This window comes from Hemitrygon akajei, chromosome 3, assembly GCF_048418815.1.
Source record: "Hemitrygon akajei chromosome 3, sHemAka1.3, whole genome shotgun sequence".
NCBI classification, from domain to species: Eukaryota; Metazoa; Chordata; class Chondrichthyes; order Myliobatiformes; family Dasyatidae; genus Hemitrygon; species Hemitrygon akajei.
The window spans coordinates 37,741,413-37,885,591 of record NC_133126.1 but is presented as its reverse complement, the minus strand read 5'-3'; the positions used below and the strand labels follow the sequence as shown (position 1 = coordinate 37,885,591).

Here is a 144,179-nt window from a genome sequence, read left to right as displayed (position 1 = left end):
GTCAGGGTCTTTCCAAGGCATTTAAAAAGTGCCACAGATTTGACAATTAGCAGTGTGCCTTTGTTATCTGTCAATGGTTTGATCAACTAATCATGGGCAGGTATTCTTCTGGCTGATCGTGTGGCCCTAAGGCATCGCAAGAGAACTTGGTACCAGCAGGTCATAGATGCTCTCAGCAAATTGGTTTAGCCTTCCAGATTCGTAAGACAATGGGAAATACAAGTAGTAGGGACTGTACGAACACTGAAGGCCAATGAATGCAAGGCCATAATTAGCAATCAGTGTTTGGAGTCTTACCATAATCCTTCTAAGTTGTTAATTTTCATCTATAAACTAAGAGGATTTGAGTTGACCATCATAACCAAATTGGCTCCTATTGTCACTCAGCATTTATTCAAGCCACTTTATCATTAAATTGGCCTGATAAAGAGTTATTCTTCCTTTTCCTTATCAGGTGTTATTAAGTCCCAGGTTAGAATCAGGTTTAATATCTCTGCCATATGTCGTGAAATTTGTTGATTTGTAGCAGCAGTACAAAACTATAAATTATAATAAATATATATAAAAATTAAGTATGAAGTGCAAGAAGAGAGGGAAACATACTGAGGGAGTGTTCATCGCCCTTTCAGAAATCTGATGGTGGAGGAGAAGAAACTGTTCCTGAAACATTGGATGTGTGTCTTCAGGCTCCATACCTCCTCTTTGGTGGTAGCAATGAGAAGGGTGCATGTCCTGGGTGATGGGGTCTTTAATGATGGATGCCACCTTTAGAGGCATTGCCTTTGAAAGATTTCCTCATTGCAGGGGAGGCTACTACCCATGGAGCTGGCTGAGCTTACAACTTACAGCAGCTTTAGGTAATATACCAACTCTCCTCAAAGGCATCAACATGTTGGGCCCAGGATAAATCCACAGAGATGTTGACTCCCAGGAACTTAAAACTGCTCACCCTTTCCACTTTAGATCCCTCAGTCAGGACTGGTGAGTGCACACTATACTATTAATCACCCAACATACCAATACCTCATAGATCAAATTTTGAACACCCATTTACTGAGCTCTTAAGGGATAAATATTTTAATAACTATATTTATTGAGGTTTATCAACTTTACAGAAAGATAAAGGAGTCCAGGCTTGTAAACTTTTGTGAAGTTCCTGTGTCTGTTTTCAAAGTGAGCTTGAAGTATGGTTTATTTCAAATGGAAGAATGGGTGAATCTCACTCTCTTAAAAAAACTAGCAATGGAGTATGCCTGTGGGCTGGTAGAATAAAGTAACATTAAAAGGTAATTATAGCTTTATTAGCATTTCAAAATTTAGCTGCAAGGCATTTGCTGTGACTGTGTTAAAAGCACACTTAGCCATAAAAGACAGGGCTAATGTTAAGGCTAGCACCTTACGGTTTGAGAAACAATGGGAGTGAAATAGGATACATTGTCATGGCACATTTGTGAACTAATCACAAAAGAAAAAGCAAGACTGAAGTTCTGTTGGGGAAACTTTGGGATCCTGAGGCAAAATTAAAATGCAGCATTACAATAATCTCTGAATTCCTAACTGAGCAACATGCAAGCTGGCATCCATTTATGCAGATCAGAAAGTCTCAGAGAAGGGTGTGGGCGACAGATGGTTTTAGTCTATGGGCATCGTAAAAAATGGGTGCTATTCTTTTGGAACAGACTCCACTTAAATTTAGCAGAACTAATGGTCTGGTGAATCAAATAACTGCCTGTGAAGATAGGGTGTAAAACTACAGTGTTAGAAGAGAAGTAAAGTTAGAAATTCAAAAAGGAAACTCGGCATCAGAGGAAACTAGTGATTTAGACAAGGATATCCATAATGTAACTAGAAAGTACAGTGTTTAACAGAAAGAATGCAGAAATAAATGCCAAATCAGCAAAACGGTAACATTAAAACTAGCAAGAGAAAGATTCCTCCAGCATTTTGTGTGTGAAAATTAAAACTAAAGGCATTTCATTTCAATGCACAAAAATACATAACAAAATTGATAAATTGACAGCACTGAAAGATATTAATGGTTTGATTTAATACCTGTTCTGGAAATGTGATTACATCCAAGATTAAGAACGAAATATACCAGTGCACTTGATGTTTTGAAGGAACTGACAAAATGCATGAAGGGATGCAAGTGGGTGTCAGCACTGATAATAATGGATGACACAAGAACAACTGGAAGATTCAAAAATACAATTAATATGGCAGATTTTAAAAAGGGGAAAAATATTTAAAGGAATAACTCAGCTGATGATAGTGTTTGAAAGTGTATCATTTCAGAATTTTTTTTTGGCAAGTGTAATTTTATGAAGATTTTGTCTGCTTGCAGTTGGATCACCCATTTCTTCATGCAACAAGATTTCTGCGCCTGATATTCCCAAAAGATTTCCTACATAGGTACCAACCGGGTCTTACTCTGGATACTCCCAGGGAGCATAATACAAGCTTAGATCACTTCCACCAAATAGTAATCAGGGCATATATTTAAAATATAACTTTGAAGAAAAATTCACAGAATATCTGCAGGACAGGTTTTGCAAGCGCAAAATATTATGAGAAGTTCTGCAAGTATGGACAATGAAAGCAGTGGAGCTAAATTAGGTTCCCTTGGAGGCTGAGGCAGAAGAAATTATAATGAAATGAAGAAATGACTGAGTTGATAAATCAGTACTTTGTTGCGGTGTTCATCAGGATTTCATGAGAGATAGAATTATACCATGCAATAATTCAAACAAGTAAGATGCAATCCCTTTGAATTGAAAAGGACAGCTTTATAGATGGCCATTGCTGTCCACAGACAAGTGGGTATGGGGCTATAACAGCATGATGGCTGCTCAAAAGATCTGGTTTGCAAAATGACATAAGCATGCAACATTCTTGTATGTATCAACCAAATGCAAGGCAATGGGTTCACGTTAACTGACCTTTATCAAACCAGGCAGCGAATACTGGCTAAGGTATTTTTCACCATTGTGACTGAGTTCAAGGCAGCTTCCAGACCAGTGAAGCTATTTTGTCACTCAGCATATCAATCATGCTCATAGGCATATTTGCTCTGTCTTTCAATATTAGAGGCATTTCTGTACCCAGAGAGTCAGCCCTAACAATGCTAATCTTGGGTGTATGCATTCTCTATCCTCAGAGGTTGTTAGACCATCCATATAAATTGTATTGTCCCAGTAAAGGTGTTTGACCATTCATAGCTATACTGTCGCTTACCTTGTGCGCCCATTATAGAAAGTTCGAATAAATCATCTTTAATTGCAGTTTACCAACTCCGTGTCATTATTTTAGCGCTGTGTGTAGCACACCGCTACAACTGGTGACCCCGACGGTCCAAACGATTTTTGGACCAGAGATGACCGACGCCGCATCTGTTCATGCGGTTTCGTTGAAACTGCCAAGCTTCTGGACACTGCGACCTCACCTATGGTTCCAGCAAGCAGAAGCCCAATTCCACGTTCGGCAGATAACCTCAGAGGACACCCGTTACTACTACGTGGTGAACTCCCTCGACCAGGACACAGCGGCCCAGGTTGCGGAGTTCGTACAGTCTCCCCCGGCGGACGGCAAGTACACGGAATTCAAAGCCCTGCTCCTAAGGACTTTTGGACTCTCACAGCGCAAGCGGGCTGCCCGTTTACTGCACCTGGATGGCTTGGGAGACAGACCGCCATCGGCTTTAATGAATGAGATGTTGTCTTTGGCCGGCGGACACACACCCTACCTCATGTTTGAGCAGGCATTCCTGGAGCAGCTGCCCGAGGACATACGCCTGCTGCTGTCCGACGCGGATTTCAGTGACCCCCGGAAGGTGGCAACCTGGGCGGACTTGCTGTGGAACGCCAAGAAGGAGAGTGGGGCGTCCATCGCACAGATCAACAGGCCACGCTCCCAGCAGCAAACCAGTCCCAGCCCGGCCGCAGAGCCCGCTAGCCCCAGAGGCAGGGGTGTGGAGCCCAACGAACACTGGTGTTTCTACCACCAGCGGTGGGGCGCAGAAGCCCGCCGTTGTCGCCCGCCCTGCCAGTTCCCGGGAAACGCCAGGGCCAGCGCCGCTGATGGCTACGGCGGCTGGCCGTCGGGATAGCCTCCTGTATATGTGGGACAAGAGGTCGGGACGCCGTTTTTTGGTCGACACCGGTGCCGAGATCAGCGTCTTACCTCCGACGAGTTACGACACCCGCAACAGGGCACCGGGTCCCACCCTGAGGGCCGTGAACGGCAGCACGGTAAGGACCTATGGCACCCGTACGGTGCAACTACAGTTCAGCTCCAGCCGGTTCACGTGGGACTTCACACTGGCCGCCGTAGCCCAACCGCTTCTGGGTGTGGATTTTTTGCGGTCTCACAACCTACTGGTCGACCTGCCGAGGCAGAGACTGGTCCACGTCGAGACCTTTCAAACGTTCTCCCTGGGAGCAGCCCAGTTGCCAGCCCCTCACCTCGGCTCCATCACGCTGTCCGACAACGACTTCACCAGAGTCCTGGCGGATTTCCCATCGGTTCTGGAACCGCAATTCACGGCAGCCATGCCCAGACACGGCATACAGCACCACATCCCGACACAGGGACCACCCCTCCATGCCCGCGCTCGGCGGCTTCCCCCAGACAAGCTCCGACTGGCGAAGGAGGAGCTCAAGAGGATGGAGGAATTGGGGATCATCCGGCGGTCCGACAGCCCATGGGCCTCCCCCCTGCACATGGTGCTCAAAGCGACAGGGAGCTGGAGACTGTGCGGCGACTACCGCAGGCTGAACGAGGCTACAACACCGGACCGCTACCCTGTGCCGCACATTCAGGACTTTGCAGCAAACCTGCACGGCGCACGGATCTTCTCCAAGGTAGACCTCGTCCGGGGATACCATCAAATCCCGATGCATCCGGACGACGTCCCCAAAACAGCTCTCATCACCCCGTTCGGCCTTTTCGAGTTCCTCCGCATGCCGTTCGGCCTGAAGAATGCTGCACAGACGTTCCAGCAGTTAATGGATGCGGTGGGACGCGACCTGGACTTCGCATTCATCTATTTGGATGACATCGTCATAGCCAGCAGCAGTCATCAGGAGCATCTGTCCCACCTCCGACAACTCTACGCCCGACTGAGTGAATACGGTCTAACAATCAACCCAGCCAAATGCCAGTTCGGGCTCGACACCATTGACTTCCTGGGCCACAGGGTTACTGAAGACGGGGCAACCCCTCTGCCCGCTAAGGTAGCTGCGGTCCGCCATTTCCTCCGACCCAACACAATCAAAGGCCTTCAGGAATTCGCAGGTATGGTCAATTTCTACCACCGCTTCCTCCCTTCAGCTGCCCGGATCATGCGCCCCCTGTTTGCCCTGTTGTCGGGTCCGGGCAAGGACATTACCTGGGACGAGGAGTCCGCCGCCACTTTCATTCAAACGAAGGAAGCCTTGGCGAACGCCGCGATGCTAGTGCACCCCAGAATGGACGTCCCTACCGCCCTCACAGTGGACGCATCTAACACGGCAGTCAGTGGGGTACTGGAGCAGCTCATCGCGGGTCGCTGGCAACCCCTGGCGTATTTCAGCAAACACCTGCGGCCACCCGAGCTCAAATACAGTGCTTTCGACCAGGAGCTGTTGGTGCTGTACCTGGCAATCCGGCATTTCAGGTACTTCTTAGAAGGTAGGCCCTTCACCGCGTTCACGGACCACAAGCCGCTTACCTTTACGCTCACGAAGGTGTCCGATCCCTGGTCGTCCCGCCATCAGCGCCATCTGTCCTACATCTCTGAATACACAACGGACGTCCGGCACGTCTCGGGTAAGGACAATGTTGTGGCGGACGCGCTCTCTCACCCTAACATTCACGCCCTTTCCCAAGGGGTAGACTTTGAGGCGCTGGCAGAGGCGCAGCAGGCAGACGCGGAGATCCCGACTTACAGAACCGCAGTCTCCGGTTTGCAGCTCCAGGACCTCCCCGTAGGCCCAGGTGAGAGGACCCTACTCTGTGACATCGCCACCGGCCAGCCCCGTCCCGTCGTCCCGGCACCTTGGCGGCGACGCGTTTTCGACTCCATTCATAACTTGGCGCACTCCTCCATCAGGACAACCGTCCGGATGGTCTCCAGCAGGTTCGTTTGGCATGGACTCCGCAAGCAGGTCAGTGAATGGGCCAGAACGTGCATGCACTGCCAGACAGCCAAAGTGCAGCAACACTCCAAAGCTCTGCGCAGCAGTTCCACCCCACCCACCGGCATTTCGACAACATTCACGTGGATATCGTGGGCCCCCTGCCAGTGTCACGTGGAGTGCGGCACCTCCTGACTATCGTGGACCGGTTCACAAGATGGCCAGAGGCGATCCCGCTCACCGACACCACCTCCGAATCTTGCGCCCGGACACTGATCACCACCTGGGTGTCCCGCTTTGGTGTACTGGCCCACATTACCTCCGACAGAGGCGCCCAGTTCACCTCCGGCCTGTGGTCAGCTATGGCCAGCCTTTTGGGGACTCAGCTGCACCACACCACTGCCTACCACCCACAGTCGAACGGACTGGTGGAGCGTTTCCACCGTCACCTGAAGTCGGCTCTCATGGCCCGCCTCAAAGGGCCTAACTGGGCAGACGAGCTTCCCTGGGTCTTACTCGGCATCCGCACGGTGCCCAAAGACGATCTGCACGCCTCGTCGGCCGAGTTGGTGTACAGTGCACCCCTGGTCATCCCCGGGGAGTTCATACCAGCCCCAAGGGGGCAAGAGGAAGAACCCGCAGCAGTCCTGGACAGACTACACGAGAGGCTCGGTGACCTGGCCCCCATACCCACTTCGCAGCATGGGCAGAACCTGGCCTGCGTACCCAAAGACCTGCAGAACAGTAAGTTTGTGTTTGTACGACGGGGCGGGCATCGGCCACCGCTGCAACGGCCCTACGAGGGGCCATTTACAGTGCTCAGGAACAACGGGTCCACGTTCGTGCTGGACGTTGGGGGGAAAGAGGAGGTTTTCACGGTGGAACAACTCAAACCGGCCCATGTGGACGTGGCGCAACCGGTTGAGTTTCCGGCACCGCGGCGCAGAGGCCGACCTCCCAAACAGGGTCCGGCCCAGACTGTGGACATTAGGGGGTGTATCGCCGGTTCTGGGGGGGGGGGGGGGGGTTATGTGGCGACCCACTTCCTAACGCACTTGAACCGGCTCACAAATAGCCAGCGCACAGACACAAAGGCCAGGTCCGCAACAAAGGCAAAAAACCTGCGGGGGTTTGTGAGTACGTGTCCCTTAGAGCATCCGCGCCCGGGGAGGGCGGAATGAGGGAGGCTTTAAAGCAAGGCTGTGAAGTTCGAATAAATCATCTTTAATTGCAGTTTACCGACTCCGTGTCGTTATTTTAGCGCTGCGTGTAGCACACCGCTACAATATGCCTTATCGTACTTACCCTATAGCCAATCTTCTAAACATCACATTGAAAATCTCTCATTCTACTTCCTCTTATAAAAAAAATCTTTGCAGTGTCTACCTAAAGGTGGTTTGTATTAACATTCTGGCAGTGTTTCACCTTCAAAGCAGAATTTTCAGCAGCAGTATCAATTTCTTTACAAACTTCTTCCCTTTCTCAAGAGCAGCTAGTGTGTCATGCATGAAAATTTTCTGCCCAAGTACTACAAATAAAATTATTTTGGTATCTCTCTGTAGAACCCTATATTACCTGGGAATTGAAAATCAAGTGCACATGATTTAATATTCTGTTATTTCATTTGCACAATTTTTTTGTCATTTCATCCTGGCTTTTAATAAACTGCCAAGGTTAAAAGTGTTCAATGGGATTGTTAACCACAGGTAGGCCCTTGATAGATTTCAAATGCATTAATCCACAGCACATACTAATGGAAAGCTCTTCAATTTCCCTGACAGAATTGGCATTCTATGCTCTGATTTAGTAGAAAATCCTAGGCTCTGAAAATATCTGCCAGTTTCTGTGGCTGTTTTGAATTTCCCACAGTAAGATAAAAATACAGCATTAAAATGAGAATCGTATCTTGATGCTTCCCAATTGCCTGGAAACAGTCCAAACCAAGGGACAGTGCTTACCATTCACCTCAAGAAACGTACTCATAATGATTCTCTGTGTGTGCCTTTCATCATAGAGCCTTCAATAGGACAGTTAAGCTGTCAGCACCATCATATGGTCATGTTGACACGTGATCAATCAGATTGAAGAATGACGACAGACAGGAAACCAGAAAGTGAAAGACTCACCAAATATACAAAAAATATTTTAAATCTTTTGAAATAAATAGTTTGGAACATTAGAGGTTGATGTAGATCATGGACTCATTGTATTTCACAAAATCTCCCAAGTCCTAATCTGATCCAGGCATCATTCACCCCGTGCCTGTCCTTCAATCTGCCCTGCAGCAGGGTCCCTGCATGTAACCCAACCATGCAGCAGGGTCCCTGCAAGTAACCCAACCATGCAGCAGGGTCCCTGCATGTAACCCAACCATGCAGCAGGGTCCCTGCATGTAACCCAACCATGCAGCAGGATTCCTGCATGTAACCCAACCATGCAGCAGGGTCCCTGCATGTAACCCAAATTAATCCCTTGAGTATGACAGATTTAGGAATTCTCTTAACGGGGTTATCAGGAGGGCATGGAAATGTCATAGGGGGGACAGGAGGCTGGACCCAAGTGCAGGACACAGGCACTGAAGTACTAGGGGCAGGACGGGAACAACTAAACGATAGACAAGATGTGGTGACCATGGTGTGTGTAAGGGACGTTCAAGGTGATTCTGGGGTTCTGGGAGAGTCTTAGAGTTCAGGCAAGGCAGAATCCCCGAGTTCACTGGTCGGGCCACAGAACTCCTGCGCAGGGCCCGGACCTCCCAAGCAGGAATACGGGAGCCTGGGCAGGTCACGGGACACCTGGGTAGGTAGCAGGGCACAACCCGTCAACAATAAGAGACAGGTAGGGGCAGAGACCTCTAGGTAGGCTGCATAACTCCTAGGCAGGGACTGGACCTCCCAGGCAGGAACACAGGGGCCTGAGCAGGTCACAGGGCACAACCCATCACCAGCAAGGGATGGAAAGGGGCAGAGTCCTCTGGGTGGGCCGCATAACTCCTAGGCAGGGCCCGGACCTCCCAGGCAGGAACACGGGGGCCTGAGCAGGTTGCAGGGCACCTGGGTAGATTGCAGGGCACAACCCATCAGCAGCAAGGGGTGGAAAGGGGCAGAGTCCCTCACCAGGCAACAGCAGTCCAGCCAGGCTTGCCCAACAGAGGCAAGGGATAGGAAGGGATCTAGGTCCAGGGTGACTGCCAGACTTACTCAAGGAACTCATCTTTAACAAGGGGCACTCCAAACCAGAGGAACAGGATAAGCAGAACAATCCCCCAACTCCAGTCAGTCCCAGAGCCCCCTATATACACCACCAGCCGATGGGCATCAGGTGCGCCTCCTTGAGTCCAAACAAGCCACGATGATCCACACGTGTGACTAATTGGGCTCAAGGGCGAAGGGAGGGACGGCTACAAGACCCGGACGGAGTCCGAGGACCAGATCAAGACCCGGAATGCGGGCTCCGGACCGGACCATAACAGGAAAGGAAATAAGACAGCTCAAGCAAGTAAGGTAAAGGAGAACCTAAGAGGTTCTACAAGTATATTAAAAAATGGGATCAATATGTGGAGCCACAAGAGATAGAAGAGATCTTAAATGAATATTTATCATCTGTTTTCATTATGGGAAAGGTTATGCAAGCTAAGTAATTAAGGATCATGAACAGTGATGTCTGAAAACATAACCACATTACAAAAGAGGATGTGCTGGTCATCTTAAAGCAAATCCCCTGGACCTGATCAAGGGTATCTTAGGACATGGTGGGAAGTTAGGGAAAAGATTGAAGAGGCCCTGGCAGAGATGTTTATATTTTCCTTAGACATTGGTGAGGCACTGGAAGACTGGAAGATGGCTAATGTTATCTATTTATTCAAGAAAGCCTGCAAGTACAAGCCATAGGGGAGATAAAATTGGATTAGTAGAAGGAGGCAGAGAGTGGTGGTGGAGGGTTTGTTTTTCAGAATGGAAGCCAGTGACCAGCGATATGCAGTGAGAACTGGTGTTGAGTCCACTTCCATTCATCATATATATTAACAATTTGGATAATGGGATCCAATCAGAATCAGGTCTAATATCACTGGCATATGTTGTGAAATTTATTGTGTACATCACATTAACCTGGAAGGTCACATCAGTGATTCTAATTCTATGGAAAAGATAACCAGTATATCCCATGGCACAGCAGGGTATTACTGACATTGACTTTTGGATTTCTGCATTAGCTGCGTCTACATGGATGCCAGAATTAGTTATTAGTCCAACTGTAAAGCCAAGAGCCCTGATGACTTCATTATCTTTCCAACCACTAACTCTAGTCCATTACTATAGGGATCACCAATTTGAAGAGAAGAACGCCAAATATTAATTCCTTGCAAAGACATTCACAAATACATCTTGGCTCTCTATACTTTTGTAATTTATAATAATTTTAATGTCTTGCATTGTCGTCAACATCTTGAGCATCCATTTGCTAGTCTAAAGATCATGAATTTGAGTCCAAAAGGAGCTTCTCACTTGAATGACCCTGGAGAACCTTCAGTGGTTCTCAGCTGAATTATAAAAGGTAGCACCATGTTGAAGCAAATTTTTCCTTCTCAGGGGGAGGTAAAAACTGATTAAGTCCATCTCATTTCCTTTGAGAGAGCTTCTTTCCAGCTGATCACACAATAGCATAAACTGCACTTAGGCAGCACTCATGACTGACAGCCCAGTACTCTCTTGAGCTGCGGAGGAAGGTTACCATCAAATCTGCTTGAACTAAGATAACATTTTATAGCTGGAAGATATCCAAATGCATTGTTCAATAATTGAATGTAATTTTATTTGGTAAAGAGAAACTTCTTAATGGTTAATGCAGCTTCACTGTCAACAGGATCAAAATGTTGTTCGATGGCTGTGTTTTGATGATTCACAGAATTCATTATGCCAATGATGGAAAATAATTGCTTGCGTTCTTTAAATTCTGCTAAAACAGATGAGCAAAATGCTGCTGCATGCATAGTATCCTGGTGGTTTAGAGGAAGTGGAAGTACTAACCATCAACCACAGCTATATTGTGGTTTATTTCAGGTAAAAGTTATACATTTTATACTAGGAGAATTAAAAATTGAATACTTATAGCTATTATAATCAAAGTTCCAAGTAAATTTAAAAGGAAATTTATTATGATAATACATATATGTCACCACATACTGCCCTGAGATTTATTTTCTTGGAGGCATTCAGGGTAGAACAAAGAATGACAACAGAATCAATGAAAAATTACACACAAAGACTGGCAAGCAGCCAGCGTGAAAAAGAAACTGCAAATATATTTTTAAAAAATAGATAAATAAAAACCTTTAAATAATTCTGAGAACATGAATTGTAGAGTCCTTGAAAGTGAGTGCATAGGTTATGGAATCAAGTCAGAGTCACTTACCTACTGCCCGTTCAGTGCAGCAATGAAGTCCTCCATCTCTGTCTGTTCTTGGTCACTCAGATGTAGAAGAATCCTTAATTGCTGTTTCCAAAACAGTTTTCCCAGCCATGTTTATTAGCCCTGAGCTAAACCCCTGAACCTGGAGTTAGTCCTCTACCCTTTAAGAGTTGGTTCTCTTGGTCTGGCCTCTAACCTTTGACCTGTTTAGCATGGGTAACCCTATCAAGAGCCAAAGCATAAGGCCCTGACTCCAACCAACACAGCTCTCCAGGTCATTGAGGCACACAAGCCACCAAACCACGACAAGGTTGTGGTTCTCTTGGAGGAGTTCAAAGGTGAGGTGATTGAAATTAGTTCTAAAGCCTGATGGTTGAAGGGTATAATCAGTAACAGGTTAGGCTTTACTACGTTATTTGTAGATAGAACATAGAAATCTACAGCACATTACAGGCCCTTCAGCCCACAATGTTGTGTCAACCATGTAACCTACTTTAAAACCGCCTAGAGTTCCCCTACTGCATAGACCTCTATTTTTCTAAGCTCCATGTACCTATCTAAGACTCTCTTAAAAGACCCTATTGTATCCACCTACACTGCTGTCGCTGGCAGTGCATTCCATGTACCCATCACTCTGTGTGGAAAAAGTTACTTCTGACATCCCCCCTGTACCTACTTGCAAGCACCTTAAAACTATGCTCCTTCATGTTAGCCATTTCAGCCCTGGAAAAAAGCTTCTGACTATCCACACAATCAATGCCTCTCATCATCTTATACACCTCTATCAGGTCACCTCTCATCCTCCGTCGCTCCAAGAAGAAAAGGCCAAGTTCACTCAACCTATTCTTGTAAGGCATGCTCTTCAATCCAGGCAACATCCTTGTAAATCTCCTTTTCTATAGAATCCACATTTTTCCTGTAGTGACCTACCAGTTGGTAGATTAAGATCTACTATATGTCAGGGCTTCAATTATTCATCGTATTTACAAATGACTTAAATGACAAGATTGAAAGCCATATATCCAACCTATATGATCAAGAAAGAAAAATGACATTGTAAGTAATGTAGGTCGAAACATTAAATTGGACAAAGATATTAATAAATTAAGCAAATGGAAAAAATTGTTGCAAACTCATTCCTATGCAAAAAAATGTAAGTTCAACACTGTGATTGGAATTCCCAAATATCTTTCATGTATATTTAGGGTGTCAAGGTTAGGGCAGAAAATAGTCCAAAAGCCAAATGGAATATTGCCCTATATTCAGAGGACTGTAGCACAAGGAGATCAAATAATATTTCAGCTCAGAATAGTCGAGGTTAGACCAAGAAGAGGACTGGAGCAGATCTAGCAGGTCTGGGGCTGGAGCAGACCATAGTTCTTAAATCAGAATCATATATTATTACTGTCTTATAAGATGTAAAATGTGTTGTTTTGTGGCAGTGGTACAGTGCCTTTGAGAATACAAGGTGGATTTACTGCAATGATGCGAGGACTGCATGAGTTATGAGAAGAGATTATACAATCTCAGATAACATTTTGTGATTTTTAAGAGGTGAGTTAATTTAAAATTTATTGATATTAAGGAGAGTTGTAGATTAGACAGATAGAAACAACTTCAGTGTCATTGTCTAAAAGTCAGACCCTTGCCTTTAGGGGTGATTCTACCGTTTTCTAGCTCTCATCCAGAGACAGAATTCCCACTTGAAATCCTTGACTACAAAAAACTCAGTCTTACTTTCAGTTAAAACTGTGAAAGAGAGAGCTGCACTTTCTTAGGCACCAATGTTTTTGGATAAACCAATAACACAGTCCACCTTTGCCATCTCAAAACAATTTGAAAGGCTCCTTGGGACTATTTTGAAGAAAAAAAGTGAATTAGTCCATGCTTCAGCTGAAATGTGTCCCGTAGTGCACACCATCAAAACAAATTAACATTGTGATTTGTAGGAGCCTTCTATGTGCAATGTGGTTGTCATATTTCCTACAAAGCCTTTGCTTCCAGAGTTTAATTGGCTGCTAAGTACTTAGAGACATCGTGAAAGGTAAAGTTTGTTTTGCTGCCACAGTTAAGTTGTCTCCTCTGCTATCCCTTACTCCCCAGTGTTGAGTCGGAGCTTCCAGCACAGTGTGGTAGTGCAAGGTTACCCTGTCATCATGATCCATAAATTTTCAGCAACTGATCCAAGTTACAGGATCAGTGAAAATATGCCTGAAAATTATTATGTCAAGAAATTATGCACACTTCAAGCAGGCTGCCCTGTGACCTCACATGTGTTTTGGCTGCTGTTCAAAATGTGCCCTATAGGCAGAACCATTTTCTAGTTTGCTTAGGGAATGCAGGCAGAAGGCAGCGAGTGGGAATAAAGGGGGCCTTTTCTGGTTGGCTGCCAGTGGCTATTGGTGTTCCTCAGGGGTCAGTATTGGGACCGCTGCTTTTCACATTGTCAGTGATTTAGATAATGGAATTGATGGCTTTGTGGCAAAGTTTGCAGATGATAAAAAGATAGGTGGAGGGGTAGGTAGTGCTGAGGAAGCAAGATGATTGCAGCAGGGCTTGGACAAATCGGAAGAATGGGCAAAAAGTGGCAGTGTTGGGAAATGAGTGATAATGCATTTTGGTAAGAGGATCATTAGTGCGATTATCTAAATGGAGAGAAGATTCAAACATCAGAGGAGCAGAGGAACTTCCGAGTCCTCATACAGAATCCCAGAAGGTTAATTTACAGCTTGAGTCTGTGGTAAAAAGGCAAATGCAATGTTGGCATTTATTTCAAGGGGAATAGATTAGAAAAGCAAAGAAATAATGCTGAGCCATTATAAGACTCTTGTTTGACCACACTTGGAGTATTGTCACAAGTTTTGGACCCCATATCTCAGAAAGGATGTGTTCTCATTGCAGAGAGTCCGAAGGAGTTTCACAAGAATGATTCTGGGAATGAAGGGGTTAACGTATGAGGAGCATTTAGCAGCTTTGGGTCTGTATTCACTGGAATTTTGAAGAATGGGGGGGGGGGGGCGGATTTCACTGAAACCTACCAAATGTTGAAAGGACTAGATAAGGTAGATAGAAAGAGGATGTTTCCTATAGTGGGAGTGTCCAGAACTAGAGAGCACAGCCACAAAATTGAGGGAGACCTTTTAGAACAGAATTAAGGAAGAATTTTTTTTACCCAGAGAGTAGTGAACCTGTGGAATGCTCTGCCACGGATTGCAGTGGAGGTTAAGTCGGTGGGTATATTTAAGGCAGAAGTTTTCTGCTCGGTCAGGGCATCAAAGGATATGGCGAGAAGGCAGGTGTATAGGGTTGAGTGGAATTGAGATGGAATGGTGGAGCAGATTCGATGGGCTGGTTGAGTCTGCTAATTCTGCTCCTATGTTTTATGGTCTAAAAGACAAAGTTACAAAATGCAAAGACACTGAGTGACACTAACCACATGCACTTGTAATCTGAATTTAAAAAGCCTGAAAAGTTTCTTTCCCAGCAAAATTGTGATGTTTGTCCTCTATCACAATAACTGCTTAATATGTCAGCAAGCAACAAGTACCTATGTTCACTGGTAACTTTCATCCTCAAGTCTGTGCTGAACTCAAGCCCCATTCCAAACACCCCACACAATAACAGGGAAACTATTTGCCTTTTCTGGATGAGATGTTAAACAGGATTGAGGTTGTCTTTTGTCTTTTCAAGCAAAAGACCTCATACAATTCTCAATGATGAAAACAGATCTGGCCAACAATCCCTTGACCATGACAAGCTGCTGCAGTGCATCCTGGAGCTACTGTTGCCATGGTGTAGACAAAGGAAATGATTATGGTGGTCAATGGATTACTGATATAATAGAGATCCTTTGCCTTGGATGGTGGCAACTTCCAGAGCACTACAGCTGAACCAGTTCAGGGCAGCAGAGAGAGTTCCAGCAGAATCCTTATTGGTGTTTAGTAGATAATGAAAATCCTTTAGGGTTTGAGGAATGAAGGCCACTGCTGTGTATCTTGGCTCCAACCCAGATACCACTCCATTTATATAGCAGGTGTACTTCAGTTTCTGGCCAAGACCGGAAATCTAAAGTGAAAACAGAAAGTGCTAGAAATGCTCAGTAGCTCATCTGTGAAAAGAAAAACAGAGTTAACACTCCTAGCCATTGACCTGACACGCTCATTGTTTCTCTCACCATAGATGCTGCCTGAACAGCTGACCAGTTTCAGCAATTTGTATGGCTTCCATAATGTTGATGGTGGTGATTCGATGATGATGAATTAATTCAGTATCAAGCATCAGTGCTTACACACCCTTTTATTTTATAGATTAACACTGTTTAGCACCTGCAAAACATAACACTTCCTTTGCTGCTTGGCAAGCCTGAAGGTTGTTCAGGTCCTGCTGCGTGTGGCCAAGGATTGCTCCATTCTTTGAGGAATGCAGCTGAGCCCCTGCAAACATGAGGAAACAGCTCCAACTGGAGTTATGATCGATGAAGCTGCCAGCAATGCCTAGGAGGAGATGCTGCCCTAAGTAACTCTTCCTGCAAACCTAAAGGGAATTAGTTTCCAATAACCACAACAGGCTTTCTGGGTGCCAAATGTAACACCAACCACTGGGGAGTACTGCTCGGATCCACAATGACTTTATCTTAATAACAGCTTCTTAGAGTTATATTCAGTGTAATACTACCTTGAAGTAACGAGCATAACATCAAAGAAGGCGATAGATTAGAAATAGATAATACCCAATGTAGGAATAGTGAGGTTGAGATATTCTGAAGTGTACTTTTTCACATTCCGAAGACAGGAAGATAAAATACATTGGATTTAATTGGCATCAATATGGATTATGCACCGCTTGTGGGGAAAATGGCTTTAATCGATTGAATGGACATTTTTCATCCATGTTCTTCCATTGTCAACAGTGAATTTGTTCAGAACTGGAACTAATAATTTATAAGTCAGGATGAAAATGCATGTTTAGCATTATCTTTATTTACTGCCTGACCTACTGAGTTCCTCCAGCATTTGTTGTGTGTTGCTCTTCACTACCTCTTGTGATTTTAAAGAATTATTTGGACTTCTTTCTAGTAGCAATAATGTTCCATGGAGTTAATGTCTCCACCACCTACTTCCTCTTTCTATGGTCAGGTTTGGTGATGATCACTCCTCATCACCGTATTTAATCAGATCCTTTGCCCCACCAACCATCCATCTACCATCATCCTACACCAGTTCCATTTTATTCTTATCACATTCCCATTCTACTGCTCATCTACAGACCAGGAACGATTTACAGTATGTAGAGAAAGCTTGTGATATGTTAAGGGGACAAAGTTTGTTGCTGGAAGTCAGAAAGATGGGAATAGGTGGTAGAATGTTCGATTGGATTCAAGATTTTTTAATGTGATAGAAAGCTACAAATTATAGTGGGAACATTTGCTCAGGGGTATGAGACAAAGAATGGGAATCCATAGGGGTGTGTTTGTAGTCCACACCTCCTCTTCTGATATCTGTTAGGGTCTATGAAGTTGATGCTGCTTTGTCTCGCTTCTGTAGACCCTATGTCCATCTCCCAAGTAAATACAAATGAAAACAAAACATTTAAGATCTCCCTCATCTGTTTTGGCTTCACACATAGATTACCATTCTGATCTTCGAGCACCAATTTTGTAACTTGCAATTCTATTGCTCTCAACATGTCTGTAGAAACCCTTAGGATTCTCCTTCACCTTGTCTGCTAGAGCAACCTCATGCCTTCTCTTAACCCTCCTAATTTCTTTCTTTAAGTGGTCTCTTGCAGTTCTTATACTGTCACTGAATCCCCTACTATTAACATCCTGGGGGTTACCATTGACAGGAAACTGAACTGGTATAGCCATATAAACACTTTGGTTACCAGAGCAGTTCAAAGGCTAGGAATCCTGCAGCATGTAACTCACCTCCCGACTCCCCAAAGCCTGTCCACCACTGACAAGGCTCGAGTTAAGAGTGTAATGGAATACTCGCCACTCACATGCATGAGTGCAACTCTATCAACACTCAAGAAGCTTGACACCACCCAGTACAGGGCAGCCCACTTGATTGGTACCCCTTCCACAAGCATCCAATCCCTGCACCATTAATGAACACTTGAAGCAGTGTGTACTATCTACAAAATGTACTGCAACAACACACCAAAGTTCCTAAGGCAGCACCTTCCAAACCCACGACCACTACAATCTAGAAGGACGAGAACAGCAGATACCTGGGAACACCACCACTTGGAAATACCCTTCCAAGTCACTCACCATCCTGACTTGGAAACATATCGCCTTTCCTTCATTGTCGCTGGGTCAAAATCATGGAATTTCGCGCCCCCCCCCCCCCAACAGTACTGTGGGTGTACCTACACCTCAGGGACTGCAGCAATTCAAGAAGGCAGTTCATCACCACCTTCTCAAGGGCAACTAGGGATGGGCAATAATTAATAAATAAAAAAAGAATTCCATAACTACCTCAGTTGTTCCTACCTGCCTAAACCTGCTATGCACCTCCTTTTTTCTCTCTACCAGGGCCTCAATATCTCTTGAAAACCAAAGTTCCCTAAACCTGTTATCTTTACCTTCTGTTCTAACAGACACATACAAGCTCTGTACTCTCAACATTTCATTTTTGAAGACCTCCTGCTTACCAAGTACACATTTGCCAGAAAATAGCCTGTTCCAATCCACACTGGCTTGATCCTTTCTGATACCATCAAAATTGGCCTTTCGCCAATTTAGAATCTCAACCCACTGACCAGCCCTATCTTTTTCCATACTTTCTTTGAAATGAATGGGCATTATGATCACGTGGCGCAACATGTTCCACTACACGAACATTTGTCACCTTCTCTGTCTCATTCCCCAAAGCAGATCAAGTATCGCACGCTCACTCGTTGGGACTTCTATGTACTGATTAAAGAAACTTTCCTGAATACATTTGACAATCTCTATCCCATCTAGTCCTTTCCCAGTCAATAAGTAGAAAGTTAAAATTACCTACTATAAGAACCTTATATTTCTTGCAATCTGTGATCTCTGCGATCCCTCTACAAATTTGTTCCTCTAAATCCCATGGACTGTTGGGTGGTCTGTAATATAGCCCCATTAATGTGGTCATACCATTCTTATTCCTCAGTTCCAACCATAAAGTCTCACTTGATGAGTTCTTCCATCTGTCCTGACTAAGCACTGATGTAACATTTTTCTTAATTAGTAATGCCACCACTCCCCCTTAAAGCTCTCCCACTCTGCAGCATTTAAAACAATGGAAGCCAGGAATATTGAGCTGCCAGCCCTGTCTCTCCTGCAACCATGTCTCACTGACGGCTACAAAATCATAATTCCATGTGTTGATCCAGGCCCCAAGCTCATCTGCCTTTCCTACAATTCTTCTTGCATTAAAATTAACGCAGCTCAGAACCTTAGTTGTAGCATGCTCAACCTTTTGATTCCTAACTTTGTCTGAGATCTTAACGACATCTGTCTCCACAACCTCTCCACTATCTGATCTGGCACTCTGGTTCCATCCCCCTGCAACTCTAGTTTAAACTCTAGTCAGGGAAAATGTTACAGCAGTGCTTAAGTCAGGACAGACTGGAGAACTCATCTAGTGATGTATTATGGGTGGACTGAATAATAAGAAAGGCACAACCACGTTAATGGGGTAATATTACAGACCACACAATAGTCCTAGGGATTTAGATTGTTGCAAGAAACATAAGATTGTTATAGTAGGTGATATTAATTTTCCACATATTGACAGGGAGTCCCATACAGTAAAAGGACTGGATAGGATAGAGTTTGTCAAATGTGTTCAGGAAAGTTTTCTTAATCAGTATGTAGAAGTCCAAAGAAGAGGGAATGAGTAAGGGCAGGTGACAGAAGTTTATGTAAGGAAACACTGCATTTAATGATTACAATGCCATTAGTTTCAAAGTAAATATGCAAAAAGATAGATCAGGTCCACAGGTTGAGATTCTAAATTGGAGAAAGGCCAACTTTGATGGTATCAGAAAGGATCTGGCAAGTGTGGATAGGGACAGGCTGTTTTCCAGCTTGGTACATCGAAGGCCTTCTAAAGGGAAATTTTGAGAATAAAAAGCTTGTATGTGCCTGTCAGAATGAAAGGTAAAGTTAACAGATATAGGGAACCTTGGTTTTCAAGAGATATTGAGGCCCTGTTAAGGATAAAAAGGTGTATTGCAGGTATAGGCAGGGAGGAACAAATGAGGTGATTCTGGAGTTTAAGAGGTGCAAGCAAACACTTACAAAAGAAACCAGGTGGGGCAAAAATAAAGGCATGAGGTTGCCCTAGCAGACAAGGTAAAGAGCAAAAGGTTTGCAGGGGACAAAATTGGCCCTCTGAAAGATCAGAATGGTGATCCATGTGTGGAGCCAAAAGAGGTGGAGGAGATCTTACAGTACATGAATTTTTTGCATCTGTGTTTACTCAGGAGATGGACACGGAGTCTATTGAAATGAGGCAAAGCAGCATCAGCTTCATAGACCCTAACAGATATCAAAAGAGTTGGTGTTTGCTGTTCTGAGTTCAATTAGGGTGGATAAATCCCCAGAACCTGACAAGGTGATCTCTTGGACCCTGCTGGAGGCAAGTGCAGAAATAGTCAAGGCCCCAGCAGTGATCATTAAAACACTCTTCATGACAGGTGAGGTACCAAAGGTTTGGAGGACAGCCAATGTTGTTCTGTTTAGATAGATAGATAGATAGATAGATAGATAGATAGATAGATAGATAGATAGATAGATACTTTATTCATCCCCATGGGGAAATTCAACTTTTTTTCCAATGTCCCATACACTTGTTGTAGCAAAACTAATTACATACAATACTTAACTCAGTAAAAAATATGATATGCATCTAAATCACTATCTCAAAAAGCATTAATAATAGCTTTTAAAAAGTTCTTGAGTCCTGGCGGTAGAATTGTAAAGCCTAATGGCATTGGGGAGTATTGACCTCTTCATCCTGTCTGAGGAGCATTGTATCGATAGTAACCTGTCGCTGAAACTGCTTCTCTGTCTCTGGATGGTGCTATGTAGAGGATGTTCAGAGTTATCCATAATTGACCGTAGCCTACTCAGCGCCCTTCGCTCAGCTACCAATGTTAAACTCTCCAGTACTTTGCCCACGACAGAGCCCGCCTTCCTTACCAGCTTATTAAGACGTGAGGCGTCCCTCTTCTTAATGCTTCCTCCCCAACACGCCACCACAAAGAAGAGGGCGCTCTCCACAACTGACCTATAGAACATCTTCAGCATCTCACTACAGACATTGAATGACGCCAACCTTCTTAGGAAGTACAGTCGACTCTGTGCCTTCCTGCACAAGGCATCTTTAACTTATAGGGTGGTTAGCCTGACATCAGTAGTGAGAAAGTTATTGGAAGGTATTCCAAGGGACTGGAAAGAAAGTATTTGGATAGACATGGACTGATTAAGGATAGTCATTTTCAAGGAAGTTACTAGAAAAGTGGATGAAGGCAAGGCAGTGGATGTTGTCTACATGGACTTTAGCAAGGCATTTGCTAAAGATCAGGTAGAGGGGACCACGTGTAGTGTATCTAAGTTTGCTAATAATACTAAATTGAGTGGAAAAGCAAATTGTGCAGAAGTTATGGAGAGTCTGCAGAGAGATATAGATAGGTTAAGTGAGTGAGCAAGGGTCTGGCAGATGGACTACAATGTTGGTAAATGCGACGTCATCAACTTTGGAAGGAGAAATAGAAGAGTAGATTATTATTTAAATGGTAAAAAAATTGCAGCATGCTGCTGTGCAGAGGGACTTGGGAGTGCTTGTGCATGAACCACAAAAGGTTAGTTTGCAGGTGCTGCAGTTACCAAGAAGGCAAATGGAATGTTGGTCTTCATTGCTAGAGGGATTGAATTTAAGAGCAGGGAAGTTATGCTGGTGAGGCCATACCTGGAGTACTGTGTGCAGTTCTGGTCTCTTTACTTGAGGAAGGATATACTGGCTTTGGAGGCGGTGCAGGGGAGGTTCACCAGGTCGATTCCAGAGATGCAGGGGGTTGGACTATGAGGAGAGATTGATTTGCCTGGGACTGTACTCGCTGGGATTCAGAAGAATGAGAGGAGATCTTATAGAACTATATAAAATTATGAAATGGATGGATAAGATAGAGGCAGGAACTTTGTTTCCACTGATAGGTGAGGCTAGTACTAGGGGACATAGCCTCAGGATTCGAGGGACAGAGATGAGGAGGAACTGATTTTCCCAGAGGGCGGTGGATCTGTGGAATTCTCTACCCAATGAAGCAGTGGAGGCTACCTCAGTAGATATATTTAAAACAAGGTTGGAGCATCGTAGGGGAATTATGGGGAGAAGGCAGGTAGGTGGAGATGAGTCCATGGCCAGATCAGACATGATCTTATTGAGTGGCAGAGCAGGCTTGATGGGCCAAATGGCCTACTCCTGCTCCTGTTTCTTATGTTCTTATCTGACAAGGTCCCACGTGGGAGCTTTGTCAAAAGTTTCAGTTGCACGGCATTCAAGATGTGTTAATAAATGGATTAGACATTACCTTTCTGGGAGAAGCCAGAGAGTAGAGGTAGATGTCTGCCGCTCTGACTGGAGACCGGTGACTAGAGAGGGGCCGCAGGGATCGGTGCTGGGTCTGTTGTTGTTCATCACCTGTATCGATGATGCAGATGATAATGATAACTGTATTAGCAAATTTACAGATGACACCAAGACTGGGAGAAAGGCTATCATGGCTTGCAATGGGCCTGAAACAGCTGGAAAAACAGCAGAAATATGGCAGATGGAATTTAACACAGACAAGTGTGAGGTCCTGTACTTCGATAGGACCAGCCAGGGCAGGTCTTACGCAGTGAATAGTGAACAGTGGATACTGAAAAGTGCGGTAAAACTAAGGGAGCTGGGGATACAGGTCCATAATTCATTGAAGGTTGTGTCACAGGCCGATAGGGCCGCAAAGGAAGCTTTTGGCACATTGGCCTAATTAAAGTATTGAGTACAGGAGATGGTATGTTATGTTGAAGTTGTATAAGACATTGGTGAGGCCTAATTTGAAGTATTGTGTGCATGTTTGGTCACCTACCTACAGGAAAGATGTAAATAAGGCTGAAAGAGTACAAAGAAAAATTACGAGGTTGTTTTCAGGTCTGTAGGGCCTGAGTTATAAGCAAAGATTAAACAGGTTAGGATTTCCTTGGAATGTAGAAGAATGAGTGGAGGTATAAAAATTATGAGGGGTATAGATGGGATAAATGCCAGCTAGCTTTTTCCACTGAGGTTGAGTGAGACTATAACCAGAGGTCATAGGTTAAGAGTGAAAGGTGAAAAGTTTAAGGAGAACATGAGGGGAAATTTCTTTAGATGTGTCAGAATCCACAAGACCAAAAAATGAGCAAGTCATCCTTGATCCCAAGAGACTGTCTAAGAAGAGCTTCGTTTGGATGAGGTGGTCTTACTGGAATAAGTAAAGTTCTGCAGTTGAATAATTAATCAATGTTTATTAGCAGTTAAGAAATTTTCCATCTCAACCTGATTTGTCTGCAATACACTCAATCTTTTAATCATACTTGTTTATAGCCATGTATTCACACATGGCTCTAAACAAGGACATTGAGAATTCTTAAATAATTGGGTTGTTCTTGGTTATTGCTATTGGAATTGCAGCTGTTTTCCTCTGGCGCAATGGATCAAAGTCAAGGATACTATCTCTGTTCACCACCTTCATCAAACAAATTCATAAACTTCCTGCTGTCTGTGCTGACCAACTTAATTAACTGCACATGTAGTAAATATATAGACGGAGCAGAAAGTAAGGTGATAAATGCTCTGTTGTTAAAGGCAAGACTATCAAAATCAATCATTGTCAAAAGTTGGAAAGTATACAGAACAATGGAAATGCCAGCTGAATGTTATGGCATCAGCAAGTAAGATGAAAATACCCATTTGCTATAAATATTTGTACCTGTTGATTGGTTTTAAGTTATGAAGCCTCTATAAAACTTTTTGAATAAAAATATTCTCCTAATATTAAAATGGTGTATTGAGCTTTTGCAAAAGTAAAGAAATTCTTAAACTGCCATTTCACCAAGCATTTAGTGTGGAGTTATTAATTTATTTAGCAATATTTACATCTGCATTATTGTGTCAGTAGAAAAGAACAAATTTTGGATGTCCAAACATTCATTTTCCAAAAACTTAAAATGTTTGTACATTGTTAAGGAAAAGTAACATATTAAGTAATATACCATTTCACAAATAAAAATCTTGATTACTTTATATATACAGGTCCACAATCCCTTATCTGAAATTCTGAAATCCAAAAAGCTCCAAAAACCGAAGTTTTATTCGCCAACAGCTGATGTCACTCAGGTGTGATGTGGCAGCACTAGCAGGGGCCGCCAGACCTCAGTTGTGGCTCAGTGTTCGTACTGGTTACACGTGCATTTGCTGTTTGCTGATATTTTGTGTTCACTGTTGACTTTGTGTTTATTTTCACTGTGAAAATGTCAAAAAGAGCTGCAGATACCCCTAAGGGTAACAATGAGAAAAAGAGAAGGAAGCATCTATCATTATCAATAACACAGAAAGTGGAGTTATTGCAGAAGCTTGATTGTGGTGTGTCTGTGCGGCGTCTTACTGAAGAATATGGTGTCGGAACTACCACTGTATATGATTCAAAGAAACAGAAAGACAAGTTACTGCAGTTTTATAGTGACAGTGATGTTCTACATTTATTCCAATAAGTCATTCACCATGTGTTTGATTCCATTTGTTTGAAACTGTATATTTTCATGTTTTATTGAATATTTTTGCTAGAAATATTATTTTTCTTGTCATTATTCCCTAATCGATACAGTATAACAACTATTTACATAACATTTACATTGTATTAAGTATTATAAGTAATCTAGAGATGATTTAAAGCATACAGAGGATGTACATAGGTCGGGAGCTCCACCAGGTCCTAAAGTTCACCCACACTGAAACAGGTTAAATAAGGGACTTGAGGATACGCATTTTTGGTATCTGCAAGGGGGTCCCGGAACCAATAAGGAGGAATTCTGAAATCTGAAAAATTCTGAATTCCAAAATGAAACTTGCCACAAGGATTTCGGATAAGGGATTGTGGACCTGTATATATATATATAGGTTAGTGCATGATTAAACAAAGATAACAAACAGGATGTTAATAATCAATGGCATAATGAGTTGAATGAACTAAACTGATTAACTGAAACAGAAATGGGTGTAGAAGGAATCAAACTGGGCAAAGGACAAGCAACACACACAAAATGCTGGAGGAACTCAGCAGGCCGGGCAGCATCAGTGGAAAAAAGTACAGTCGATGTTATGGGGTGAGACCCTTCCAAAGTTGCATCCCCAGATGCTGCCTGGCCTGCTGAGTTCCTCCAGCATTTTGGGTGTGTTGCTTTGATTTCCAGCATCCGCAGTTTTTCTCTTGTTTGTGAAAGGATAACCAACTGTGGTGTTGCCTATTGTTAAACCTGGGAAGGATGTAATGCTGCCAAGTAGCTACAGGCTGTTGTTCTCACCTCTTCACTCTGCAAAACAATGGAGAAAATTACAGCAATAAGACTGATGTTGGTTTTGGAGATGAGAGAATTACTTAGTCGCTACCAATGTAGTTTACGTAAAGGGAGATCTATATATGATGCACTTGCACTGTAGGGAAATGATATTTGGAAAGCTTTTATAGTAAAAGAATCAGTAGTTACAGCACTTCTGGACATTGAAAAAGCTTATGATATGCTACGGAGAGAGGCTTTTTATTAAACCATGTAAGCTTGGTATTGGTAGTAGACTTTACAACTGGGTATTAGATTTTTTGTTTGGCCAGTTGTTTAGAGTGAGGGTGGGTGAAGAAATATCATCAGAGTTTTCGGTGGATAAAAGAACCCCATTTTCCCCCCCTCCCCCCCCCCGAAAGAGTAGTGTTATTAGACCAATATTGTTCAATCTGATGCAGGGTTTCGGCCCGAAACGTCGTCACTACCTCCTCCCATAGATGCTGTCTGGCCTGCTGAGCTCTGCCAGCATTTTGTGTTTTTATTGTTCAATCTAGTTGTATTTTGATGGTGTTGAGCCTGGGTTCAGTTTGGCTTTATATGCTGATGATGGGGCTCTGTGGAAAATGGGCTGTAATACTGCCCCTGTGGTAAGCTCTATGCAAACAGCGTTATCAGCAATGGAAGAATGGTCTTTGGATCATTTGGACCATTAATCTGCCAAATCATCCTGTTTCTAGCCTCACTGGCATGTGGCATAAGCAGCAATCCAGGAATGACTACCCAGGAGGTCCTGCTTCTCAGCTTTCTGCCTATCTCTCTGAATTCTCTCTTCAGGACCTGTTTGCTTTTCCTTCCTATGACATTGGTACTGAAATGTATCAAGACATCTGGCTGCTCTCCCTCCCCTCCAAAATGCTGCAGACATGATCCAAGATGTCCCTGACCCTGGCACCTGGGAGGCAACATACCATCCCTTCACACTTATAGGATCTCCTGTCTGATCCTCTGATTACTGAGTCCCTGTCACTACCGCTCCCCTCTTCTCCCTCTTTCCCTTCTGCACCACAGACCTGTGCTCGGTGCCAGTAACCTGCCTATTCACATTTCCATTTCTCCTGACAGTCACTCAGTCCTGCTGAAGGGTTTTGGCCCAAAACATTGACTGTACTCGTTTCCTAGATGATGCCTGGCCTGCTGAGTTCCTCCAGCATTTTGTGTGCGTTGCTGAGAAATTTTTGGGGTGTCTTTTAGGAACTGTCATAATTTCACTGATGAGCAGAGAAAATCATTCAAAAAATGAAGTATAGCAGCAGATGGCCAAACTTGCTTGAATGGCCTTTATACTGGTAATATGCCTCACTTATATTCTCAGGATTAAGTCAAAAATGGCATTCAGTGATGCAATGTTGACTAGCAAAACTTCCAGGTTTCTAAAAATTGCATAAACGTCAGTTGACAAATGTTGGAACCAATGGGCACATGGCTAAAATAGGAAGGAGAAGGAGGCAAATCACAAACAAGAGGAAATCTGCAGATGCTAGAAATCCAAAGCAAGACACACAAAATGCTGAAGGAACTCAGCAGGCCAGGCAGCATCTATGGAAAAGAGTAAACAGTCGATGCTTTGGTCTGAGACCCTTCATCAGGACAGGAGAAAGAGTCAGAGTAAGAACGTGGGGGGAGAGGAGGAGGAAATACAAGTTGATTAGTGAAACTGGAAGGGGAGGTGTGAAGTAAAGAGCTGGGAAATTGATTGAAAGAGGTACAAGGGCTGGAGAAGGGGGAATCTAATGGAAGAGGACAGAAGGCCAGGGAAGAAAGAAAAGGGGGAGGAACACCAGAGGGAAGTGATGAGCAGTAAGGAGATAAGTTGAGAGAGAGAAATGGGAATGGGAAATGGTGAAGGTGGGGGGGAAGCATTACTGGACATTCAAGAAATTGATGTTCATGCCATCAGGCTGGAGGCTACCCGGACAGAATATAAAGTGTTGCTCCTCCAACCTGAGTTTGGCCTCATCGCAACAGTCGAGGGGGCCGTGAACTGACATATCAAAATAGGAATGCGAGGTGGAATGAAAATGGGTGATTGCTAGGAGATTTCTACTTTTTCTGGCAGACGAAGCATAGGTCAACTTCCCAGCTCTTTACTTCACCCCACCCCCCCACTCCCGGTTTCACCTCTCACCTTGTGTTTCTTCCTCCCCTCCCCCCACCGTCTAACTCCGACTCCTGACTTATTTTCTCCAGTCCTAATGAAGGGTTTCAGCCTGAAATGTCGACTGTACTTTTTTCCATGTGTGCTGCTTGGCCTGTTGAGCTCCTCCAGCATTTTGTGTGTGTTGCAAGGGAAAAGGCGGCTTAGATGCACACTACCTCAGTCAGAGAACTAGGCTGCTCTCAGATTTAACAGCAAAGATTAGGTAGGTGACTGCACCAGCAAAGGTATAGTCTGCAGCTCAGGAATTAATATTGAGAGATGTAATAGATGGAGTGTCTTCTTCTTTTGAAGAAAAAAATGAAGTTGTATAAACTCCTTCTATGTAATTCTTTTATTGCTAATTAAATGCATGCATAGCTGCTTGGTAATATGGAGACATTATCCCACATTTGTTTTAAATCCACTACACGTGTTCTAACCTATATACAGAATACTACAATGCAAAAATAGGCCTTTCTGTGTCCAGCACACAGCTAACTTAAAACTATTCTGACTCCCTACATGAGGTTCATATTCCTCCTTCCCTTATTATATTTTACAAGAGCCATTCACACCGGCTACTCTTGAAGTATTTACCACAACAAAACAACAAGACTTATCCCTCAGCCCCTCAATACCACATTTGGTTATCTAGCCAATTAGCACATTGCACTTGTAATGTGCAGACTTCCCAGCTCTTTACTTCACCTTGTATTTTATGAATGGCATAGGAGCTTACAACAATCCGTGGCTGTGAAAGTGGAAAAGCAGGTCTTCATATCTGTAAGCCTTCCTACTGGATCTTGAGGTAATATTCCTGACTGTTAAGGAAAAGCTGAAAACTTCTACAGAGGCTAATCATATTCCTTCACCTGGGGTGGGTAATAGAGTTTCTTCTTGCTGCAGACCAAAGTTAAAGTAGCTCTCGGAACCTAGTAACATCGTCTGAACTGAATTAGCATTTGAAAATTAGGTCTCTCCTGCCTTCAGGTGGTTTTCAGAATCAGAATTAGGTTTAATATCACCGGCATATGTTGTGAAGTTAGCAGCAGCAGAACAATGCAGTACATGATAAATATAGAAAAAAATTAATTACAGTAAGTGTGTGTATACATATATATGAAATAGTTAAATTTAAAATAGTGCAAAACAGAAATAATAAAAGTGAGGTTCATGGGTTCAATGTCCATTTGGAAATTGGGTTTCAGATGGGAAGAAGCTGTTCCTGAATCACTGAGTGCGTACCTTCAATCTCTGTACCTCCTTCGTGATGGTAACAATGAGAAGAGGGCATGTCCTGGGTGATGAGAGATAGGGCAGACTAATTTTACAACTTTCTGTAGTTGTCTGTCAGAATGCTCTCCACAGTACATCTGTAGGGCGAGTGGCCTGGGACCCCACAGCACCAATCAGGAATGAGTAAGAGCTTCCTAACTTTTTAAATATTTATCAATTAGAGTAAATTGCAAAACTGGCAAATCGTTAGATACTAGTTATACTCCAAATTTACTAGTTTATTGAAACATAACTAATTTATGACTATGTTTGTTTACTACTGTGAACACTTAGCATTTTAATTAGTGAAATTTTATTAGAACAAGTAGCTACATTAGGCCATCTTTATTAATGATTAAGTGTGCCTTGGAGCATCACTGAGAATTAGGCACTATTGACACTTTAAATCATTTTCTGCATGACTACACATTTTGCTATGCTTTGACATTGCAATTGATTCTGACGTTGAATTATTTTCTGTGTTGAATTGCTAATGGGTAAAATCTCTGAAGTAATTTGCTGCAACTTGTTTCTCTCCCCATGTTCTAAAGAACTGATCGTCTTTGAAATCCACAGGGTACTCACACAGAATTCAGCTCTTTATCAATCTTTAAATAACCAATATAAAGGCAATTACATAACCTTGATTTGATAGCCTAAAATTTGTCCATTTCCTAATTCAGTTCAAATGCTCTCCATTTTATATTGTCATGGGGCATTCACGTTTTGGGTTAATACTAATTATGTTGCAATAAGACTTAATACGTAATTCCAAAATAACTTTTCAAAGTTCTGAACCAATTTGTGCTCCTGGTCTCATTATTTTCTCCTACTGAGTAATTACTTAATACTCAGAATATTGACTTTTCCTGGCGTCATTAATAATTATTTTCAGGTCTATGGCAGCACTAATTAGTCCCTGCCAACACTTTGTGTGTGTGTACCTAACCAGCAAGTGGCAGGGTGCTGTCTTAAAGCCTCCTAGAATCCAGTAAGGTACGAAAGTATGAGGGAGACCATTGGAGAAATCCCATGTCTGAAAGTCTTCCGACAGCAGGCAAAACTCACCAGTAGCTTTGCCAGACATCAAGATTATAAGATTTTTTAAATGTGTCTGAAAGTCTCTGACATTCATCAGTATTTATAGACCATTATAAATGAATTAATAGCTTAAAACATGTAAAACAATGAAAAGAAAAATAATGCAGATCAATCAGATAAAATCATAGAAAAATTCTTAAATAGTTTGGAACTTAAACAAGTTAAAAGAAAGAGCACATCCTCTCTTCACCCATCTTTCTGCAGCCTTATAATCTCCATTGAAGTTATTGGGATGGTTAGCCTACTGCAGGTTTGGAGAGTTGATTTCGCAATAACAGTGCTGGGTATTCACAGTGTAACTAAGTTCTGCTGCTGGACTCTATGGGGAAACCGCACCACCAATAATTACATGGGAAATTTTAACTCATTGATTTGCTGCTTTTAAATGATTATTGTAAATGCTGGCATTTCTGTTTAGAACTGCTGGCATTTACTACCAAAATCTGGTCTACTGGGCTGAACAATGCTAAACACATTTATTGGGCAAAGCATTAGCTATACAGGAATTAATTTCAATTATTCCTCAGAATCTGGAATGGATTGGCTGAGAAAATGTTGGAAGCTAAGTCAAAAAATGATCTTAAGATGTGAATTTGACAGAGACAAGAGGATGAGAAAATTATGAGGAGTATTTGGACCCCTAACTCCTAATAGCTATCAACATTCAATAAGTGGGCAGACCTGATCTTTACTCAACTCCACTTCCCTGCCTTCTGCCCTTAATGCTCAACTCCACTAGAGTTAAAAAAGGGGAAAAGTGAAGATGTGTTACAACATTTGATCCTAGGCAAAATGGATCAAATGCTTCTCTATTCATAAGTTTCATAAGACAATCAAAACAGAAGTAGGCTATTCAGCCCATCAAGTCTGCTTTGCCATTCCATCATGGCTGATTTATTATCCCTCTCAACTCCCTTCTCCTCTCTTCTCCATGTAACCTTTGATGATATTTAAGAAGAATGATAAAATTGGGTCTTTATTGAAAGGGAATGGAGTGCAAAAACTGGGTAGTCATTCTTCAACTATAAACGTTTTGGCAGAACCACACCTAAAGTACCGTTTTGGTCTCATGCTTTAAGGAAGAATAATGTATTTGCATTGGAGATAGCCCAGGGAAAGTTCTGAAGGTTGAATGCTGGCATACAGAGTCATCCTGTGAGGTTTGAACTGGATGGGGGATGGGCCTTCACTTACTGGAATTTAGAATAATGAGTGTGTACGTTATCAACTTAGGTAATATTCTGAGAGGACTTGATAAAGTGGATGCTAAAAGGATGCTTCACTTCATGGGACAAATGTAAAACAAAGGGATAGAAATCGAAAATCGTAGATACTGACACTGGGTGCCCAACATAACAAATAAGGGTCCTAGTGCCTACTGTACAACCTCAGTGCAAAATTTGTTATAATGAGTGAAATCGAATCAAGTGAATTGATAGATAGATAGATAGATAGATAGATAGATAGATAGATAGATAGATAGATAGATAGATAGATAGATAGATAGATAGATAGATACTTTATTCATCCCCATGGGGAAATTCAACTTTTTTTTCAATGTCCCATACACTTGTAGCAAAACTAATTACATACAATACTTAACTCAGTAAAAAATATGATATGCATCTAAATCACTATCTCAAAAGCATTAATAATAGCTTTTAAAAAGTTCTTAAGTCCTGGCAGTTGAGTTGTAAAGCCTAATGGCATTGGGGAGTATTGACCTCTTCATCCTGTCTGAGGAGCATTGCATCGATAGTAACCTGTCGCTGAAACTGCTTCTCTGTCTCTGGATGGTGCTATGTAGAGGATGTCTCTAACTGTACTCCCAGATACTTGTACAGATAATGAATTGCACCAACATTTCTATCCTTTGCCAAACTAGGAACTGTCCTGCCAAGCACAAGCAATTTCTCATGGGCACCATGGTAGCTTGGGGCATCAGAGTTCAATTCCGACGTCATCTGTAAGGAGTCTATATGTACTCCCCAGGGAATGCATAGGTTTTCTCCAGGTTCTTTGGCTTCATCCTATGGTCCAGATATGTACAGGCTAGTAGGTTGATTGGATGTTGTAAATTGTCCGATAAATTAGGCTGGGCTAAATTGGAGGTTGCTGTGTGGTGCTGCTCGAAGAGCATATTCCACACTGTATTTCAAAAATAAATAAATAAATGTGCATTACCAAAAAATCAACATCTAATGAATTTCGCTTTTCAGCTTAACAGTGATTTCTATTAAAAGAAAGGACTTCATGTTTCAGAATCACTGATACCATCTTTAAGTTCTCCACAATCATAAGGTATTTTTCAGAGGCAGGTTTATCCCTATTGTGGCTTAAAAGAGTTTAAATGAATAAGCAGTACAGCTGAAATAAATGCCTGGAATCCCTTCAAAGTGAGAATGTGAAGAATTGTATTAGCCACGTCACAGACGGGTGACGCAGCCACAGCAGGATCCATTGTGTGCTGAGTGCTTGCAATGCGGCAATGTGACAGGCAGGAAAGGACAGAGTGAAGTGTACATAATTAGGGTGACTCTGCTGCGAACCACGTTGCAGATGAAAGGATGAAGAAAGAACTGAATTCCTCAAAATTATGATGATAAATCCATTCATCTGTCCATTTCACCTGTCTTCTCTATATTTCAGCCACGCTGCTCAACAATCTCCCAATTTAACCTTAGCCTAATCATGAGACAGTTTGCAATGGCCAATTAACCTACCAACTGGTACGCCTCTGGAATGGGGGATGGGACAGGAGCACCCGGAGGTAACTCACAGAAAGAAGGTACAAATTCCTCACAGGCAACGGTGGGAAATGAATCCGGGTTGCAGGTACTGTAAAGCGTAGTGCTAACCACTACATTACCGTGCCACCCCGGATATCAGAAAGAAAGCAATAATGAAATTGGGGAGAATATTTAAATTTCTGGAGAAACAGCAATATGACTCCAGATCTATTACAAGAGCTCTTCCAAAGAGTTGGAACCAGCATATTAGGAGCCTCTTCAAAATTGCATTTCTGCAAGCACCAAAGAGTGCAGTTGTGAAGACATAACCTGAACGTGAGTATAGTTTTAATTAAATAATAAATATCTGTTCACATTCTTTGTTATGTTAGTTTCATGATATCTGAAAGTGTCTCCAAAATTTATTTGTTTGTGTCTTATACATATTTCAAGTGGTTTTGCAACAAGTACCAAACACAAGTTTAATAGCTGAATTGTAGTTTGGTTATTTTTCCAATATTTGCGAAGATGCTAAGACATGACCAGCCCATCATCACTGAGACAGATTATCTTCCTGTCATGGCATTGCTGTTCGTGGGACGCTCTGATGCTTAAACTCGCTGTCATATTCCCTGGAGTAATGGGTGTATGCATTTCAAAATAAGTGGATGATCCGAGAATTCCTAAGTGAACAAAAATGATTTACTAAAGCAAGCAATTCTTCATGACAGGTAATGCTCATTATAATCAGGGAGTAATTTTATTGTATGAGAAGGTCATATTGAGTTTCCAGCACAGTGAGCGAATTAGGTTACTGACAAAGTTTAATCATGCTTTACATAGAATGTAGATATAGATTCTTCAAACTGGAGTCTTTCGCTTGTAAATTACTAATGATTATTTGATATATTAAAAAAATTAGATTTTTTTGGTCAACATTGAAGATATTTGGCAGTGTAAGTCTGTTACTTGTTTTTCTCCCCCTTGTCTCGTGCACTTCTTTAAAAGGTTACATGTATTCTGCCTCCAGCAGAGCACTCTGCTCCAGTTGGGTAGGGCCTGTATAAAGGACTTGTTTTAAAAATGCACAATTACCGTCAATAGTAAGACAAACTGTGTAAGTTCTAATATTTTTCTATGCCTGAGAGGGTGTGTGTCCTTCAGTCAGTAGCTGTCTAGAGGCGGAGTTATGGACTGTGAGAAGACCCCCAAAACACTGACTGTTTATTCCTCTCCATAGATGCTGCCTGACATGTCAAGTTCCTCCAGCATTTTGTGTGGGTTGCTGGAAGTCCCATATTCTGCCAGTCAACCATACTTCCCTTTCCTTTGATTCACATCACTTGCAATTTTATCATGTAGAACTCAGGAAAGATATTAATATACCGTAGATGTCGGATTATAAGCCGCTACTTTTTTCTCACATTTTGAACAGCTTTGAACACTGCGGCCTTTACTACGGTGCGGCTAATGCATGATTTTTTTTCATGCCGCCAAAAACATTTTGCCTCGTAACAGTAGACCAATAAAATTGATGAGTAGTTCACAGAGGTCCAATGAAATTGTACGATAAATCAAGCGCACTTTCACAATTAAATTATTGTAAATCAGTCATTTGTACTCACCCTCATCAACATGGAAAACACTCGAAGAAAAGCATTGTGCTGCCTTTATGGCAGTTATTTAGTTTATAATATTTTCGCTTAGTAATTCATTTGTTAGTATTTTCTAGTTAAAGTTAGAAGTACTACATCCCGGGATACTATGACGTCACATCCGGTTTCGCCGCGTCTTGTGGGAATACCGGTTTGCGATAAACGGGAAGGTGGGGGGGGAGCGGCATTAGACCCGATCGAAAACGCTGCTTTTAAGTTAAAGGCGATCAATAACTTTTCCTGGTAGGCTGCAGTATATATTTTTTTTTACCAGTCCTAAGGAGATATTGGAATGTTGTTCGTGCACTGTTCAGTAAAAAAGTATACGCAACATAATTTGTGTGTTACCGATACGTATGTATATTTAAAAGTAGCCGTGTTAGAGGCACGGTTCGAAAAAAAGCATTTGCAATATGTATTTGTTTATGTTATCATATGGATTTAATTAAAAGTTAAAAAATCCTCACGTGTAGTATCTTTCTGTGTAAATATCTCATATTACAACGTGGGACACCTGCGGCCTAAAATCCGGTGCGGCTTGTACAAGTACAAAATTGATTTTCTTTCTAAAATTAGAGCCAGCGGCTTTTAATCAGGTGCGCTCTGTAGTGCGAAATCTACGGTAATTGCATTTCAACAGTAATGATGAAGAAGCACGTTTACTTCGATTTCTATACAGTTACTCTGTGACACTGCTCCAGTTTCTTATTTCTGCACTTCTTTTTTATACCATAACTGCACTTAGTACTTGAAAGTTCCAAAAAAATGTACCGTAGATTCCGGATTTTAAGCCGCTACTTTTTTCCCACATTTTGAACAGCTTTGAACTTTGCGGCCAATAATCCAGAGCGGCTAATACATTATTTTTTTCATGCCGCCTCGTAAACATTTTGCCTCGTAACAGTAGACCAATAAAATTGATGAGTAGTTCACAGAGGTCCAATGAAATTGTACGATAAATCAAGCGCACTTTCACAATTAAATTATTGTAAATCAGTCATTTGTACTCACCCTCATCAACATGGAAAACACTCGAAGCATTGTGCTACCTACCCTACTTAGTTTAAACTATATTTGTTTTCTGTACTACATCGCGGGATGCTATGACGTCACACCCGGTTTCGCGGCGTCTTGTGGGAAAATGCCGTTTGCGATGAAACGGAAAGGAGGGGGGAGCGGATTACGCGAGCGGCTTTGGATCCGAGCGAAATCTGCTTTTAAATGCCGTTTGCGATGAAACGGAAAGGAGGGGGGAGCGGATTACGCGAGCGGCTTTGGATCCGAGCGAAATCTGCTTTTAAATGCCGTTTGCGATGAAACGGAAAGGAGGGGGGAGCGGATTACACGAGCGGCTTTGGATCCGAGCGAAATCTGCTTTTAAATGCCGTTTGCGATGAAACGGAAAGGAGGGGGGGAGCGGATTACGCGAGCGGCTTTGGATCTGAGCGAACTCTGCTTTTAAGTTAAAGGTATCAATAACTTTTCCTGGTAGGCTGCAGTATATATATTTTTTACCAGTCGTTAGGAGATATTGGAATGTTGTTCAGTAAAGAAGTATACGCAACGTATATTTAAAAGTAGCCGCGTACGGGCACGGTTCGAAAAAAAGCATTTGCAATATGTATTTGTTTTTGTTACCATATGGATTTAATTAAAAGTTAAAAAAATCCTCACGTGTAATATCTTTCTGTGTAAATATCTCATATTACAACGTGGGACACCTGCGGCCGAAAATCCGGTGCGGCCTAAAATCCGGTGCGGCCTTTACATTTAAAAAAATGATTTTATTTCTAAAATTAGTGCCAGCGGCTTAAAATCAGGTGCGCTCTGTAGTCCGGAATCTACGGTAGTTTGATAGTCTTGAGCCAAAGAGAGAGGGAGGTTTGCCTTCTAAATGACAGAGTTCCCCTTGTCCAAGAATCAGTATTGGTACGAAGTGGGGACCTTACCTCTGTCAAGCTGTACCTTCTCCCTTTGGAGTGCTTTGCATTTTTCCAAGCTATTTCAAAACTCTACACTCACGTTGATCATATGAAAAGTCATCAAACTGAAGGGTGAACTTTATCTTTTCTTGCCTGACTTTTCTCTCCAGTTCTGGTTCTTTTCACTACTTTCTTCTAGAGACCTTCTGTGTTTATTATTTCTTTCTCTTTCAGTCCTGTTTCTCTTAAACCTTTAACTTGCTCATTGATTCAAGCATCTTCTGGCATTTAATATATTCTCTTTCTTTTATCCTGCTGTTACCTGACAGGGATGACTAATTAATTCATTCAACCAATGTTTACACTCTGTGTGCTCTTCTGATCCCATTAATACAATGATCTTATTTTCTTTTAATGAAGGGATTGTATTTGAAACCAAAATTATTTAATACACACCTTGAGGCACTTTTATTTCCAGCTTTTTTTCCCCCAATTAGTAATTATTTCAGTTTTTGTGCCCTTAATTCTGGTTTTCTGATTTTGGAAAATTTAAAGAACACTTTCTGGATCAGGCTAAACCAGGCAGGTCCACTATGAACACGAGAAGTAAATGCAGATTCTTTTACAGATCATCTAACATGGAATCACTATGAAATATTATGGCAGCCCTAAATAGTGAGTTCAAAAACAACACCATAGACTTGCACAGCAAATTACCAATAGGTGAACATGACAGAACAATCCTACCCAGGAAATCACTGTAAAACCCTGATAGCTGATGAAACCATACCCAGCCGTCAAAGCTGTCAATGGTTTAAATGCTTCAAAAGGTCTGTCATCCAGAAAGATGCAAAAGCTGTTAAAGACAATAGATCAATTGAAAAGTTATTTTTAAGCTTGTAAGAAATAAAACCTCAAAATAATCTAAATAGCTAAATACGTAGTAAGTTATTTAATTCAAATTACTTAATAATTTCCCTTGCCTTGTGTGAACATGTTCTGTTGAGTGGACTGGATGTTTCTGCTGCCAGTCTATCCAGGTGCAAGTTGAGTATGCAAGACCCTGGTGGGGAATTCAGCAAACTTCTACTTCCCCACATACAAACAAGCTACACAGCATCTGCAGTGTACTTTGTGCTCTACTTCCCCATCTGGCCACATGTGGCCAAGAACATCAGCCACAGCAAAAGTAGGCTTTTCATGTCATTTCAAGGGATTTGACCAGCTGGCTCTTTTCTGTTGAGTTTTTCTTCTTGTCTCATAATGCCGAGCATCATTCCCCCATTCCTTAATCTGCATGTGCAATCTTGGTAGAAACCGTTCTTAATTAATTTCCAAACATGAATTATAGATAATGGATATCCAGAGTTTACCGTGCTTCACACTGTCAAAGCTTATTGCAGCAAGAAAAGAAAAAAAGGATGATTTGACCAAGACTGGCTTGCTCTTTTTAAAACACTATTGATTACAGAACATGTTCCGAGTTACAGCTGCGTTGAGTTATAACTACTGTGATGCAGATTTCATCGTGAGTTGGTTAAACTGTAGGAAGAGCATGATAAATGTTATGAAATCCTGCAGGCAAATCTTAGGATGGGATCGGCACTCAGCAGTGAGCACTCCTCAGAAGGTCCACAAACTATGCCTTGTTGAATATTCATTGGCGACCACAAGTGACTTGATATTGGCACTATAGAAATAATGCAGGGCTCGACCTAAAATTTGTTTAGAGATGCTCTGCAGAACCAGCCCTGCCAGAATTGGAATCAGGATCAGGTTTACCATCATCAGCACATGCCGCGAAATGTGTTAACTTTGCGGCCGCAGTACAATGCAATACATGATAATTGTCAAAAAAACTGAATTACAGTCAGCATATATGTATATTAATAGTTAAGTTAAAACAAGTAGTGTCAAAACAGAAATTTAAAAAATGTAGTGAGGTAGAGTTCATGGGCTCAAAGTCCACTTAGGATTCAGATAATTGCTGAGTGTGTGCCTTCAGGCTTCTATACCTCCTTGCTGATGGTAACAGTGAGAAGAGGGCATGGCCTGAATGGTGGGGGTCCTTAATGATGGATGCCGCCTTCCTGTGGCACTGCTCCTTGAAGATGTCCTGGATACTATGGAGGCTAGTACCCATGATAGAGCTGAGTAAATTTATAACATTCTGCAAAATACTTCGATCTTGTGCAGTAGTACTCACCCCCCACCTCCATACTGGACAGAAATGCAGCCTGTCAGAATGCTCTCCACAGTACTTCTATAGAAGTTTTCAAGTGCTTTAGCTGACAAACCAAATCTCCTTAAACTCTTAATGAAACATAGCCACTGCCTTGCCTTCTTTACAGCTGCATCAATATTTTGCAACCAGGTTAGGTCCTCAAAGATATTGATAACCAGAAACTGTTCACTCTCTCCACTTCTGTTCCTTCTCTGAAGATTGGTTTGTGTTCCTTTGTCTTACCCTTTCTGAAGTCCACAATTAACTCTTTGGTCTTGCTGATGTTGAGTGCAAGGTTTTTGCTATGACACCTCTCAACCAGGTGGTATATCTCACTCCTGTACGCCCTCTCGTCACCATATGATATTCTACCAACGCTGGTTGTATTATCAGCAAATTTATACATGACATTTGAGCTGTACCTAGCCACACAGTCATGGATGCAGAGAGAGTAGAGCAGTGAGCTAAACACACATCCCCCCACACACAGGAGATTAGTGTGCAAACTTAAAGCACACGGTGTTGGGGGTATGGTATTGATGTGGATAGAGAATTGGTTGGCAGACAGGAAGCAAAGAGTGGGAGTAAACGGGACCTTTTCAGAATGGCAGGCAGTGACTAGTGGGGTACCGCAAGGCTCAGTGCTGGGACCCCAGTTGTTTACAATATATATTAATGATTTAGACGAGGGAATTAAATGCAGCATCTCCAAGTTTGTCGATGACACGAAGCTGGGCGGCGGTGTTAGCTGTGAGGAGGATGCTAAGAGGATGCAGGGTGACTTGGATAGGTTAGGTGAGTGGGCAAATTCATGGCAGATGCAATTTAATGGGGATAAATGTGAGGTTATCCACTTAGGTTGCAAGAACAGGAAAACAGATTATTATCTGAATGGTGGCCGATTAGGAAAAGGGGAGGTGCAACGAGACCCGGGTGTCATTGTACACCAGTCATTGAAAGTGGGCATGCAGGTACAGCAGACGGTGAAAAAGGCAAATGGTATGTTGGCATTCATAGCAAGAGGAGTTGAGTACAGGAGCAGGAAGCTTCTACTGCAGTTGTACAAGGCCTTGGTGAGACCACACCTGGAGTATTGTGCGCAGTTTTGGTCCCCTAATCTGAGGAAAGACATTCTTGCCATAGAGGGAGTACAGAGAAGGTTCACCAGATTGATTCCTGGGATGGCAGGACTTTCATATGAAGAAAGACTGGATTGACTAGTGTGCTGCCTTTATGGCAGTTATTTAGTTTATAAGATTTTCGCGTAGTAATTTGTTAGCATTTTTTAGTTAAAGTTAGGATTGTTTAAATCAATTGATTTGTCTGTAATACATCGCGGCTGCGATGACGTCACATCCGGGTTCGCCGCGTCTTGTGGGGAATTACCGGTTTGAGATTCACGCAAGGGTGGGGGTCACTCTCATGTGCCACCATAACGCTGACTAGGGTCTCTCTATGCACCAAAGACACAGTGAAAGCAACGCTGTAAGTCATTAGATAATCGGTATTTTGAGTTAAAATGTTAACGCCGATTCTGTTAAAAGTAACGACGGTCGGTAAGGTTTACCTTTTCGTCAGTTAAAGAGTCGGGATAGTTTGTATTGAAGTGTATCTAAAGCAGCCAATGGAGCAGCTAGATTCTGACTGTATGCTGCACTTTAATGTAATGTAGTTATTGTAGTTTTACCTTTGCAAGTATTCACAATGTAAATGTGATATTTAGAAGGGAACAAACACTGTACCAATCTTGTATTGTTTTTCAACAGTTTTCACCATGCGTTAATGTGAAGAGTGAACAGTAAATGGTTAATCTTACTGCGGTCTCGTTTGCATTGATTCTGGTTTATCTCGACGTTTACCTCGGCGTTACTTCACACCCGAGCGAGAACGTTACAGTGAAAAAGCGTTGTTATCAGGTGTTTAAAGTGCAGCCATGTCAACCCGATCCAGCATCAAGTCGTTGTCAAAGTCATCGTCATCCTGCGACAGGGGCAGTAGGGCATCAAGTAAGGCCACCCAAGCAAGAGCGAAAGCAGAAGCCGCCAAGGTGCGAGCGCGCTTTGCCAAAGAAGAATTAGAAGTAAAGATGAAAGCGGCTGCCAGAGAAGCCGAAAACCAGAAGGAAAAGGCTGCCAGAGAAGCCGAAGCGGCTGCCAGAGAAGCCGAAAACCAGAAGGAAAAGGCTGCCAGAGAAGCCGAAAACCAGAAGGAAAAGGCCGCCAGAGAAGCCGAAGCGGCTGCCAGAGAAGCCGAAAACGAATTGGAAAGGAAAAGGGTAGAGGCACGGTTAGAAGCGCTGAAGCTAGAACGAGAAGCAGCAGCTGCCGAGGTGGAAGCAGAGTTAATAGAAGACGCCGAAGAAATGCATGATCCGAAGGACGGAAAATCTACCTCAGAAAAGATCGGATTGGAACGTACAAGGGACTATGTCCAATCTCAAATGGAATGGAAGACTCTTTCTTCCTCTCCTTACTTATTCGATAACGTCCCACTTCACGAGGAGTCTTGGAGAGGCCCGACGGCATCACGTCCATCCGAGGAAGATAATTTACCCTCGCAACTCCGCGATGAACCCAGGAATGCAAGGGCTCACGACAAGTACTTCTCGACACCGAACTTACCGGATTTGGGGAGAAGAGAGGCAAAGACTGAGTCCAGACCAGCAAATCCCATAACAGATGTACGCCCTCAGTCATGTACCTGTGGACATGTTCCCTCAGCCCGCACGCCACCTGCAGACGAATCCGCAGCACGGTATTTCGCACGACGGGATCTCGTCACTTCAGGACTATACCAGTTCGACGATAAACCTGAAAATTACCGTGCATGGTACTCCACTTTCACCAACGCTATCGACGGATTCCAGCTCAGAGCAACCCAGGAGTTGGATCTTATGGCAAAATGGCTGGGAAAAGAATCATGCGAACAGGTGAGACGCATGCGTTCAGTGTACATCAACAAACCCGAGCTAGCATTGAAGAAAGCATGGGAGAGACTTCAGGAGGGCTACGGAGCCCCCGAAATTATTGAGGCGGCGCTATGCCAACGTTTGGGAAATTTTCCTAAGGTGTCAGCCAAGGACCACACCAAGCTAAGAGAATTTGGAGATTTACTCATGGAGATTCAAGGCGCCAAAGAAGATGGCCACTCAGCTGGTCTAGTATACCTAGACACTCCAACCGGGATTAGACAACTCGTGGACAAACTTCCATTTGGGCTGCAGGACAGGTGGTTGTCCGTTGCCTCAGATTACAAGGAAGAACACGAAGGTCAATTCCCTCCCTTCGAGTATTTCACCAGGTTCGTGTGCAAGGAGGCGAAGAAGCGAAACGATCCTAGCCTCATAGGTCCAGGAAGCAGTACAATTTACACCAAGCCAGATAAATCCACTTCGAATAATTCCAACATCACTAAACCAGTCTCAGCGCTTAAGACTGAAGTCCTTACAACTAACAACGACTCTAGCAAGAATTGTCCATTGCATAACAAACCCCACCCCCTCAAAAGATGCAGAACGTTTAGGGAAAAACCCCTCGAAGAGAGGAAGGCCCTCCTCGAGGAGAAAGGAATATGCTTTAGATGCTGTTCCTCGACCTCTCACTGTGCGAGAGAGTGTACGATCGCCGTGAAGTGCCTGGAATGTGATAGCACTAATCACGACTGGGCCATGCATCCTGGCCCGTCACCGCAAACCGACAACGCTCCTTCACCCCCACAACAGGACGGCGGGGAGGGAGAAGCTCACTCCAGGACAACTGTTGTCAGCTCGAGCTGTACGGAAGTTTGCGGTCAAGCTCAGGCAAGCCGTTCTTGTTCAAAGATCTGTCTCACTAAGGTGTACCCTAAGGGAGCCAAAGACAAGGCCATCAAAGCCTACGTAATTCTGGACGATCAGAGCAACCGCTCGCTAGTCAGTCCAAAGTTCTTTAACTTGTTCAACATTGAGAGTGAGCAGTTCCCATACTACCTTAGAACTTGCTCAGGCAACATGAAAACTTACGGAAGGAGGGCCGAAGGCTTCCAGATCGAGTCCCTGGATGGTAAAGTCCTCATCTGTCTCCCCCCACTCGTAGAGTGCGAGAAAATCTTGAATAACCGCACTGAGATCCCGACACCAAGTGCGGTGCTACACCAACCACATCTCCACCACATCGCCAAATACATCCCAGAGCTGGATCCAGAAGCAGAAATACTCCTGCTATTAGGGAGGGATGTTCTCCGGGTACACAAGGTTAGGCAGCAGGTCAATGGACCACACGACGCCCCCTTTGCCCAACGCCTGGATCTGGGCTGGGTGGTGATAGGAGAGGTGTGCCCTGGCAACGAACACAAATCAACGGCTAACACACTCAAGACCAATGTGCTAGAGAGTAGCCGCCATACGATTCTTCAACCCCGCACAAGTTCCATGTGCGTCCAGGAAGCACCACAAGGCTTTAACAAGCGCAAAGTAACTGACGAGACGCTGGGTCAGTCTGTCTTTGCTCAAAAGGAGCATGATAATAAACTCGCTCCATCGGCTCAAGACGCCATCATCTTAAAAACGGAGGACACCAAGGTCTTCAGAGACAAAGCAAATAGTGGGGTCGCCCCACTACCTTTCAGAGAACCACGCCAGTGCTTGCCAAACAACAAAGAGCAGGCAGTCAAGCGGTTCACGCCCTTGCAAAAAACCACGAAAAGGAGACCTGAGATGCAGCAAAGCATCCGATCGACCCACGAGGTACTGGGCACACCAATGGCAGAGGTCACAGCCATTATGAATGCACGACCACTCCTACCCGTGTCTTCTGACCCGGAAAACCCCTTCATACTGTCGCCATCAATGCTCCTTACGCAGAAGGCAGGAGCTGCCCCTCCACCAGGGGACTTCTCCGATAAGGACCTGTACACAAAGCAATGGAGAAGGGACCTTCAAGTTGGAGATTTAGTCCTGCTCAAGGACAAGCAAATCGCCGGCAACTGCTGGCCAATGGCCAGAATCACTGCCACATTCCCTAGTAGGGATGGACATGTCAGGGACGTCGAGTTGAAAACTACCGACCAAGGCGATGGGAAAATTTACCAAAGGCCTGTTACAGAAGTCATTCTACTTCTACCTAACGACTGATTTAGAGACTGAAGTTCGTATTATGTTCATTGTGACCTTACGAAGGCCAAGCGGGGAGTGTGCTGCCTTTATGGCAGTTATTTAGTTTATAAGATTTTCGCGTAGTAATTTGTTAGCATTTTTTAGTTAAAGTTAGGATTGTTTAAATCAATTGATTTGTCTGTAATACATCGCGGCTGCGATGACGTCACATCCGGGTTCGCCGCGTCTTGTGGGGAATTACCGGTTTGAGATTCACGCAAGGGTGGGGGTCACTCTCATGTGCCACCATAACGCTGACTAGGGTCTCTCTATGCACCAAAGACACAGTGAAAGCAACGCTGTAAGTCATTAGATAATCGGTATTTTGAGTTAAAATGTTAACGCCGATTCTGTTAAAAGTAACGACGGTCGGTAAGGTTTACCTTTTCGTCAGTTAAAGAGTCGGGATAGTTTGTATTGAAGTGTATCTAAAGCAGCCAATGGAGCAGCTAGATTCTGACTGTATGCTGCACTTTAATGTAATGTAGTTATTGTAGTTTTACCTTTGCAAGTATTCACAATGTAAATGTGATATTTAGAAGGGAACAAACACTGTACCAATCTTGTATTGTTTTTCAACAGTTTTCACCATGCGTTAATGTGAAGAGTGAACAGTAAATGGTTAATCTTACTGCGGTCTCGTTTGCATTGATTCTGGTTTATCTCGACGTTTACCTCGGCGTTACTTCACACCCGAGCGAGAACGTTACAACTAGGCTTATACTCACTGGAATTTAGAAGATTGAGGGGGCATCTTATTGAAACGTATAAAATTCTAAAGGGATTGGACAGGCTAGCTGCAGGAAAATTGTTTCTGATGTTGGGGAAGTCCAGAACAAGGGGTCACAGTTTAAGAATAAAGGGGAAGCCTTTTAGGACCGAGATGAGGAAAAACTTCTTCACATAGAGAGTGGTGAATCTGTGGAATTCTCTGCAACAGGAAACAGTTGAGGCCAGTTCATTGGCTATATTTAAGAGGAAGTTAGATATGGCCCTTGTGGCTAAAAGGATCAGGGGGTATGGAGAGAAAGCAGGTACAGGGTTCTGAGTTGGATGATCAGCCATGATCATACTGAATGGCGGTGCAGGCTCGAAGGGCCGAATGGCCTACTCCTGAACCTATTTTCTATGTTTCTATGTGCGTCAGTGATGATTGTCAGCAAGGTGGAGATGTTATTTCCAATCCACACAGATTGTGATCTTCTGGTTAGGAAGTCAAGGATCCAGTTGCAGAGGAAGGTACGGAGGCCCAGATTCTGTAGCTTTTCGATCAGCACTGTGGAAATGGTGTTAAATGCTGAGCTATAATCAATAAATAGCATCCTGATATGGATATTTGTATTGTCCAGGTGAGGCAAGGCCGCATAGAGTCCCACTGAGATCGCATCTACCGTAGACCTATTGTGCTGATCAGCAAATTGCAGTGGGTCCAGGTCTTTGCTGAGACTGGTGTTGACTCTGGCCATGACCAACCTCCTCAAAGCACTTCATCACAGTTGATGTGAGTGCTACAGGGCGATACTCATTGAGGTAGCTCACCCTGTTCTTCTTGGGCACTGATGTAATTGTTGACCTTTAGAAGCAGGTTGAACATCCAACTGTAGCAGTGAGAGAGTGAAAATGTTTATGTATATAACTGCCAGTAGGTCAGTACAAGTTTTCAGAGCCTTACCAGGTACTCCACCAGGGCCTGCCACCTTGCAAGGGTTCACCCTTTTGAAAGACAGCCTGACATTGGCCTCCAAGACAGATTACAGGGTCACTGAGTGACACAGGGATCCTCATAACTCTAGTTTTACCCTCCCTTTCAAAGTAAGCATAGAAGGTGTTGAGCTCGTCTGACATGTTGGATTTTGCTTTGTCAAAAGTAATGGCTTGCAAACCCTGCCAGAGTTGACGTGCATCCAATGTCGTCTCCAGTCTCACTCAGAATTATTTCTTCGCACTTGAAATAGCTCTCTGCTATCATACCTGGTTCTCTTATACAAACCTGGGTCACCAGACTTAAAGCCACAGATCCAGCCCTCAGCAGACTACGGACCTCCTGGTTCATCCACAGCTTTTGATTTGGATGTGTACAGTATGTTGTTGTAGGCACAACCTCTACACAAGTCTTAATGCAGTCAGTGACAACTGTGGCATACTCATCCAGCTTAGAAGATGAATCCCTGAATACTGTGTAGTTCTCCAATTCAAACCAGTCCTGTAAGCATCCCTGTGCTTTCTTTGTCTATATCTTCTTGGTCCTCACAACTGGTGCTGCAGTCTTCACTCTTTACCTGTACTCCGGGAGTAGAGGTACGGCAGGTGATCAGACTTTCCAAAGTTTGTGATTTTTTTTAAGCATGTCACACCAGACAGTCAGCCATTCTTGTCTGGTGCGTAGTGTCAGGATTGGTCTCCTTTCGGATTAACCAGGTCATGATATGAATGTTCCAGACTCGACCCTTGTATTTTTTATGAGGCCGAGTGGCTAGCTCGATGCTCGATCCAGCACGGATGGAAAGCGTGCTCAGGGGGTGGCCCGACTTGGATTTGAACTCGGGAGCCCGGCACTGATGCCATTGCGCCACCAGCCGGCCTACTTTCCAAAGTGTGGGCGTGGGATAGCAGGGTAAGCGCTCTTGATGATGGTGTAAAGTGGTCCAGTGTTTTTCTTACCACTGGTACTACAGGTGATTTATTGATAGTGATTATTTAGTGACCTTTTCAAGCTGACCTGGTAAAAACCTCCAAAATGATGGGGAAGGCACCAGGATGTGCTGTTTCATGCCTGTTGGTAGCATTGCTCCGTTCTTCTGGAACCTGTTTGACATTGGCCTGAGGAGGATTGTACACTGCTACCACAATGATCACTGAAATCTTTGTAGCAGGTAAAATGAACAGCATTTAAATGCGAGGTATTCAAAGTCTAGTGAACAGGAGTGGGAAAACACCACTATGTTTGTACACCATGAGCAACTGGTCGTGAAGCAAAGCCCTTTCATGGAAATCCCAACGAGCCACGCCCCCAGCAACCCACCTATTTAACATTAGCCTAATCACATGATAACTTACAATGACCAACTAACTGCTAACTGGTACATATCTGGACTGAGGAAGGACACCGGAGTACTCAGAGGAAACCCATGCAGTCACAGGGTAAAAACTCTTTACTGATGGCACCAGAATTCAAAGTTCAAAGAAAATTTATTATCAAAGTATATAAAAGTCACCATATATAACTGAGATATGTTTACTTCGGGGCACATTCAATTATGTAGTGTATATGGATTTCAGCAAGGCATTTGATAAAGTACCCCATGCAAGGGTTATTGAGAAAGTAAGGAGGCATGGGATCCAAGGGGACATTGCTTTGTGGATCCAGAACTGACTTGCCCACAGAAGGCAAAAAGTGGTTGTAGACAGGTCATGTTCTGCATGGAGGTCGGTGACGAGTGGTGTGCCTCAGGGATCTGTTCTGGGACCCCTTCTCTTCGTGATTTTTATAAATGACCTGGATGAGGAAGTGGAGGGATGGATTAGTAAATTTTCTGAAGACACAAAGGTTGGAGGTGTTGTGGATAGTGTGGAGGGCTGTCAGAGGGCTTTTTATTTATAAATAAACAATAATTATCTAGAATATGAAATAAAGAGTCCTTGAAATTGTCCATAGATTGTGGGACATTGATAGGATGCAAAACTGGGCTGAGAAGTGGCAGATGGCGTTCAACCCAGATAAGTGTGTGGTGGTTCATTTTGGTAGGTCAAATTTGATGGCAGAATATAGTATTAATGGTAAGACTCTTAGCAGTGTGGAGGATCAGAGGGATCTTGGGGTCTGAGTCCTAAGGATACTTAAAGCTACTGTGCAGGTTGTCTCTGGTGTATTGGCCTTCATCAATTGTGGGATTGAGTTTAAGAGCCGAGAGGTAAAATTGCAGCTCTATAGGACCCTGGTCAGACCCCACTTGGAGAACTGTGCTCATTTCTGGTCACCTCACTACAGGAAGAATGTGGAAACCATAGAAAGGGTGCAGAGGAAATTTACAAGGATGTTGCCTGGATTGGGAAGCATGCCTTATGAGAATAGGTTAAATGAACTCGACCTTTTCTCTTTGGAGCGACGGAGGATGAGAGGTGACCTGATAGAAGTGTACAAGATGATGAGAGGCATTGAGGTATAGTCAGAGGCTCTTTCCCAGGGCTGAAATGGCTAGCATGAGAGGGCACAGTTTTAAGGTGCTTAGAGGTAGGTAGAGAGGAGATATCAAGCGTAAGTTTTTTTATGCAGCAACTAATGAGTGTGTGGAATGGGCTGCTGGCAACGGTGGTGGAGGCAGATATAATAGGGTCTTTTAAGAGACTCCTGGATGGATACATGGAACTTAGAAAAATAGAGGGCTATGGGTAACCTTAGGTGATTTCTAAGGTAAGGACATGTTCAGCACAGCTTTGTGGGCCGAAGGGCCTGTATTGTGCTGTAGGTTTTCTATGTTTCTAAATCCAAGAACTATAACAGAATCAATGAAAGACTGCACCAACAGGCAGACAAACTACGCTACTACAAAAGAAAAAAAAACAATAAATATTGAGACTATGAGGTAAAGAGTCCTTGAAAGTGAGTTCATAGGTTGTGGGAACAGTTCAGTGATGGGGCAGGTGAAGTTGAGTGAAGTTATCCCCTCTGGGTTCAAGAGTCTGATGGTTGAGGGTAATAACTGTTCCTGAACCTGGTGGCAAGAAGAGAGCATGATCTGGATGGCGAAGCATCCTTGATGATGGATGCTGTTTTCCTGAGACACTGCTCCGTGCAGATGTGATCAATGGTGGGGTTGGCTTCACCCGTGATTGGCTGGGCCATATCCTTTACTTTCTGTAAGATTTTCTGTGCAAGGGGATTGGTGTTTCCATATCAGACTGTGATAAAACCAGTCTATATACTCTCCACCACGTAACTATAGAAGCCTGCCAAAGTTTTAGATGTCATGCCAAATCTTCGCAACTTCTAAGGAAGTAGAGGTGCTGTCATGTTCTCATTGCAATTGCACTTAAGTGCTGGGCCCAGGTCAGGTCCTCGAAAATGATTACACCGAGGCATGGGAGTTGGTCTTTATTTTTTTTAAATTAGGTTTCCTGCTTTGCAGCTTCCTGTAAGCAAACTAATCTCAAGGTTGGATCATTTATGCATTCTTTGATCATAATGTACTTTGAATGCACTGACCTCAGAGACTGAAATCACAGGGTCATCAGAGGCCGTGGGAATTTGTGAAGGTTCCTCAATGTTTTGACAGTCAAAACAAGCAGAGAAGGCATCGAGCTCATGTGGGAGCAAAGCCCTGTTGTCACTTGTGTCACTTGGTTTTATTTTGTAAGAGGTTTTAACATTCAAGCCCTGCCACAGGTGTCAAGGATCCTTCAAAGATTCACGTTTAGTCCAGAATTGCTATGTAGCCCATGAGCTGGCTTTCTGGAGATCATACCTGGACCTCTTGTACCTGAACTCTGACACCCGAGCTATAATGTCATTGTGCTGACCACTACGCTCCCATGGTGTGTGAAATGTCAACATTTCCTTGTCTGCCACAGATGCTGACCAACCCGCTCAGTTTCTCCAGCAGATGATTTGTTACAGTAGAAGTTAGCGTTTCTTAAAGATTGTACAGAATTGGGATTCATGAATCAAAGATGTAAAATATTAAATAACCAAAAGATAAGCAGCACCCTCAAAGTGTTGGAGGTACTCAGCAAGTCAGGCAGCATCTATGGAGGGGAATAAACTGTGAATGTTTCTAACTGAGACCCTTCATCAGGACATCCTAATGAAGGGTCTCGACCCAAAATATTGATTGCTTATTCCCCTCCATAGGTACTGCCTAGTTTTTTGAGTTCCTCCAACACTTTGTGTGTAGATTTCCAACATCTACAGAATCCTTTGAGTCTGAAAAAATGATGGAATTATTTGGGATAATGCTGGAAACAAGAGCGAGCTGTCATTATATGTGTCGATAATATGGCTTTACACCCTTCCCTACAATACACCAAAGTGTTAATTAAGAAGCAGGACCCAAAGAAAGCTATTTTTGGATTACTTCCTGTGTCACACTCCAGCAATAATAGAAATAGAGACCAGCGCAGACAAATGTGCAGCCAGAGAGATGGTGCAGGAAGAAAGGCTTTAGCTTCCTGAGACAATGCAACCAGTGCTGGGGAAGGTGGTAACTATAAAATCTGGATGAACATTCCCCAACTGAGCAACGTCATTGCAAGAAGGCTCTCCAGTAATGTACAGGGTGTTTGATAAGGGATGCTCATAGGAGGTTACACTGAAAAGGAGGAAAAAAGGTGCAAAAATGGATTGGAAGAGATAAGTATCACCAGAAAAAGTAATAACAAGTTTTTATAGCGGACCCAACAACATGACAGTACATATAGGTCTAAAATTTTAAAAGGTAGTAATCTCGGGATTACTGCCTGTGCCACACAACAGTGAGTAGGAATGGAATGAGGAGGAGGATAAATGCATGGCTGAGGGATTAGAGCAGGGGGCAGGGATTCAAGTTTCTGGATCATTGGAACCCCTTTTGGGGCAGGTGTGACCTGTACAAAAAGGACGGGTTGCGCTTGAATCCTAGGGGGACCGATATCCTGGCGGGGAGATTTGCGAAGGCTACTGGTGGGACTTTAAACTAGAATGGTTGGAGGGTGGGAATCAAATCGAAGAGACTAGGGGAGAGGAGGTTAGTTCACAAATAGAGAAAGCTAGTAGACAGTGTTTGAGGGAGGATAGGCAGGTGACAGAGAAGGGGAGCGCTCAGACCGAAGATGTAGGGGAGAAGGAAGAAAAAGATAATAAAGTTGTTTACACCGTTAGGATAAACAGAGAATAAGAGGTGGAGAGTTTCTTAAATGCATCTATTTTAATGCTAGGAGCATTGTAAGAAAGGTGGATGAGCTTAGAGCATGGGTTGATACCTGGAAATATGATGTTGTAGCTATTAGTGAAACATGGTTGCAGGATTGGCAACTAAATATAGATAGATAGATAGATAGATAGATAGATACTTTATTCATCCCCATGGGGAAATTCAACATTTTTTCCAATGTCCCATACACTTGTTGTAGCAAAAACTCATTACATACAATACTTAACTCAGTAATAATATGATATGCATCTAAATCACTAACTCAAAAAGCATTAATAATAGCTTTAAAAAAAAAGTTCTTAAGTCCTGGCAGTTGAATTGTAAAGCCTAATGGCATTGGGGAGTATTGACCTCTTCATCCTGTCTGAGGAGCATTGCATCGACAGTAACCTGTCGCTGAAACTGCTTCTCTGTCTCTGGATGGTGCTATGTAGAGGATGTTCAGGGTTTTCCATAATTGACCGTAGCCTACTCAGCGCCCTTCGCTCAGCTACCGATGTTAAACTCTCCAGTACTTTGCCCACGACAGAGCCCGCCTTCCTTATCAGCTTATTAAGACGTGAGGCGTCCTTCTTCTTAATGCTTCCTCCCCAACACGCCACCACAAAGAAGAGGGCGCTCTCAACAACTGACCTATAGAACATCTTCAGCATCTCACTGCAGACATTGAATGACGCCAACCTTCTAAGGAAGTACAGTCGACTCTGTGCCTTCCTGCACAAGGCATCTGTGTTGGCAGTCCAGTCTAGCTTCTCGTCCAACTGTACTCCCAGATACTTGTAGGTCTTAACCTGCTCCACACATTCTCCATTAATGATCACTGGCTCCATATGAGGCCTAGATCTCCTAAAGTCCACCACCATCTCCTTGGTCTTGGTGACATTGAGACGCAGGTAGTTTGAGTTGCACCATATCACAAAGTCCTGTATCAGTTTCCTATACTCCTCCTCCTGTCCATTCCTGACACACCCCACTATGGCCGTGTCATCAGCGAACTTCTGCACATGGCAGGACTCCGAGTTATATTGGAAGTCAGATGTGTACAGGGTGAACAGGACCGGAGAGAGTACGGTTCCCTGTGGCGCTCCTGTGCTGCTGACCACTGTGTCAGACCTACAGTCTCCCAACCGCACATACTGAGGTCTATCTGTCAAGTAGTCCACTATCCAATCCACCATGTGAGAGTCTACTCCCATCTCAGTTAGTTTGTGCTTTAAGATCTTGGGCTGGATGGTGTTAAAGGCACTAGAGAAGTCAAGGAATGTAATCCTCACAGCACAACTGACCCCATCTAGGTGAGAGAGTGATTTGTGCAGCAAATACGTGATAGCATCCTCCACTCCCACCTTCTCCTTATACGCAAACTGAAGCGGATCCCGGGCGTGCCTGGATTTTGTTGCTTCAGGTATGATAGAAGTGGAGGGGCAAGAGGGGGAGGTGTTGCATTGCTTGTCAGAGAAAATATTACAGTGGTGCCTTGGCAGGATAGATTAGAGGGCTCATTTAGGGAGGCTATTTGAGTGGAATTGAGGAATAGGAAAGGTGTAGTAACACTTATAAGGGTGTATTATAGACCACCTAATGGGGAGCAAGAATTGGAGGAGTAAATTTGTAAGGAGATAGCAGAGATTTGTAGTAAGCACAAGGTTGTGATTGCAGAAGATTTTAATTTTCCACACATAGACTGGGAAGCCTATTCTGTAAAAGGGCTGGATGGTTTGAAATTTGTAAAATATGTACAGGATAGTTTTTTGCAGCAATACATAGAGGTACCAACGAGAGAAGGGGCAGTGTTGGATCTCCTGTTAGGGAATGAGATAGGTCAGGTGATGGAGGTATGTGTTGGGGAGCACTTCGGGTCCAGTGATCACAATGCCATTAGTTTCCACATAATTACAGAGAAGGATAGGACTGGACCCAGGGTTAAGATTTTTGATTGGAGAAAGGCTAACTTTGAGGAGATGTGAGAGGATTTAGGAGGAGTGGATTGGGACAATTTGTTTTATGGGAAGGATGTAATAGAGAAATGGAGGTCATTTAAAGGTGAAATTTTGAGGGTACAGAATCTTTATGTTCCTGTTAGGTTAAAAGTTTGAGAGAGCCATGGTTTTCAAGGGATATTGGAAACTTAGTTTGGAAAAAGAGAGATCTACAATGAATATAGGCAACATGGAGTAAATGAGGTGCTCGAGGAATATAAAGAATGTGAAAAGAATCTTAAGAAAGAAATTAGAAAAGCTAAAAGACATGAGGTTGCTTTGGCAAGTAAGGTGAAAATAAATCCAAAGGGTTTCTACAGTTATATTAATAGCAAAGGGATAGTGAGGGATAAAATTAGTCCCTTAGAGAATCAGAGTGGACAGCTATGTGTGGAGCCACAGGAGATGGGGGAGATTTTGAACAATTTATTTTCTTCGGTATTCACTAAAGAGAAGGATATTGAATTGTGTAAGGTAAGGGAAACAAGTAGGGTAGTTATGGAAACTATGATGATTAAAGAAGCAGAAGTACTGGCACTTTTAAAGAATATAAAAGTGGATAAGTCTCCAGATCTTAACAGGATATTCCCTAGGACCTTGAGAGAAGTTAGTGTAGAAATAGCAGGGGCTCTGACAGAAATATTTCAAACGTCATTAGAAACAGGGATGGTGCCGGAGGATTAGTGTATTGCTCATGTGATTCCATTGTTTAAAAAGGGTTCTAAGAGTACACCTAGCAATTATCAGCCTGTAAGTTTGATGTCAGTGGTGAGTAAATTAATGGAAAGTATTCTTAGAGATGCTATATATAATTATCTGGATAGACAGGTTCTGATTAGAAACAGTCAACATGGATTTGTATGTGGAAGGTCATGTTTGACAAATCTTATCGAATTTTTTGAAGAGGTTACTAGGAAAGTTGACGAGGGTAAAGCAGTGGATGTTGTCTATATGGACTTCAGTAAGACCTTTGACAAGGTTCCACATGGAAGGTTAGTTAGGAAGGTTCAATCGTTAGGTATTAATATTGAAGTAGTAAAATGGATTCAACAGTGGCTGGATGGGAGATGCCAGAGAGTAGTGGTGGATAACGGTTTGTCAGGTTGGAGGCTGGTGACTAGTGGTGTGCCTCAGGAATCTGTACTGGGTCCAATGTTGTTTGTCATATACATTAATAATCTGGATGATGGAGTGGTAAATTGGATTAGTAAATATGCAGATGATACTAAGATAGGTGGCGTTGTGGATAATGAAGTAGGTTTTCAAAGCTTGCAGAGAGATTTAGGCCAGTTAGAAGAGTGGGCTGAAAGATGGCAGATGGAGTTTAATGCTGATAAGTGTGAGGTGCTACATTTTGGTAGGACTAATCAAAATAGGACATACATCGTAAATGGTAGGGCATTGAGGAATGCAGTAGAACAGAGTGATCTAGGAATAATGGTGCATTGTTCCCTGAAGGTGAAATCTCATGTGGATAGGGTGGTGAAGAAAGCTTTTGGTATGCTGGCCTTTATAAATCAGAGCATTGAGTATAGGAGTTGGGATGTAATGTTAAAATTTTACAAGGCATTGGTGAGGACAAATTTGGAGTATTGTGTACATTTCTGGTCACCGAATTATAGGAAAAGTGTCAACAAAATAGAGAGAGTACAGAGGAGATTTACTAGAATGTTACCTGGGTTTTAGCACCTAAGTTACAGAGAAACGTTGAACAAGTTAGATCTTTATTCTTTGGAGCAGAGAAGGTTGAGGGGGGACTTGATAGAGGTATTTAAAATTATGAGTGGGATAGATAGAGTTGACGTGGATAGGCTTTTTCCATTGAGAGCAGGGGAGATTCAAACAGGAGGACATGAGTTGAGAGTTCAGGGGCAAAAGTTTAGGGGTAACACGAGGGGGAACTTCTCTACTCGGTGGTAGCCATGTGGAACAAGCTTCTGGCAGAAGTGGTAGAGGCAGGTTCGATTTTGAAAAAAAATATTTAAAAAACATTTTTTTAAACATTGGATAGGTATATGGACAGGAAAGGAATGGAGGGTTATGGGCTGAGTGTGGGCCAGTGGGACTAGGTAAGAGTAAGCGTTCAGCACGGACTAGAAGGGCCGAGATGGCCTGTTTCCGTGCTGTAATTGTTATATGGTTATAAAATAGTTGTAAATACTAGAAGTTTATTAAAGAAGGTTGTTGTACTGCAGGAAGAATTCACATTATGGTAATAGCAGATACCTGGCCAAACAAAAGGTCAGAAATGGATTCTAAATATCTGTGTGACATGATGTTAAGGAAGGTGAACAAGTTAAGGAGGAGGGAGGACAGTGATCTGGATTAAAGAGGACTTCGTTAGAGAGAGAAGCCCTGCAATGTTCGAGAGCAGATCCTATCTGCTTTAATCTGAGAAACAGCATTGGTGTGATTACACTCTGGGGATTATTATTTAGGCTAACTAGTCATGAGAATAACGAGATGAAATTAAAAAATATCACAGCTGCAGGAAATCTGAAATAAGGGTGCAGGAAATACTCAGGCAACATCAGTGAAAAAAGAAACAGGTAATAAGTCAAGTCAAGGATCCTGATTCTAAGGAGCAACCTTTCAGGGAGAGAGCGCAGATTTGAAAAAAAAACATAGAATAGTGAAATTTGAGCCTTCAACTCTGAAGTTTCCAAAATGTTCACAAGGACTTCATTGATCAAAATATTCCTGGCCCAGCTTTGCATTGCTGAATTAGATTCTGAGATGTGAAGCAGGCTGGTTTCAGCAAGCATTAGTGGGCAAGTAGCCAAGGAGCAGTAATCATGTCAAAAGGTTTTAAATAGCTATGGAAAAGGACATTAACTACCCCAAGATAAAAACTGTCAGCTGGACAAGGACCAGTTTCAACAGGATAAAAAGTGGATCTGTTCTAGGTAAACCGGAAACAAGGCTATAATTGAAGTGGAGATGTTTCAGCTACAATCTAGATCCAGTTTTATTAAGGAAAAGGTTTAGGGAATTAAACCAGATCTCCAAGGGATGGCTGAAAAGAGAGAGAGAGTAAAGCAGAGAATAAAAAAAATAGCATATGAGAGGTGTTGGGTTGTTAATACAAATGAGGGCCAGCCTGATTTCAGTAAGCTCTGAAGAGAAATGAAAAAGAAAATCAAAGATACCAAGTAAAGGTGAGAAAAGAAGCTTTAAACATAAAAAGGAATTGGTAATAGTGCAGAAGTATGTAAGAGGAGAGAAGAGACTGATCAGAGACGAGAAAAGAAATTTTCTCAAGGCACAGAGGATGGCTAAGGTACTAAATTAACATTTTGCATCAGTCTTCACCAAGGAAGAAGATGCTTTTAGACTTCAGCATTAGAAGATGAAACTCAGATTCTGGATGGACTGAAAATGGATAAACAAGGAATATAAGAAAGACCATGCACTTTGACATAAATAATAGTCTCCAGCAGTGTAATCACACCAACGCTGCTTCTCATTTTTAAGCAGATAGAATGTGTTCTCAAACATTACAGGACTCCTCTCTCCAGTGATGTCCTCCTTAATCTAAATCATTGCCCACCCTCCTTTCTTCACCTTTCCTTAAAATCATGTAGTCACATGTCATCAGGGATACTTAGAATCCATTCCTACCCTTTTACTTGGCCAGGTTTCCATTATTCACAACATGAACTCCTTCTGCAGGTCAACAACTTGCTTCTGGTGCCTGCAGTTTGGAAAATTGCAAATGTTTATGTTGTCATTCAAGAAAATTGTAGGAATAAACCCTGTATCTACATAACTAAGCAGTTTATCCATTGTGGTGGGGAAAATTCTAGAAATGGTAGTCAGGGACAGAAGTAGTAGAAGAAGCACAAGAGACAACAGATGCTCGAACCTAGAGCAAAGAGTACACTGCTGGGAGAACTCACTTGGTGATGTGACATCTGTGGAGTCAAAGAGATTATCTGTGTTTTGTGTTGAGATCATGGATCAGGACTGAGTGTGTAAAGGGGAGAGAGCCAATGTTTAGAAGCGAGAGGAAGAAGTGAGACAGTGGCTGGCAGGTGATAGGTGGAACAAGATGAGGAGGTAGATGGGGCTGATAGGCAGATAGACCAGGTCAGGAAGGGGAAGTGAAAGTTAGACCAAGGGACAAGAAACCCAGTTAGATGGACCCTAAAAATGTGGGTAGACAGGAAAATCTGCACTCATTCTGCGTGGTTCAAACAGTTTGTAAGTAGACCTGGTGGAGATAATTGTTTAAAATCATGTTACATACAGAAAAAGAAGACAATGAGAAACTGTTCCCACTGATGTAGGGGTAAAGAACTATGGTATATTGTTCCATTATGGAGTAAATAGAGAAATTCTGAAAAGAAAACAAAAGTCACATGAGGAAAACTCTTCTTAGCCTCTAAGTGGTAAGAGTCTGCTGGGCAGGTAAAGAGGCAAATTCAGTTGTTACATTCAAAGGGAGCTGTGTGGACCTAAAAGGAAAACATTTGCGTGGCACATAATGGGACTACCTAGATATTATTACATAAAGCCAAACAACAACAAGGTCAATCAAAGGAAAATATATTTGGTATGCCCAAAATATTTTCTTATCAAAAGGAAACCAGGCATATTTTCCTTAATTTCTAATAAGTCACAGTCAGATTATTTTCAGTGAACTGAGAATGTACAAAGCAATGGTTAGTAGGTTTACAGATGACCCAAAGGTATTATTGACAGTGAAGAAAGTTGACAAAAATTACAGGAGGATCTTGACCAGCTGAGTTAGTGGGCCAAAGAATGTCAAATGGTGTTTAATTCAGATAAATGCGAGCTGTTACATTCTGTAAAGTCAAGTCAAGGTAGGATTTTCACAGTAAATGGTTGGGCCCTGGGGAGTGTTGCAGAATAGAGGGATGTTGGAATGCAGGTATATAGTTTCCTAAAGTTGATGTCACAGCTGGACAGGGTGGTAAAGAAGGCTTTCGAGCAGGACACCGAGTATAATAATTGGAGTATTTTTTGTGGCTGAACAAGATGCTGATGAGACCACACATGAAGAATTCTGTTCAGTTTCATACATCCTGATAATAAAGATGTTACTAAACTGAAAAGAGTGAAGAAAAGGCATACAAGGACATTGTCAAGACTCAGGGACTAAGTTACAGGGAGAGGTTGGTCAGGTCCTTGAAGCAAAGAAAACTGAGAAGTGATCTTACAGAGATGTATAAACCACAAGGAGCACAGATAAGGTAAATTCAATCAGTCTTTTTCTCAGGGTTGGAGAATTAAGAACCAGAGGGCATAGCTTTATGGTAAGAAGAGAAAGTTATGAGTGAATCTTAAGGGCAACTTTTTTAAAAAAAACAGAGGATGGTATGTATATGGAATGAGCTGCCAGAGCAAATGGTTGGAGCAAGTACAACAATGTCTGGCATGATGTTGCTGGAGAGACCCAGCAGCAATACTTTTCTGGACTATGGTTACAGCAATCCCATATCACTGCGTCTCAATATCACCAAGACCAAGGAGATGGTGGTGGAGTTTAGGAGACCTAGGCCTCATATGGAGCCAGTGATCATTAATGGAGAATGTGTGGAGCAGGTTAAGACCTACAAGTATCTGGGAGTACAGTTGGACGAGAAGCTAGACTGGACTGCCAACACAGATGCCTTGTGCAGGAAGGCACAGAGTCGACTGTACTTCCTTAGAAGGTTGGCGTCATTCAATGTCTGTAGTGAGATGCTGAAGATGTTCTATAGGTCAGTTGTGGAGAGCGCCCTCTTCTTTGTGGTGGCGTGTTGGGGAGGCAGCATTAAGATGAGGAACGCCTCACGTCTTAATAAGCTGGTAAGGAAGGCGGGCTCTGTCGTGGGCAAAGTACTGGAGAGTATAACATCGGTAGCTGAGCGAAGGGTGCTGAGTAGGCTACGGTCAATTATGGAAAACCCTGAACATCCTCTACATAGCACCATCCAGAGACAGAGAAGCAGTTTCAGCGACAGGTTGCTATCGATGCAATGCTCCTCAGACAGGATGAAGAGGTCAATACTCCCCAATGCCATTAGGCTTTACAATTCTACCGCCAGGAGTAAGATATGTTAAAGTGCCGGGGTTGATTGTATTTAATGTATCTAAGTAAACTACTTAAGAACTTTTTAAAAGCTATTATTAATGCTTTTTGAGAGAGTGATTTAGATGCATATCATATTTTTACTGAGTAATTTATGTAATTAGTTTTGCTAAAACAAGTGTATGGGACATTGGAAAAAATGTTGAATTTCCCCATGGGGGTGAATAAAGTATCTATCTATCAATCCGCAGCCTGTAATTTCCCTTCGGAAGTTGTGCTTTTGAACATTTATATGACCTGGACTTTTTGTGGTGTATTGAAAGATTCAGTGAACTGGACTCCAGAGATTGCAGGTATATCTGTGATGGCCATTGCTGGAGCAGGCTTGGGGCTGGATCAATGTGGCGGGGCCCAGGCCCGAGAGCGGAAAATGAACCAATGTTTAGCCGATTTTAGTGCCGAGCCAGATTAGAAAGATCAAGACGTCGAGGCCGAAGACAAAGGCTGAACCAGTGTTCAGTTCAGTACTCTAAGAGGGTTGCCTCAGTGCGGAACTGACTCCATGCTATGGCCTGTAGCCATTAGGCTCCCGGATTGGCTGCAGTGTCGAATTGGCCCTGTGGCTGTGGACTCACTCTGCGGTCCATGCTCTGTGTGTTACTTGTTTACTTTTTTATTGTTTGCACGATTTGCTCTCTTTTTGCTGCGTGGTTATTATTAGTGGGTTCTATTGTGTTATTTTGTTTGTGACTGGATGCAAGATGATGAATTTCAAGGTTCTGGATGGTAGACATACTTCAATAATAGATGAACTTTGCCCTTTAAACTTTGATCTTTTAAAAGACAGTTGCATAGGTGCAGGAATAGAAAATGCTTAGATATGCTTCAAAGGATAGTTTGCCAGACAGGGGCAAACGGGGCTTGCTTAGATGGCATTGCGGTCAGTATGGACAAATTGTGTTGAAGGGCCCAGTTCCATCACTGACTTTGATAACTTAGTTTAAAGTTAATAAAAATAAAGAGAAAGTGAAGACTGTTGCCTCAAAAAATATATTTTCAGTGGTTGTGATGAATGGGACTGTCAGACTGTTTTTGGATCTGAGACATTTGCATAGAGCTTGTGATCTACGAGAACTTATTGTCTAATGAATGTTTCTTTTGTGTTCACTTTGCACATAAAACTTCCTGCTGCACTGCTAAGTAGCTACAGCATGTCTCATTTGAATAAAATTGTGGCATGATAAAATATATATCTTTGGCATCACTTTAGATCATTCAGGGCAGCAGCAAATAATTCTTTAAATTCAGACCTCATATTATCCCAGGCTCCCTGACTTTTTGACAAATGTATATATAGTGATCAATGTCTCTTATCCATTTTTGACACTTTATTGCTAATTCAATCTGTCTTCATTGCATTAATGTGCTGATAGTCCCAATTTTTTCCCAGGAAGAAAAGCTGTCAGTCAGCCAAATGGATAAATTCCTTTACCAGTTTATTATCAGACAAAATGGAAGTTCTCTCTGTCTGTAAGGGATGATGAATCAGGCAGCTTTGGAGGTTGTTCAGAAACAAAGACCATGATTATTTTATGGCTGAAGTATTAGCTAATGAATCATTCTGACTCCTACTGATATAACACTCTTGCTCTTTCTCTGAAATTTCTCTACAGGAGTTGCAGAGTAAAGTCATTAGTTAGATCTAAAATCCAAGTACAGCACAAAGGATGGAAATCAAATACTGCTTTAGGCTAGCTTTGGGACCGTTGCATGACTTCAAACAGGAGTGAGTGTCCAGCTCTTCCAAGTGGCTCGAAGTTTGTCTTTTATGGGCAGAAATGAAACTGAAGATGGTGGCATTCCAAACTAACTAATACATTCTGAATGTTACATCTAAGTTCTGATCTAATACCCTAATGTAAATATTTGATTTAAGCATGGGAAGAAAGCTCTCTTTGAAGTACTTAATCAAATTATTTTCATTACAGCATTTTCTCAGAAGGAAATATGAGCGAATATGAGGCACAGTGGTGATATTATAGGGGACTTCCTTACATCTGAGCCTGAAGGTCAAGGTCTTGAGGATAATTTCAGAGACAAATACAACTCTGAAATTCTTCTTCTCCAGATAGCCATGAAACCAAGAAAGAAAAAAAGCATGATTATCAACCCCCAAATCCCTCCTCCCCACACAAAAAGTGAACAAGAACAGAACAAGCACATCAATCTTCAAGTCTCCCTCCCCCACACGCAAAAAGAGAAAGACTGGACAGAAAACACAGTATATTAAAAACTATAAGACTGAGAAAAGTCTAGAGTCCAAGTCCATATCCAAAATGTAAAACAAAACCTGGGTAACATTCTCCGGGCACAGCGGCAGGCTCTCTCCTCCCTGGTAGCAGAGCAACCCCCCCACCCCCCCACCCCCCAGCAGTCAAAAGGCAGTCTCCTGTCTCCAGTAGCAGAGAGATCACACCAGCAATCAAAAAGCAGTCTCACCTCTCTGGTAGCAGAGCGATCCCACCGGTGATCAAAAGACAAGCAGCCAGTGCTCACCTTCTGCATTTGCCTCGATGTTCAATCTTGATGTCACATTAATTGGTGAACAATGGAAGGTTTGATCAGCAAAATGGAGTCGAACATCAGCTCGTGCCCCATCCCGCAGCCTTCTGACAACAAGGAACTCACAAGCTGCCTCTCCTCCCAGAGTCCTCTTGGAGACTGCAGAGTGCTGGAACACCCGAATAATCTCTAAACAGCAAATCACAAACTTCAGCAGTTCCAGAATCACATTCAAGATGAAAAACAAATGTAAAAGACATAAAAGTAGTCAAATATGTTTCATGATCTATCCAGAAAATGTTGACCGAATAAGCATTGTTCACAGGCGCCATCTTGACCATCTTGACTTTTTCATCCATTATTGCCTTTGAACTGGGGAGAAAGTTACAAGTGAACCAGTTTGATGAGTCTGGAGTTAAATCCAAGTCAGACCATATGGCAGATTCACTTTCCTTAACCTGTTGGCTTTTAATGACAATCCTATAATTTCATGTTTACACTATGAATCCAGCTTCTTCCTCCAGGTGTATTCAAATACAGTACTTAGTTTAAATTCACCAAGCGTCATGCTGGAATCTGAACTCAAATTCCTGTTTAATTGCCTCTAGTGATTAGTCCATTGTTAGCGGTATTAATTTGTGGATGAAATGTTAAACTGAGGCCTGTATGTTCAGGTGAACATAAACAATCTCAATCTAGGAAACATGTTCTTATCAGCATTAATCTCCCAGCACACAACCAATCTAGGACAATTGTTTACCTCCCTCACGAAATAGAAAGTCATTGCTATCCTCAAAGCTCAAAGTAAATTTATTATCAAAGTATATATTTGTCACCATATCACCATGAGATTCACTTCCTTGTGGGCATTCACAGTAAATACAATAAAAACAACCTCCAGTCCTCCACAGCAGTTACCCAACTCCGAGGTAACTCATGTACGGTATATGCATTATAAGGCCATAAGACATGGAAGCAGAATTATCCCATTTGGCCAATCAAATCTGTTCTTCAAGTCAGTCATGGCTGATTTATTATCCCTCTCAATGCCATTCTCTTGTCTTTTCCCCTTCGCCTTTGACACTCCGACTAAACTAATCAAAAACCTAACAGCCTCTGCTTCAAATATATCCAACGACATGGCCTCTGCAGCCAGCTGTGGCAACAAATTTCACAGATTCATCACCCTCTGGCTAAAGAAATTCCTCCTCAGCTCTGTCCTAAGTGGGTATCCTTATATTCTGAGGCCGTGCTCCCTGGCCCCAGACTTCGCCACTGTGGGAAATATCCTCTCCACATCCAATCTATCTAGGCCTTTCATCATTTGATAGGGCTCTCCCCCACCCTCATTCTTCTAAACTACAGCTAGTACAGGCCCAGAGCTATCGAATGCTCTTCATGTGTTAACCCTTTCATTTCCAGAATCATTCTCATGAATCTCCTCTGGACCGTCCCCAATGCCAGCACGTCTTTTCTTTAGGTAAGGGGGTCAAAACTGCTCAGAATACTCCCAAGTGGAGTCTGACATAATAATGAGTGAGGCCTTATAAGGCTTATTTTATATTAGAATATCCTGAGAAGTTGATGACAATATAGCACTTCTGTTTTCCCACATATACTCCCTCATAGTATAGTTCATGCTCTCCACCCTCACCCAAAGGACTCCCAGGGAACCTATGTGAAGTGGATGGAGAAAATCAAAAAACTGCAGGCACTGGGAATCTGAAATAAAGACAGAAAGTCAAGTTCCTGATAAATTGAAGTAAAACTGAGGAAGTAAACTGTTCATGATCTGAAATCTAAACTCAAAATGAAGTTTAGATTTCATAATAGTCATAATGTTATGTGCCAGTAAATTAATTTAAAGAGGACGTTGAACGGAAAGGAAAACAATTACCCCAATTTACCACAGATCTGTCCCTCTGAGACATTTCGAGATCCTTACAGAACCAGAAGTGGAGTTACTCTACACCACTTTACCAAGAAATGCTTTTCAGCTATTGAGGCATTCGAGTGATCTTTCAAACAGACTGAGAATTTTTAATGGTCATTGAGCTGACTGTACTAAAAAAGATCAAACATAACTTGATAATGGAGTCGCCAAGTGAAACACGGTACATGCTGAGACACAATCAAATTTAAACCTGAGGTATTTTTGGGCTTATGGCAATTTAAATTCTGCCACTTTCTATTAAGATTTACCTTTTATTTACAAAAGGCACCAATTGTTATTCTTATAATTAGATTGATAGCATCCTCTCAAATGTAGCCCAATGGAATAGCATAAGTAATGCGTCTCTAAATGTACCTTGGATTTAGATGCCATTAGCACATAACATACTAAATGCACTTGACGCTTTCTGGCCGATGTTGCAAAGTATTTGATTTCTCCTCCCATCAGGGTTCCACGGTTTTGGAGTTTCTGATGCGATAGAGAGGGAAGGAAAAGTAGTGGAGAAGTTGCTTCAGTGATCACAGTTTCCCTCAGAGAGAACATCTTTGAGATACCATTCAGCTAAGCCATGGGCATACGTGTAGATCTCAGGAATGAGCATGGTATGGGTTGATGACTATATTTAAATAGTCCAGCTGTGGAAGGAGCCACAATACATCTTGTATGGAAGAATGAGCCAGGAGCCAGGCTAAGTAGCAAAATTTCAGTGGAGAAGTATTTTTGGAACAGTGATCATAATTATTTGTCATCTATCTTAATAATCTGAATGAGAAATTAGTTGACATAGATAATAAAATCTATGTGGTCCCCAACCACCGGGCCGCGGACCGGTACCGGCTGCAAAGCACATGCGAGGAAACAATATGATTTGTTGATATGAAACGATATGAGTCAGCTGCATCTTTCCACAATACCTGTCATGCCCACTGTTGAACTTGAACACACGCAAGGTCATTACGCACGCGAAGTCATTACCCACACGAGGTCATCAGTCACCTAAACGCAGTGATACCCTTGCGCCAGGGATCACTGATTAGCCTCGGGTAACCGGCCACCTCGCGCGGCCAGTGAGAAGCGCCATTGCTACCGGCCTGGAGAGCAGACAGATGGGCGCCACCTCTAAACCTGTTTAGCACACTGAATGTTCGTGGGGAACCTGGTGCTAAAATATTCACAGACAACCTTATTCGGGCTCAGGGTTTTGTAAGTAGCAAAGCAGCTACCTTGCTGCGATCTACTGAAAGTCATCCCTCGAGCCAAACTTTTGTCATCCGATAGATCCTACCGACCTACGGGGGGGGGACGCGCATGCGCCCTGTCGCAATCCTTGCTCGGTCGGTTGCTCTCTCTGGACTGTGACCGCTGCGGCCCCGGTACGGGGACCTCCGGCCCTTACCTTATCCTCTCACTGGTGTGTTGCAATAATTTTATATGTTCATACCAGGAAACTATGTGCTGTGTGTTTAACATCCAAACATTACTTAAAATGTTATGATGCTACTGACTTATAAGTGAGTTATAATTGACTAATCACTATGTTCATGCAAGGAAAATATGCGCTGTGTGTTTAATATTAAATTCATTAGATAAACCCTTTTAGAAACAAAATTTAGAGTATTAGCCACTTATAAGTAACTTATAGTTGACTTACCACCTATATTCCAGTTGTGATTAACACCCCTCCCCCCATCCGCAAGAATATAGTTAATATTAAACTGGTCTGCAGTGCAAAAAAAATTGGTGACCCCAGTCTAGCGGACAGTGAAAATTATTATCTATGATCATCATTATATATTATATATATAGATATATAATATATCTGCAACCGATGGTGACTCTACCAGTTTAGAGGAGTACACAGCATCAGTGACCAGCTACATCAGCAAGTGCATTGATGATGTTACTCTGTCCAAGACCATCACTATACGTGCCAACCAGAAGCCATGGATGACTGCAGAGGTGCGTGCGCTACTGAGGTCCCGCGACTCCACCTTCAGAGCAGGCGACAAGGCAGCTCTAACAACAGCAAGGGCCAAACTGTCCCAAGCCATCGGAGGGGCAAAGCGTGCACATGCCCAGCTAATCCACAGCCACTTCCAGGACAGCGGCGACACGCGGCGCATGTGGAAGGGCATCCAGGACATCACCAATTACAGGACAACATCACCTGACTGTGCAGGTGATGCCTCCCTCCCAGATGCGCTGAATAACTTCTACGTCCGGTTTGAGGCAGAAAATGAGGTGGCGGCGAGGAAGTCCACCCCTCCTACGAATGACCAGGTGCTGTGTCTCTCCGTGGCCGATGTGAGAAGAACCCTGTGCAGGGTCAACCCACGGAAGGCTGCTGGACCAGACAACATCCCTGATAGAGTGCTCAGAGGATGTGCAAACCAGCTAGCAGATGTTCTCACTGACATCTTCAGCATCTCCCTGAGCAGCGCTACCATTCCAATGTGCTTCAAGGCTGCCACCATCGTCCCCATGCCGAAGAAGTCTTCAGTATCCTGCCTAAATGACTACTGTCCCGTTGCACTCACATCCATCATCATGAAGTGTTTCGAGAGGCTCGTCATGAGGCATATCAAGACCCTGCTGCCCCCCTCAATGGACCCCCTGCAGTTTGCGTACCGTCCCAACCGCTCAACAGACGACGCCATTGCCACCGCCCTCCATCTGGCCCTAACCCACCTGGACAAAAAAGACACATACATTCGGATGCTGTTCATAGACTTCAGTTCAGCGTTCAACACAATCATCCCTCAGAAACTGATTGGAAAGCTGAGCCTACTGGGCCTGAACACCTCCCTCTGCAACTGGATCCTAGACTTCCTGACTGGGAGATCTCAGTCAGTCCGGATCGGGAGCAGGATCTCCAACGCCATCACAGGGGCTCCCCAAGGTTGTGTGCTCAGTCCACTGCTGTTCACACTGCTGACCCACAACTGTGCTGCAACACACAGCTCGAACCATATCATCAAGTTCGCCGATGACACCACCGTGGTGGGTCTCACCAGCAAGAACGATGAGTCAGCTTACAGAGAGGAGGTGCAGCGGCTAACAGACTGGTGCAGAGCCAACAACATGTCTCTTAATGTGAGCAAAACAAAAGAGATGGTTGTTGACTTCAGGAGGGCAAACAGAGCGACCACTCCCCACTGAACATTGACGGCTCCTCGGTAGAGATCATAAACAGCACCAAATTTCTTGGTGTTCACCTGATGGAGAACCTCACCTGGTCCCTCAGCTCCATAGGAAAAAAAGCCCAACAGCGTCTCTACTTTCTGCGAAGACTGAGGAAAGTCCATCTCCCACCCCCCATCCTCATCACATTCTACAGCGGTTGTATTGAGAGCATCCTGAGCAGCTGCATCACTGCCTGGTTCGGAAATTGCACCATCTCGGATCGCAAGGCCCTGCAGCAGATAGTGAGGTCAGCTGAGAAGATCATCGGGGCCTCTCTTCCCGCCATCACGGACATTTACACCACACGCTGCATCCGCAAAGCAAACAGCGTTATGAAGGACCCCATGCACCCCTCATACAATCTCTTCTCCCGCCTGCCGTCTGGGAAAAGACTCCGAAGCATTCGGGCTCTCACGACCAGACTATGTAACAGTTTCTTCCCCCAAGCTATCAGACTCCTCAATACCCGAAGCCTGGATTGACACCTTGCCCTACTGTCCTGTTTATTATTTATTGTAATGCCTGCACTGTTTTTGTGCACTTTATGCAGTCCAGTGTAGGTCTGTAGTCTAGTGTAGCTTTCTCTGTGTTGTGTTTTTTTATTACATAGTTCGGTCTAGTTTTTTGTACTGTGTCATGTAACACCATGGTCCTGAAAAACGTTGTCTCATTTTTACTATGCACTGTACCAGCAGTTATGGTCGAAATGACAATAAAAGTTGATTTGACTTGATTAGCGCGAGCTCAGGTGCTTTTGGGACTTTTCGATGGGCTGCAATCAGCGAGGGAGGACACAGCATGAGGTTTAAAAAGAGCTGGGGTGGTTTCAGGACTTTCAGCCGTCTGGACTTTTCAGAAGGCTGCGATCATAACAATCTATTAGCTACTTAGCAGGGGCCAATAAAAATAAGTGAGGTATTACAGAGTGGCTATTGTGGGTGTGGGCAGTGTTAGAGTGGTCAGGATTTGGCTCAACTGGCTTAGCTGAGAACAGGCTTGGGCAAGCACAGGCAGAGTTTCTAACTATGTTTCTAGTAAGTTTTTTTCCCGTTAGTGTATAGCTAGTGGCATGTTCCTTGTATGAGATGTGGGAACTTTGAGAGACCTCCAGTCTCCCTAAAGTGCCCTGAGCTGTAGCTCCATAGAGACCACGTTATGCAGCTGGATAACCTGCAGCTCATATGGGTAAATGAGGAAGTGATAAATAGGAGCTATCCCCCTAAGTTGCAGAAGGCATGTACCTAGGAGACAGTCAGTAGAGGGAAAGGGAATAGGCAGCTAGTGTAGAGTACCCCCGTGACTCAGTAATAAGTATACCACTTTGGATACTGTTTTAGGGGATGACCTACTGGGGAAGCCGCATTGACCTGATCTCTGGCACTGAGTCTGTCTCCATGGCTCAGAAGGGAAGTGGAGGGGTGGAGAAGAGAAATGCAGTAGTGATGGTGGATTCCATAATTAGAGGAGCGGACATTAGATTCTGTAGATGTGAAAGAAACACCCTGATGGTATGTGGCCTCCCAGATGTCAGTGTCAGGGATGTCTCGGGTCAGGTCTACAACATTCTAAAGGGGAAGGGTGAACACCTGGAAGTTGTGGTACATATAGATACCAAAGGCATAGGCAGGAAAAGAGAAGAAGTCCTGAAGAGAGAATATCAGGAGTTAGGTGGAAAGCTGAAAAGGAGGACCTCTTGGACAGTGATCTCTGATTGCTGCCTGTGCCATGGTCCAATGAGGGTAAGAATAATGCCTTTGACCTCTTTTGCCTGCACCTTGGTGCCTTTGTCCTCCTTCACCCAGACCTCAATGAGCTCTCCACCCATCTCAACCTGCCGAGCTATTCTTCTGCCACTTCAGTCTCCGAGCCCACTTTCAGCAAGAATTCCCCACCCTGCACCAAGGATCTCTTCTCCTATCTCCAACCCCCCTCTCTTTCTTGGACACCCCAATCTAGTTCTCTGCCTGCCCTGGATATTTCCATTTCCAATTGGTGAGGAGACATCAACCAGCTCAATTTCAACATTCCTCACTCCTCCTCAAATCTTACCCCATCTGAAACCCAGCCCTCCACTCTCTCCACACCAATTCCAATCTTGCAGGAAAAGGGCGAGCTGTTGTAGTGTGGTGGGCTGATCTCTACCTTGCTAAAGCTAGGCGCAGCTGTTAGACACCTTCTCTTACCCACTTCTCAAAGAAGATCCCATTCTGGACCATCAGTAAACTGCCTTCTTCAGCACCATCACTGACCTCATCAATTCTGGAGAACTCCCATCCACAGCCACCAAACTCATAATTCTCTCACCCCACACTGCTCGCTTCAACCTCCTACCCAAGATCCACAAATCTGACTGTACAGCTAGGGCCATTGTCTCTGCTTGCTCCTGCACAACTGAGCTCGGCTCATACCTTGATTCCATTCTATCCCCCTTGGTTTAGTCCCATCCCACCTACATCTGCAACATTTCTCATGCTCTGGACCTACTCACTAACTTTCAATTCCCTGGCCCTCACCACTTCATTTTCACCTTGGACGTCCAGTCCATATACACCCATCAAAAATGTTTTAAAGCTCTCCGATTCTTTCTCAATGGAAGAACTAACCACTTCCCCTCCCCCACCCTCCTGCATCCGGCAGAACTGGTCCTTACCATCAATAATTTCTCCTTCGGCTCCTCCCACTTTTCCCAGGCACAATAGGTAGCCATGGACAACCTCATGGGCCCTAGTTTTGCCTGCCTTTTCAATGGCTACATAGAACAGTCCATGTTCCAAGCCTTTCCTAGTAATGCTCCCCAATTCATCCTCCACAATATTGACAACTACGTTGGTACCGTTGACTGACAACTGCTATAAACCTACCGATTCCCATGGCTATCTTGACTATACTGCTTCCTACCCTGTCTCCTGTAAAAATGCTATTCCCTTTCTCATTTTCTTCATTCATTTCCCCGACATCCACATGCACCCCACCTTCCTGCTGCCTTAACAGTGATAGAGTTTGCTTGTTTTACCTACTATTCCATGGGCTTCCACATCCAAAACATCATTCTCCACATCTTTCGACATCTCTGAAGGGACCCTACCACCAAACATATCTTTACCTCTCCACCTCTCTCTGCTTTCTGCTGGGATTGATTTTGTGTCCATTTGCCTCTCTCCACTAAGCTCCCTCCCAGCACTTATCCCTGCAAGTGGCCAAAGTACTAAACCTGACCATTCACCTCCTTCCTCTCCTCCATTCAGGGCCCCAAATGGTCCTTCCTGTGAATCTACTGGCGCTGTCTATTATGTCCAATGCTTCTGCTGCAGCCTCCTCTACGTTGGTGAGACTGCTTCATCAAGTTCCTTTGTTCCATCTGCCAAAACTGGAACTTACTGTTGGCCAAACATTTTAATCCTAATTCCCATTCCCATACAGACATGTCAGTCCATGCCTCCTCTTGTGCCATGATGAGGCCACCCTCTGTGTGGAGGAGCAACATCTTATATTCTGTTGGGGTAACCTCCAACTTGATAGCATGAATACGATTTCACCTTCTGCTAAAAAAATACATGCACACTTCTTCTATTCCATACTATGGCCTGTTAGAAAATTAATATATGTACTTTGATAATAAATTTATTTTGAACTTAGAACTTCTCACCTGAGTATCAGCTCCTGCTGGTGCCCCTCCTCCATCTTGTTCTCCTATGGTCCACTCTCCTCTCCTATCAGATGCCTTCCTCTCCAGTCCTTTACCTTCCCTACCCACCTGGCTTCACTATCACCTTCCAGCTATTCCCCCTTCCCCTCCATGCAACTTTTCATTCTGGCATCTTCCCCCCCCCCCCCCCCCGTCATTAAAAGTCCTTTAAAAGGGTCTTGCGCCTGAAATATCAATTGTTTGTTCATTTCTATTGATGCTGCCTGACCTGCTGAGTTCCTCCAGCATTTTGTGCATGTTGCTTGGATTTCCATCATCTGCAGAATGTCTTGTGTTTAAGAATAAGGTGATTTGGCAGATAGATACGAGGCTGAAGAACTGGTGCCAGGACAGCATTTCGGATCTTTGGAATATTGGGAACTCTTCTGGGGAAGGTAGTAGGCCTCCTTTTGTCTCGATAGACCATGGATTTGCACCTTGGAAAGTTTCCAGGGCACAAGCCTGGTCAAGGTTGGGTTTTTTTTTATGGAAGACCGGCAGGTACCCAAGCTGCAAGTCTTCCCTCTGCACACCACCAGTGTTGTCCAAGGGAAGGGCATTAGAACTGGGGAAGGTATGACCTGTACAAAAAGGATAGGTTACACCTGAACTCAAGGAGACCAATATTGATGCAGGCATGTTTGCTAGAGTTGTTGGGGAGAGTTTGAACTAATTTGGCAGGAGTTTGGGAACCAGAGTGATAGAGCTGAGGATGAGACAGTTGGTATACCGGATGCAGTGTGTAGTGAGGAAAGACAGGCAGATGATAAGACAAAATTGCAGTTATTGGGATGAGATGAAGTGCAACAGGGGGCCAAAATTGAAAAGGGTGATGAATATAGGACTGAAGATGTTATATTTGAATGCACACAGTATTCAGATTCAGTTTATTGTCATTTAGAAACCACAAATACAATGCAGTTAAAAAATGAGACAACGTTCCTCCAGAATGATATCACGAAAGCACATGACAAAACAGAGTACACCAGAAAATCCACATAACGTTTGGCAATCCCCAATCCAGAGTCCAAAGAGGCTGCTGTGTATTAATATCGCGCTACCATCTTAGCGCGTTCCCCGGAAAGGAGCTCCAAATCCACCAGACAAAACAAGACCAAAAACTAAAGCTACAAGACCTGCACAAAACCACATAGTTACAACAGTGCAAACAATAGCATAATTGATTAAAAAACAGACCATGGGCATAGTAAAAATAGTCCAAAAAATAGTCTGGCACAGCCTCTCTGAGCACCATCCTCTGGAATAAACTGACTGATCCTGTAGCACAGTTAGAGTTTGGCAAGTATGATGCTGAGTATCGCTGAGTTGTGGCTGAAAGAAGATCACATCCAAGTATACCCAGGATACAGTGTCTTGAAAAGATAGGCAGGTAGGCAGAAGGGGTTAGGTGGCTCTGCAGGTAAAAAGGATCAGAAGATATAGAATCTTTCTGGGTAGAGTTAAGAAACTATAAAGGGAAAAAGACCCTGATGGGAGTTGCATACAGGCCTGTGACCAGTGGATGTGGGCTACAAGTTACAATGGGAGTTAGAAAAGGCATGTCAAAAGCACAATGTCATGATAATCATGGCAGATTTCAACATGCAGGTAAATTAGGAAAATCAAGTTGGTGCTGGATCCTAAGAGGGGGATTTTGTAGAATGCCTACAAGATGGCTTTTTAGAGCAGCTTGTGGTTGAGATCACTGGGGAGATTCTGGATTGTGTGTTATTTAGTGATCCAGATTTGAATAGGGAGCTTAAGGTAAAGGAACCCTTCAGAGTCGATGATCATAATATGATACAATTCACCCTGCAATTTAAGAAGTCAGATATATCAGTAGGACAGTGGAGTAAAGAAAATTACAGAGGAATGAGAGAAGAGCTGGCCAAAGTTGATTAGAGGAGGACCCTGGCAGGGATGAAGGCAGCACAACAATGGCTGGAGTTTTGGGGGAGCAATTTGGAAAGTAATTTGGGATTTATCAGATAGATAGATCCCAAATATGAAGCATTCTGAAGAGGGGATAAGACAAATGTGGCTGACAAAGCAAAAGAGAGGGCATATAATATTGTAAAAATTAGTGGGAAGGTAGAGGATTAGGAAGCTTTCGAAAACCAACAGAAGGCAACTAAAAAAGCCATAAAGGGAGCAAAGGTTAAGATTAAAAGGTAAGCTAACCAATAATATAAAAGGTGATACAAGAAGATTTTTTCAGATATATAAAGATAAAAGAGAGACAAGCGTAGATATCGGACTGCTGGAGAATGACAGTGGAGAAGTAATAATGGAAGACAAGGGAATGGCAGATGAACTTCATAAGTATTTTATGTCAGTATTCACCGTGGAAGACACTAGCAGAAATGTGGGAGTGTCAGGGGGTAGAAATGAGTGCTATTGCTATTACTAAAGAGAAGCTGCTTGGGAAGCTGGGATGTCTGAGAGTAGTTAAGTCACCTCAACCAGGTTGACAACACCCCAGGATTCTGAAGGAAGTAGCTGAAGTGATTGTGAAGGTACTTAATGGTCTTTCAAGAATCATTAGTATCTGGAATGGTTCCAGAGGACTGGAAAATTGCAATGTTACTCCACTTTTTAAGAAGAGAGAGAGGCAGAAGAAAAGAAATTATAAGCCTGTTAGCTTGACTTCAATGATTGGTAAGATATTGGAGTCTATTATTAAGTGGTTTCATGGAGGCACAAACATGACAAGTCAGCATGGTTTCCTTAATGGGATATCTTGCCTGATAAACCTGTTGGAATACTTTGAGGAAATAACAGGTAGGAAATAGGCAGAAGAGAGTCAGTGAATATTGTTTTGGATGAAGAATTGATGGCTTTGTGACCAAGTTTTCAGACATTACAAAGATTGCTAGAGAGAAAGCATGGTGTCTGCAGAAGGACTTAGACAGATTGGTACAATAGGCAAAGAAGTGGCAAATGGAATATAGTGTAGGGAAGTGAAAGTTATGCACTTTGGAAGAAGGAATAAAGTTTTAGACTTTTTTTTAAAATGGGAGAAAATTCAAAAATCAGGGGTGCAAAGGATCCTTGTGGAAGATTCCCGAAAGGTTAACTTGTAGGTTTAGCCAGTGGTGAGGAAGGCAAATGCCATGTTAGCATTTATTTCCAAAAGGACTAGAATACAGAAGTAAGGATGTAATGCTGAGGCTTTATAAGACTTAGGTCAGAGCACACTTGGGAGTATTATGAGCAGTTTTGGGCCACTTAGGTAAAAAAAAGATGTGCTGGCATTGGAGTGGGTCCAGAGGAGGTTTACAAGAATGATGCCTGATATGAAAGAGTTAACATATGAGGTGTTCCTGATGTCTCTGGCCCTTTACTTGCTGGAGTTTGAAAGAGTAGGGGGATCATACCAAATATTGAAATGATGAGTGGGAGTAGATATGGGGAGGATGTTTCCTATAGTGGGGGAATCTGCGACAAGAGGGCACAATTTCAGAATAGAGAAACATCCATTTAGATCAGTGATGAAAAAATATTTCTTTAGCTAGTGAGGGATGAATCTGTGGAATTCTTTGCCACAGTTGACTGTCCAGGCCAGGTCATTGGGTATATTTAAGACAGAAGTTGACAGGTTCTTAATTAAATCAGAGTGCTAAAGGTTACAGGTTGAAGGAAGGAGAATAGTGTGGAGAGGGATAATAAATCAACAATGATGGAATGGTGAAGCAGACTCGATGGCTTAATTCTGCTCCTGTGTGCTATGGTCTTATAACAACAGAATATACAGTAGGTCAACTGGGAAAGCAGGCCAAAGAAGGACAGATAGAGTTTAACCTAGTGATGCACCATCAATAACTCTCAGACAGGAAGTGAATGATAGGCTTTCATTAGCAGCAAAAAGGGAGCACGACATCTCGGAGACTGAGGGAGGAGCAGTGCCCCAATCCCCTTTATCCAGGGGTCTGTGTGAGGAGCCACAGGAGCAGTCAGCAGAGGGGCGTGTCCAGACAGGTATACATAGTTTACCACACCTAGACAAGTGAAAAGTGTGCATTTTGGTTAAACCAGGGCATGTCTTACATAGTAAATACCATGATTCCGGAGAGGGTTGTAGGACAGAGAAACGTCAGGCACATCCATAATTCCCTGAAGGTGACAGATCAGATTGGCAGGTTGGTGATAAAAGTATCTGGCATGCTTGCCTTCATCTGACAGGACACTGAGTGCAGGAGTTGGGGTGTCACGATACAGTTGTACAAAATGTTGTTGAGACCACACCTGGCATATTGTGTGTAGTTCTGGTGTCCTTGTTTGCAGGTAGCATGTCTTTATATCTGAAAGGGTGCAAAATAAAATTCACAAGGCTGTTACTAAGACTGGAGGGCTTGAATTACAAGAAAAGACTGGACTTTTTACCTGGAGGGTTGAGGCTGACAGATGAGTTTATAGAGATTTTACGATATCATGAAGGTCATTGATGAGGTGAAGGGTCACAGTCTTTTTCTCAAGCTAGAGTGTATTGAGGGGGGAGATGTTAAGGTGAAACTGTAATGGTGCATGGAACACACTGCCAGAGGTGGGTGTAATTAGAAAGTTTGACAGGCATATCAGCAAATGCATGAATAGAAAAGGTTTAGAGCAGGGATCCAAACCCAGGGTTCACGGACCACTTGCTTAAAGGTATTGGTCCACGGCATAAAAAAGGTGGAACCTCTGTTTATCAATTTATTTATTTATTTATTGATTGGCATAATAAAGAGTAAGCCTTCCAACCCTTTGAGCCATGCTGCCCAGCAATCTCTATAATTACACTGGTCCAATGAAATAATGGCCACGCATCATACAGATGTCCTTGAAGATTTATTTTTATCTCTCTCTCTCTCCAGCAGACACCATGAAAACTACAAAAGAAAAGGGACACAAAAGGTTTGAAGCATACATCTCTCAGTCTTTTAAAGTCTCTCAAGCTAGCGTCCACCAATAAACAGGCCCAAAACACGTTAGCACAACAGAAGTGTGCTGAAGTCAAATAAAATCACTGAAAACGTATCACACATCAACAACATCATACACAATATAAAAAAAATAAAAATATTTGCGCAATTACGGTGTGTGCCTCTTGGACCACATGCAGAATACGTCTTTCTCTGCATCCACGTTGGTTCTGACCCATAATGCCACAGTCACGCTCTTACTAAACTCTGGTCATGTGACCTGTTACACTCTACATTAAATAAAACCTTACATAAAGAGCACAAAATTCTTAATCAAACAATATTTTAAGGTGATCTGTTTTAAACAAATTTTTTTATCAATGTTACCTTTTTAACATTTTATTTATTACATTTTAATCTTTTTTTTATGGCTTTATGAACTCAAATAATCATGAATTTATGACAGAAATATATAAAATAAACATCTCAATGAAACATGTCTCTGAGACAGTTACAATCCCCCAATTTAATCCTGGCCTAATCACGGGACAATTTACAATGACTAATTAACCCACCAACCAATACGTCTTTGGAATGTGGGAGGGAACCCACGCAGTCACAGGAAAAATGTACAAACTCTCTACAGACAGTGGCAGGAATTGAACCTGGGTCACTGGACCTGTAAAGCGTTGTGCTAACCACTACACAACTGTGCCGCTTCTCCCACTTAGAAGGATACAGGCCAAGTATAGGCAGATGAAACTAGTTTAGATAGGCAACTTAGTTGACATGGTGAGTTGAGTCTAAGGATCCATTTCTGTGCTTCGTTACTCTCTGGCTCCAGGAATTTAAAGAAAGAAGGAAAGCACTAAAACTGAAAATTAAGGGGGCTAAAGGACATGAAATTTCCTTAGCAAGTGAGATTAATGAGAATCCAAGGCCACTTTTACACCCAAATTAAGAGGAAGCAGCTTGCTAAGGAAAGGATATGTCCACTCAGTATTTGGGTGTATTCATGCATGCAGCCAAAGGGACTTGATAAGATCCTAAATGAGTCCTTCACATCAGTATTCACCAAGGAAAAGAAAATTAATTAATGATGGTGATATCAGGGAAGTAGAATGTCGATAATCTAGTGCATAGTGATATTAAAAGGAGGAGGTGCTGAAAGACATTAAGATGGATATGTCTCCAGCATCAAAGGCAGTCTATCGCAGAATACAAATGGAGCACTGGGGCAGACGCTGCTGGGGTCTTGACAATGATCCTTTGCATCCCATTTCACCAGGGGTGAAGTCCCAGAAGAGTGGAAAACAGACAATACTTTTCCTTTGTATAAGGTCAGAAGGGTCAAACCAGGAAGTTACTGGCTGGTGAACCCTACATCAGCGATATGGAGACCATTCCTCAGAAAAGGATTTACTCACATTGGGGGAAGAATGGACTTGTTAGGAATAATCACCAGGGCTCTATGCAAGGCAAGTCCTGTATCACAGAGGTGACTGAGTTTTTTTGAGGCAGACCAAAGATGATTGATTAGATAGATAGATAGATACTTACATGCAGCAGCTGTACAAAACTATGGTTATGACATATCTGGAGTACTGTCTGCAGTTCTGGTCACCACACTATGGAAGGATAATGGAGACTTTTGAGAGGGTGCAGAATGTTGTCTGGATCAGTGTGTATTAACTAGAAATAAAGACTGGATAATTGCTTTTCCTGGAACACCACAGGCTGATGGGCAACCTGAAAGTAATATTAAAAAAATGATGAGAAACATTAATAAAGTAGGTAGTCTTCTCAGGGTAGAAATACAAACAGCATAGGATTAAGGCAAGAGGGGCAAACTTTAAAGGATATCTGGTAGGTGCCTGATATCATGAGCCTGCGGGCCTCCACAGTGAGTGTAGGGCTTCTAGGCTTCTCAAGCACCTGCATTTACTAATTGTTGTCTTAACTAGAGTCGTTAAGCCCTTGTGCTTTCTGTTTAATCTTCTCATGTTAATTTTGACTAGCACGGGTTTTCAGCCGGCTGTGATTATTTAAAGTGGACTCCCAATTAATACTTATCGAGGGGTCCTTATATGTTTGGAGAATGATTCAGCTCATGATGTCGTTCGTTCAAGTTACCAATGTTCAGCTGGAATTCCAATGAATAACCTTTTGTTTCTGTCTCAACATGGGAGCCCATTGTTCCTCCGCACCTGGGTTCAGCTGTTTGTCAGTGCACACTGTGACAGCCGGAATGTGCTGCCAGGGAAGGTTGCAGAGATAGATATGATAGTAAGAGGCATTTAGACAGACTCTTGAACAAGTAGGGAATAGAGGGCATTAGTTAGCTGGCATCATGATTGGAACAGGTATAGTGAGTCAAAGGGCTTATTCCTGCCTTGTACTATTTTATGTTCTATGTAAAAGTTAAATTAGTTGTTGTGAACTAGGTGACTTACTTAAAACCACAAAACTTACTGATCTACTATCCTGAGGTGTATATTTGGATAAAATGAAGAAAAAAGGATCTTTCCAGATCCTGCCACAGATGTGGGAGTCTTATTTCAATCCTTTATTTGTAATTCAGTACTTCTGACAGTTTGGGAATATTGTGATTGATTAATGTTCTTCTATCATATACTAATGAATTATTACTTCTGTTGACTGATGAAAAGTCAAATATTTATGATGGTGTTTATGGAATACACTATTTTGAGAAGAACTGAGGATATCTATTTGAGGGATGGGGTAACTGGATTTAAAAACTTCAATTATCAAATATTTTAACAAAACAGGTATATAACATAAGGAATCACAGTAACTGGTTTGCGCACCACAAAATGCCACAAATACTAACAAGACCAAAACAAAAACACAGATAATCAGCTGAGCAATGAATAGTTATCAGGTTATCGGGATGACCCAGGCCTTACTGTTCAAGTTACACTCTGGGCTTCTTTACATCTAGCTTACATTCTTTACATTCAGCTTAAAGTCTTAGTTCAAGTCTTAGTTCAAAATCTTATTAGAAAGAAATCTCAACTAACAATACACTCTGGATTTTGTAATCAGATATGAAAAATTCAACCCAGAGCCTTGCAACTTGGAGCACTTCAGTGCCAGAGAAAGCTCTGCATTACAGAAATAAAATTTCAACTGAAAGCCATCCCAAATAAAATAATTGGAGCCTTGGTGTAATAATGAAGCCCTCCAGTCCCTCTGTAGAGATATTGAGGTAAAGGCACAACATTGTAAGATTTTGGTATCCTATTGAACCGAGCACCGTGGCGTACGTTCACGTGCAGTCTAACAGATGAACAAACTATTGAATGCATAAGAGCCACGTAAGTGGAGACACCTGCAAAACATGCCAAAGAATTTGTGCTGGTTTGTATTGTAAGTGTGTGTTGTGATGGAAATGAGAAAGGTTCTTTGCATCTCAAGGCAAGAGCTCTGGACACACAGTTTTAACAATAAGGAGTTTATTTACAAGGGGAGAAAAAGCTTGGGAACAACACAAGCGGCTACAGTATTCGTACAAAGGCGTTTAGAATAGGGGAGTGTGGGAAAAGTCAGGTCTGCAGTACAATACACGGGAAAACAGTGTGGGGATGGAGTACAAGTACACATACAAGCGGGGAAAAGTAACTACAATACTTGTCCCCCCCTTTGGCTATGGGCAAGCATGGCTCTTTGCTAAAGGGACAACAATAAACACTCCCACAACCCTATTCAATGCACACCTTACCTGGAGTGAAGCAGGGTGGTCCCTCAAGGATGGCAAAAGAGAGTGAGCCAAGCACACATAGCACCTTTTATAGGTCAGGGGGCCAACAGCTTGGTGCTAGACAGGTTAATCCTATTAAGGTGGCCAATGGTTAGATGTGCATTGGTTAGTTGAGAGGGGCGAAATGTCGACTGGCAGGTGGTGTGACTTCCGATCAGGTGAGGGCAGTGTTGTCACGGGACAGGCACAGCTCTCTGGTTACAGTGTGCTGTACGGTCTTCCAGTTGTGCCAAAGGCAGGGATTCTGACCATGAACAAAAAGCAAATCAGGGAGGAAAAGCTGCTCCAAGCATGAAGGAGATCACCTATGCCAGTTTAGTGTAATGACATGCTTTAACTACGAAAGACATGCATATCACCTCAGTGTGTAGGATTAGACACAGGACGGCAAGCCAACAATAATGTCAACAAATACGATCTTGGAGTAAGGGGAATGTTAACAACAGCAAACCACAAGGGAGAGATTTGTTTGACATTAAAGCTGATAAACATCTTGAAACATCTTAGAAGATACTTGCTCCACCAGCAGCAATAACAGAAAATCTAGCGATTTCAAAACTGAAGTGAAAGTTAAAGATCAGCATATTGACATTAATATCAACATGGCTGCCGAATACCTGAATATGGGCAAAGCTCATACATTCGGAGAAAGGCGCATACATTAGGAGTTTCGTCAAAATGCTATTAGCAAAGAGCACAATGAACCTGAAGATATTCTGGTGAGACAGTTTTCCAGGCGCCATGTAGGACAAAATCGGTTTTAATTGGTATAATGTTGAACAGATTACAGAATCACTTTAATCCAACTTTCAAGGAAAAAACTAAAAATTCAGGACCAAAAACAAACAGAATTTAGGGTTATATACAAACTCTCAACAGAGCTGAGGAAAATAGGCAAATCCCTTTGCAATGTTGTAGGCTTCGATTTGGGGTTAGGATTAGGCTTTAATGGTATAGGGCATTGCCTCAGCCGTACATCCTTGCTTTTATATTCTAGTCCACTCAAAATGAATTCTAACATTGCATTTGCCTTCCATACCACCATCTCAAACTGCAAGGTAATCTTCTTGGAATCCTTTGTGAGGACTCCCGAGTCCCTTTGCACCTCTGATTTCTGAGTTTTCTTCTCATTTAGAAAATGTTTTACAAGGTCACTGGTGAAGAAGTTGCTGGAGCACCTAAAACTGGAATCCGACTTTGAAAAAATAAAGGATTGTTGATTTAAGGTAGGTACAGGGGATTTAACTTTCCCTCTCTTGCTTTTGGAGCTCTTTCTCAGAGGGCACTGGAAACTGTCTGAACATCATTAAGTCAGGGGTTGATAAATTCTTAACAAAAGAAAGTGTCAAAGATTACCATGGAAAGACAGATGGTGAAGTCAGGTCAGGCTTGATCTAACTAAAGGGCAGAGCAGGGATGATGGGCTGAACAGTAGTTCATATGTTCATATGTAAACGCATTAAGCTGAAAAATTAGGCCCATCTTGTGCCTTATGTACAATGTTGTTGCACCTGTATACCAAATTGACAGGGGCCAAGTTCTTTACTCGTACCTAATGTAGTGAAGCCTAAGCATATTAAGTTGCATCAATTCAAACAATACACAGTAGTGCTTTTGTCTAAACTGCAAGACTTGAATGGCTAATTTCAATTATCATGTGACTTGAAACAGGAAAATTATTCAGCTTTGCAAAGGTTATAAAGTCGAACTCAGTTGAGTTATGGACAATGCACAATATCTTTACCCACCTTCCATGATCTGGGTGCTAAAATAACAGGGACCAAAATTGGATCTGATCCATACATCTACACAATTAAGCTTTTACACAGGTTGCCATGCTATCTAACAAACATCACCAGTACAGGGCTTTATACCAACCTGCCTCAGAGAGATGAGTCATCACTGACTTCATCTGCCTCAGAGAGAGAGGAGACATCACTGAGTTCACCTAGACCTGGGTGGACGAATGTGTGCCCTAGAGAAGATAACAAGTTCTCCCAACCTGAAGTCCTGGTTGAACCTGCAGATTTGCATTCTGCTGAGAGCTAATATGTGGCTTTCAAAATCCTACAAGGAATCCAGGTATGACCTATGGAACACCGTAGAGAGAGTGAGAAGGTGAAATCAGAGCCACAACTGGATGCATGACAGCCGTGGCAGGGTTTGCATGCCGTTACTAACTAAAAGGTGAAACCTAACAGCATAATTTACAGTGGTGCTTCACTTTCTCAATGAGCTTACTGACTTTCATGTACATTTTGAAAGAGTGAATAACATTACATCCGGTGACCCTCTGATCTCTGTCTTGTGGGCAATGTCAAAACATCCTTCAAGAAGCAAGGTTTCAGGCCCTGGTGACAGACTTGGTCGGGCACTGAAAAGCTATGCCGACCAACTGGCTGGAGAGTTGGTCAGCATAGTTGCACTTACAACTACTGTGATGAAATGCTTTGAGAGGTTGGTTATGGCAAGAATTGACTCCTGCCTGAACATGGACCTTGATCCACTGCATTTTGCCTACTACCACAACAGGTCTACTGCAGATGCAATCTCACAGGCTTCGGAGCACCTAGATGACAGCAAAACATACATCAGGCTGTTTTGAAGCAATTACATCTCAGCATAAAATACCAATTAGTACTCTCAGTACTAATCACCAAGCTTCAAAACCTGGGCCTCCATAACTCCCTCTACAATCGGGTCCTCACTCATCAGGAGATTCAGTCCCTATGGATCAGTAATAACATCTCCTCCTCACAGATGTCCAGCAAGGATGTATGCTTACCCCCACTGTTCTACTCTTTCTACACTCAGCACTGTGTAGCTCAATCTCCACCGACAAATTCACAGGTAACACCATTGTTAGAAAAATCTCACGTGTCAAAGAGGAGGCACACACGAGTGAGATAGATCAGCTGGTGGAGTGGAGTTGCAACAACAACCTTACACTCAACATCATCAAGACCAAGGAATTGATCGTGGACTTCAGGAAGAGGAAGTCAACAGAACATGTGTTGGTCCTCACTGAGGGATCTGCAATGGACAGGATGACCAGCTTTAAGTTCTGGTCGTTAATATCTCAGAGGATCTGTTTAGGCCTAACACATTAATGCACTCATGAAGAAGGCTCACTTTGTTAGGAGTTTGAGGAGGTGTGGTATATCACCAAAGATTCTTACAAATTTCTACAGTGGACAGTGGAGATCATTCTAACTGATTCATGACAGCCTTGTATGGAGGTTCCAATTCACAGGATCGCAAGAGGCTGCAGACGGTTGTAGAATCCATCACTTGCACCATCCTCCCCAACCTCCAGGACATCCTCAAGGGGTAGTGACTCAAGTCGAATGCCTCCATCATTAAGGAACTTCATCATGCCTTCTGTTCATTACTACATCAGCGAGGAGGTATAGAAGCCTAAAGACCCACACTCAGCAATCCATTTTCACTTTCTTCCCCTCCATCATCAGATTTCATAATGATCCATGAAGACAAGAACCCTACCCCATTTTTCTATTTGTTTTGCACTATTTATATATTTGTAATTTATTGTAATTTTATGCATTTGCACTCTGTTTCTGCTGCAAACAATAAATTTTGCATTTTGATAATTCTGAAAATGTATCTCTGCTAAAGACAAGACGTTAAACCTCACCTATGCAACAACTACAACAGAAGACAAATTGCTGTGAAAATTTGAAGAGAGGTACTGGAGTTTTCTCAGGCACTATATTAAAAGCAAATACCCCTTTGCTGTTGTGGTGTTCACCAAGCATGTCAACTAGCTTGCAGATATTTCACCGTAAGTCGAGGTGATGTCCTCAGTGCGCAGTGTCACCAACAACTGCACACTGTGGATGTCACCTCGACTGGTGATGAAACATCTGCAAGCTAATTGCCAAGCTCGGTGAACACCACAACATCAAACGCCTCAACCCCGGGCTACCAATATTCACCACAGTCCTAAACAGCTATTTGTTTATTTGGGCTTGAGGTGAGGGTGAACAGTCTACAATCATGCAAATAGGTTCAAATAATTTACAGCCATAAACCCAAGAACGTCTTCAAATTCCACATCTCTATTGGCTTGGTCTACTATTGGACCAGACTGCACTGATAGTTAGCTGGTAGTTTCATTCAGTAAGATGGACCATATTTAGATGCGGGAAAATGCAATCTCTTGCTTCACTTCTGGACTCCAAGGGAGTCTAGAAATGTCTTGAGCTGAGGCACAGAATACACTTGGTGCCTGGCTTCTCAGCTTTACGCCAGCCTTTGCAGGTGTACTTGGTGCACCTCCATTTAAGTAAGACTACCAACCTTCACGGTAAGTGATCGTTTTTTTATACTTTACTTTAATAACATTAATATTTTAAAATATCTTCAGTAACTTAAGTGTGTCTTAAAGTATAGTATCAATATTTAAATTTGATTCATTATTTTTTAATATTTTTTACACTCGTTCTAAGTTTCTGTGACCAGGACATAACAGAATGTGATGCTGTAAGAGGAAGGGAGAGCGCAGTGAACTGGAAAATGCAAATTTTGGAATAGAGGATGTAAACACTTGCAGGTTTTGTTTTAAAATTAGAATAGTACTTACATTAAGAATCAGATATACAGTAAATAAAACATGTTTTGTTTTTCCATCATTGCCCACATACTATTTTCATTATTGACTTGGATAGTGTATCAGTTAATCACCTCCCAGTTCAAACCATAATGCAAAAGATTACACAAGACAACGTTTTCCTTCAGTTCTCAGAGTGCTGGTGCCAATATCTCTTTCCTCTCTTTTCTTCACTCTCTCTTCTTATCTACTCCTACTGTATTCTTTTTGTGGATCTCTCTGCTCAGTAAGGGACATCATATTTCTTACTACACTTTGATGTTGCACTCTCCATGTCTTAATCTTACACTTTAAAAAACATCTAATTCAGCATTAGAGAACTTCTTCCACCAGAAAAACCAGAGCTGCTTTAAACATTTTTTGAGTAGTTCCAAATAGCTCATCTTTACAAGGCCAAAAGTCCACAAGATCTCAATTCCGGCAAGTTCAGGCAGGCTATAAAACCAGTGTTGATTTCTTTGCGTCGGTTGCTTCAAGGCAGAGTGGGTTAAAATCCCATTTCACCATTATGCTTTTTAATGCAGCCTGGTGACATCAAGATTCAAGCTCTGAAGAATCCTTTCACTGAGGCAATATTTCTGTCAAGATATAATTCTGCTGGAAGACTAATTTTAATTTTAAGTAGTTCTTCTTTATGAGATAAGTTCATTTCCATTAACCTTCATCTTATTCTGCACACATTATCATAAATATATCGTAATACCTTAATACATGCAACTTTATAAATAACTGTTTATCTTTAGTTAAATCCCTTGCATATCTTTACACCTCCAGCATAATTAAGACAATCCTTTGAGAGAAATGTTATACAAGTTAAATCAGTGTGGAGAATTGAACATCAGATTAAGATGCCACACAAGAACAAGCTGACTACTTATACACATTATTTATCTCACTGTAGGAACACTAAGCCACCATGTAATGACATCTCTGCTTATACCAAAAACTCAACATGAGCACCAGTCAACACATTAATTTGGGAATATATGTTTTGCCCAAGCACATAACCTTGGAAATTACAGACAATAATATAAATTCCCAAGTGCTGATACATTTCATACTTAAAGCCCTCATTTTAGTTCAGCTGATTAATATAGGGGCTTAAAATTTATTATAACTCCCACTGATTTCAATATTTATTCAGTTACCTTAATTCGGATTTATTGAGCCAGCTCTTTCACCGGCACAGTTCAGAAGAGAAAAATCAGGGGAGCAGACGCATTATTCAATAGAAATACAAGAATCTGAAGTTACTGATATCATGACAATTATTACAAAGAAATTAATTAAGAACACTGAATAAAACAAATAGATGATGTATTCCTGATTAAATTGCTCATTATTCATATTATTTTTGGTAACATTATCAAATCATGAACATTTTCAGCAGGAATATTGATCTACCATTGGTGAACATTTCTAATCCAGGACACATTAAAAACTACAACCTATTCAGTCAGCATCTTTCTTTCTGTATTTGTCAGCTGCTCCTTTGATTACAAAGCATTTTATTTCTACCTGCCAGCAGCAGTACTGCAGCTTATTCAGTGCATATATAAATCTGAGTGTTATTTTCACTGTACTGAAAGCTGGCAATCCTTAATTATTTGTTGTGTGATTTAGTTATTAATTAATTTGTTTATTTATTTAGAGAACAGGGTGTTACAGGCTGTTCTGGCCCCATGAATCACACCGTCCAACAACCCATATATTTAACACTAGACCAATCACAGGACAATTTACAATGAACAAATAACCTACTAACCCGTACATCTTTGGACTGTAGGAGGCCCCCTGTTCTATTCGCTTTACACTTACGACTGTGCGGCTAAACACAATTCCAATGCCTTACTCAAGTTTGCTGACAACACCACTGTCACAGGCCGAATCAAAGGTGGTGATATATCTTGATGGTTAGTCTCAATAGATCATGGATTTGCACCTTGTTAAGTTTCCAGGATGCAAGCCTGGGCAAGGTTTTTTTTATGGAAGACCGGCAGTTGCCCAAGCTGCAAGTCTCCCCTCTCCACTCCCCCCCATGTTGTCCAAGGGAAGGGCATTAGGACCCATACAGCTTGGCACCAGTGTCATCGCAGAGCAATGTGTGGTTAAGTGCCTTGCTCAAGGACACACACGCAGCCTCAGCCAAGGCTCGAATTAGCGACCTTCAGGTAACTACCGTAGATTCCGGACTACAGAGCGCACCTGATTAAAAGCCGCTGGCTCTAATTTTAGAAAGAAAATCAATTTTTTACTTGTACAGGCCGCACCGGATTTTCGGCCGCAGGTGTCCCACGTTGTAATATGAGATATTTACACAGAAAGATATTACACGTGAGGATTTTTTAACTTTTAATTAAATCCATATGGTAACATAAACAAATACATATTGCAAATGCTTTTTTTTCGAACCGTGCCTGTAACGCGGCTACTTTTAAATATACGTTGCGTATACTTCTTTACTGAACAACATTCCAATATCTCCTAATGACTGGTAAAAAATATATATACTGCAGCCTACCAGGAAAAGTTATTGATCGTCTTTAACTTAAAAGCAGCGTTCGCTCAGATCCAATGCCGCTCCGCCGCTCCCCCCCGCCTTCCCGTTTATCGCAAACTGGCATTTTTCCCACAAGACGCGGCGAAACCGGGTGTGACGTCATAGCATCCCGCGATGTAGTACAGAAAACAAATATAGTTAAAACACTTCTAACTTTAACTAGAAAATGAATTACTAAGCGAAAATATTATAAACTAAATAACTGCCATAAAGGCAGCACAATGCTTTTCTTCGAGTGTTTTCCATGTTGATGAGGGTGAGTACAAATGACTGATTTACAATAATTTAATTGTGAAAGTGCGCTTGATTTATCGTACAATTTCATTGGACCTCTGTGAACTACTCATCAATTTTATTGGTCTACTGTTACGAGGCAAAATGTTTTTGGCGGCATGAAAAAAAATCATGCATTAGCCGCACCGTATTAAAGGCCGCAGAGTTCAAAGCTGTTCAAAATGTGGGAAAAAAGTAGCGGCTTATAATCCGACATCTACGGTAGATGAACGCCTTAACCACTTGGCCATGCACCAACGTATCAGCATATAAGAGGGAGATTGAAAATCTGGCTGAGTGGTGCCACAACAACAAACTCTCACTCAGTGCTAGCAATACCAAGGAGCTGATTATTGATGCGGGAGAAGGAAACCAGAGGTCCATGAGCAAATCCTCGTTGGAGGATCAGTGGGTCAGGAACTTTAAATCCCTTGGTGTTAATATTTCAGAGGACCTCTCCTGGGCCCAATGTGTAAATGGAATTACAAAGAAAGCATGGCAGTGCCTCGACTTCTTAGGAGCTTGCGAAGTTTCAGCAAGACATTGAAAACTTTGACAAACTTCTATAGATGTGTGTTGGAGAGTAGATTGACTGGCTGCATCATAGCCTGGTATGGAAACATCAATGCCCTTGAATGGAAAATCCTACAAAAGTAGTGGATGTGACCCAGTCCATCATGGGTAAAGCCCTCCCAACCAGTGTGTACATCTACATGAAATGTCACAGGAAAACAGCATCCATCATCAGGGACCCCCACCACCAGGACATGTTCTCTCCTAACTGCTGCCATCAGGAAGAAGGTACAGGAGACCCAGGTTTCACACCACCAGTTTCAGGAACAATTATTACCTCTCAGCCATCAGCTCCTGATCCAAAGGAGATAACTTCACTCAACTTCACTTGTCCCATCATTGAAAAATTTCCTAGAACCTATGGACTCACTTTCAAGGACTCATTATCATACGTTCTCAATATTTTTTGCTATATTTATTTATACTTAATACTTTTTTGTATTTGAACAGCTTGTTGTTTTTTGCACACTGGTTGAATGCCTAGTTGGTGTTGACTTTCATTGACTCTATTATGGTTATTATTCTATTATGGATTGAGTATGCCTGCAAGAAAATTATTCTCAGCGATGTATATGGTGACATATATATATATTTCAATAATAGATTTAGTTTGAACTTTGAACTTTGAAACCAGAGCAACCAGAGGAAGTCCATGTGACTTTGAGGGGGAGTGTATAAACTCCTTACAGGCGGAGCTGGAATTGAGTGTGTTGTTCCAAGTGTTAAAGTAACAAGCCAGCTGAATTCCCTTCGGGTGATCCGGGCTCCCTACTGTTACCTTAAACTAGGCCGAGTATTTAACTAATGGTTTTGCTTTCCAAGGAAAGTAGATCAGAATGCTCAAGAAGTCAGAGTTCAAGCACACTTAGAAGCCCTCGGAGGTTGGAGAGTCAGGACAGGGCCTTGGGCCCATCTAGTCCATCCAATCTGTCATTTTGCCTACTCCCTCCACCTGCATCTGGATTATATCCCTGAAAACCCATCCCATCCACATATCTATTCAAACTTTTCTTAAATATTGAACTCATATCTCTCACTTCCACTGGCAGATTCAGGTTATTTTTATCACATGCATGCACATTAAAACATATCATGAAATATGTCATCTGTATTAATAAGCAAACCACCCAAGGATGTGCTGGGAGCAGCCCGCAGGTGCCACTACACATTCCAGTGGCAATCTAACATGCCTACAATGTTCAGCAGAACAACACAAGCAGCAGCAACAAAACAAGCAACAACAGAACAAACCCCTTTCCCAGCTCACCTACATGGACAGGCCTCCATCTCCAGGACAGCCTTCATCTCCAGAATAGGCCAGCCTCCTATTCTTGGCCCAGGACTCTGAGACTCACAGACATTAGACCTCCAACCACCAGTCCCCCAGACTTGCAGACATCAGGACTGACCTCTAAAAAATCCAGCCCAGTGGCTTCAACCTTCAGGCCTCTACCACTGGACTCACTAACTTCAGTCGTGGGCCTGAAAGCTTTTACCTCTGGGCTCATTGAGCTCTGAACTTTGACCTTTGGCTATGTCCTCCGCACTTTGCTAACCTCTGGACAACCTTCGGGCCTTGACTTCTGGACATGCATGGAAGTCTAACCCCTGGGGCCTAGGCTAGGTAGGGTCAACAAGCCTAGTGACAGCTGCCCGGGGTTGATGGTCTCCTCAGCTCCTGTTGACCCAACCTCCATGATAGTTTACTTTCAACCACTAAGCACTCCAACCTGGACACCACTTTCAAGTAATTATGGATCTATATTCCCAGGTCCCTTTGTTATATTTCACACCTTAGTGCCATACATGCACAATGTAAGTCTTACCCTCAATGGTCCTCTTAAAGTGCAACACCTCACACCTGGCTCCATTAAGTTCTATCTGCCATTTTTCAGCCTATTTTTCAACTAGTCCAGATCACTTTGATAGCCTTCCTCATTGTTCCTCAATACCCCCTGTATTGCGTGAGGGAGGGGAGGACAGTAAGCTGATAATTGGTCAGCGCTGTATTGCACCAAGGGGACGCTGTGAAGCGTGAAGTGCATTTTCCAAGCACCGAATGGACTCACCCAACTTGAGCTGTGATGACAGCCTTCCCTTCCTGAATTACCTCCCCCAACGTCCCCTTACATACCATCGACTGGCTTATGGGAGCAAACAAACTACCGGTGTAGCACAAAATTGGGGGGAAGTTTTCATTCTAAAGAAGGTATTTTTACATGCAGCAACTCAGCTGCTGCATTTCCACTCTGCTGTTGTAAATGTTGCAAAAAGTGGATTGTGTAGGTTAGAAGTGAATCGTACTCTGAAATTTTCATATTTTTTGTTTTTCTCATTTAGTTATTTATTATGCTGTTCTTCTTATACAATCCATTTTTACAATGAAAGCTACTTATCAATGGGTTTTACATGGACTAGTGATCCAAGTTGTCCTATTCCATCGTGCCTAGTCTGTGGCAAACATATTACAGATGCAGCAATGGCTCCAGCAGAATTGAAAAGACACTTAACTACAACTCACAGCCGTATCATGTGTAAAAGTGCTGATTATTCAAACCAGAGTAGAGCTTTTGTTAATAAAGTCACAGTCAGTAAAAGGTTAAAGAAAGCAAGTTATTTAGTAGAAGAACTTATTACCCAGAAGGGGAAAAATCATACAGTTGATGAAAAACAAACAATGCCAACATGTAAAATTATAGTGGGTAAAATGCTAGGACAAGATGCAGTACAAGAAATTGAAAAGGTTTCACTTGTCAAACAGTATAATAAGTTGAATAAGTTGATGTATTGTTGACATGTCACATGATGCTGAAGAGGTTTTGTGTGATAAACTGAAAAGCAACAGCTTCTCTGTGCAGGTTGATGAGTCAACAGATTTCACAATAAATGTCATGCAGTAGCATTTGTAAGATTTGAAAATGATGGCAAAATTCAAGAAAACTTTTTCTGTTGCAAAGAACTGCCTGAACCAAGCAAAGACCAAGCAAGATTTAATGCTTGGTCTTCACATCCAGAAACAAAAGGTCTGTCTTGGAGGAACTGGGTAGGCATCTATACTGATGGTGTCCCATCAATGGTTGGCACCATGAGAGGTTTTGCTTCTCATGTAAAAAAAAAGAAAATCTTGATGTTGTCACAACACACTGCTTCAACATTGTAAACAAATTTTCCTGGTGTAAATAGCATTAATTAAAATCAATTTACAACCTTTATTTAAATTAAATCTACCAAGCCTACTGTTAGAAAAACTAAATCCCATTTTGGCTTAAGCCATTTCTTTAACAGAAATTTATTATGTTTGTCTGATGTGTTTTTAAAATTTATGAAAGGGAAAGAAAGAAATTAATTTCAAGAAAGGTAAGCTAAGTTCAACTACCTGTTTTTTTCAAGAAAAGTTAGCTAAAAAATCATTCTCTACACAAAAGAGCATTGACAATTATTTTTGTATTATTATATCTACAACTTACTGATCACACTAACATACCATGAGCTGCAAATATAATCATTTTTACGGAGGGATTCTCTAAAACCTGAAAATGGGGTTCTTCCAGGGCAAAACAGTTGAGAAACGGTGATCTAAATCATTAATGTAGATGATAAACAACATTGGACCCACCACTGATCTCTGCAGCACATCACTAGTCACAGATCTCCAGTCAGAGACAACCCCCAACTACTACCACCTAGAAACAGAGAGAGGTAAGTGTGGAAGATTTCAAATCAAGACATGGCCAGACTTAGAACCAATTATTAGATGAGCTCTAAATTCTGGAGGGTACACAGCAAGAGACCAACCTAGAAGTTGATAATAAGGAAATCAGAGACTGACATATTTCGAGAACATAGGAATCAGGGTTATAAGGTTCATGCAGGGAAACAGCTCTGGAATAAAAGTCACCCATGATCTCAGTAGCTGGTAGAGTAGTCATGAGGGGCCAAGCAGCCTACTTCTATTTTTATTTCTTGTCGTCTTTGGAAAATTTTGAAATAGCTGATCTAGAGGTGAAAAGACACAGGCTTAAATCTTCCTCCACATTAAATCAGAATCTTTTAAAAGATACATTTATGTTCTCCATCCCACCCAAAACCATGCAGAATTCAGTTTGGAATTCTTGGCCAATATGTGGAAAAAGAATGAGGACAAATCCATCCAGCCCATCCAACCAATCGAAATTAGACAAGATGGTTTCTCTAGCCCCGAGTTCCTACCTTTCAAGTCAAGTCAAGTCAACTTTTATTGTCATTTCGACCATAACTGCTGGTACAATGCATAGTAAAAATGAGACAACGTTTTTCAGGACCATGGTTTACATGACACAGTACAAAAAAACTAGACTGACCTACGTAATGAAAAAACAACACAGAGAAAGCTACACTAGACTACAGACCTACACTGGACTGCATAAAGTGCACAAAAACAGTGCAGGCATTACAATAAATAATAAACAGGACAGTAGGGCAAGGTGTCAGTCCAGGCTTCGGGTATTGAGGAGTCTGATAGTTTGGGGGAAGAAACTGTTACATAGTCTGGTCGTGAGAGCCCGAATGCTTCGGAGCCTTTTCCCAGACGGCAGGAGGGAGAAGGGATTGTATGAGGGGTACATGGAGTCCTTCATAATGCTGTTTCCTTTGCGGATGCGGCATGTAGTGTAAATGTCCATGATGGCAGGAAGAGAGACCCCGATGATCTTCTCAGCTGACCTCACTATCCGCTGCAGGGTCTTGCGATCTGAGATGGTGCAATTTCCGAACCAGGCAGTGATACAGCTGCTCAGGATGCTCTCGATACAACACCTGTAGAATGTGATGAGGATGGGGGAAGCTCTTACACACAATAAACCGGTATCTTTAATAGAGAGTACGATAAGTTGCTGAAAAAAATGGAATACAAAGACAAATCAATGGGAACTAGAAAAGATATTTTGAGCTTAGAGCATGGATGAACACATGGAATTATCATATTGGGTCTATTGCTCCCAATACAGCCTCCTCTAGATTGGTGAGACCCATTGTAAACAGGGGGACTGCTTTGGCAAGCACCTCCACTCCATCCATCAAAAGCAGAACTTCCTGGTGGGCAAACATTTTAATTCTGATTCCCATACCCATTCTGATATGTCAGGCCTCTTGTGCCACAATGAGGCCACTCTCAGGGTGGAGGAGCAACACCTTATATTCCATCTGGTCAGCCTCCAACCTAATGTCATGAATATTGATTTCTTCTGGTTAAAAAAAATGTCCCTTCCCTGCCCATCTTCTTTTATTCCCTTCTCTGGCCTCCTACCTCTTCTCAGCAGTCTTTTACCTCCTCCTGGGTCCCCTCCTCCTTCCCTTTCTCCTATGGTCCTCTCCTATTAGATTCCTTCATCTCTAACTCTTTACCTTTCACACCCATCTGTCTTTGGCTTTACCTATCATCTGCTATCTATCCACTTTCCCTGCCACACCACCTTTTTATTCTGGTATCTTCTCCCTTCCTATCTAGTCCTGAAGAAGGGTCTCGGCCTGAAACGTCAACTGATTATTTATTTCCATATATGTTGCCTGACCTGCTGAATGCCAGCACTTTGTGTGTGTTGCTCTGGATTTCCAGCATCTGCAAATTTTCTCATGTTTATGAATTATGATATTGTATCCATTAATGAGAATTGGTTGCAGGAGGGGCAGGACTGGCAGCTCAATGTTCTAGGGTTTTGTTGCTTCAGACGTGATAGAGAGGGAGGTATGAAAAGGGAAGGGTGGCATTACCAGTGAGGGAAATTGTCATGGCAGTGCTCAGAGAGGACAGATTAGAGGGCTGTATGGATGGAACAGAGGATTAAGAAAGAGATGAACATGTTAATGGGATTATATTATAAAGCACCCAAAAGTCAATGAGATTTAGAAGAGCAAGCTTGTGGAGAGATAGCAAACATGATGACATCAGAAAGAATCTGGCAAATATGGATTGGGGTAGGTTGTTTTCCGACAAAGCGATGCTTGGTTAGTGACAGACCTTCAAGTCAAGTCAAGTCAAGTCAAGTCACTTTTTATTGTCATTTCGACCATAACTGCTGGTACAATACACAGTAAAAGCAAGACGATGTTTTTCAGGACCATGGTGCTACATGAAATAGTACAAAAACTACACTGAACTACGTGAAAACAACACAGAAAAAAAACTACACTAGACTACAGACCTACCCAGGACTGCATAAAGTGCAGAAAACAGTGCAGGCATTACAATAAATAATAGACAAGACAATAAGTAGAGGCCATCTGGCAGAGTAGAGGCCAGTAAGTTGGTGTCAATCCAGTCCAGTCCAGAGAAATACTGAGAGTGCGGAGTTTGTATGTTCCTGTTTAGAGTAAAAGGGGAGGCTAGCAGATTTAGGGCACCTTGGTTCTTGAGGGGTATTAAGACAAGGCCCTGGTTAAGAAGATAGAGGTGTACAGTAAGAATAAGCAGCAAGAACAAATAAGAAGCTTGGAAAATATAAGAAATTCCGAAAAAGAATGGGAACATCTTCAATGGATCGTATTTGCACAATTTGTTGTCTTTTGCACATTGGTTGTTTGTATGCCCTGTGGGGTGCCATCTTTCATTGATTCTACTGTTGTTCTTGGATCTACTGTGCATGCCCAGGGTCACGGGGTTGTATATGTTGACATATGTAGTTTGTTAATAAATTTATTTGAACTTTGAATGAAAGGAGATTTGATAGAGGTATGCAAAATTATGAAAGGTAGAGACAGGGTAAAGGCAAGCAGTCTTTTTCCACTGAGGCTGAGTGGAGTTCATAAGTTAAAGATGCAATGTAAAATGTTTAAGGGGAACATGAAGCAGAACTTTTTCACTCAGAGTGGTGGATGCGGGTGCAATTGCAAAATTCAAGAAAAAGTTTGGATAAGTACATGTATGGGAGAGGCATAGAGGGCTATGGTCAAAACATGTGCCAATGGGACTTGGTAGAATAACAGGTTGGCATGCACCAGAAGCGACGAAGGCCAGTCTCTGTGCTGTGGTGCTCAGTGACTCCATGACTCTGTAGCCTTACAAGAATCAACAGTATATGGTCATATTATAGAACAAAATTTGAATAGATGGATTTACAAAAAGATTTTTATCTTCAGCTCCAAAAAAGTGCCCCAATGTAAAGTGCAGCTTTTTTTTTAATTACAAATAAATTATCCCGGCATAAGAAAACTGAACTAACTGCACAAAATGGAGGCACTGAAGTGGCTCTGTCGCTGTCTCTGTCACTTTCCAGGATTTTTTGTCAATTATGTAATAGCTTTATTTACTCAGAAGGCAATACCTTATTTAGTCATAGATGACTCGTTCCATTATTCTAATTATTTCATAAATGAACTAAATCGATTTCTTTCCACACACAATAAGCAGGCTGTCCATATAATGGAACGGATACAGTGAATTGCAACAATGCCAATGTTTACAGAGGATGAGCTGTGAAGAAAGATCAGAGTAATTCAAGCTCCACGGTCTAGAAAGAGTACAATTAAAGAGGGACTTAGGAATAGTAAACCATTAACTTCAAAGTAAATTCTGAAATCAAGGCTGAAGGGCATAAATGGAATTTAGTGAAACTCAATGCATTAATTTGGAACAGATACTGGACCATCTTTATTCAAGATAGAATTAAATTGCTTGGAATAATCTACCATGTCAAATGGAAAACTAAAAGATCTGGGGTGTTAAAACTACAATGAAATGTGAAAGGGAGAAAGTCATTGAATAAAAGGGATGATTCTTATTGCAACAAATAGCAGAGATTTTTTTTAATTCCATCTATTTAATATGAATTACTATCTTTATAATTTTATAGTTTAGTGGCCTGGATTTTGTGACCAGAGGCAAAGAAGCTGGACACATATTTCCTGAGAAAATCCGTTCACAAAGATTTAGTAAGCTCTAGGGAAAAAAATGCACTGATATATTCTGTCTCTTTATTTTCTGCAGATGAATTTTGGCTCACCAATTAGATCGAGAAGTGGGAAGTAAAATAATCAGCATGTATCCATTGCATAGAAATCTTTGTACTAAAAACATGATGAAGATTAGAAAACGTACACAGATTAAGAGATCAATGTAAGGAACAAAATATAAATCATAGAAATGTGTATTTTCATAAAGATCTATATTTTTAAAACTTTTGGGGCAATCATACTCTACACACAAAAGACAAAACATTCACCAATAAATGTGATGCTGCACCTCATTAAAATCACAGTTAATCCAACATTAAAAAATATTAATATTGTTATCAATTGCTACAACAATTATAACTCATAATTGATTTAAATTCAAACCACATAAACTATTTCCATTGGTGAAAAATGAACCAAAGCAGTTGATTTGGGGAGATAAGTCTTTTATGTTTCCAGTGATTAGTGGTGTTCTACAGCAGTCGGTATTGGTTCCACTACTTTCATATTATATGTTAATAATTAATTATGTTTGATGATGGAATTAATGACTTTGTACCAAGTTTGCTGATGATGCAAAGATACGTGGAGGTGCAGGCAGTGTGGAGCAAGCAGATAATCTGCAGAAGGACATATTCACAGTATGGGAAAAGAAGTGGCAAATCTCAAGACCTACACAATCATGAATTTGAAGAAGCAATAAAGGCATAGATTATTTTCTCAACCGAGAAAATTTTCAGAAATCAGGGGTGAAAAGGTTCTTTGGAGTCCTAGTGCAGGATTTTCTATAGTTAACTTGTAGGTTGAATTGGTAGTAAGGAAAGCAAATGAAATATTAGCATTTATTTTCAAGAGGACAAGAATATAAAAGCAAGGATGTAATGCTGAGACTGTGTAAGGCATTAGTCAGACCATACTGAGAGCATTGTGAGCACTTTTTGGCCTCATATCTAAGAAAGGATGTGCTTATTGGAGAGGGTCCAGAAGAGGGTCACAAGGATGATTCCAACAATGGAAGGGTTAACATATGAAGAGCTTTTGCTGGATCTGGGCCTGTACTTGCTAGAATTTAGTAGGATTAGTGGGGATCTCAGTGAAACCTACTGAATACTGAAAGGCCGAGACAAAATGGAAGTGCAGATGTTGTTTCCAATACTGAGAGTGTCCAGGACCAGAGGGCACAGTCTCAGAATATAAAGATACCTCATTAGATCAGAGACGAAAAGGAATTTCTTTAGTCAGAGGGTGGTGAATTTGTGGAATTCATTCCCACAAATGGCTGTGGAAGCCTAATCATTAGATATATTTAAAATGGAGGTTGATACGTTCTTGACTAGTAAGGGTGCCATATATTACAGGAGAAGGCAGGATAATGAGGTTGAAAGGGAAAATGCCTGTAAGGGTCTTACCATTTATTGTATACTTTTCTCTTGCATTTGGCCCCCCCAAAGTGCAACACCTCACGTTTGTTGGGATTAAACTCCATCTGTCATTTCCAACATATCTATGTGCTACTGTATCCTTTAACAAACTTTCTCACCATCCACGTGTCCACAAGTTTCACATAGTCTTCAAACTTACTAATCAGACTATCTACCTTTTCATCAAAATGATTAATATACAGAGTATATATTACAAATAAAAGAGATCCCAGCACTGATCCCTGCAGAACAACATTGGTTACAGTCCTCCATCACCATCTTCTGTCTTTTATGGATCCAATTTACCAATTCAAAGTGGATTCTATCGATCTCAATCTTTTGAACCAGCCCACTATGAGGGGCTTTGTAAATGTGCACATCCACAAAATTCACTGCCCTACCCTCAGCAATCATCTTTATCACTTCCACAAAAATGTCAGACAAATTTGTGAGATTTGACGTCTCCTATATAAAGCCAGGCTGACAATCCCGAACAAGCCCATGTTTGTTAAAATGCAAGTAAATCCTCTCCTAACACTTGGCCCATGGCTACAATGAAACAAGGTCCTGCATAATCAGTAATGCAATTCCTATCTTTGTTTATATCCCTCTCTGTCATGTCAAAAGCAATCATATACTGGGAATTAAAGCTCCCCTTCTCTCATCTATGTTTTTGTAATGGCTACAATATCATGGCTTCAATATACTATCCAGGTTCTAGGATCACCTGCCTTACTCATTATATTCTTTACATTAAAATAAATACTCTTCCAGCTATTATTCATCATCCTGACCCTGCTGGATTTTGTTCATAGACTTCCACTTCACTCAGTCGCTCAACCTCCAGACATACTGCTCCAGTTCCAAACCCCTTTGTGTAGTGGACTAAACCCTCCCGAATACCATGAGCAAACATTCCTGCAGAGGTACTGGTCCCCACACCAACTTGGGTGCAACAGCTTCTTGAACAGATTCCACCAGCCCTGGAAGAGAGCCCAATGATTCTACACTACTAAAGTACAAGGTCACCAAACATATTTTAATATGAGCACAGTTTATTTTTAAACCAGGGCATTTGCTTTCCAGTTGGTAATTCAGATATCGAGGGAACTTTAAATAGAATGAAGGGAATATTTGCAGCCAGAATTTCTGCTGTTGATGCCTTAATCATTAAAACCAATTATCTGAATTGAATAATCTTCCTGAGTACCAGCTATGTCAATAATTATTTGGTGAATAATAAAATCACATTTTTGAGAATGGAGGTTGAAAATATCTGAGAAAAGCTATAACCAGAAGTTGGCAGCCATTCTAATAATTGATTGTAAATGTTTGCACGGAAGAACCAAAATCATCTAAGCATTTCTGCAAATGGTAGGAGAGAATATGATCAAATTAATCTTTAATAAATATCCATTGAGAAATGAAAATAACTGTATTTCAAAGGTCTGTAATACCTGGAGACCAGGAAATAAACTTAATCACCACTTTGATATTTCTAATGAAATATCTAGATTTGAGCTTCCAGTTAAGTCACACAGATTTGCATAATGATCAAGGAACTCAATATCTCTTCTTCAAAGTCTTGGTAACTATATATCACCCATACACAGACAAAAATTAGCAGGTGCGCCATGCTTGCCATATCCTGACTCCTGGAAAAGTGAAAAATAAACTTTCCTCCCCATCATCTCCATTCACTTCCCCTTCCACCACCAGTATCACCTGAGGGAAGCAGTCTCCAAGGAAAAATAAATAAAGAGGAATAAATGATAATTTGATAAGATAATAATTGGATAAAATGATAATTTGAAATGCCAATTTGATAAGACAAGGTAAAGGGGTAGACATTTAGAGCTGAAGTGCTAAAGTCTTCTCCAGAGGGTGAGTCTTTAGAATTCTCTACTCCAGAGTGCCTGATAGCTGGATCAGAATAATAGAATCACGCTATTTATGACTGACGTATGTCGTGAAATGTGTGGTTTTGCAGCAGCTGTTCAGCACAATACATGAAAGTTATTATAAATTACAATAAGAACTATAAAGTTAAATAAATAGTGCAAAGAGAGTGCAAATTAGTCAGGTCGTGTTCATGGGTTCTGATGGTGAAGGGGAAGAAGCTGCTCCTAAAATGTTTAGAGTGCATTTTCAGGCTCCTGTACTCCCTTCCTGACAGTAGTAATTATAAAAGGGCATGTCATCGATGGTCAGGGTCCTTAATGATGGATGCCACCTTCTTGTGGCATTGCCTTTTAAAGATGTCGTCAATAGCGATGAGTCCAGTGCCCATGATGGAAATGGCTGAGCCTTTAACACCAGCAGCTCCTTTCGATCCTGTGCATTGGAGCCTCAGTATCAGCCAGCTGATGCAACCAGTCAGATTGCTGTAGAGATGTTCAGGAATTGTTGGTGACATACTCCTTGTCAAACTCCTAACGAGGTATAGTTGCTGGTGCGCCTTCTTTGTGATTGCATCAATATGCTGGGCCCTGGATAGACCCTCTGAGATGTTGATGCCCAGGAGCTTGAAACTTCTCATCCTATCCACTGCTGACTTCTCCATAAGTACTGGTGTGTGTTCTCCCAACCTCCCCTTCCTGAGTCCCCAATCAATTCTTTGGTCTTACTGCCGTTGAGTGCAAGGTTGCTGCTGTGACACCACTCAACCAATCAATCTACTCACTCATGAATTCCTCCTCGTCCCCAAATGAATTTCTGCCAGTGGTGGTTGTGTCATCCGTGATTTTATAGATGGCATTTGTGCTGTCTCTAGCTACATAGTCATGAGTGTAGAGAGAGAGTAGAATATTCCCTAAGGTACACCTGCATTGATTGTCAGTGAGCAGGAGATATCATTTCCGATCCACACTGAATGTAGTCTCCCAGTGAGGAGGATAAGAATCCATTCGCAGAGGAATGTACAGAGGCCCAGTTTAGAAGTTTGTTGATGGGCACTGATGTGACGATGGTTTTTGTTAGTATTGCTGGAGAGCCAGTGGGACTGCATCTTTCTGAAGCAGGTGGGAACCTCACTGCAGCAGTGAGAGATTGAGTATGTCCTTGAGCACTCCGAACAGTTGGTTGGCACAGGTTTTCAGTGCCCTGCCAGGTACATCACCAAAGGTAGAGAAATGAAGGCTATGAGGAACTGACACAGCTGCTGACTCAAAAATAGAAATTACAATATAAGTCAGCTTTAATAAATTTGATAAGCAGTTACAGCCCAGGACAGATATCATATTCAATGGCTGGAAGAGACAGGGGGGTGGGGGGCAAGTAACTTACTCCTGCTCTTGTCAATAATCTCAGGTATATTCTGAAACATATGCAGTCTATAACAGCAGGTTTTTCTATTTTCTTTTTATGAATATTTCATTATTTGAGAAAGCAAGTTATGCTATTTAAATTGATACCACTATTTTCACACATAGACCATAATCCTTGGGCTGGATTCCCAGAAGGTTAATTTGCAGGTTGAGTCTGTGGTGAGGAAGGCAAATGTAATGTTAGCATTCATTTCAAGAGGACTAGAATATAAAAGCAAGGATATAATGTTGAGATTTTATAAAGCGCTGGTGGTACTAGGAGTATTGTGAGCAGGTTTGGGCTCCTTATCTTAGAGAGGATGTGCTGAAACTGGAGACGGTTCAAATGAGGTTCACAAAAATGATTCCAGGATTAAACTGCTTGTCATATGAAGAATATTCGACAGTTCTGGGCCTGTATTCACTGGAATTCAGAAGAATGAGCGGTCATCTCATTGAAACCCATCGAATGTTGAAAGGCCTTGATAGAGTGGATGTGGAGAGGATTTATCCTATGGTGAGAGAGTCTAAGACCAGTGGACACAGCCTCAGAACAGACGGGTGTCCTTTGAGAACAGGGATGAGGAGGAATTTCTTCAGCCAGAGAGTGGTGAATCTGTGGAGTTCATTGCCACAGGCAGCTGTGGAAGCTCAGTCTTTATGTATATTTAAGGCTGAAGCTGAGAGGAAAAATGGATAAGTCATGATAAAATGGTGGAGCAGACTTGACAGGCCAAATGACCTAATTCTGCCCCTATATCTACAGTCTTGTGGTCTAAAACCATAAAACATAGGAGCAGCATTAGGCCTTTTGGCCCACCTAGTCTGCTCGGCCATTTCATCATGACTCATCCAATTTTCCTCTCAGCTCCAATCTCCTGCCTTCCCCCGCGTATCCCTTCATCCCTGACCAATCAAGAATCTATCAACCTCTGCCTTAAATATACTTTCTCATCTCCATTCTAAAAGGACATTACATCACCACTGGAAAGATTTGCATCAAAGGATTAAAACTGGGTTGGAAGTTAATGGGCAGGGAATAATTTTAACCTCTCTCACCAAGAGAAGAAACTAACTAAACAGGATCTCAAGCTTATTTCACTAAATTTAATCCACAACTTACTTCATGATTACAGTTCTGTGTTTAATACTATCATATCCTCAATTTTAATCCATCAGTTCCAAAACATGAGCCCGCAATTGCTCATTGAAGACACACACTCAATGGCTCAGGAACAGTTTCATCCCATCCTACATCAGATTTCTGAATGGTTCATGAACATTTTCCTTTCTTTGCACCATTTATTTATTTTTATGTTTCATAGTGATTCTGTGTCTTTGCACTGTATTGCTGACACAGAACAACATGTCAAGTCATAATTTCATTTCATGTCATTCACTTGTTGGAGCTTCTTACTCTGTTGTAATCCCACTTGAATTCAATCCTTGCTTCAATTTCCTCGTGGCTGCGAGAGGCACAACATTGCCTTTTTATGGCGCTCATGTTTCAATTTCAATAGGAGTTACAATGGGAATGCTCCTCCAGCAAACATTGTAGTAAGCCGTACACAACGCTGGAAGAACTCAGCAGGTCAGGCAGCATCCGTGAGAAAACCAGCCTGGTGGCATGAACATCGAATTCTCCAATTTCTGGTAATTCCCTCCCCTTCCCCCTTCCCCTATCCCAGGTCCCTCTCTGCCTCTCTCCCCTTTCAACTTTCTGCTTCTTTACCTCTACAGTTCTTTCATGCTTATCGCCTCCCCCTCGCCCCTTTATCTTTCCTCTGATTGGTTTTCCAGCATTGTGTACGTACTCTTTGATCCCCAGCATCTGCAGTTGTATATTTGTGTATTGTTGTAAGCCAGACTTCTATGCAAATTCTATTCAGTGGCACCCTGTCCTAATGCAGCCAACATCAATGCTAGTATTCATGTTGTTACTCTATTCTGTCTACTTATGGAATTCCTATTCCAAAGACTATTGTCATTATTCTTGTAGTCCCTATAGTGCTTGTATCCTTCCTTGTTCTATTCTACAATGATCTAGTTCTGAAGCAAAAACTGTAATTCATTGAAGCTGTTGAGGAGATCACATTGATCGTGAATGAGTAACCTTACACTTTATTCTACATTGTTATTGTTTTACCTCATCCTGGATCGATGCCAGGCCTGCATAGGTAGGCACCTTTCAGTCTCCACTCAGCTAACAGGAGTCACCTGCCATTCATTTCCAACATAACACCTGCAGCCTATTTAAACCCAGCTCTCAGCCACAGTCCTTGTTCACCCATCAAACCAGCCAGCCTCATCCAGTTGCTCCTAGCCTTCAGTTACTTGTTGCTTTGTCATGTTAAGCACCCCATATCATATTTCCTCTTGTCATATTAAGTTCTCTTTTGTTTAATGGCCCCTCGTGTCTTGTTATTTTGCAGTTTATTATTATAGTTACCGCCCACTGCTAAATCATCTCTGCTGCTCTGTGTTGGGGGTCAAGCCTCCATTACATTTCCTGATAGGATGGGTGAAACAGCGATTGTTCCAGCAGCGTTTGCTTGTCTAAAGGAAGTCATCCAGCAACATTAGACATGATCCAGAGGCAGCAGGAAGCCATAGACCATCTGCTAACCACTCTCAACCAACTCTCCGTCTCATCACAGCAACTCTGCATCAGTCAACCTCCCCCTCGGATCCCCGGATTCCCAGATACAGTGTATCTTACACTTCGAGCTCCAGCTATCTTATATTCTATGGGGCGAGCCAAGATTGCCTTTATCATCTCTCTCTTGACTGCATGATCTCTGTCATGGGCCGCCACCAATGGAGACAATAAAACCACCATTTGCAATAAATATGAGAAATTCACCACTGAGTTGTGCCAGGTTTTCAACCATCTGGGAAGTGGATCAGATACTTCACCTGCAACAGGTCTCATGTTCGGTGCTAGATAATGCCCTGGAATTCAGGGTCCTCGCCGTACACATGAGCATCAGAGAGAACCGTGAATCCATTGAATTCCTCCTGATCGACTCACCCAACACTCCTTTCATCTTGCATTACCCCGACTCTCCACTCACAATCCTCACTTCACCTGGTCATTCAGTTCACTGCTGAATTACACATACCGGACCACCTGTCTGCAACTTTAGTTGACTTCTCCCTGTAAGTCTATAGAGACGGAGGAAACCCTCCTCCTCACCAAACTCCCTTTGGAGGACAATGACTTAGCCATTGCTTTCAGTGAAAGGGAAGCCGGCACCCTGCCACCTGACAGAACGTACAACTGTGCAATCAACCTCCTCCTGGGCACCACCCTCCTCGAGGTGGCCTGTTTCCCTCTCCCTCCTGAAACCCAACTACATTGCCAAAACACACTGAAACGTGGCTCATTCATCTCTCCCAGCCCCTAGCTAGAGAAGGATTCTTCTTTATCAAAAACAAAAATGGAGCTCTTTGTCATTGCATTGACTGCCATGGACTCAACAAAATCGCCAATAAGAACACTATCCTCTCCCTTTGATGGATAGTGCATTCAGGGCCCTGATCTTCAGCAAACTAGATCAACGGAACGTATTCAGCTTGCTCTGCATCCACCAGGGAATGAGTGGAAGACAACTTCATTAGTATCCCTGGCCATACGAATACTTGGTAATGTCCTTCAGACCTTCCAACTATCAACTATTTACCAAACCATCATTAATGAAATTCTCAGAGACATGCTACACAGATCAGTTTATCCCTTCTTCTCCAAGGACCCCTAAGACATTTGTCATGTCCGATCAGTCCGTCAGTGTCTTCTCAAATCAGCTCTACTCCAGAGAAATTCCAGTTCCACACCCCCATGATTTCCTTCCTGGGTAACATCCTTTCACCTCGAGGCATGACCACGGACCCAGAGAAAGTGCATACCATAATCGAATGGCCCAGCCACACTCCCTCAAACAGCTACAGTGGTTCTTGGACTTCTCCAAATACTACCCCCATTTGATCTGAAACCACAGGCAAATGGCCACTTCTTCCACCTCCCTCACCAAGTCTCCTATCTCATGGACAACCTGGTCTGTTGCTGTGGACCACAATTTCAAGGAGCTCATGAGACACTTCACTGCTGCTTCTATTCACCACCATCCAAGCCCCTTTGTGATAGAAATGGGCACATCCGACACAGACCCAGGGCCATCCTCTCCTAGTAAACACTGGTCAAGAAGACACACCCTTCTGCTTTCTTCTCACACAAGTTCAACTCTGCAAAATGCCAGATATGGAGTAGGAGACAGGGAGCTACTCACCATTAAATGGGCCTTGGAGGAATGGAGACATAGGCTGATGGGAAATAAACAGTTCTCCCTGATCTGGACTGACCACCAGATCTTCATATCCATTCAAAGGACCCACCAACTCAACCTACATCAGGCTCGTTGGGCCCTCTTCTTCAAGCAAATCACTTCCTCCATTTCCTACCAACCCAGCTCCAAGAACACCAAGGCAGACAGACTGTCATGCAGTTTGAACCAGTGGAAACAGAGGTTGGTCTTCAGACCATCATCCCATCTGCTCAGATCCTCAACGGGATCTCTGGCACAATGAGAACCAGATTAGCCAGGCCCTATGGCAGGAGCCCGCCCCAGCCGACACACCAATAATCCAAAGTTCATGCTGGCTGCTGTACACCCTCAGGCACTCCAGAGGGCCTACTCCTCGTCCCTCTCCGACCATCCGGGTTGTGACAGGCTCTGGATTTGTTTGCACACCAGTTCTGGTGTTGCCTGGCCAACCACCAGCAGTGCATATCTGGACTACTCCAGCCATGTCTGCCCAGCACACCAACACCTGCAAGTTCTCACCCCAGCTCTTTGATCCCTTCAAAATTACCCATCACATTAATCCAGTCACTTACTGTCTCCAGCTGCCACCTCCCCTCAGGATCACACTTAACTTCCATCTGTCCTGCCTCAAGCCGGTTGTCTATGAATCACTTTACCCACCTGAGCCTGCACGTCCAGAACCAAGATGGCGGAAGGTAGCCCAGTGTATACAGCTTGCCGGTTGATTGGTTCACGGCATCATAGATGAAGTGTGCAGTAACTGATTGACTGGGAAAGGTACAGCGCACAGGAGATGTCTTGTGCTACACTTTCATCTTGGATCCACTGCTCAGAGGAGTTCCACAGGATCTATCCATTTCGTCCTGGGCCATTGGGTGTCAGCCACGCAGGGTGGGGTTCTGTCAGGCCTGCACAGGCAAGCACCTCCCAGTCACCAACCTGCTAACCAGTGTCACCTGCAACCTACTGAAACCCAGCTCTCATCCACACTCCTTGTTCACCCATTGAATCAGCCAGCCCCAGTGAGTTGCTCCAGTCCTTCAGTGACCTCGTTGCCTTGTTGTGTTAAGCATCGGGTGTCTCTTGTCTTGTGGGCCTTCGTGGTTTGGAATTTTGTAGTTTATTATTAAAGGTACCATTCACCGTTAAATCTTCTTTGTTGCTCTGCATTTGTGTCAAACCTCATCTACATTTCCTGACTGCTCAATGCACTATATGATTTGATCTGTATGAACAGTAAGCAAGACAAGTTTTCACAGTACATGTGACCATAATAAACCTGTATCAATACCAATACTCTTTTACTGATTTACCACTCTAAACTAATCCTTTTCTGGATTAGGACTGGAAAAGCATGAAATATGGGAAAGGACCTGGCATAATCGATTTAAATATGCAAAGTTATAACAAACTGTTGCCTTTTCTAACTGAAGGAAAGAGTTTTTGATTGCAAGGCTGGCAATAGAAAGAGGAACGGAATAGATCTACAGAAAAGTGATGACATTCAACATTAAAAATAATACATTGTGCATTAAAATAGTAATCCAAAAGCAACTCTTTTAATACCGGGAGCAGTCTCAACATAATCTTTTCATTATATATTTCAGTTAACAACAGTTAACTTGCACTTATTCCGTAAAGGTATATTTGTCCTTGCTTCACCATAAATTCTCTATACACTGTCTGAGGCTGTTGTTCTAACTGGCTATAATGCCAAGAACGTAAAGACTCACTAAGATGAAGCGCACCTGCATCTGGTTTATTCAAAGTTTTACAGTTATGTTGTGCATATGTGCTTATGTCTTAAATGACTGTTGCATGTTTCTACACATTGCACTGTTTTATCCATTTTAAAATGTAAGAAGGATTCATACATTAACATTAATTGCCAATGATATCTTTCCGCAGGTGTTCTGAGTCTCTGGTGATATGCCTGTTTGCTCACTTATTGATTTGAGTTATGTGTCTTGACTCAATTTCAGCAAAATCTTGCATTGTTTCTTCCACTGATTTACTTTCAGAAATGCACACTAAATCACAAGATTATTTGATATTCCACTGTATACTTTGCGCAGGAGCTAAACCATGTAATTTTAATTCAATCAGATATTTTCATAAGCTCTATCTATCACATTATTCAGCTATAATTCTAAGATTCCATTCCCAAGTGTTAAATTTACCAAGCTGAGGTAATACACAACTCTTTGCATTGTTTGAACAGTTTCTCTTATTGACATATCATAATTTTGGTTTCTGCCTCTTATCTTCTGCTCACTCTGCAAGATTTGGCCAAAGCTGAGATCAAATGAATTTTCAATATTCTACACTTCAGTATCTTAGCAAAGCCATAAGCTGTTGTTGAATACAGTATGGTATTGTTTATAGCTTATCAAAAAAGCTAGCTGATCAATGTCTCGAGCAACAAACACAAAATGATGGAGGAACTCTGCATCTTTGGAGGAAAATAAACAGTTGATATTTTTGTATTTAATCAATATCTTATTGTATGACTGTGGAAGGAAAATAACTTTAGAGACAAGACTTCAAGTGGTGATACCCTTATTCACCAAGATATCATGGATAGCTTGCAGCCAGAAACATGCAAAGCTCCAAGTTGGAGACCGATTTCAACATATATTTATACTGCTAAACAGGCAAATATGCATGACTACTGGCATGGAAGTTATTCTGTTACACATGAGGATATATGTAACCAGGAGTAAATAGGAACAATAGCACAATGTATTTTTAATCATAAAACAGACAGTAACGACGTGCTATGAATGTATGTTCCTCTTTTCTGCACTCAGTGCTGTATCCTGATTATGAAAGGCTCTCTGCAATAAAGCTAAGCTTAGGACATTGGGTTACAAAAGTTCATTAGGTTACAAAGCTCAAATAGAAAAGTGCAAGTTAGCTTCTTACTTCATTAATGCTTTTGCTGACCGTTCTTCCACAATGACCCACATTATGCTTCTTTAGCAATGCTCACTGATCACAATAGACAATAGACAACAGACAATAGGTGCAGGAATAGGCCATTCGGCCCTTTGAGCCAGCACCGCCATTCAATGTGATCATGGCTGATCATCCACAATCAGTACCCCGTTCCTGCCTTCTCCCCATATCCCTTGACACCACTATCTTTAAGAGCTCTATCTAACATTTTCTTGAAAGCATCCAGAGAATTGGCCTCCACTGCTTCTCACTCTGCAAGACCTTTTCATACTGGATAATATGATAAAATTGACTTATCATTACTACCACATTACCTAGGTAGCTCTGGTAGAAATGAATGTAGTTGTGAACTATTACCCATGAATGATTCTTCTGTTAAGCCTTGACATGAGAAGATGGAGATGCAAGAGAGGCTACAAATGCTTGAAATCTGGAGCAGCACACAAAATAGTGGAGGAACTCAGTGGGTCAGGTGGCATCTATGAAGGAAAATAGACAGTACTGGTGAAGAGTCTGGACCTGAAACATCGACTGTCCATTTCCCTCTATTAATGCTTTTTCTTCAGTATTTTGTGTGCTGTGTGAGAAAATGGATCTCAGTTATTCACTGTCCTGTTGCAGAAGTGAATCGAATATGTTTCATTTTGATCCATTTCAAGTAACTAAAAATTAGTTAGAACCATAGAACATTACAGCACAGAAACAGGCCTTTTGGCCCTTCTTGGCTGTGCCAAACCATTTTTCTGCCTAGTCCCACTGACCTGCACCTGGGCCATATCCCTCCAAACCTCTCTCATCCATGTACCTGTCCAAGTTTTTCTTAAATGTCAGAAGTGAGCCCGTATTCACCACTTCATCTGGCAGCTCATTCCACATTCCCACCACTCTCAATGTGAAGAAGCCCCCCACCAATGTTCCCTTTAAACATTTCCCCCTTCACCCTTAATCCATGACCTCTGGGTTTTTTTCCCCCCTAGCCTCAGTGGAAAAAGCCTGCTTGCATTCACTCTATCTATACCCATCATAATTTTATATACCGCTATCAAATCTCCCCTCATTCTTCTATGCTCCAGGGAATGAAGTCCTAACCTATTCAACCTTTCTCTGTAACTCAGTTTCTCAAGTCCCGGCAACATCCTTGTAAACCTTCACTGCACTCTTTCAACCTTATTAATATCCTTCCTGTAATTCAGTTTTGATCTTGAAATAAACAACGTGTACTATTTGAAAAAGATGTTCCAACTCTGTAAGAGTGTCTGTGCTAGTTGGGATCTACAATGCTGTTAGATAGCATATCTGTCTGTTAGATTTTTTAATATATCTTCTTGAGTATGATATATATATTTATATCTTAGCTATTGCCATTGCTGTGATCTGAACCTCACTCAGGCTGTTCTCAATGTGAAAACCATGCTCTGAAGCTCCTGCATCTGTATTTTGTGAATTGACATCACAACCCACTGTGGTAGAAAATTCCACTCTGCCCAAAGAAATGTCTCTTCTTCTCTGTTTTAAATCTCTTACCCAGTATCCTGAGACTGTGACCTTTGGTTCCGGTCCACACATCCTCCTTGCATCCAGCTTGTCAAGTCTTTCTTTATTTTGTACATTTTTAAAAGATCACCTCTTACCCTAAACAAAAACAGTAAATACAGGCCTAATCAATCGAATTTTTCCTCCACACATCCGCCATCCCAGGATTCATTCAACTTGGTGAAATTCTCTTGCAGTAACCCTACAACAAGCAAATCCTTTCTTTAGTAAGGAGAGCAAAAGTGTACACAGTACCCTAGAGGTAATCTCACCAAAACTCTTCTAATTTGAAGTGAGAAACAGTAACAAATCGCCAAGAGGAGTGAAGAGCTGTTAAAAGGTGTATTATCTTGTTTATTCCACTGTCTTTGACTACATGCATCAATCACACTATGTAAATTTAAGATCAAGTCCAACTGACTCCAAAATGTTATCCCACTGACTCCCTCAGAGAAGCCGTGATGCACCATTTGGGCTGAACATTGTACCAAGTGCAATCTTATCCTGGTATCCACACCAGGGTTAAAGGTACTCATGTTGTTCATTGAACCTACACAATGCCTTTTACAATTGGGGCAAGGTTGCCTTGAATCTGAATTCTCAATGGATCCATCAAACATTCGAGAGACACAGAATTTTAGAGCAATACAGCACATCCTTCGGCCCAGTGACTCCATGCCACCCACAGTGACCGCCCATCTCGTCCCAATTTCCTATGCTAGGTCCATAACCCTCTAAGCCCCTGCCCACCACATACCTTACAAAATGGCTCTTAAATGATACTGTTGTACCTGCCTCAACCACTTCCTGTGGCGACTCATTCCATATACACACCACCCTGTGTGTAGAAAAATTGCCCAACACAAACACCTGCAGCATGCCACTTGTCACCAGTTTCCATTCTGCAATGCAACCTTCAACCATCCTCTGCTTCATGCCTCCGCCAATTTTGAATCCAGTTAACTATCTCTCCCTGGATTCCATGGGACCAAACATTCCTATCCAGCCTACCATGCAGGACCTTGTCAAAGGCCTTGCTAAAATCCAAATAGATAGCATCCACTACCCTATTCTTATCTACCTTTTTGGTTACCTCTTCAAAATCTCTCAATGGTTCATCAAGCAAGGCATTTCATGCACAAAGCCAAACTGACGTCTAATTTTGGCTAGGAACAGCTCAGACATGTCAGAATGCAAAGTATTCAGTTTTATTTTAATATAACCTGTCATTATTGCATCTTCAGCAAACACCAATACAACAGGCAGTGGAAAGAGAAGAAAATGAAATCTATAGTACTTTTCTATCCCTTTCAAAATGTCCATATAAGCACCAGGCAATAAATGTTGAGAGTGATACCCAATAATGACACATAAAATATATTTTGAAAAAAAAATCATAAAGAGTATCAGAGTGATTGTTGAAAAGAAAATGCAAATTTTTTGCTGTTCATGGAATCAGCTGTAAAGCAAATTAATGAAATTGCTTTTGACTATCAAGGGCAACCTAGGTTGGGTGCACAATAGTTACGGAAGTTAATCTTTGCTGCCATAGTTTCTACACTGTGTCCAAAGTACTTCAATAGCTGCTAATACTTTTGCTGTTCCATTGAGGTGAAAGGCAACCTTCCACTTGCCTTCCATGAATGCAGCCTGCTCTCTCCTTAATATGCAGTCTCAAACTGCATCTCTTTTGTTACTTCATTTCTTTTCTATTTTAAACCTTTTGTTCTGATGTAGCTTTTCCTTCTAATTTGTTCTTTATAGTTCAAAATCAAATACTATTCAGCCATTGTTCACAAATTCAACTGCTCAGTTCTAACTATCCCACACAGACACATCTTGCGCCTTTTCCTATTTGTTTACCTCCTCATATTTGCATATCAAGAGCCAATATGCAATGATGAATGGCTACATGTTCTCAGCCAGCAGCAATGGACACCTATGTAGGGAGGAAGTCATAAATGGCACGGCACTCCTGCTGCAAGTGGGTTTCCCTTTGATCAAGAATGCAAATCAGCCAGGCTTGAAGGCCATATTAATTGTACAGAGAAATTAAGAAGGGTATTTATGAAGAAAAATAAGGTTGTAAGGGAACAGAAACTGGCAGATTATATTGGGGAGAACCATGCTTCCATTTGTGCCAGGAGAGGGACATATGACTTAGAATCTGATTTTTTTTTGCATCAGTTTTCTTCCGATATCTACTGTTTGTGGAGTCACAATGTAATTAAGTAAAGGAATTCAAAAGGAGAAATAGATTCTAGCTCCAAATAATGGATGAATACTAATAACATCTTACACCTGTTTAATATAGCCAACTATCCCAAGGAGCTCCACAGGAGAGACCTCACACAAAATATGCCACCAAAGAAAAATCTGAGAACAGAAAGAAATGAGACATAGCATCCTCACATTCAAATTACAAGACGTTAAAACGTTTATTCAGAATCTAAGCATCTATTGGGATTTTCAGAAGCTCTAATCTGCTGATAAATCTGTTCCACATCTAAGCCCATCCAGGTTCTGCACAGAATTTTGCAGACATCTTGAGTATGAAGAAAGAAGTCAGTTCACAGGAGCTCCTCTTCCATTCCAGCAATCATTCAGAATGTCAGGCAGCAGATGAAGTGACTGCAGCAAATAAAAACCTTACCACTGCAATATAAAGAATGTGATTGATCATAGTTTGCAGGGTGGGGGTGTGGGAACAGGATTCATCGGTCAAATGTTTGCAAGTAATGACCAAACTCCTATAGTAAACCTAAAGCAAGCCAATTACCCTTGCTGACCATTAAAGCCGTGTATAAGATGCTTACTTGCCATTCACCTGGTCTGGCAGCAGATAGATCAGAGAAAAGTCCATCAGAGTGACAGTTAGGAGACAGCAGTTATTGGTAATCCTACAAACCTCAATTCGGGAGACAGTACCCATTGCGCATTGTGATGAATTTCTTTTGCAGCAAGCTTTACAGTGCTGAATTAGCAGATGCAGATGTAATAGCACAACCTTAAAGGAGAATGTGATGCTTTGGAAGCTTCATATCTTCTGAAGGGGCAGATTTTTTTTTTGTATTTTACTGACTAAAATGCCAAAGACAACTGTGAGCATTTTACGACCTTTTAATATACAAAGCCATTCTGTGCTGCTTAATAGAGATGTGATCAGACAACATTGCCAAGCAAACAAAGGCAAAAGTAAAATACTGCTTGAAGGGATGTATCTTAGTAAGAGAAGGAAAGAGGGAGATAGAGAGGAATTAGACTGTAGCACTCAGGCATGTAATGGCATAACCATGGTGAAGAATACACAAGGGTCATCAGAAGAATGTGGGTCCCATTGGTGAATGTGTGTGCTGTGGCAGGCAGGTATATTTTGGCTTGCGGGAGAAATAGAAAGGAATATGGGAATAAAGAGCCTTCAATATAAAAACACAATCATTTAATTTGCAAATAATGGGGGAATGTGGGGGATTGTGTTCATTCAGACAGGCTGATGGGAGACTGGGTTTATACCATGGAGTGGAAATGAAAATAGTTGTGTTTAAGGTTCGCAGCTACTTACAGTCTATGGAGACAGACTAAGAAAGGTTCAGAATCAGAATAAGGTTTAATAACAGTGCCATTTGTCATGAAATTTGTTGACTTTGAGACAGCAGTGCAATGCAATACATAACAATGGAGAAAAACTGTGAATTACAGCAAGTATATGTATACTAAACAGTTAAATAAGTAGCAAAAAAAACAGAAATAAAGAAGTATGAGGTAGTGTTCATGGGTTCAATATCATTTCAGAAGTTGGATGGCAGAGGGGAAGAAGCATTGGAAAAGTACAGGTGCAAACATGTGCGTGCGCACACACACACACAATTAATTTAGAACATACAATTAAAACAAACGTGAAGCTGTTCTGACCTCCCTCCTACGACCAGTATCGCCCAATCATTTTAATGGGGCCACCTTATGTTGCAGGTTTCACCAGCACAGGCTCAGTCAGCAAACCTCCAACCCTGAGGGTTGGGAAACCTGTAGGTTACGGCACAAATGTTTTAGATACCACGAAGAGCCCACTGGCGGAATGCCAATTTCTGGGGCCAGTGCTTTGCCGAGTAGAATCCTGAACTTGAGAACAGCCCCGTATAGGTTTATCTATCAACAGATCCAGAAAAGCTGCCTCATTCTTTTTGAGAAGTTGCTCCAAATGATTCAAAAAGAACTGAACAACAGGTGATGGAACTAAGAGATGTTATTCCACCCGGGTTGAGAGGTTCTGATGCTTTCTGGGAAATTAATCCTTTGCATGTAATTAGATTTCATGATCTGATTCATTAACTCTCCATTAATGATTCTTGCTGCAGGTAATTAAAATATTCCTAAAGCAAGCTTAAATCAAGTGGAAGTCCAACCTCAAATTCAGCCTATTGATCCAATTCACTTTTGATCAGTCTTATTGCTTGTAGGCTTATCTACCAGTCCTGGTCCTAAAGAGGGATTCTGTACAAGAACTTTGGCATTCAAAGAAGCCATTCATATTGAGGATATTTTAGTCTGATTATCGGTGGCACTGTATGTGAAGTCAAACCTAAATGCAATCTTTTAACAAAATGGAGTCCATGGAATAATTCAACCATGAAGCATCCTACCTCAGTTTTTAAATCATACATCCACTCTTTATTTATGTTTCTCCATTATGAAATCTTAAACTCATTTTTATAAAGGAAATTGGCAAATGTAAGTTAGACTCATAGAACCACAGAGTCAGAAACACAGATACAGGCCCTTTGGCCCACTACATCAATGCCAAGCAACAAGTACCTTTCCATATTAAAAGCCATTTACCAGCACCTCTTCCATGGTATCCTGCACCTTGATAAAAATATGATGAATATGATAAGAGAGGGTGGTGGAGCCTGCAATAAAGGGAAAGAGGTGGGGACTGGAACCAATTGGAGGAGTCTGTGATGATAGGTGTGGTGATGGTGGAGGGGAAAGACGAGGAGTGATGTGGGCCAGGTGGATCAGGAGGAGAGACAAAGGAAGAAAAAAAAAGAAAAATAGGTGGACAAGGACAGAGGGGGAGCAGTTGCTGTATGTTTGAAATATTTATGTTTGTGCTACCAGGCTGGAGATTGCCCAGGCAGATTATGAGGTGTGGTTCCTTTCATTTTCATTTGGCCATGACTAGTCAGAGGAGGAGGCCATGGACAAACACATTGGAGTAGGAATGTGCACTGGATCCTGTCTGGGGTGGCTGACAAGACGGAGGTACTGAACCTGACATCACCCCTTGTCTTTCCCCTCTCTCTCTCTCTCTATCTGCCTATCACCCAGACATGTGTCACTTCCACCTATCACATCCAAGCTTATCTCATCATTGCCACCCTCATTTTCCCACTCAGTGGGATCCAATATCACTTGCTCATTTGCTAGCTCCTGCATTCCTTCCCCACCCCCGCCCCCCCAATATTTTAGATTGGTTAGCTCTCCTCTATTTTTTCCCCAGATCTCAACAGATAAAGGGTCTCAACTCAAAATGCCAACGTCTTCCAAAAACCCATATCACCGCAATCAAATGGTTTTCCAAATTTCTATCATATCCTCCTTCTTAACGTTATCATGTTCCACCATATTAGGCTGCAGTACAGTGTCAGGTCCCTCTCACTGGTGAATACTGAAGCGAAGTCCTCAATAAAGGCTTCTCCTACCTCATCTAACTCCAGGCACATGTCTCATCTTCTATCCCTGAATGCTCCTACCCTCACTCGCCTCACCCTTCTGTTCTTCACATACGTGTAGAATGCCTTGGGGTCTTCTTTAATTCTACTCACCAAAGCTTTCTCATGTCCCCTTCTAGCTCTCCTTTCTTAAGCTCCTTCTTGGCTATGTTCCAAATCTCAAGAGCCCTGTCTGATCATTGCTTCCTAAAACTTAAGTATGCTCCCTTCTTCATCTTGACTAAATGTTCCACATCTCTTGTCAACCATGGTTCCTTCACCCTACCATTCTTTCCCTTCCTCAATAGGATAAACCCAACAAGAACCCCATTCAAGTGCTCCCTAAGACAACCTCCACATTTACATTGTGTATTTCCCTGTGTAGATCTGTTCCCAGTTGGAGTATGTGTTTAATGATTATCAGACAAACTCGTAGCTAACTCAAAATGACAGAAGGATATAAAGTTAAAAAATTTACATGAAATAATTGTGATACAACAGAATGCACAGATGCAGAATTTTCAGCATTCTATTAGCTACCTGAAGATGCTTCTCACTAAACATCAGATAATCTCTGCTTATGAAATGATAACAGGGTCGTAAGGTATTATGCAAATTGTATAGATGGGTGGAGTGAAGTTTGAGGTGGCCTGGTCCCTGAAGGCCAAAAAAATGCTTGTTATTCCAAAGACCTATTAGCAGTTAAACTCAGCAGCTGGAATTTAATAACTAAAAGATGCATATACCAAAGTGGAAGAAACCATTTTTTAAAAAGACTCTTCTGACACTTTGAATTATGAAATTGGCGATTGTTATCAAAAGTGACAAAGGAATACAAGGAAGCAAATAAGAAATTGAAAGAAATATTATGAAATAAAAAAGATGAGCAAAAGATATGAAAGCTACGGAAGCATATTTTATAAAAGTATTAATAAATCAAGAATGATAAAGTAGAATATGAATGCAGTTAACATTACAATTGATAATAAAGACAAAGTTATTAAATGAATGCTTTGTATTAGTTTCATCAACGAGAAAAGACAAAATATCAGTTGCACTTCAGAATGAATAAATAACTGAAGAGGAGCTAACCCATGGATCTCAGGTTTTTTAAATGGTAAGAGAGAAAATGGAATTTAAGTAGCATACTGTGCATTTCTTAGGCTTCACGGTTTCCTCTCCAAGGTATGAAAAGTATTTGATAAGCAAGTTGCAGATGATGTTAGCTGTAATTTTATAATGTTCTCTAAATTCAAGAATTGTGCCTCTGGATTGGAAAACTGCAAAGCTTGGTTCATTATTCTCAAAAGCGAAACCAATAACTATACACTGACGGATTAACATCATTTGCAGAGAGGTTTTAGCATCCATCATCTGAGGCAAAGTGAAGAAACACACTAGCAAAAATATCAACCAAGCCGCTAAGATTTTGTGAGAAGTAGAACATGACTGCCTATCAAAGTTGGATTTTTTATGTTGACAAAGTCAACAGCTTTACAGGAGTGTCCATAGATATCAATTATATAGACTCTCAGAAAGCATGAATTCACTTCTAGATTTTCTTTCATTACCAAAATTAATATTAATTGAATGTGTTTTAAAATATAATATCAATGTGACTAAACACATCGATGAAGGTAGAGCAGTAGATGTAGTGTATCTGGATTTCAGCAAGGCATTTGACAAGGTACCCCATGCAAGGCTTATTGAGAAAGTAAGGAGGCATGGGATCCAAGGGGACCTTCCTTAGTGGATCCAGAACTGCCTTGCCCACAGAAGGCAAAGAGTGGTTGTCAACGGGTCATATTCTGCAAGGCAGTCAGTCATTAGTGTTGTGTCTCAGGGATCTGTTCCAGGACCCCTACTCCTCATGATCTTTATAAATGACTCGGATAAGGAAGTGGAGGGATGGCTTAGTAAATTTGCTGATGACAGAAAGGTTGGAGGTGTTGTGGATAGTGTGGAGGGCTGTCAGAGGTTTCAGCGGGACATTGATAGGATACAAAACTGGGCTGAGGAGTGGCAGATGAAGTTCAACCCAGATAAGTGTGAAATGGTTCATTTTGGTAGGTCAAATATGATGACAGAAAATAGTATTAATAATAAGTCTCTTGGCATTGTGGAGGATCAGAGGGATCTTGGGGTCCGAGTCCATAGGACGCTCAAAGCAGCTGCACAGGTTGATTCTGTGGTTAAGAAAGCATATGATGCATTGGCCTTCATCAATCATGGGATTGAGTTTAGAAGCAGGGAGGTAATGTTGCAGCTATATAGGACCCTGGTCAGACTCCACTTGGAGTACTGTGCTCAGTTCTGATCGCCTCACTACAGGAAGGATGTGGAAACCATAGAAAGGGTGCAAAGGAGATTTACAAGGATGTTGCCTGGATTGGGGAGCATGCCTTATGAGAATAGGTTGAGTGAACTCAGTCTTTTCTCCTTGGAGTGACGGAGGATGAGAGGTGACCTGATAGAGGTGCATAAGATGATGAGAGGTATTGATCGTGTGGATAGCTTTTTCCAAGGCTGAAATGGCTAGCACGAGAGGGCACAGTTTTAAGGTGCTTGGAAGTAGGTACCGAGGAGATATCAGGGGTAAGTTTTTTACACAGAGAGTGGTGGAGTGCGTGGTGCAGGCAGATATGATAGGGTATTTTAAGAGACTCCTGGACAGGTACATGGAGCTTAGAAAAATGGAGGGCTATGGGTAACCTTAGGTAATTTCTCAGGTATGGACAGGTTCAGCACAGCTTTATGGGCCGAAGGGCCTGTATTGTGCTGTAGGTTTTCTATGTTTCTATCTCCCTGACTTAATTTTTTAAACCTTTGAATTTATGCTTTTCAATTTTTGCTTTCCTTATCCATTTATCACTTAGCTCATATATCAAATCACTAATTTTGCTTTTGTCAGCACTCAACTTTCAAACAGAAGTTAAGACAAAAATAGAAGTAAGCTTTTCAGATTCTCCAAACTTTTGCTGTTCAATATGATCACAGCTGAGCTTTCAGCTTGGTACTACTTTGCTGCACTAAACCAATATTGTTTGATTTTCTTAAGATCCAAAACATCAGAAAGTACAAGATAAATACCAAATATCTTGATAATTTTTCTCCTTACCATATATATTCCTTTATATAATTTTACCACAGAAGACTTAAGTATTTTTGCCAAAAGTCATAAATTTATTAAAGAACTTCTATTAATACAGGGTCTGCAAGGGGATCTAGGTAAGTGAACAGAAACTTGGCAAGTGCTGTGTGAGATGCATAATTGTAAAGTTAATTATTCAGGTAGCAGGAAAAGAATAATACTGTTTAAATGGAGTAAGACTACAGGATATTGTGGATATGGATATTCCCATACATGAAACATTAAATCTGCATCTGAGAACAGATAATAAGTTTCATAAGACAGAAACAGAAGTAGGCTATCAGCCCATCAAGTCTGCTTTGCCATTCCATCATGGCTGATTTATTATCCCTCTCAACTCCATTCTCCTCTCTTCTCCGTGTAATCTTTGATGATATTTAGGAAGAATGAAGAAATTGGGTCTTTATTGAAAAGGAATGGAATGCAAAAACTGGGGAGTCTTGCTTCAACTATAAAAGTTTTGGTGGAACCACTCCTAAAACACTGTTTCGGTCTCGTCCTTTAAGGAGGGATGAACACATTTGCATTGGAGATAGCAAAGGGAAAGTTCTGAAGGTTGAATCCTGGGATGCAGGATTGTCCTGTGAGGTTTGAACTGGATGGGCCTTTACTTACTGGAATTTAGAATAATGAGTGTGTACATTATCAACTTAGGTAATATTCCAAGAGGACTTGATAAGGTGGATGCTAAAAATATACTTCACTTCCTGGGACAAATGTAAAACCAAGGAATAGACATCGAAAATATGTAGATACTGGTATTCTGACAAGAAATCAGAGAAAGCTTGAAATAGAGAGAAAGTGCAAGAATGCTAGAGTGAGAGGGGGATGCAGGAGGGGAGTGAGAGAGAGAGATAGGGGAAGAGAGAGAGATTTAAGGAGAGAGAGTAGGAGGGAGAGAGAGTGAGGGCAGGGGAGAGATAGAGAGAGAGAGAGAGAGAGAGAGAGAGAGAGAGAGAGAGAGAGAGAGAGGAGGGAGAGAGATAGAGGAGAGAGACAGAAGGAGAGAGAGAAAGAGATTCAGATCAGTGAACTCTCATCAGAATGTGAGAGATCAAAATTCAGGAATGTTAACTGTGTTACTCTTTCCATAGATACTGCCTGATTTTCTGTGTGTTCCTAGCATTTTCTGTTTTTATTTAAAACTAGTGGGTAAGATGTTATTCACTTAAGATAGAGATGAAGGGAATTTCTTCTCAGAGGAAATGCTTTAGAACTCTGTACACCAGATACAGATAAAAAGATGAATTAATAAATATGTTAAAGACCAAAGTGTTGTGTTTTTGAACAATACAGGAGTTATGGCAGTAATGTGAAGCCAAGGCCAGGATCAAACTGATCATGATTTACTGGAATGGCAGACTGGTTATGAGGGTCATTGTTACACTCGTACTCCTCCTTCCTGTGTCTGATGAAGCTGGTGAAGGGAAAGAATGCCCCAGTGTCAAAAAGCTTTGAGGTTTGTCTGTGCAGTGCATTATCTGGTGGGTGACTTTATGGCAAGCATTGTATGCAATTTAGCATCACAGACTGTTTCCAGGACCTCCATTTATCCAGTTATCATTTTCATGGAGGATATACATAGTCAGAGAGCACTATAGCACAGAAACAGACCCTTTGTTCCATCTAGTTCTTGCCAAAGTATTATTCTGCCTAGTTTCACAGACCTGCACCTGGACTATAGACCACCATTCCTGTACCAAACATGTATCTATCCAAACTTCTCTCAAGTGTTGGAATTAAACCTCCATTCTCACCACTTGAGCTGGCAGCTCGCTTCACACTCTCACCAACTTCTGAGTGAAGAAGATTCCCCTCATGATCACTTTAAACATATCACCTTTCAACCCCTGACCTCTAGCGCTAGTCTCACCCACCCTCAGTGGAAAAACTCTGCTTGCATTTACCCCTTATAATTTTGTATACCTCTGTCAAATCTCCCCTCATTCTCCTACGTTCCAGGGAATAAAGTCCTAACATATTTAACCTTTCCCTATAACTCAGGTCCACAATTTCCAATAACATCCTTCTAAACTTATTCTGCAATCTTTCAACCTTATTGATATCTTTCCTGTAGGTATGTGACCAGAACTGCACCAATGTCTTACACAACTTCAACATAACATCCCATCTCCTATATTCAGTACTTTGATTTATGAAGTCATGTCATTTAAGGCAGCACACCACTGGCAGGCTAACGCAATAAGATTCTGGATGAAATTCCATTGGGTCATTTGGAAAATATTCTGTCACTTGATAGAATCTCCAGGTTGGAATCTTATGTCCCAGGTTTTCTCCTGTGAGGTACTCCGTGGACAAATGAATTACAAACAGGAGTTAGCCACTTGGACCTGCTCAGCCTTTAAGTAAGATCTTGGCTGATCTGATGGTAAGCTCAACTTAGCCTTGACCTTTCACCTCTATCAACTCCTACCTTAAACTATTTAAAGACTCTACTTCCATCCCTCTTTGAAAGAGTTCTGAAGATTCTCAGACCTTTGAAAGAATAAAGTTATCTCATTCTGACTTAAACGGGTGATCCTTCATTTTTAAGCAGTGACTCCAAGTTCAAGATTCTCTCCACATCTCCCCTGTACTATCTGTTGTGGAGCTGTTCACTTCCCCTGCCCTCTGCATTTACGACAGGCCAGGAATTAATTGCCACTGGCTGTGCCAGTGGGTGTCCAGAGACATCCATGTCCATCTGTACTGTCTCCTTTTCTGTGGGGTTAATGAAAGAGTTGACATAAGGATGTACTTCCCATCTTCTCCACCAAACCTTGCCAAATGATGGAACTTGTATATTCTTACAATCACCCTGGGAGCCCAGCAATGATCTAATGATTCGTGTTATAGAGCTATGAGCCATCGCCACACAGCAACCTTCACACAAATCCCAATTTCATTCTCCCCAACTGCTCCCAGATTCTGCCACCCACCAACACACAAGTGGCGACTTGCATTGGCCAATTAACCGACCAACTTGTACATCTTCGGGATGTGGGAGGAAACTAGGAGACATGGAGAAAGCTCACACTCTTACAGAGAAATCATACAAAAGTCCTCACAAATAACACCCAATGTCAGTTGTGTGGTGCTCTCTTCTAGCCAATAGCCGGTTCACCTTTCTTTACTGTAGTAACCTTGTCGTGATGGTTCTACTTTTAAGAAAATATTTCATTACCACAAATAATAGAAACTGCAGCTCTCCCTTGGATGCAGCCTGTATTCAAACTCCCACTCTGCTCCTCGCATAAGCAAACAATACCTCATCTCTCTCTTGTCTGCTATCCGTGTCAGCACTTTGACACAAGTTTTAATGTAACAAAGACATAGTTTTGAATTATATTCCAGGCTCCTAAATACAATTTCAGCAGTGAAAACAGAGTGGAAAATGAAAACCAAAAAATCATCCTAACACCTGCTTTCTGCCATTTGAACCAGCTACACCCCATCACAAACAAGAGAAAATCTGCAGATACTGGAAATCCACTCAACACACAAAATACTGGAGGAACTCAGCAGGTCAGGTGGCATCTATGGAAAAGAGTACAGTCGAAGTTTCGGGCCAAGACCCTTCAGCAGGACTGGGGAAAAAAAGATGAGGAGTAGGTTTAAAAGGTGATGGGAGGGGACACATCCCCTACACCTCCCCTTTCACTACCATTCAGGACTCCAAACTGACCTTCCAGATGAGGCGACACTTCACCTGTGAGTCTGTTGTGGTCAAATACTGTGTCCAGTGCTCCCGGTGTGGCCTCCTGTATATTGGTTAAATCTGACATAGATTTGGAGGCTGCTTCACTCCATCCACCAGAAGAAGCAGGATCTCCCAGAGGCCACCCATTTTAACTCTACTTCCCATTCTAGTTCTGATATGTCCATCCATAGCCTCCTTCACTCTGTCGAGATAAGGCCACACTTTGCTGGAGGAACAACACCTCATATTCATCTGAGTAACCTCCAACCTGATGGCATGAAAATCGATTTCTGGCCCTTCACCATTCCCCATCCCCTTTTCCCTCTCTCACCTTATCTCCTAACCTGCCTATTACCTCCCTCTGGTGCTCCTCCCCCCCTTTTCTTTCTTCCATGGCTTTCTGTCCTCTCCTGTCAGACTCCCCCTTCTCCAGCCCTGTATCTATTTCACCAATCAACTTCCCAGCTCTTTACTTCACCCCTCCCCTCCCAGTTTCACCTATTATCTTGTGTTTCTCCCTTCCCTTCCCCACATCTTTTAACTCTACTCCTCATCTTTTTTTCTCCAGTCTTGCTGAAGAGTCCTGGCCTGAAACTTCGACTGTACTCTTTTCCATTGACACTGCCTAGCCTGCTGAGTTCCCCCAGCAGTTCCTGTGCATTGTTCTGGATACAAGCCTAGCCTGGTCCACCCTTCCTCATGAGACAACATGCCCATTTCATGTATTAATCAAATATGTCTTTTCTGAACTGTTTCCAATATAATTACATTCTTTTTTAAATAAGATCATAAGACAGAGGAGCAGAATTAGACCATCCGGCCCATCAAGTCTGCTCTGCCATTCAATCATGGCTAATGCTTTTTTTTTCTCCTCCTCAACCCCAGTTCTCGGCCTTCTCCCCGTAACTCTTGTTGCCATGTCCAATCAAGAACCTATCAATCTCTGCCTTAAGTACACCCAACAACCAGGTCTTCACAGCTGCACGTGGCAACAAATTCCGCAAATTCACCACCCTTTGGTTAAAGAAATTTCTCCGCATCTCTGTTTTGAAAGGGCGTCCCTTTATCCTGAGGTTGTGCCCTTTTGCCCTAGGCTCTCCCACCATGGGAAACATCCTTTTCACATTTACTCTATTCAAAAGGTTTCAATGAGATCCCCCCCCCCCCCATGCTTCTAAGGAGACCAATATTGGACATAATACCTCAGAAGAAGTTCAACAATGCCCTAAATAACTGAAGGATAACCTCCTCACTGTGTGTTCAATTATCCAAACCATAAATAATGATGCTCTATTTGCTTTCTGGATTATTTGCTGTAGCTGAATTAATTTTTTCTGTGCATTACAAAGTGGAACATGCAGATTTATCAGCTTGTCAAGACTGTATATGATTCAAATGGTATATTTCACTTGGATTCACACAAAATGGTTGGAGGAACTCAGAAGGCCAGGCAGTATCTATGGGAAAAAGTACAGTCAACATTTCGGGCCGAGACCCTTCAGCAGTCCTGGCGAAACATCAAATGGATTCTTTTCCATAGATGCTGCCTGGCCTGCTGAGTTCCTCCAGCATTTTGTGTGTGTTGCTCAGATTTCCAGCATCTGCAGATTTTCTCTTGTTTGTGATTGGATCGTGATTACTCAGGTCCGGTAACAGCATCCAGCCGTTTCAACTTTTAATGCGTTGCCAACATAACTTATTCAGGAGGTAAAGTGCTTTGCACTAAATTATATATTTATGTCAGTCAATACATAAATCAATAAATGAATTAAACTTGTAACCTTTGACTGGGACAATCAATGGTTTAAATATGATTTGAAATACATACAAAATATGATTGCACCTGAAGTTAGTGCTATCAACTTACCATGTGAAAAATAAATGTGGTAAGATGTACATAGAAATGTAATGATAGCCGAATTGTGTCAGATGACAAGACATAGAAATTTAAACTTGGTAACATCTCAGTTCCATCAGTGGTACACATGGTTTACACAGAGGTTTCAACCCTTCTTGACATTGAGGTAACAGCTGCACTGCTTACTATTCTCTGTTTCAAAAATCATTTAGTTTCCTCATAATTCATAGACTGATTTAACAAGACATTGTACGTGTGCTCTGCTGCCAGTTCACAATGTAACTGTTTAATATTCACAATTAAAACAATTTACCTTAGTTTTACACTGCATTTAGGTCCTGACAGGTGGATGGTCCAGGAATATACCTACACTACCTTCTTTACTAGCTCTTGCGTTGGCAAGTTCAGATAAAGTTAAAAAAAATAGTTGGATGTCTTTGATAAACAGAAATTCCATCACCTGCTCTGGCTGCACTTCTAAATGCAAACTGAATTAATGCTACCCAGAAGGCTGAATAAGTACTCTAGCGAGTAAACAGCAAAGCTACTACACAACTCCCCCAAGTAAATGACAGCTGCATCAGTCACTTAGATTTTCAAAGCACAATAAGAAGGAACAGGGATGTGATACGTGTGAAAACTAAAAATTCTTAAGCTTGATATTACAGTGTGTAGTGACAGCCATTTTATGCTCACACACGGCCCATAGACTGTTATTAACTACAGAGAAGGTGGATGCAAAGAAATACGTCGAGCCCTGACACTTGAATTTCTGATGATTGTTGTATTAAGTAAACTGCATAGTTATTTTTATTAGATTTATTTCTATCCAGATGATAATATAGTTTCAAGGTAATTATAGATAAGGATAGGTACTGTATGTACTTTGAGGGAGAGTGTTAAGTTAGAGAAGGATAAATTATGAAAGCATTAAGCAGGAATTAGGGAGAGTTAATTGGGAACAGATGTTTTTAATCAAGTCCACATCTGACATGTAAAAGGTGTTTAAAGACCAACTGCACAGAGTACAGGAGAGGTACAGTATATTCCAGTTAGAAAGAAGGACACTTAACAGTGTTGATGAGCAAGAGGGATCTTGGGGTCCAAGTTCATATCTTCCTGAAAGTGGTGATACAGATTGGTAGGATGGTTAAGAAGGCATCTGGGATGCTTGTCTTTATTGGACGAGGAATTGAGTTCAAAAGTCAGGAAGTCAAGTTGCAACTTTATAAAACTCTAGTTAAGCTGCATCTGGGCTATTGCATACAGTTCTAGTCCCTTCATTATAGGAATGATGGAGAGGGTGCAGAAGAGGTTTACCAGGATGCAGCCTGGATCAGAGAGCATGTGCTATCACAGGATACTGGACAAACTTGGGTTGTTTTCTCTGGAGCGGCGGAAGCCAGGGGCAGATCTGATAAAGGCTTATAAGATTATGAGAGGCGTAGACAGAGTGGATAGACAGTATCTTTTTCCCAGCATTGAAATGTTTAATACTAGAGGGCTTCATTTAAGGTGAGAGGGGGAAGTTTGAAGGAGATGTGATTGACAAGTTCATTGCACAGACAGTGGTGGGTGCCTGGAACGTGCAGCCTGGTGTGGTGGTGGAGGTAGAAACATCTGGAACGTTTAAGAGACGTTTAGATAGGCAGACGAATGTGAGGGAAATGGAAAAAAAACCCACGGACATTGTGTGGGCAGAGGGGATTAGTTTAGCTGGTCATTTGATTACCTATTGAATTGGCTTGGCACAACATTGTGGGCCAAAGGACCTGTTCCTGTTCTGTAATGCTCTATGTTTTAACGTAGCCCATTTTTTCATTTCTACTTTCCAGCCTAGGAAAAACTTCCAGTAGAATCACAGAGACGTATATCATAGTGTCAGTGAACAGAGAGAATCATTAATACAAGCATAACCAGCCATCAAACTTCTGTCTGGTTTGATAACCAAGCAGTCATTAGTTCTGAAATCAGAAGATGCAATTTGATCTGCCTACGCCCTACCACCTCCCTAGTGGCAGTACGCCTCCGAACTTGCGTGGAGAAGACAATTGTCTTCACTCTGTCTCCTTTTGCTTTATGACTCTACCACCAATGGTAGCAGTTACTACATATCTTTACAGGGACATGCTGCGTCTAAACTTTTATTATCTCACATTTAAAAGCTTCCCACTTTATCAGATGCTGTTTTTCCTTCTTGCAACTGTGTTCCATTGACTTTCACCAGGTCCTGTCTTGTGCTATTGTAAATAGTCCTCCCCCAATTGAAGATCCTAATTCTAGGACCAATCTTATCTTTATCTATGATTACCCTGAAATTTACCGAATTATAGTCACTATTACCAAAGGTTTCCTGAACAGACACATCTACCATGTGCCCATCCTCATTCTTCCTGACATAAGGGGACGTGAGACTGGACCCAAATGCAGGACGCAGGCACTGAAGTACAAGGGGCAGGACGGGACAAGCTAAAGGATAGGACAAGGTGTGGAGACCGTGGTGTTCGTGGAGACTGTGGCATTCAGAAGCGATCCTGGAGTTCAGAGAGATCTTGGGGTCCAAGGTGGTCTCGAGGCTTGGCTAGAGGCCGGGGTCTCGAGGCTTGGCTAGAGGCTGAGGTCTCGAGGTTTGGCTAGAGGATGGGTTCTTGAGGCTGGAGTCTTGAGGCTTGCTTGAGGCTGAGGTATTGAGGCTTGGCTAGAGGATGGGTTCTTGGGACTAGGAATGCTGGGAGGATAGCCCCCTGGGCGGGCCACAGAATTCCTGGGCAGGGCCCGGACCTCCCAGGCAGGATACAGAGGCCTTGGCAGGTCACGGGGCACAACCCGTCAGAGGCGAGGGATAGGAAGGGGCAGAGTCCCCTGCTGGGCAACGGCAATCCGGCCTGGCTTACCCGACAGAGGCAAGGGATAGGAAGGGAGCTCGGTCCAGGGTGACTTCAAGACTCACTGCAGCCGGAAGACTCAGGTGGGCTGCAGAGCAGCCCAGTCCATAACTCACTCACAGAGCTCATCATTAACAGTGGTACTCTTGGACAGGACAAGCCCCCCAACTATACTCTATTCCAGAGCCCCTTATGTTCACAGCCAACCAACAGGCATCAGGTGCACCTCCTTGAGCCCAACCAAGCTAAGATGATCCTCAGGTGTGACTATTTGAGTTCAAGGCAAAACGAGGGGCAGTCGAAGGACCCATAGTCCGCGGACCAGATCAAGAACCGGAATGCGGACTTCAGACCCAACCATAACATTCCCTGGTAGGATTCTATACAGGTAACTATGAAATCCTCCTTGGATGCATTTACAAATTCCAATTCATCTACATTCCTTAAACTAAGGTAATGCCGATCAATATTAGAAATTCAAAATCACTCATTATCATCATAGCATTGTTTTTACAACCTACTGCAATTTGCCTTCATATCTGCTCTTCAATTCCCTGATGACTATTTGGAGCTCTCTGTAACAACTGAGAATTGAATAAATGGCTGTGGGAGCGGGAAGGAACTGACATACAATTGGAAGCTCAACACAGCCATTGTGGACACATTAACCCTACAATACAGTTGCCATGTCTTTGCTTGTTTTCGCCAATGTAGAGGAGGCCACATGGCAAGCACCAAGTGCAGTAGACCAGGGTGGAAGTCACACAGTAAACCTCTGCCTCACTTGGAAAGTCAGTCTATGTACCCGCATGGTGATGAGAAAGAAGTTGAAAGGCCAAGTGTTTTTTCTCCTATGGATTCAGAAGAAAGTGCTGGGGGATGGGAAGGGAAGGGTGGGGAGGGATGAAGAGACTAGGGAGTCACAAAGGGAGTGGTCTTTGTGGAAAGCAGTAAGGAGTGGGGTGGGGACAGTGGAAGATTACAATTGGTAGTTGGATGGTCACAGTGGAGCTGGCAGAAAAGGCAGAGGATGATGTGTTGTATGAGGAGATTGGTAGGATGAAAGGAGAGGGCTATTTTGCTGAACACCTGTGTTCTGTCCTCAATGCACACTTCAGGCTTCCTATTCCTTGTCATTTCAACTCTCCTTCCCACTTTTACCCAACCTGTCTGTCCTAAGCCTTCTCCAATACTACAAAGAGACCAGATGCAGACTGAGAGAATGACATCTCATATTCCGCATGGGTAGCTTACAAACCAAGGGTAGGAGTCTTGAATTTTCCATTTCCAGGTAATCTACACCCTTAGGTATTCTCCTACCATACACTGTCATCCTAGACCTAATTTTCTTCTCTTTGTTCACCTTCCCCATCCTCTGCCCTCATCTGGTTCCACCTATCACCTACCAGCCTCTGTCTCAATTTGTGGCCAATCTGTATCACAATTACATCTTCCTTTGCTGATTGTTCAAAGCATACCAAAAATAGCCATTTAAAACAAAGAAGGTTGAACATGTCCTGTGAACAATGTCCACTCCAGCCTGGCTTAGAGACACATTCTGAAATGATCCTATAAGTTTGTGTTCAAGGGTTCAGTAATGAGATCAAAACACCCTCTTCACTCTCTAGAGACATAATTGAAATGATAACGACCCCACAGAGGGACATTTTTTCTAATGTGAAGTCATTGTGGTTCAGATAACAACATATGAAAAATCAAAAGGAGGAGGTCTTTCAGCACTTAGTGCCTGCTCTACTATTTGGTATGAGACACATTGTTACAGAGACATATAGCACAGAAACTAAATTTAATGTTCAAAGTAAATTTATTATCAAAGTACAACTATGCACCATATACTACCCTGGAATTCATTTTCTTGTGGGCATTCACAGTAAATGCAAAAAAACACAATAGAATCAATAAAATCCCACATCCAACAGGACAGACAAACAGCCAATGTGCAAAAGGCAATAAACTGCAAATACAAAATGAAATAAAGGCCCTTTTTACACACCTGTCCTTGTAAATGTCCTGAATCATGGGAAGTTCACAACTACAGATGAGCTGGGCTGTCCGCACCACTCTCTGCAGAGTCCTGCGATTAAGGGAGGTACAGTTCCCATACCAGGCAGTGATACAGCCAGTCAAGATGCTTCCAATTGTGCCCCTGTAGAAAGTTCTTAGTATGAATATGGGTTAGCCCGTCTCCATTCCTCCTGTAATCCACAACCAGCTCCTTTGTTTTTGCGACATTGAGGGAGAGGTTGTTTTCTTGACACTACTGTGTCAGAGAGATTACTTCTTCCCTGTAGTTATTGTTTGAGAATAGACCAATCAACGTAGTGTCATCAGCAAATTTAATTAGCAGATTGGAGCTGTGGGTGGTGACACAGTCATGGGTATACAGGGAGTAAAGGAGGGGGTTTAGGACACAGCCCTGAGGGGCTCCTGTATTGAGAGTCAGAGGGTTGGAGGAGAGGGAGCCCACTCTTACAACCTGCTGGCAATCTGACAGCAAGTCCAGGATCCAGCTGCACGAGGCAGGGTTTGCTTGTTATTGAGGTGAGTGCGGCAAGACGCCGGTTGTTCAGGCACGTTACCTAATCTGGCCCTCATCACGTTGTGGATCTCATTGTGCATCGAGGGCAAACGTCGGGGAATATTCTGAATGATCTTGTGGGGATACACTTGTCTACTATTTTTATAATGTCCATGACAACTGTGGTGTATTTGATCCTCTAATGAGTCTTTGAACACAACCCAATCCACCAATTGGAAGCAATTCTTAGCCGCTCCTATATCTCCCATCACCACGTCTTTGTTGTCCTTATTTCTGGAGCCTTATGCTTTAGCTTCTGCCTGTAAACAGGTAAGAGGAGGACAGCCAGATGATCAGATTTCCTGAAATGCTGTCTAGACATGGAATAGTGGGCATTCCTAATTGTGGTATAGAAGTGGTTGAGTGTGTTGGGATCACCTGGTGCTACAGGTGATATGTTGATGAATATTTGGCGGAGATTTCTTCAAACTAGCCAACAAGAATGAAGTTCCCGACAATTATCTGAAAAGCGTCAGGGTAGGCTGTCTCCTGTTTGCTGATGGCAGCACTCATTACCCCAACTGCCTCCTTAACATCAGCCTTTGGCAGCATGTACACTGCAATCAGGATCATGGAGGAAAAATCTCTTGTTAAGTAGAACAGTTGGCACTTAATTATTAGATGCTCCAGTATGGAGGAAGAAAAGTGCGACAAGGCCATTGCACCCGAACACACAAAGACTTTATTATGAAGCACAAACCTCACATTTTGCCTTCTCCAAATCAGCAGTCCAGTCCATCCTGTGTATCGAGAAGCCCACAGATCTTACCAACGTACCCAGCATATCAGGAGCGAGCCATATCTCTGCCACAGCGATCTTGCGCTGAGGTCCTCAATCTTGTTTTTCAGTGGCTGTACATTTGCTAACACGATGTAAAGCAAGTTTCATACCCTAGTGTTTTAGCCTGGCTTGAACTCCTCCCTCCTCCACTTCTTTCGGCCATGGTGATACACCTTCATCTGCTTAAAGATGCTGTACCTGCATTCTTGAGAGCTAAGTCCACCAAGTCTTGCAGAAGACTGTAAAATCACCAGTTAGTTAAAACGGTTCAAAAGTACATTCCTTAAAGGGAAATTACATTCTGCAGATTGTAGCGAGAGTAGTTCAGTAAAAGTATATTTAGCAGTTTTGTAAGCTGCTCACAACATGTCGCTGTGGGTCACCAGCACCATCTTGCTTGAAACAGGCCTTTCAGTCCATCATGTATCTGCCCATACTAACCCTATTTTCCAACCGTTGATCCATAGCCTACTATACCTTGGAGATTCAAACTCTTGTCCAGAGAAGTACTACCTTCTCAGCTAATGTGTTCCAGACTGCAACCTCCCTCCAGGTGAAAAATGACCTCCTCAGATCCCACATAAACTTCTTACTCTTCAGCTTACAATAAATCCATGCCCTCTGGTCTTAGACACCCTTGTTACACTATCTATGCCCCTTGTAATTTTGGACACTGTTGTAAGGTTTACACTTGACTTTCTCTGCTCCAAGGAAACTTGCTTTCTCTAATATCTTTGGATTATCAACAAGTTCCATAACAATGTTTGGTCCCTTCATTTGATTAATAACATAGACTTTTAAGTCAGAAGTATTTAAAGGATAAACACCATTTAAACACCATGCTACTAATCTTCCTTGATGATCAGTTCTTCTACCTGCTCTCAACTGATCACCTTCCTCAACAAAAACCGTCACGTCTCAACTATCTTGCTATACACCTACCCACTAATCCAAAGATTTTTCCATCCAGATAGCCATCTCTGACTTTACATCTCTGGATTTGCTATGCACCAATAATCACCCCAACTGATATCTCACTGGTCAGTTCATTGCTCACAACTGTTCATTAACCTTTCCCCAGATTCCCTCTCATCCCTGAATAATCCTCCCTCCACTCTGCCATCCTCTCTTCCTCTTTTTGTCATTTTCCTCCATAAACTCCACTATCCGTAAAGATTGAAAATTGCAGAAATTGAATGTGTGCTAATAACTCCTTGGTCCATGCAGGAGAAAAAAATTATTGCTGTTGGTTGGCCTGGCAAAAAAATTGACCAGCCCCACACGCAGGTCTGCTGAACGTAGTTTAATGTGTATATCGGTAAATAAGGTATCACAGACGGAACTTCAGTGAGTTGTACAGCAATTGGCTGGCCTGAGCTGATTCTTTAAAGTCATCGCACAATTACTCCCATATTCCCTGCTCTACGCCATAGCCCTGCAAAGACCATTATATATCTAATTCCCTTTCAAAAGTAATTATTGGATCTGTTTCGTTCAGCCTCATTTCGGCTCATTGCATTCACCAGGTAAACAATTGCCTTTCTTTTGTTAATTATTCTCGTGCTCTCATAATATTTAGCAACTAGTTTCAATTTTTCACATCAGACTTGGTATTATGACCTTGCCTGCCTTGTTGGAAGTTGTGTGAATGTACGTTATTGATCGTTGCTAAGCTCTTTTCTCCTGTAGGTTAGGGTTGTATTGTCTACCTAGAAATTTACTTCAGAATCTCGGAATTCTGCTTACAGATCTGTAATCCATACTTTCTCTGCCCTCTAGTGGGCAAGTCTTCAGCGAGAATGGAACGCTCAACTCTGGGATCCCTGAAATTTTCATTGTCTTAATGACATTTGGCTTCAGAATCTAAATTACATACAGCTTCTGCGCTCACACTCCATACATTGCAGTGGAAGGCAATGGATCTTCCCCAAGGACATCAAGTAGGAGAGCACTCATATGACAAGGTCCAAACTAGTAGATCACTACCCAGATTGAAGGTTTGCAAAAGAGATATGAATGTATACAGAATTGACCATAACACTGGAGAAGATAGGTCTGTCTAGGGAACCAGATGAAGGCAGACAACTTGTGATGCCTGCTGATCTAAGATGAATGTGCCTAACATCCGTGAAGCATCTAGAAAATATTTGAATCACCAAGACACTGAAGGCTACAGACCTAACTCAGGTAAATGGGATTAATATAGATTAAAGGGCTACAAAATCTTTCCCCTCTCACCTTCAACGTAGGTCTTCTAGTTCTAGAAGAAAGCTGCATGCATTCACCCTATCTACACTCCTTCATGATTATATTAAGATCATCTTTGAATTCAACATTCCAAGGAACAAAGCCTCAGCCTGACCATAAGTAGGTCCTTCAGATCTTGACACACTCCTTGTAAATATTGTCTACACTCTTAACAGTTTAATAAGCATCTTTCTTATGGGAGGATGACCAGGGCGGCATGGTGGTGTAGTGGTTAGCACAATAGCTTTACAAGGCCAGTGATCACTGATTGGGGTTCGATTCCTACCACTGTCTGTAAGGAGTGTGCATGCTCTTCCATAGATGGCATGGGTTTCCTCTGGGTGCTCCAGTTTCCTCCCATATTCCAAAGACTTACGGGCTCAGGTTAGTGAGTATGGACATGCAATGATGGCGACAATTCTTGGACTGTGCTTGTCATTGATGCAAAACCATCCTGCCCTCATCCGCATCTCCTCCATATCCTGGACGTTTGCACTCACCCGGTCTCCCCACTGCCTAAACAATGATAGAGTGCCTCATGTCCTTACCTACCACCGCATGAGCCTCTGCATCCAACACGTCATCCTCCACAACCTCCAGCATCTACAAAAGGATCCTACCACCAAACACAGCGTTATCTCCCCCACCCGCTCTCCTCTTTCCACAGGGGTTGACCCCTCCATGATTCCCTTGTCCATTCATCCCTCCCAACTAACCTCCTTCCTGGCATTTATCCCTGCAAGTGGCCAAAGGGCTACAACTGTCCATTCAGCTCTTCCCTCACCTCCATTCAGGGCCCTAAACGGTCCTTCCAGGTGAGACAACACTTCACCTGCAAATAAGCTGGGGTTGTCTATTGTATCCAGTGCTCCCGATGGTGAGACTCATCGTAAGATGGGGAACCGCTTCATCAAGCGCCTCTGCTCCATCCTCCAAAAGTGGATCTTCCCGATGGCTCAACATTTTAATTCTAATTCCCATTCCCATTCTAACTGTCAGTCCATAGCCTCCGCTTCTGCTCTGTGGAGCCAGCCTCAGGATGGAGCAGCAACACCTTAAATTCTGTCTGGGTAGCCTCCAGCCTGATCGCATGAATATCAATTTCTCTTTTGGTAAAAGCAATTTCCCTCTTAACTTCTCTGGCTTCTTCTCACATGCCTATCACCTCTGCCTAATGCCCTCCTCCTTCCCTTTCTCCGATAATCCACTCTCCACTCCCATAAGATTCCTTCATCTCCTGCTGTTTACCTTTCCTACCACCTGGCTTCACCTATCCCTTCTGGCTAGCCTTCTTTCCCTCTCCCACTCTTTGTATTCTGGCATCTTCCCCTTCCTTTCCAGTCCTGAAGAAGGGTCTCAGCCCGAAATGTCAACGGTTCATTTCAAGCATTTTGTGTTCGTTGCATTTCATTGTATGTTTCAATATTTTGATGTACACATGATAAACAAATCTTAATTGAATCTTTAAAACTGAATGCAGTGCTCCAAGAAAATCCTCACCAATCACCACGCAACCTCCCAATTTTTATACTCAAGGTCAGCATTGTAAAAGTCTTCTTCAGCTCCTTGGCCACCTGTGGCTCCACTCTTATGGAACCACCAAAGTGTCTAATTCTGTGCTGTACAACTCTATAGAGACAATAGATAATGTACAACTCTGCTACTCTGAGCAGAGCAAGGCACTTCACAAAGAATTCTTAAGAACATGGGGTGGAAAATTTATTTGTGGCCATTTTGTAAATAGATTCCTCTATCCTGCATAGAAATTTTATTTGCATTAAAAGGTTACTTGAAGGTTCAATAAGGGAAAAAAAAGTTTTCACCAGCAACTGAATAAATTCCATCAGCTTTCAAATTCTTGTAAACTAGTGAAATCGTGTTAGAAAAGACTATTGCGATTGCAAATCTTAGACCAGCATTTATCCTCTGGTACAAATTGCAGAACTCTCTCTGGAGCTGAAAGTGTTTCTCACAGAGGGTGCGAAGGTTGAAAATCCTCTCGGTGGTGCTTCTGCGCTTACAGAAGCCTGCTTGTTCCTCGGCAACGATGTCTTCTGCCTGAGGTCTCAGTCTGTTCAAGATGATTCTGAGCATTACCTTGCTTACATGGCTGATCAGACTGATGGTACGGTAATTCTGGCAAAGTTGGAGATTGCCTTTCTTGGGAAGCACAATGATCAGTGACTGAGTCCAAGGTGTCGGCCATTCACCTGTCTGCCAGATCTTATGGCCTCTCCTCCATGCTTCAGCAGTTCAGCAGGGATGTTGTCAACTCCTGCTGACTTCCTGCACTTCAGTGACTATATTGCGGCTTCAACTTCTTCACGCATGATTGGATAGTCACCCTCACTAGAAGATTCCTGTACATTCTGCATGCTTGGATCCCCTTTGCTCTGGTAGTTGTACAGTTCTGAACAGTACTCTGTCCATCTTTCCGTTATTTCCTTTTCTTCTGTGAGACATTTTTGTCTTAGATAGAGTTCACTTCAGCTTCTTTTTCTTTGATAAGATCTTTCACCAGTTGGAATGCCTTCTTTGTGTTGTTGTTGGAGAGGCTGTCTTCAATGTCCACACATTGTTCAGCTATCCATCTTTGCTTTGCTTCCTTCATATCCCTCCTGATTTCCTTGTTGACTTTTCCTATATTCTGTTCTTCCCTCTGCAGAATTTTTATCTTTCTTTAATTTCCTTCTTGTGTCACATGTATCTAGTATCTTGTTAGTGACCCATGGTTTAGACTTGCGATGGCTTTTCCCCAGAATCTTGGTTGCTGTTTCCGTCATCACTGTGATAAAGTTATTTGTGGTCTCCAGGTTTCCATCAAGGAGGAGGATTGGTGCAAACTTCCCCCCAACTGCTGCCTGAAGTTCTTCAGAGATGGCGGGGTCTTTCAGTTTCTCAAGGTCTAATCTCAGCCGGCTGTTTTTTGGCTTGTTGATTCTCCTCAAGTGCACTCTGATGTTCATCATGACAAGGTCATGGTCACTGCCCACGTTTGCTCCTGGGAATGTTCTGGTCTTCGGTCTGTTCACACCAGATCTGTGCCGTCTTTGCATCAGGATGTAGTCAATCTGGTGACGTTGACCATTGGGGGCATGCCAGGTCCATCTTTGGGATGCTTTGTGCTCTCCAAGTGTGTTCGACAGCACCATGTTGTTAAAACTGGCAAATTCCAGCAGGCGTAGTCCCCTCTCATTGGAGGTGTCATTGCATGAGGGGCCGATGAGATCCCCCCAATCATTTTGTGCATTTCTGCCCACCTTGGCATTCCAGCACCAGAGAGAGTTCTACCACATCTTCATAGACTTCAAGAAGGTGTTTGACAGAGTCTGGCATGATGTCTTATGGGCCACCATGAAGAAATTCAACATGGGGTAGAAGCTGATTCATACAATCCATCAGCTTTACGCCAAGGCAACCAGTACAGTATTCACTCAAGGCACCATCAGGGAGTGGTTCCATACCTCTGTAGGAGTCCATCAGAGCTGCCTCCTCTCCCCCACTCTCTTCAACGTCTTCCTGGAACAGAACATGAGTGTTGCCCTTGAAGCTCACGTGGGTAAGGTCAGCATCGGAGGGAGGAACATCACAAACCTAAGATTTGCTGACGACATTGATGGACTTGCAGGAAAAGAGGACGAACTGGCTAACCTGGTCAGCCATCTTGACAGAGCCTCCACACAGATTGGAATGGAAGTGCCGAGAAAACCAAGCTCATGGCAAATGCCTATGGTGCCATCACAACAGACCTCTCAGTCCATAGTCAGAAACTTGAGACAGTGCAGCAGTTCAAATACCTGGGGAATATCATCAGTGATGAAGGATCAAGACCAGAAGTCCTGGTGAGAACCGCACGAACAATGACTGCACTATCCAAACTCAAAGCAATATGGAGGGACAGCAACATCACCATGAAGTACAAGATCAGATTCCTGCGTGCATTGGTATTCTCCATCTTCCTGTACGCATGTGAGACATGGACCCTCACAGCAGAGCTACAGAGGAAGATACAGGTATTGGAAATTAGATGCTATCGCAACATCTTGGGCATCTCATACTTGGACCACATCACAAACGAGCAGGTCCACAAGACCATCCAGCACCACATTGGCTCCCATGAAGACCTTCTCACAATGGTGAAGAAAAGAAAGCTGAGATGGTACGGTCACGTAACAAGATCCAGTGGCCTTGCAAAAACTATTCTACAAGGAACTGTGGAGGGGAAAAGAAGGAGAGGCAGACAGAGGAAAAGATGGATGGACAACATTAAAGAATGGACAGGGGAAACATTTGCGGTGACCCAGGCTCTGGCACGCAACCACGACAGATGGAACAGACTGGTGCAAAGCTTGGCATGATGGCGCCCCGACGACTCCACCAGGAGTGAAGGGCGCAAGAAGTAGAAGAAGAGACAAATTGCAGAGTAAGGCCATGTCTAATCATTTGCAGAGAGTACATGTACATTTGGCAGTCAATTTGAAGATTCTACAGATGTATTGCTAAACAGGGCTCTTTCACAGAAGTTTCTAAGTACACACTTAGAGGATATGAAGAAGAAAAATTGCTGCTAGCATTTTAAACCTTTAAGTGATTCTACGTTGCTATATATCGTCCCTATAGAGAGAGATTCTCAGCATAATATCTACATAGAAATGTCATTCATTGACTTACATATGTCTGTTTACATTATCTATAACTTTCTAATAGCTTTTATTCCAATATTGCTTCTATTATTTTCAAGTTGTACACTTGCACCTAGGGAATATAATATATGAATTAAAAGTATCAGCATTTAACATACCAAATTCATCTCTCCTTCTGTTTTATGACACATTAAAATAGAAAAAAATCCAAGACTTTAAAAATAGTGTAATAAAACTTTGCATTAAAACATTTTCCTTTATTGAAACCCGAAGGACATTTCTTGCATGTCATAAAAATTGCAAATGTAAACTGAGTAGAACTGCACACATTGAGAAGGTTTCCCATGAGACAAAATTCTTGCAATATTTATGAATTGGCCTAGTATTTTTAAGTAAAACTTGGCATTCTAATCTGACTGAAAGTCTAACATTAGGCATCAAATTCTCTGCTGCATAAACTAAGCTCTCACCTCATGGGTTTTGGTTGATAGTCAGAAATCTGATTGTTGGAGAAAGTGATCCCTTTATACTTTACTCTTTAAGAAGGGAGGGAGGCAAAATGCAGGGAATTATAGGCCAGTTACTCTGACATCACGTTGAGTCCATTATAACAAATGAGCTTTCAGGGTACTTCGAGGCACATAATACAATATGGTGACCTTAAAGGGACACCTTACCTGGCAAATCTGTTGGAATTCTTTAAGGAAATAAGAAGGAAGATAGACAAAGGGTCAGTGGATATTGTTTACTTAGATTTACTGAAGGCATTTGACAAAGTGCCACACAGGAGGCTATGGAATTATACAATTATGAAAAACTCTGAACATCCTCTACATAGCACCATCCAGAGACAGAGAAGCAGTTTCAGCGACAGGTTACTATCGATGCAATGCTCCTCGGACAGGATGAAGAGGTCAATACTCCCCAATGCCATTAGGCTTTACAATTCAACCGCCAGGACTTAAGAACTTTTTAAAAGCTATTATTAATGCTTTTTGAGATAGTGATTTAGATGCATATCATATTTTTTACTGAGTTAAGTATTGTATGTAATTAGTTTTGCTACAACAAGTGTATGGGACATTGGAAAAAAAAGTTGAATTTCCCCATGGGGATGAATAAAGTATCTATCTATCTATCTATCTATCTATCTATCTATCTAAACAAGATAGAAGTCCATAGTATTACTGGAAATATATTAGCAAATACAGAACATTGGCTGACTGGCAGGAAGCAAAGTGTAGGAGTGAAGGGATCTCTACTGGTTGGCTGCGGGTGCCAAATGGTGTTCCACAGGGGTTAATGTGGACTCTCCTACTTTTCACGTTATACATTAGTGATCTGGATGATGGAATTGATGGCTTTGTGGCCAGGTTTGTGGATGATACAAAGGTAGGTGGAGGGGCAGGTGGTTCTGAGGAAGCAAAGAGTCTGCAGAAGGACTTGTGCAGATTAGGAAAATGGGCAAAGAAGTAGCATTTGGAAGTAGGGGTCTTGTGAAGTGTATGTCAGTATTTGATAGAAGAAATAAAGGCAGAGGCTATTTTCTAAATGAAAAGTGAATTCAGAAATCAGATGTGCAAAGGAGTTTGGGAGTCTTAGTGCAGGATTCCCCAAAGGTTAACATTAGCATTGATTGCAAGAGGACAAGAATAAAAAAGCAAGGATGTGGTGCTGAGGTTTTATAAGGCATTGGTCGGACTGAATTTGGAGTTATTGTGAGTAGTTTTGAGCCCCATATCTAAGAATGGATGCGTTAGTGTTGGAAAGAGTCCAGAGGAGATTTACAAGAATGATCCCAGAAATGAAAGGGTTAATGTATAAGTGGCATTTGAAGACTCTGGGCCTGTACTCCCTGGAGTTCAGAAGAATGAGGTGGGGATCTCATTGAAACCTATAAAAGATTGAAAGGCCTCAACAGAGTGGATGTGGAGAGGGTGTTTCCAGTAGTGGGAGAATCTAGAAGAAAAGAACATCCCTTTAGAACAGAGATGAGGAGGAATTTCTTTAGCCAGTGGGTGGCACATCTGTGGAATTCATTGCCACATTTAGCAGTGGAGGCTAAGCCATTGGGAATATTTAAAGCAGAAGTTGATAGGTCTTTGATTAGTAAGGGTATGGAGGGAAAGGTTATGGAGAGAAGGTGAGAGAATGTGGTTGAGAGTGAAAATAAAACAGCTATGATTGATTGGTGGATTAGACTCAATGGACTGAATGGCCTAATTCTGCTCCTCTGTTGTATGGTCTTATAATAGGAAGTACATTGGTGGAATACACACTACGTTGGGACTGTGATGCCACATTATCCATTGTTGCTCTTTCTATATCCTGTAGAACTCATTCTTACTGCTAGAGAAATGATAACGTTGCTGAGTTCAAGCTGCTAAGAATGTAATCCTCTAATAGCTTTTTCATTTAATTTCTGCTGACTCCTTCTCAAAAGATGTTAAAATACAATGGGGGGCCGACATAAGGCCATGACAAAAAATGTCAGGATTAATTTTAACTCTTCCTAATACCATAATTAAATGAAGTTTGTATTCAAATTGTTTAATTTACATGAGATGAATTTAGATTTCTTAGTAGACATAGACAGAAATGTCTATTGACAAATAACCTCTCTGCTATTTTGGCCTCATTAGGAACATACCCCACCCACCAGAAGTATAATCACATTAATACGATCTCACTCTGGAATGTCATCCCCACACACTACCAGCCTTACCGTTTCTCCTTTCTTCTAATTTATCGCTCTCTTTCAAACCAGCTCAATTGCTGGAGCTTTGATCAACATTTATAGCTACTTTTCTTTTTCTTGGACTCTTGTGTCCTCTTGTGTCTGTTTTGGTTTCCATGATGGAACTCAAGACAGTTTATTTCTGGCACCATAAATGCCCTGGATAACATCCAAAATGGATTTCGTTTATGGGGTTCAACAAAGCTGTCGATCACTTCTGAAGATTTAATTCAGTCCTAATTAGGAAGGTAAATGGGATAACACTAAAACCATAACAATTATATTGCAGCCTGATTCCATTGTGACTTTAGAAAAAAAATCAATGTAATTAAAGTTCTACAGATCAGCGTTGCTCAAAAGTATTCATTAGGTGAACCAATTTGAGCTGATTTGACTTAAATAAGTATTTACTTAAACCATATCAAATTAAGCTGACTGATCTCCAAAAAAAAGGAAAAGGGTGTGATATTAGAGCCATCACTGAAAGGTGGTGTTAACATTGGCATATTAGATTTTATTTTAAAAGCAATGGGTTTGAAATCCCTTTCAATACCTTTTGGTTCTGAAGCAGGTGAGTCCAGAGGCCTGAGCCATGTCTCCATTTAGACCTTGAGTTCATGCTACCCAGCTATAACCACAGATCAAGTGTCAAGACTCCACCGACCAGATAACATTTACATACAGCAGCCCTCGGGTTCCAGGGAATCATGAAGGTTAAAGGGAGAAAGAAGGCATTTGCAAAAGGTCCAGCGATGCTCTTCAAGCCTGCTCCAGAGAGGACGGACAAGTTTATTCTCGTTGCTAGGTCAGTCTCAGGCATGTTCATCATGAAGATACCAAGCAGAAGAATCTGTAGCGCTTCAGGAAAGGGGCCATGGATGGGGGTTAGCTCCCTTACCTGCATATGTAAAGCACCATGAACAATGTTAGACCATAAGACGTAGGATCAGAATTAGGCCATTCAGCCCATCAAGTCGGCTCTGCCATTCCATCATGGCCGATCCCGGATCCCACTCAACCCCACACACCTGTGTTCTCGCCATATCCTTTGATGCCCTGACCAACCAGGCAATGATCAGCTTCTGCTTTAAATATACCCACAAACTTGGCCTCTGCCGCAGTCTGTGGCAGAGCATTCCACAGATTTACTATTTTAGCTAAAAAAAAATTCCTCCTTGCCTCTGTGTGGTAAACCTTGTATATCTGTCTGGACACGCCCCTCTGCTGACTGCTCCTGTGGCTCCTCCCACAGACCCCTGTATAAAGGCGATTGGGGCACTGCTCCTCCCACAGTCCAGGGCAGTCACCCGGCATGGACGTGGTCCATTTTACTGCTAATAAAAACCTTTCAGTATTTACTCTACTTCCAGTCTTTTGGAGTTATTGATAGTGCGTCACTCTGTTCTAAAGGATTGCCCCTCGATTTTGAGGCTGTGCTTTCTAGTTCCGGATATCCTCACCACTGGAAACATCCTCTCCACATCTACCTTATCTATTCCTTTCAACATTCAGTAGGTTTCAATGAGATCACCCCGCATTCTTCTGAATTCCAGTGAGTACAGGCCCAAAGCTGCCAAACACTCCTCATATGTTAACCCCTTCATTCCCAGAATCATCCTTGTGAACTTCCTCCAGACTCTCTCCAATGACAACACATTCATTCTGAGATACAGGGCCCAAAACTGTTGACAATAAGTGTGGCCTAACTAGTTTCTTATTAAGGCTCCACATTATCTCCTTGCTTTTATATTCTGTTCCCTTTGAAATAAATGCCAACATTGCATTTGCCTTCTTTACCACAGACTCAACCTGTAAATTAACCTCCTGGGAGTCTTACACAAGGACACCTAGGCCACTCTGCACCTCTGATGTCTGAGCTTTCTCCTCATTTAGATAACAGTCCGCTCTATTGTTTGTTCCATTTCCCAATACTGTATTCCATCTGCCACATTTTTGCCCATTCTTCTAATTGTCCAAGTCCTGCTGCAATCACATTGCTTCCTCAGCACTACCTACCCCTCCACCTATCTTCATATCAACAGCAAACATTGCCACAAAGCCATCAATTCCATTATCTAAATCAGCGGTCCCAGTACTGACCCCTGAGGAACACCACTAGTCACTGGCAGCCAACCAACAAAGGTTCTGTTTATTCCCACTCACTGCTCCAGCCTGTCAGCCATTCCGCTATCCATGTCGATATCTTTCCTGTAACACCATTCGAATCTTAACCTAGAGTATGAAGGCAGAGTACAAAGAGCCCACAAGGATAATCCTCCATTCAGGAGTTTTTTACTGCCACTAGGCAGCCCCAGCCCAAACGTGCAGAAAAAAATCAACTGGGCAAAGAATGTGAGAGGAAGTTATGACAGCTCAGAGATTGTTTAAAGTAAGGCTCACCAGACAGCAAGGGCACCTTACTGCGGGAGTGTGATGGAGTCATCTCAAATCTTGGCCTATATTCAGACACAAGAGAAACAGCAGAAGCTGGAAGTCTGGATCACCTCACACAAAGTGTTGGAGGAATTCAACAGAACAGGCACCTCACTGGCAATCAATACTGGCGCACCTCAGTGTGCTTATCCCACTGCTCTACTCTCTCTACACCCATGACTGTGTGGCAAGACACAGCTCAAATTCCATCTCTAAATCTGCTGATGATACAACCATTGTTGGCAGAATCTCAGGGCACACAGGAGCGAGCTATATTAGCTAGTTGAGTGGTGTCACAGCAACAACCTTGCACTCAACGTCAGTAAGACCGAAGAACTGATTGTGGACTTCAGAAAGGGTAAGATGAGGGAACATACACCGGTCCTCACAGAGGGATCAGAAATGAAAAGAATGAGCAATTTCAAGTTCCCAGTTCTCAATATTTCTGAGGATCAGACCTGGACCCAACAGATTGATGCAACTATGAGGACGGCACAACAGGGGCTATATTTCATTAGGAGTTTGAGAAGATTTGGTATGTCACCAAAAAAACTTGAAAATTTCTACAGATGTACTGTGGAGAGCATTCTAACTGGCTGATTCACCATCTAGTATGGGGAGGGGGGAAGATGCTGCTGCGTGGGATTGAAGTAAGCTGCAGGAAGTTGTAAACAGTCAGCTCCATCGTGAGCACTGGCCTCCGTAGTATACAGGACATCTTCAAAGAGTGATGCCTCAAAAAGGTGCCGGTCATCATTCAGGACCCCCCGTCACCTAGGCCATGCCTTGCTCTCATTGCTACTATCAGGAAGCAGGTGCAGAAGCCTGAAGACACACACTCAATAATTCAACCTCCCCACAGAAGAAGAAGTCAGAAAAGCCATCAGGCAGCTTTCTTGTAGCAAAGCACCAGGATCAGATGCAATCCCTGCTGAAGTCTACAAAGCAGGAGGCCCATTCATGATGTAGAAGCTGACTGAGCTCTTCCAGACTATGTGGAACAAAGGAAAGGTCCCACAACAGTTGAAAGATGCCAGTATAGTCCACATCTACAAGAGGAAAGGCAACCACCAGTCTTGCGACAATCACCGAGGCATCTCCCTCCTGTCCATGGCTGGGAAGATCTTGGCTCGCGTCCTGCTTAATCGCCTTCTCCAACACCTTGAGCAAGGTCTCCTCCCAGAAAGCCAGTGTGGCTTCCGTGCAGAGCGTGGAACTGTCGACATGATATTTGCTGCACGCCAACTCCAGGAAAAATGTCAAGAGCAGCACAGCGACCTCTTTATGACCTTCGTTGATCTGACCAAGGCATTTGATACGGTCAGCAGAGATGGCTTATGGAAGATAATGGAGAAGTTTGGCTGCCCTAGCAGGTTCATCACGATTGTTCGGCAGTTCCACGATGGCATGATGGTGAAAGTTTTGGATGATGGTGACGAGTCAGAAGCCTTCCCAGTGACGAACAGTGTGAACCAAGGATGCGTTCTCGCCCCTACACTCTTTAGCATGGTCTTCTCTGCTATGCTGACTGATGCCTTCCACGATTGTCAGGATGGTATACACATCAGATACAGGACTGGCGGTGGGCTATTCAACCTCCGGCGTCTACAGGCTGTTACAAAGGTAAAGGAGACCGTCGTCAGAGACCTCTTATTCGCTGATGATTGCACCCTCAACGCCAGCACAGAGCAGAAGATGCAGCGAGAAATGGACTGCCTCTCATGAGCCTGTGACAACTTTGGGCTTAAAATCAGCACCAAAAAGACCGAAGTTATGTACCAGCCTGCCCCGTAAAGCCCTACCAGGAACCACACATCACAGTAATGGGGCAGAAGCTACTGGGCAGTACTCTATCACGAGTGGTGAACATAGATGCAGAGATCAGCAACAGAATTGCCAAAGCCAGTGCCGCCTTTGGGAGACTCCGTGAGAATGTATGGGAGCAGAGAGCACTCAGCCTTACCACCAAGCTGAAGTCTACCGAGCAGTGGTTCTCACCACCCTCCTCTATGCCAGCGAGACCTGGACTGTCTACAGCAGACACGCTAAACAGCTCAACCACTTCCACTTGAGCTGCCTCCGCAGACTTCTCCACGTACAATAGCAGGACTAAGTCCCAGACACGGAGGTCCTGGAGCGGGCTAGCACCCACAGCGTCTACACCCTCCTACAGAAAGCCCAAGCCAGATGGGTTGGCCATGTCGTCAGGATGTCTGACAGTCGACTACCAAAACAGCTGCTGTATGGAGAGCTGAGCCAGGGCAAGCGCTCAGTTGGAGGGCAGAAGAAACGTTTCAAAGACTGCCTCAAAGTGTCCCTCAAAGACCTCAACATCAATCCCAGCCACTGGGAATCGCTTGCTCTAGACCGCCCAACCTGGTGGAGCAGGACCACTAAAGGAGCGTATGCAGCAGAAATCAGATGCACCGCAGAGGCTCTGAGGAAACGCGCCGCATGCAAGGCGCGAACTACCTCCACTTCCACTGCAGCACCTACCCTCATGTGTCCCAACTTTCAGGGCCCAGATTGGCCTCACCAGTCACCTCCGGACCCACAGTCACAAACCCTCCACCTGACAGAAGTCGTGGTCGTCTTCGACGCCGAAGGACGAACAACAACAACAACAACAACAACAACAGCAGAAGCCTGAAGACACACACTCAATAATTCAGGAACAGATTCTTCCCCTCTACCATTCAATCTCTAAATGGATATTGAACTCATAAGCACTACCTCATTACTTTTTAATTCAATATTTGCACTACTTATTTAACTATTTATATATATATATACTTAATTCATAATTTATTTTCTCTATTATTATGAAATATAATTTACCGCTGCTGCAAAGACAACAAATTTCACAACGTGCTGATGATATTAAACCTGATTCTGATTCTGATCTATGGAGGGAAATGAACAGTTGACATTTTGGGCCAAGACCCTTCATCGGGACTGGAAGGAAAAAAAGCAGAAGCCAGAATAGGAGGGTGGGGGAAGGAGAGCAGCACGAGCTGATGGGTGATAGTTGAATCCAGGTGAGAGGGGGAGGACAGGGAGTGAGGGTAAACATGAGAGGCTGGGAGATGATAGACGGAAGAGGAGCTTTGGTAGGAGAGGACTGTGGACAATGGAATAAAGGGAAGGAGATGGGATGTATTCAGTAAGGTCTTTGAATGGGGCATATGAGGGTGGTCTTAATCCTGTGGGGGCTCTCGGCTGAGGGTCAGAACGGAGAATATGTGAAGAAGTGTTCCAGAGCTAGCTGGGGGAAGGGAGAGTGTTGGAGTGTGGACTCTGTGTGACCAAGGCTTGATAGCTTGCAGTGATGAGGAACAGATGAAGTTATTTTCTATAGAGAGGAACATGGTAAATTTATACAGTGGGGGAAATGTGGACAGAAATAAATGCAGGAGGGAAAACCAAGGTATAAATTTCCTAATGTACATCTCTCTCTATCACTGTGACTTCATTTGACATTCAATAAAAATCCTTTTAATGCTTATTTTCAAGGGTGGAATGGAAGAAACTCTTAGGAAATTATTTGTAGAGGAACAACACCACAATGTGTCTGCTTTGTAAGTCCCACCACCACTGGCTGCAGCCACATGAATAATGTATTTAGGAGCCACAGA

General features: G+C 42.4%; 1 protein-coding gene and 1 long non-coding RNA gene across 3 annotated transcripts; one reads left to right on the top strand and one right to left on the bottom strand.

The window, feature by feature from the left end:
• Positions 1 to 23,974: 23,974 nt before the first annotated feature.
• LOC140723222 (uncharacterized) lies at positions 23,975 to 76,261 on the bottom strand. Of its 2 annotated transcripts, none has more exons than XR_012097838.1 (3): positions 76,078 to 76,261; positions 60,732 to 60,983; positions 23,975 to 24,211 (listed from the first exon to the last, which is right to left on the bottom strand). It is a non-coding gene; the product is annotated as an uncharacterized lncRNA (long non-coding RNA). The 2 variants fall into 2 exon arrangements; XR_012097837.1 differs by lacking the exon at positions 23,975 to 24,211 and adding an exon at positions 24,896 to 25,110.
• LOC140724881 (uncharacterized) lies at positions 39,454 to 43,347 on the top strand. The gene is made up of 2 exons (XM_073039624.1): positions 39,454 to 39,665; positions 39,947 to 43,347. Exon 2 carries the CDS (start codon positions 40,114 to 40,116, stop codon positions 43,288 to 43,290), a length of 3,177 nt encoding a protein of 1,058 aa, XP_072895725.1. The 5' UTR covers positions 39,454 to 39,665; positions 39,947 to 40,113; the 3' UTR covers positions 43,291 to 43,347.
• Positions 76,262 to 144,179: the final 67,918 nt, after the last annotated feature.

Excerpts from the sequence above, each read along its gene's own strand:
- LOC140724881 (XM_073039624.1), top strand. The coding sequence starts at position 40,114 with ATGTCAACCCGATCCAGCATCAAGTCGTTGTCAAAGTCATCGTCATCC.